Raw genomic sequence first — 111,135 nt, 5'->3', positions numbered from 1 at the left:
AGTAGCAATATTTGTGTATTTCAGCATTGGTTGTACAGTGTATTGAACTTTGGATATAATGAACAATTCAGGTTGGTCCCCTAAATTTCATTATATCCAGAGTAGACTGTATTTCCACTTGGACCTTACCTGGATAATGGTGAAAGCCTGGGGCTAGTTTGGCCATGTTAATTAGGTGTGTAAATAGATGACACCTCCCGTTTTTCCTTAAGGGGTGAATACTTAATTGTTTAATTGGTTCAATTAACCCTCCACCTGCACTTTGTTTTGGTAATATAATATTGGACTATAGACAAAATTTATGACTTGTTTGGACTTGACAATGAGACAGTAATTTTGAGAATATAATTTAAAGACATGCTTAGGAGGCATTGCTATTTATTAGGATGTGCGCTTCATGTAACTTAGTAATTGGAAATTGTGATGATGATGCTTGGTGTAGTTAGTGACTGCGAAATGTACGAGGTCCTGTAAATATGTACATGCAAGTCTATCTTAAAATGAAACAAGAGGCCCAAGGGCCTAGAATCGCTCTTCTGATAAATTGTACAACCCCACCATTTCTATTCTTAGCCTCTTAGTATTCTAAATCTTTAGTTAAATCCTAAGAATTCAAAAAAGTAGGTCAATGTGACCTACTTTTTGGTTTACACATTTTGAGAACCCAAGAAATATCAACTGACAAAGTTTGATGATTTTAAGCCAATTAGTATCTGAATATTGAAATATAGCTGTCAAATTCCAATTGTAGGTCATGGTGACCTACTTTTTGGTCAGCGAACTCCGAACATGCAAGACCCATCAACTGACAAAGTTTGATGACTGTAGGTCAAATAGTATCTGAAATATATAAATATAGCCGTCAAATTCTAAAAGTAGGTCAAGGTGACCTACTTTTTCGTCAACACCCTTCAAACATGCAAGACCCAACAACTGACAAAGTTTGATGACTGTAGGTCAAATAGTATCTGAATTATATAAATATAGCCGTCCAATTCCAAAAGTAGGTCAAGGTGACCTACTTTTTGGTCAACATCCTTTGAACATGCAAGACGCATCAACTGACAAAGTTTGATGACTGAAGGTCAAATAGTATCTGAAATATATAAATATAGCCGTCAAAATTCCAAAAGTAGGTCAAGGTGACCTACTTTTTGGTCGACACACTCCGTAGACTCAAGATGCATCAACTGTCAAAGTTTGATGATTGTAGGTCAATTAGTGACTGAAATATATAAATATAACTGTCAAATGCCAAAAGTAGGTCACAGTGACCTACTTTTTGGTCGATACACTCCAAAGACTCAAGATGCATCAACTGACAAAGTTTGATGATTGTAGGTCAAATAGTGTCTGAAATATAGTAATTTAGCTGTCAAATACCAAAAGTAGGTCACGGTGACCTACTTTTTGGTCGACACAAACCGAAGACTAAAGACGCATCAACTGACAAAGTTTGATGATCCTAGGTTTTACAGTGCCCAAAATATGCATCTAAAATTGAAAATGTGAAATTTTAATATCTGCAAAATTCAAAAAGTAGGTCACTGTGACCTACTTCTTTATAAATATGTTTCAATGCCTCAAGATGCATCAACTTACAAGATTTGATGATTCTAAACCTCTCGGTATTTGAAATAACAACTTAAAATATATCTATAAATGATAAGCCATAAAATTCAGAAAGTAGGTCACGGTGACCTATTTTTCAGTTGACGCATTTCAAGGTCCCATGATCCACCAACTGACAAGTTTTGATGATCATAGGCTTCAAAGTGTCCAAGATATGCATCAAAATTAATTTTAAAATAAATACCTGCAAAATTCAAAAAGTAGGTCACCGTGACCTACTTTTGAGACAACTTGACACAAGGTCCTAAGATGCATCAACTGTCAAAATTTGATGATCCTAGTCCTTATAATGACTAAAATATCTAAGATTTAAGGAATTTAAAAAATTTATAAATTTAGGTCAACTTTGAAGTGACCTTGAGACCACGCCCTTTGCCCCAGGGTAATGCCTTGAACAATTTTTAATCTACAACATATCCTCATCCTTATGTGTAAGTTTGGTGATAATCTGCCCTGTGGTTCTTGAGAAGAAGATTTTTTAGCAACCACTACTTTTGTTTGTATTTTCCTGATTATCTCCCCTTGTTAAAGGGTCACATCCCTCTATTTAGTATGTATGAAAGCCCTTGGGCCAATGATACCCTGTAACAAATTTGAAAAAAATTGGCCAAGGGGTTCTTGAGTTATAGCCCTTTTTCTAAAAAGTTTACGCACACCGCACAAATGGCCATAGCATTAGCTCTTTGAGCCTTTGGCTCAGAAGAGCTAAAAATAACAAATAAATTCATAAACTTTAAAAAATATTTTATCTATATGCAGGATAACGTTGCATGTTGTTGAAATGAAGTCAATTACCAAACAAGATGTGTTTGCGAAACACAAATGCCCCTGATAATGGCCAATTCCAAAGATAGCCAAGGTCATAAGGACAAATATCTTGGTACCAGTAGAAAGATCTTTTCACAAGAAATGCTCATGAATGTGCAATATGAAAGCTCTAATATTTACCACTTAGAAGTTATGACCATGTAATGTCAATATTTTTAAAAGTAGGTCTAATGCCAAGGTCAAGGTCAAAAGGTCAAAAATTTTGGTACCCACGGAAAGGTCTTGTCACAAGGAATACTCATGTGAAATATCAAAGCTCTAGTACTTACTGTTCAAAAGCAATCTACTTGAAATCAGACTTCTTAGATCTGCACCGTATACTCTGCGTAAGAATATCTGACATAACCCGACTTGGGGTCATGTTCATGTTAACTTTATGTTAGCCAATCAGCGTGTCGCCTATGAAATTGTCCGTGTTCACATTCAAGGAAAATGGCTGCAATTTTTTGGTTTGAAAGAAAACCCATCGCAGCTAGATGTGACATCACACTGCACCAATTACGTCGACTAGCGCTATATTCCTCGCATTAATTAAGTAAACCATCTTGAAAACTATTCAAATCATACCCAACTCTATTCATACATAAATTGCAATTCACAATCAATTTAATTTGGAAGTATTTCATATTGTACATTTAGTTGTTTGTATGAACAGAATAGATTAGGCATGGTTGCGGTAGTCTAAAATGTGAGAATATACAATTTTATAGTGTGGAATAAACTTCGTGGGAAAGAGATTAACTGCAACTTGTTTACGAATTGCCAGGAACCGCCTAAATAGCCATCATTGTCTATATGGCTCAATCTGACTGGCTGATAGTTCTCAGGAATATTCCAAGCGAAAGGTCATGCGGACGTGACCCCTTATGGGGTTATGTCAGATCCTATTGTAGCGAATGTCAGCGTATCTTAGGATCTGATTTTAATTAGATTGTGTTCAAAAGTTATTAGCAAGGTTAAAGTTTCAGACAGAATAACAGACAGGACAAAAACAATATGCCCAACGATCATTGATCTCGGGAGCATAAAAACAACTCATTGCTGAATATGGCAACGACAAAACAGTAAACAGTAAAATGTGAAGGACAGCATGTCAAAACAATGCCATGCACTCTAGTTACTATAAAATCTGAACCATAATGATTGGACCTTTTAATTTGATTCGACTCTTGATCACTTGACGTTTTATCAAGGTCCCTTAAACTTCCGAGTTATCAAGAGTCACCTGTAAAAGCATTAGCGACATAGTAACATGTATTTCATCTTGTAGGAATCATTTTTGTTAATCAGTTTAATATTATGTATCATATTTACATGCATACTAATTAACACACACACATGAATGCATGCATGCATACATGAACACACAAATTAGAGTTGAACAATGGGAAATAATTGTGGGCAATTCGAAAAATGCATATTAGGTAAGCAGTGCTAATTAGGTGATAAGGGACTGATAACTGGTGTGAACAGTTAGCACTTTGAGGTATTCAGAGTAAAAGGGCAGGACTTAAATATTACTTCGAGAGATCAAGAACTTTAAGAGCTTGAAGTTCGAACCACTGAAAGTCACCCACTTTTATCTGCTCTGTACTCTATTACACAAATAATAAACACATATAATTATTATATGTGTAATAAAAAACAGATCGGATAAGAGGCTCCTGTGAGTCACCTGTATTTCTTCGGCCTTATTGTAGCTAATATCATGTAACATATAGAGATCACCCAGCCAAGTGCATGATCAAGAGAGAGACTCTACATCACTAGAAAAGCTAGCTCACCAGCGAGGCAGTATAAGTTCCCTCTATACTGTCCGCTACACTTCTCCCCACTCAGAGAAACTTCGTCCTGAAGCTTAGTGCTAGTTTGCTCTGAATGTTTGGCACCTCTTCAGCACCTCTTCAGCAATGGCATCTGTCATTCCTGACAACAACCACTGTCATCCCTTGATGAAACCATGTCCATACCCAGAGCTCCTAAGAGACTACCTGAAGCAGGTCCACCAAACATCAGAGTCACTACGATGCCGCCACTATGTAATGTGTAGTGGTCACCCAGCCAAGTGATGATCATACTCACCATTGGTTAACTTGCATGATTAAGAGAGAGACTCTACCACATCATTAGAAAAACTTGTGAGGCAGTACAAGTTCCCTCTATACTGTCCGCTATAATTAATATCATCATTATATCCCTCATGTCAATAATCCTACAGAAAACTCATATTTGAACTACAGCATCTAATGAAATTCAGATGAGATGTTAACACAGAGTGCCTATAACCAATCTTCTTCCATACCTGATTAAATTCAGTCATAACACCCATACCTGCAGTGGTTAAGAGGCAGAGCGTTCGCCCTGCAAGTGGAAGGTCGGGGTTCGAATCCCACCTGTTCAGGTCTAAATCATTAAAATAGGTAGTGACAATTTCATTGCCAAACACTCGGCATCAGGTGTGAATGTCATGGGTTTTCGGAGATAACCTTAAAAACGGATGTCCCGTGTCACAGTAGGTGTGGCACACTAAAGAACCCTCACTGCTCAATGGCCGTAAGTGCCGACCATAGGCCTAAATTTGAAGCCCTTCACCGGTCTTGGTGACGTCTCCATATGAGTGAAAAATTCTGGAGAGGGATGTTAAGGAGGAACTCTACATTGTTATAATGGCTGACTTCCTTTTAAAACATGGATGAAAATAGAAATATCAGCAATATTTGTCTATTCATTAGAAAAATCTCGCATAGCAGCATTAGCTGAGTAGCTCAATTAGTGACTTACCGAACTATAGATTGTGTGTTTGAGTCCAGCAGGAGTTTTAAATTTTTCTCAGATTGCTTTTTACTAAAACTGCATTTTTTGACTAAATAAAGTAAATTTGAAAGTTTTCAATTTCAAAATATTGTTGTATATATCTTCCACTTTTCATCCATATCAATTTTCTCTGGTGTAGCATACCTCCTTTAACAAGGTAATATCAATCATTACTTATACCTGCGTTTGCAGGACTATGACTTATGTACTTAATATTATTGAAATTTAATCGCTTTAAAATAGCACAAGTATTTCAGACTATAGAATTAAATGGAATAATTTTCATGACCAAAGCTTATTTTGACTTTTCATCACTTCTCCATCAAATAACCACCTGGAGGACGGTATTAATTAGAACAAATTCGAACTTGCATTACATCTCACTTTTCATATTCATACCTGTAGCAGTTTTAAAATATCTTTTCATTGAATATGTGATATTCTTAACATCTCTGTGACGCAATTTTTCTCTGTCAAATGTTCTTTTAACCAATTTCGTGCAATGTTTGCATAACAATCTTTGCAAGGGCGCAGCCATATTTGCTAAGCTATTTCACTAGTTTCGGATAATAAAAATGGGGGTCACCGAATGCGAAACTAAATACTAAACAAAAGCCTAGCTCTATACAGTTGTAGCAATTTTATGACAGTAAATTGTAAACCTATCGAGAACAAGACGAGAGACTGCTCCATGTCGAAGTGAACGCGTGAAAGATTTAGAGGGACGTAAAATTCTCTCAATAATGAAAATGTTCAGTGGATGTCAAAATCGGTAAAATGAATCATGATATTTGGTTGCAAATTTGACGGTGCCTTGCATGTGGAGAGGTCAGCGCATTTTTCAACATGGCGACCTGTAGACCCAAATGTATTCAAAGGGGCCTTTTGTGTGGATTGATCTACTTATTTATTTTCACTTTTGATGTACAGACGGTATCCGAGAATGTGAAATGGTTGAAAAATATAAGTTCTGGAAGGTTACAACTGAGAAACTTGGAGAAGGATGATAAAATACACACGGGAGTGAGTGACGATGGCTATTTTCCTGACGCAAGGCAAGAGCCACCCGACCCCTCAGTTCTGGGGGGAATCAGAATTGAGCATGAGGCTCAGAAACTCTCAGCTCGACTCAGGTGGTTAAGTAATGAGGAAATCGGAATAACTAAGATGCAGGTAATGGTATTGATAATATCCAAAATTCTAAGAAATGTAATTTTAAAAAAAATTATGCGAGTTTTTAAGGCACAGCATCCAATTAATGATACATCCTGCAGATAGAAATACACCCTCAGACTAAAAGTATGCACCCAGTTATATATACGTATTAGGGATATTTTGGTTTTTTGTTCTTTTTGGCCACATTAATTTGAGAATATGATGGTTTACCAAGGTATATAATTATTTTGTGATCCTGATTTGATAATGTGTTTGAGGTATTGACCTTTTGCCAAGTGTAGCTTCCCTGAGTTTCCATCACAAGAATGTCCTCTATTGTAAAAAGAAATTTGTCATCATCAAAATACAAGTAAATACTAGGGAATGATTCTCAATTAAAGTTGAGATATTTAATTCTTGTTGTTAAACAAGAGAATGTTTGGTACAATTGAAAATCTGCAGCTGACTACAACTTGTGAAAAAAATAATATGCCAGTATATAATGCCTATGGTTAAAATATTGTGACCCATGATCAAAAATGAAGTTTGTTAAACTTAGGTTAGATAATTCTGTTGAGGGAAAAGATGTTTTACTATGTGTTATCTTTATCAATATGGATGTAACCTGTAATATCCCACCCCTACTTGATACCAAGCTTTATTTTGTGCGGGTATGTGTGTGTGCTCTCCTCTAAGAGCTTATATCTTTACCTGATACTCAAACTTACTTCAAATTTGAAAATGGAAATATGTTTGGCATAAAGCATTCTAGCAACAATTTGACTCGATAGATTGCTGTGCATTTTGCAAAGTTCTGTCATTTCTTATGAAAATTGTCAAATTGAGCAGTGAAAATGAATTCAAATTTTTTTTCTAAAATGCAAGACTTTAATAACTTTTCAGGGAAAAAATGAAGATTTAAACCTTATAAAGAAATTAAATAGTAATTAAAAGTACATGTATTCTTAAAAATAGATTCATTTGTCTGAAAATAAATTCTTGCAATAAAATAGATGTATAGTCATGTAGTGAAATACACTCGAGTATTTAGAATTGAGAAATTGTTTGAACGTTTTGAATATGAAGTGACAGGTCTTCACCATGCATGATCACAAAACGTCTATTAGATGGTGAAGCAAGATTTTGTTTTCTTGTTTGATGTTTTCAATATTGTTCAAATCATTTATCAAAGAGGGGATCCTTTTTGTAGATAGAATTATTGAAATCAATTGTCACACCTTGAGGAATTAAGATTTTGTTGACAAAGAGCTCAAGGCAGCAATAGGCAAATATTGGTTGAGAGTGGATTTAAAATGGTGCTGGGATATGGGATCTTTATCTACTGGTTTTCTTGTGTCTCATAATTAGGTATTGCACTATTACAGTGAGCAAGGTTAAGTCTCTTATTTCTGTTAAAATGTTATGCACCAGCACTGAATAAACACGATGATTGAAAATTGACGATTGATTTTCTGTAAAAAAGAAAATTCACAATGTTGTTGATAAATTATCATCACAGTCTTAACAAAAAACTTGCCCACTTATTGTCTGAGGCAACCAAATTTTAGATTGGGCTATAGTAAGATTTTATTTTGAAGTAGCCCTGTCCCATGTGCTAGATTTTTTTTTTTTTTTTTTTGAATATACAAATTTTGTTTGGTTGCAAAAATGTTAGATGAGTATATATATATATATATATATATATAGAGAGAGAGAGAGAGAGAGAGAGAGAGAGAGAGGGGTTTTATACTGAATTTTGTTGGACCCTTCCAAAAACTTTTTAAGGAGAACAAAATACTGTTGGTCAACATGGATGTCCCTTTATATCGGAACTCCCAAGTCATTAGGTAAAAAATCTTAGTATGAAAAGAAAATATTGTTGCAACGATTTGAAAGCACTAACCATTCAAAAGTTATGTTCAAGAGGTCAATGTTAAAGTTTTTAAAAAATAGGTAAAACCCCAAGGTCAAGGTGTTAGATTAAAATGTTGCTGCTGAAAGAAAGGTCTTGTCAAAAGGAATACACTTGTCAAATACGAAAGCCCTATCACCAACCATTCAAAAGTTATGGCCAAAGTTTAAGATTTTCAAAGGAAGGTCAAACTCTAAAGTAAAGGTCACAAGGTCAAAACCTTTAGTACCAAAAGAAAAGTTATCACAAGGGATACACATGTGAAATATGAAAGTCCTATCACCATTTGAAAGTTATGACCAAGGTTTTGCAGATAAACAGACAAACCAACGATACACACCTCCCAAATCTCTGATGATGGGGGCATAAGAAATATATATAACAGGTATTTCCTTAAATTTCATTTGCATTTTGTGGACTGACTCCTTAGTACAAGAAATGAATTGGGTTGGATAAAGTAATTACTGAAGGAAATAAAACATGACAGTTGTTAAATCAATGCAATGAGACGTTAGCACCACCACAGTCTTACAAATGGAAATGATCAAAAGTAATGGAGTTTTGCAGAAGTTTATGTCCTAAGTTTTGTAGGACCCACTGGATTTGTCAGACTTTCCAAAAACCATAAAAGCAGAGAAAAGATATACAGATATTGTCTTCCATTTTATTTTCATCTACTAATGGAAATAGCATGTGGCAGAACTTTGTTTTAAAAATCAATGTTATGTCAGAGTTGTGAAAAATAGGAAAATTCAATTTGAAGTAACATAAATGTCTCACCAAACATTAGGACCAAAAACAGCATGGTTTTTATGGGGCATAAGAAAAATTTGTTGAACATTTCTTGACCAGTGACTCAATATAGTTTAGAATAGATGAAGACTAAATATAAAAGTTTTTGCTGAAATCAGTGGCACTAGATATGCCTCTGTCAAATTTGTCTTGATGTACACCATAGCTTGCATTTGAATATATGTTTGACAGATTGTGATGAATGCAAGGTACTTCCAGTCTTCCACAATATCTATCATTTTCACCTATTATTCATGTGTTCAATCTTTTTTTGACAAACTCATTCTTCAAAAATCTCCTTCTTATACGTTCTTTTTTGACTTGCAGGCAATTTATGATTCTTTACCATACGAAAAGAGAGAGCAGGACTCCATCAATACACTTAAAAAAGTGAGTTCAGGGATGATTAAAATGCATACATGTACATTTAGAAAATATACAATTTTAAGATAAAACACCTATAGCAAAAGTAATATGAGTTTGCACATAATATGTGTAATTTGTATATATAATTTTTTAAAGGCCATCATTATGGCTAACATAAATATGAGACTGTCACGTATATGAGTTAACTTGATGCAGTTGACCATACTCTAAATAGCTCATTGAATTGTAAATTTTATTGTAAAATAGTATTTGTACAGGTAGAAATACCCACAAAATAACAATCTTTCAATATGTATAATGCATGTAATGACCCATCCTTATTATCATTGTAGATTGCCAGTCGACTGAAGAAAAGATTTAAAAATTACATCCAGGTTCTACACACCAATAAGATCACAGTTCAAAATATGTACAAGTTCCATGTGCGGAACCCGATGAACAGTAACATCAGCTGCTGCAAGATTCCACCTCAGGAATTTGTGTAAGTTACTCTCATCATTTGAAACCCTAGCAATGACAAAACTGCCCTATAATTTCCATTGTCAGTTCTGAATATATTCAGAACTTAACCACTTGTACATGTATATTTATGACTGATTGGTTTTTTGTTTGTTTTGTTTTTGCGGGTTTCTTGGGGGAGGGGGGTGTCTCTTAAGGTACCAAAATGTTTTGAAAATTTTAATAAAAAACTAGAACTGTGTTTGGAAGATTAGTGTAATCTTGGTCAATCTTTTTCCACATATCCTTCTCTGAACATTTAGTTCATTCTAGATATATTATACGGGGATCGCTGTGACAAGCCTCTCCTGTTATTCTTTCATTAAACAGTAGACCTATCCAATCCTGATTACACGTAGGTAGATCAAACGCTATCTACAACCAAGTATTGGACAAAAATCCAATCCCATGATATTGGTTCTCCCCTGGCCAAGCAAACAATTACCTGGCCAGCTCCTTTGTAGTTGTGTGAGTAACTCCTTTTGACAGTCAGGGCTGTGGAGTAGGTCAGGGTAACTGGTCGAGAATTACCTGTGTGCTTTTCAAAATAAGATTTAAATCCAATATCTTCTCATTCCCTAGTTTGGTAAAAGTGTTTGTATGGAAATGACACTGATATTTTAATGTGTATCCAAAAAAAAAAAAAAAGCAGAGGGCAACAATGGACTTGTTGCCCTGAAAAAAAAAAGAGAAATGAATTAAAGTTTGGTGATATCTTCTATCGAGATGAGATGGAAACTGCCTAAACAGTCTTAATTTGAATAAATCTATCAATAATTTGGAAAGGAAAAGTGATTTTAGCTTTGATTTTCTACCTTTGATTAAATGGCTGCAATTGGCTTTGGGGAGAAATTGTTAGAAAGATATTCCATCAATATTCAAATTACCATAAACTATCTGTTCGAACAAGAAGACAGAGCTTTTGAAGAGATAGAAACTACACCATTTTTGACAAGTTTTGCCTTAGATTTGGCCTGCAGGTTGAATTGATAATACTTTGTATTCTGATATAGGTGAATAAATAAATTCTAATGAGCACATTACCTGCTATTATGTTCATTACACAGGCCTGCTTTGGGAATCAGACATTAATAATTGATTCACAAAAATGTATGCTTTATATTTACAAGAGGTTTTGAAGGAATGTTTTTAAGATGAAATGTAATACTTTATGTATACTTCTATAGTACCCCAATCCTTCATGATAGCGTACATGAATGCTTACAAATTTAGGGAGGTTTTATTTAGATGGAGGGGAGATTTAATAAGGAAATTTTAAATAGAAAGCTATGCAAAATGTACTAATATTTAAGGGTTTAAATGATACTCTGCAATTTTAAGCTCAAGTCAGATTTTCTGATTGACACCTGTCTCATGTAGTTATGTAAACTTTTTTTCATTTTCAACTTCTTCTTAAGAACCACTAGGCCAAATGAATGTACCACAAAGCATCCATAGGTATTTACCTTTAAAGGAAACTTAAGTTTGTTCAGGTGAAGGACCATGTCCCATTGAAGAAAAGATACATTTGAACTCGAACATTGATATATCTCGTATACCATGGCTATGTTGAAGTGAGTCGGAAGTCCAAACTACATTTTCTTTATGTATTTTAACATCAATGTCTTGAACCCTTGGATATCTCAAAGTTTTTTCGACCCCATCAAGTTTGAGAAGTTTGACTGTAATTGAAATCTAAAACTGGGATGGTATGTATGAAAAATCTTTTTTGAAGAACCACTGAACCAGAAAAGTCAAAATTTGTACAATTGATCCCTTATATCATGAAGATTTCATTTTGTTCAAGCCATGATCCCTGCAGTCAGGACAGTAGGGATTCATAATTTTTACATGGGAATGTTTAGGATTTTTCTTTTTGGAAAATCTTGTGAAGAACAAGGGTACAATACTGGTTGTAAGCATCCTTATGTAAAGCAGGTTAAAGTTCACATCATGATCCGTATCATCCCAGGGGGATTTGTGGCACCCACAAGAGGGATTTTCAGTTTTACCAAGTTTATCACATAGAAACAATTCTTTTAAAAATCTTCTCAATAACCACAAGGATGTAGTTTGTAAAATTAATATGTATACATCCTTATGTAGTGTAGATTTAAATTTGTTCACACCCTGACCCTTGTGTCCAGGATGGGACCACAATTACTAAATAGGCCGGGGTTTAAGTTTTTAATAAGAATTTTAAGGAAAATTTTTGAAAGATCATTTCAAGAACCTAAAGGGGTATGCAAGCATGCTTATGCATTGTAGATTTTAATAGATTTATTCCCACTATAACCATGGATTATGAACAAGGGCTACAAATAGGGGTTTAAAGCTCTGGAAAACATTTAATGAAATTTTTGGAAAAACTTTTTCTCAAGAAACACAAGTGTTTAATTTAGCAAGTGGACTCAGAATTTGATTATTTTGTTTTACTCTTATAAAAAGTGGTAGAGATGAAAAAAACAGTATGACAATAAATGCCTCAGGTGCTTGTGCTGTGTTTGGAAGTACTTAGGTTTTAAAGATGCAGAAGGGGGGGGGGGGGTATAACGATACAGAGAATAAGTGTTATTATATATTATGCCCCCCCCCCCCTACCAGGAGACATATTGATACATTGTTTTGTCTTCTCAGTCTGTCCATCACAAATCACAAACCTTGCTAATGCAGGTTCACTTACAATTTTAGATCAGACAAATAAAATTTTTCAGAAATATTCACTTTAGTACTACATGTATTGTAATTAAGCCTTGTATGTATACAGATTGAAGGGGGTTGGGGTGTTAATCATATTGAAGTATGTCACATACTGAATCTTTTCACACTGAATTCAATGTATCATGTCATGCCTAAGGAAGTAAATGCATTCTTTCAAGAACAACGAATTTTGATACTACTCAAGTTGATAAATTATTTTGTTAAGGGGTATTAAAGCCAGATCCTCGGAATAATATTTTGTTAAAATAAGAAACTTAATGCCATTTTGTTGTTTAGTTAATGTTTTCAGTAAAAAAAAAAGGTAGATAATGAAATAATAAATCCATTATATCATATATCACTAGTATATTTAAATATCATGTTGGCCAATTCACAGCCCTATTTTTATGCTTCATGAAAAATTTGAGGGGAGCGAACTCACCATAGTTGCCGTCATGTCAGTCCGTCCTTCCGTCCGTCCATCCATCTGAGCTCGTATCTCTTAAACTTTTCATTAGAAATTGATCATAATTAATCATAAATATTCCTTGATACTGGGACTTATGGACCATTTTATTTTGGAAAGGTCAAGGTCATTCGGAACATATGTACCTTATAAATGAATATTTATAAGTAAAAAAAGTTCTTTATTTCAACAGTTAACTTTTTGAACAGATATTGATCATGTATCACATAAATACACAATAGGCAAATAGCTTTCAGACATTTGCCATGCAAGGTCATTTTGTAAAGGTCAAGGTCACTCAGAACACATTACCTTATGTGAAAAAAACTTCACAATATTGCAATGTTCAGTTATTGATAATTTTATGAATCATTCCTTTTATGCAGTAGTTCATTGGTTAGATGTATTTCGGGGAGCATCCATCAATTTTACTAATATTCTTGTTCATATTTACATTCTACATATGCTTTCATTTCTGTCAGAATTCACAGCTGTTAAAATAGTCATACTATATTTATCAAGATTCATTCACGCATTGTTCACAACTGTTCAATTTGTAAAGATATCGAATGCAAAAACATTTGAAATATTGTTAGGGCCCAGGCATCTGACATGTGCCCTATAGTAATAATTGTCTGTCCATCCTTCAGCACTCTCTATGGCACATGATAGCTTATGTTTCCTTGGGAAGGTTTCCATAGGTTTTATACATTAGTATATAATAGTTGGATGAGGCAGAGGAAGACCCCTTTTAATTATTAGAATTACTATTTAGCTTGTCCTTTCTTGTAGGACTTCAGATTTTTCAATATATTGTACATAGCACTTTCTAGACTATGGCATGCAATAAGGCCAAAATAAGATGTATGTGTGTTTCCAGTTTTCCGACCCTACTTCTGTTTTTGCTGCCAACCCTCAATATTTTATGGACGATATCTATAAAATAAAAATCCAGAATCTCCAAGCTTGACTTTTTCTTTTTGCATTCGAGTTCCCCTGCTTCAATATTTACGAAGATGTCAGGATTTTGTGGCACGAAACCCTTTGTTAGTTATGATGTCATAGCACGTAACAATAAACACAGTTAACTTCGTGCAAAATGCATGATGTTGCAGGTGTGGATCGAAAATCATGTGACTTGCGTACCCAATAAAATTAGGGCAACCAAGTCAACTGTTCAGTAGTGGTCAACAGTTCAGTAGTGGTCAACAGTTCAAAGATTGCAGGACTCTACATTTCACTGTTTTTGGACAAATGGCCATGAAATTTACTTGACCAAACATAACTTTACTTGTCTGACAAGTTTTGAAAACTATTGTATTCATTAAAGTACAGCGTATACACTGTGTTGATTTTATTCACACATATAGCAAATTATAAAACAAAATTTTATCATTCTGTCCTGGTCAATGTAAACTTAAAAATAACAACCACATGAATTATACAAGTTCAAACAATGAAACTATGAACACCAAACATTTAGTCGCTGTCTCCAGTCATTATTTCTAAAATCAAAAGGGTTGAATCTGGGTAGTATATCAGGCTAGGGAATTCATCAATTCAGGATGTTTAGCATTCCTTTTTTGTTCGTTTGTTGTTTTTCCCCCCATGTATTCCCTTTGCCATCTGTTTATTAGCTTTCTTACTGGTTGTGGTAGCTCAGTGGTAGAACATTCACTTCATAACCAGGAGGTCGTGAGTTTGATCCCCGCTCTTGCGCAAATGCTGCTTCAAACCCAAAACGTAAATATAGGTAGTGATTGGTCCTTTGAGAAATGCTCAGCTGGTCTTTCGGATTAAATGACTTTAAAAAGGAAGGTCATATGTCATGGCACATTAAAAAACCCTCACTGCTACGTCCCTGAGCGCTAAGCATAGGTCTAAATTTGTGGTACTTCACCTACAGCTGGTGACATCCCAATATGCGTGAAAAATTCTCAACAGGACATCAAACAAACAACAACAATACTTGTTGATACCAAATATCCAATTTTTCTGCAAGATTAAAGCAAAAGTAGTATGTATATCAGGACAGAATCAAGGTTAGCAATGTACACACTACACACTGTTTCTGACTTTGAATTTTGATAAAAAGAATAACACCTTTTTGATTTTCTTTCTTTCTTTTCAATGAAGAGACTTCTTCACACAAAAAATCACCAGTACCTAGCAATATTCACACTTTTCCTTGAATTTCTTTCAATTAATATTATACATTTGGTAACGGACAAGCATTAGTGTCGAGCCCTGGATTGAGGACTGGGGGCCAATGAATGAAAGAAACTGGAAACTTTTTTCAGTCTAAAAGTTAAACGTATAAAAGGTGTATAACAATTATTGATGAGTGAGTTTTGGACCATTCTCCTATAGTCATTAAAACCTGACATACTTGTATTAGTTGCAGAAGGTTTTTAAAAGCTTTGCATTCAAGTTATCCGTAGTCTGTGCTATAGTTTGATTTTTTTTCCAGGGAAGATAACCAGTATGGCTGCAGGGTCTCAAGGAGAACCAGTTGTGATCTGTACCCAGACAATTTCAGGGAAAATGCATTTAATCCGGGCAGGATGTTAACAGAAGGTAGGAATACTTAGCTGGTGAAGATACATGTATTGAAATTGTTAAGACACAATTTATCGTATAAATTTGTGAAGAAAAAAACCCCAGTGTTATTGGATTACAAATTATTGTAAACTGATTGACACACAATACAAAACATATACATCGTAATTTTAACTAAACTCCTTGTGGAACAAAAGTACTATATCCAGAATGTTGTATACGACTATAAGAATAGCCTGTTTACAATAATATTAGGAAATATATAGGGCTGTTTTACTGAAGAACCCTATTTTAATTATGGGGGATTATCTAAAAAAGACAAATGGTTTGCATTATGGAAAGATAAAAAGAAGCCTAAACATTATTCAAATAATTCCTTTGACTCAAGTATCTGCAGATCTTATTGCGTGGAGGGTAGGGAATGCTTTGGTTGAGCTTTTGAAAGTTAAAGAGTATCATTTACACACTTTGGCTCCAGTCAATAAAAGAAAACCTGTTTGATCATTTCAAATGCCCCGTCTTGACAAAGTTGTTTGTGAAATATTACACAACTCTCTATCTATCATGCTGTCATTTGGGTTTTCCTGAGGGAACATTCAAGAAAAAGAAATTTTTGAAAATAATTTTCTGAAATGATAAAGATCCTCCAGAACTTATATATTGTGATTCACAGAGTACAGTGTAATATGATATAAAGATTATAAATTCAAAAATAGACTGTAATATACAATCATTTGGTTTACAGTGGAAGTTGATCTGCAAAAAGATTAACATTATAAAATGAGACAAAGTCAATGCCATTTTGATTGGGTTGTCCAATTCTTGCAATAATTGCATAACATGTGTTAGATTTGCTCTCAGTTTTGGTTTAACCTTGAAAATTAAGTTACAGTTGATTTTGTCCCCAGAATGCATAAACATCCCCTACTACTTCAGATAGGGGTTGTGTTCATGCCTGCCTAGCAATGGGCAGTCATGGTGGCATGTTGTGTAAAACAGACCAAGCTTAAATGAAAAACCAACAGTCCTATCCAGATTTATGGACGGCTTTCCATTTATAGCGGTGCATTTTTCATGCTTTGGTTGATTCTGGCTGTGGATATAACTGTCTTTTGCAAAAGGACAAAGTGTGATGTATATGGCCGACAATGTCCATATTCTACATAAATTGTATACTCGTGCACATTGGTGTATCATAAAGGCCCCGATAAATATTCTGATGTTATATCATGTAGATTTTTCTATGGCATTTATACCTTATTATAGATCAAATAAACTACAGAGTTCATGGAATTTTTATTCTGTGAACTGGAGCTGTGCAGGCTAGGGATGTTTGTATCTTGATAGTATCTAGTTTATTACCATATCTACATATCATCAAAAACAATTTTGGTCTATGTGTGGTGTCAGATTCACTTTATAGTGCTGCACATGTGGAGAAAAACAGCTGTTTTTCTTGAGCAAAGGTAATGTTCACAGGTACTTCAAAAAACTTGTATTAATGCATTCAAGATGTCAAACAAGCTGCTATCTCAAAGGCTTCCTTCATTAAAGCAAATACTGACTTTTTTCATGTGGCTTTGGTACATTAGCTATAGTTTGATAAACCACTTGTTTTTAAATAGTTACTCATTTTCAATTCTAGCTTAAATCCATGTCAGCCAGAAACAAAAATTAAACAAGTGCTGTCTAATATTTTAAAAATAGAAATTTAGGGTGAAATTTTAAGAGCACAGTAGAGTATGCATTATTATTCCAAAATTACTTTTTTTAAACCATGAAGAAAGTCTGATGAGCCAAAACGAACAGATGATAACTTTTTACGTGAACCAGTTTGCAAAAAGGTCACAAGGTGAAAAAAATACATGGCACATTAAAATAGAACAGCTTTAGAAAATGAGCTGATACAGGTTTCCTAGCTATGATTTCTTTTAGCATAGGCTTATGAAATGCTGGGAGATGGGTTGTGTTTTAAAGCAAATTGCCTGTTATTAAATCCAAAAGGTTCTGCTTGGCTAGCTGAGTGGATCTCATAAAAACGGCAAGCATTATCCCAGCTTCTTAAGGCTTTTGGAGAGCTTTTGTAGATCAATGAAATGGCTTTACCAGTCTTGTGATACTTGGCTATTATACCTGCAATTGGAGTGTTCTCACATCTGTGCAAAATTAAGATTTTTCCCCTTTACTTTATAGAATCCCTCAGAAAAATAGTGTTAAGTTTGTCCAGATTATTTTTATCACCTCTGCAACTTATATTCCCAACCCAACGATATTTAGATCTTTACTAGTATGAAGAACAATATGTTGAAACGGTGTATTGAAAGGGGAAAGTAAACCATAAACTAAGGAAAATTTCCAAATCCTCCATCTAGAAATGAAGTTGTTATTGAAGTCATATACATCATATCCATGCATTTTATATCAGCAAGAATTAAATAATTTGCCCCCTGGTCAGAAGTGATAAATGGTCTACCATACCTGTCCAGATGGCCTTTTAAACCTGTAGTGTGAATGGATATTTTAAAACCAATGTTATTATTCCATGAAAAATGTAAATGAAATTAAGGTTCTCATTCAGGGGCTTGGCTAGATGAGTTCTGCATTCACACAGGTCTGATAAATGAAGCTGATAAAATTCATAATAAAAAAGAAAAGTATAAATCAGAAATGATAAAAGATCATTGTAGGCCACCACTTTTAAGACCCTCAGGCAGATGAATAGAACAGTGATAGGCCCCATCTCTCCACATTTTGCTTACCCACATATTGGTACATACTCTATAATAATTGTAAACAGAAACATATTGTCCTCCACTTTCTCTTCTTGCAAATAAAAAAAGATATTTAACCAGTAAGTTGGCTGATTTTTCATTTGGCAATGTAATGAATATTTAAAACTACTCTTCACCAATCTTTAATATTATCTTTAATGACTTGTTAAAAACATCTTTTCTTCTGATATGCAGTTTGGAAGGACAACAAGAAGTTATTTCCTGGATTGAAGTGGCAGTATTTTATCTCGGTGGAGGGTATTCATACAGAGTACCCTGCCAATGCTTTCTCCTGGTTCAACAACTGTCCTCAGGCTCATGACATTAGACACAGGTAAACAGTTACTTATCTTCTAACCCAACCCACCCATTCTCACACCTACAACAGGGCTCGAAATTAACATATATGCCCATCCCCGTCGGTCTGTGACTGGTTAAAAGTCTGGTGGACTGACTTACATTTGTTTTAGTCAGTCCAATGGGACTGGTCAATTTTCTAACGCATCATTTTGGGAAAATATATTTATGGAATCTTAAAACATGCATTTGGCATGCTTCGATCTGTAGATATCGGACGAATCTGATTCGTAAATATAAATCCCACATTTTAGTGTTACAATATTGTCTGAGGCATATTGAGTTAAATTTCATTTTTAATAACATTAACGAAATATGTTTAATTATTTCTGGAAAACTTTGTTGGACTGGTAAATTTTTCTGTGGGCTGGTTGAAATTATACCCCATCAGTCCGGCTGGACTGGTGACATAAAAAGTTAGCTTCAAGCCCTGTACAATTGGTACTTATCTTCTAACCCTACCCACCCATTCTCACGCCTTCAATTGGTACTGGACCAGAACTTGGTAGTGTTTACCATGTCCATTACAGTGTATGTATATATCATCGTGCACTCACTAACACTACCATTCACCCTACTGCAAGTCCTTTGTGCAGTGTGGTAGTGACCTTTGATTAAACCAAATGAGGTCACTATGATGTCATATGTTTTTGCAAAATCTTTATCTATTTTAAAAGCTTTGTGCATGGTAAAAATATATCTTTTGGAGGAGTTTTATTCACTGGATATCATTTCTAAAAAAAAATCTGGTAAACTACTTGTATGGAAAAGGTGTATATTTTCTATAAATAATCATTTATCTACATTTAACAAAATTGTTATCAGGTGCATTAACTCCTATGTTGGTATTTCACTTTGTCTATTATACAATGATTTCCTTGATATCCACAATTGATTTATGTACATTTATAAAGTAGCAGCTTTTCTAAACTGTTGAAATTAAGATTTTGTCATTTTGACCAGTTTTTATGTATTTTTACAATGTTGTTTAATGAAAATGTGAGATTTTCTGATATTGAAATATAGTTCTTTTTTATGTTTGTCTGAAATCTTTAAAAAGGTGGCAACATACACATTTTCTTTAGTTATTGATTAAATTAACCTATATTAAGTGGAAATCAATATAGTCTTTGTACTTTGAACCATTAATATTGATAAGTCGCATGAGTGAGATACCTTAATAAAGAATATGTAGAATACTGTCGTAAATTCATTCTGGAAAAAAAAAATCAGATAGGTTCATTTTATTACTTGATCAAAGGTATTGTGTTAGAAGATATTTTTGGAACCACTTCTTTTCGTGGGGTAAAATTTTCAAGGTTTTAGAGAGATATAAGCATGTTTGTGGGGACTTGATTTCATTTGAATTGAGGAGTTATTCTTTATTGTAGTTCAGTTTCTCTTGTTCCTGGAGAGTTTAGATGTTAGATTCAACGAAAATCACCTCCCTCCCATGAAAATTAATTAATTTTCTTATTTTTGCTGTATAGATTATGAATTTTGGTACATGTAAATAGGAATTTAATTGTCCATAGTGTAACGACAGAAAAAGTTTGTGGTCTGCATAAGCAGTAGAATATTCCGGAGTATGATCAGCCAAGAGTATGATCAGAAGAACAAAGTAGCATGAAATTGCTTCTAGGTAACCGAGGAAAACAGTGGTAACCGAGGAAAACAGTGGTTGTGGGTTTGACAGTTTATTTCTCAGTTAGGAAATGTAGCAGACATTTTATATACAAGATATTTACTGCCCAGCTTTTACTTGTAAAACATAGTCTGGTTTCCAGGCACATAAACAGTGTTTTTAAGGCAGTGGTGGTGTGCACAGATGAGAAAACGACAACTTAAATCGACATTTGATGGGAAAATTTACGTCTTTGAAATAACCTTTTAAATTGACCCATTGTGCAGATGTTATGCAACCGTCTTCAAAAACCACTAATCAAAGCACCCTGAGTTAAACAACATCTATTTTCATTGTAACATAAACAAGAAACAATTTAGTTTATTCAGTGTATATTCCTGTATGCCTTTGACTTGCTTATTTCAAAGTGGAAACTGTTTATTGAACTAGCTTGAAGTTGATACAGGTTTTGTGTATCTGAATGAAGGGGGCAATGTACATAGGCCAATAAAAGAGTAATTAAACATCAAAGCCAGTCTGTAAAGCCACTGCATTTAGCGGCAGTGTTCCAACATAATAGGGATTTTAAACATGTACAATTTCCTTTGATGTCTGTTCAGACTTGTTAATATGGATAATTTTTTCCAGCATATGAATAGGAATTTTTTTTTTAATTAGGCAGGAAAAGATAACATGGCAATTGATTGCTGGGTAATTTGTATTGAACAAGGTTTGTCATTTTTGGTGTAAACCCCTCCCCAGCGAGCATTGATCGTTCTGCAGTTAATTGATACTTACCAATAATAAGAACATAAATCAAGATAATGCTTGGTTATGTTCTTTCATCTAAAACTATTTGATCCACCTATGCTATGTCTATCTATTTTATATTAATCATTTGAAGTCATTAGCATCTAGGACTGATTGTTTTGACAATGACCTTCTGAAATGACCATAGAGTCCACTCCTGAGGAGTGTGCTTGCCTAGTCTATCAACAGGGTGTTTTTATTAGACATCTGATGATGAAAGTTAATATCTAAACAGGTTAACCAAGTATAAAACAATTCTCTGGGCAGAAAGGCAAAACAAATCTTTTGGGATCATCAGCAGAACCTAGCTAATATAAGTATTCCAAACTATCAAAGAGCAGCACTTGACATGCTGCTGAGCTGATTGTATCAGAAAGTGGCCTGTAAACAGCAGGGTGATGTTTAACTTCCACACCAGGGAGGTGAAGACTTCACAAGCCAAACCTTCTCTTCTCCACAGTTTAGTTTTCTTGATGAGTTCAAGAGAAGTTTGTCCCAAAAAAAAAAAAAATCCTCTGTCTGAATTCATAAATTAAATATTCAGATTTTTTTCCCCATAGAAACACGCAGTAAGGGTGATGCATTTACTGGTTCTCTTTGATTTGTGTAGATTTTTTGTTAGTATAATGGGTCACAGCTGATGGTCACAAATACCTGGCACAGTGAAAATTGTCAGACACTTCAAAGAAAATATGTTCCAGTTATTTGATTTTCAAAGAGAGATAGAGAGAGAGAGAGATTATTTCTCCCAAGTGAAATACATTAAATAAGTTCTGTAGCTTTCAGTGCACATGCATACTTATTGGCAGTGGTTGTCAGAGGATTTTTATAGAACACGGCCTCATGTGATTTTAAAATTTGCATGACAATCAGAAATTGCATGCATACTGGAATGGAAATGGGATCACATAAAAATAAAAACCAGAGTTTGGTATGCTGGGAAGGGATCAGGATCACATAAAATAGAGTACATCCAAACACCATTTGTGCAGCTACTTGTATGAGGCATTCGCATGCAAGCCTGTAATTACGATCATTATGTGTAGTCTTGTATTAAGGACATAGAAAGTAAGTGCAGTGAAATAAGACCCACATAAATAGACTGTATTCAAACACAAGATCGAAGCAAATCAACAACCTGGAAGGAGCATGCTCAATAATTATAGCCATATTTCTTAACTGTGCATTTTGGAGCATGGTTATCAAAGTAGCAATTTTCCTTTGATTTCTAGTAATAAGCAAGGAGATATAGATTGACAAGGTTGAACCTGGAAAAAATAGAGAGTAAAAACACACAGAATGAGACTAGTTTATTAGAAATATAAATCAAATAGTTATTAAACAGCAGACCTTTGATGTAGTTGAAAGCAAACATGAGTGTCACAGACTTCAAAAACCTTTGGTTGGTCGATGGAGGCAAGCACAAAGTCAGAACTGTAATTATGTGTATTACTTGATATTTTTGTTTGATTGTTGCATGAAATAAAAGGGGTATTTTTATTCCTCTCCTCACAATTGACATTTCAGGGAGTATATTGGTCTTTGATCTCCTTGAATTACCAATTCGAATTAATAGCTCAGCAAGGAAATGAGATTAAGGGTATGCAGGTCAAATGATGTCATGATGCACCAGACAAACAGACAATAAAGTATTGAAATATTAATGGTTCCAGAGAATAGAAACTCGTTTGAAAACATGTGGTGAAATGGGTTTTGTCCATGATCAATATATGCGCTAAGATGCACACAAGAGAGGAATGTTTAGATATGCTTTGTTCTCAACCTCTAGATCATATTTATTGTTATAAGGGCCATGGTAAGAGAAAACTAGCTACTGATTTTTAGGTTGCAAGTTCAAAGGTGAAGTTCACAACCAGATGATAACTAGGATTGTGTGAGGAGATAATTCAGGTAGATCTCAGATCAGAAGGTTATGAGGTCAAAGTCACTATGAGGTTTGAGCTTATTACAGAGCCCAAGATGGCTTAGTTCTTAGATTACCTGAATCAAAGGCTGAAGTGAGCTTTCCTGTTTAGAATTTATGTCATCAACTTTACACATGTTTTACTAAGGGGATTTCAGCCAAACTGGCCACAAAGCATCCTTTGGTTAAATGGATTTAGTTTGTTCAATTGAAGGTCTGTACTCTCTTCCAAAGGGAGGGGATTATGAAATATTGAAATTATAGCTGCATTGATATAGCCCTTCCCAATTTTTAACATTTTTACATTTTTGGAGTAGGGTTAAATTCCAAAGTCTTATCTTTGGTGTAAGGGGTGAGATCAAATGTTCAATGTCTGACAAAAAACTAAATTCACAAAGTTTTTAACCAAGCCCCGCCCCCCTTTAAAACTAAATTTAATGAGAGTTGAAGCTAATCGATTAACAAGTAAAACCATGATTATAAGTAACACTCTGTACACCTTTTCTACTGTTTATTCACAAATTGAAGTGTACATTAAAACTATTAAATGTTCATTAAAATGTAATATTATTATGTGTTTTTTAACAGTCGCTTGTCTTTTTTCTTTTTCCACTGACGTGTAATCGATGTCGGAGGACAGAAACTTATGGGATATTTTATCCCCCCCCCCCCCCCCCCCCCCCCACCCCTTTCCCCTAACTATTAGAATTTAGATTTTTATCCGATATTGATCTTTTGATCTCGCCCCTAAATGTTACCCAGTCAATTTAGGGAAAATGAAAGGAATCTAATGCTTTCCAATTGGATACACCAAGATAAGGTAGATTAGGTGAAATCTTATTCATATCCAACAAACCAACCTGTTTAGTTCACCTGTCTACATAGAACACATTTTTTACACTTCTCAAAAGACATGAACATTTTACACCACTGCTATAATACACATATTGCACAATATCCTCCCTCCTACCATTTTGAGATTATGAAAAGGGAACAGACTGAGAAAATCGGGAAGTTGTGAAATTGACAACTTTGGGAAAACATAAGTTCGTTAAATTGATGCCAAATTATGCGGTCAGAAATGTTCTGTGTTACCTATCTCATCTGCTGACACCGGAAAAAACAACACCCTATACAACATTTTCTAATTTTTCCTGCAAACAAGACTACTCTCAAATCCCCATGCTTTACACATGTGTAAACAGCCCAAGTGTACTTCAGGAAGTAATCTCAGCTACGAACATCAAATAGATCCTTTGTAAACAATAGATTATTTCTACAAATTGCACAAAATTTTGTAATGATGGGTACAAAATTTAAGAGAAAAGGATAAGGGAAAATGAGAAAAATATTCTTTTAGATATTTAGAACTACAAATTGATTGGACAATTACCAGTGTGATACCTTGATACTACTAGAATATGAGTTATCTTTCTTGCTCTACAATATCATACAGAATTACTAGTAGTGTTGAAATTTCCCAGTTTTACAGAATATACAGCTAAAAATACCTATTTCATTGCCATGGGCCACCTCAGCAGAAAGGTTAAAAAAAGAGCTTAAGAAACGTAATGTACACTGTTTATATGTGTTCTAATTACTGCTGCATGCTCTTAATATTCAGCTGGACCACAGTAAGGGTTCAGAGTGATATTGATAAGGTCACTCAGATAAGTGAAGTTGCCAATGAATCCCTCTTATGGTTGTTTCAGTGTGTGATTCTTTTTACGAAAAATTTCAGTGATGTGTACCTGTCTACTGTGCAACCGCAGCCACAGCATGTTGTCATAGTGATGGATCATGGCAACTCCCTCAGTAGTAACCAGCTGAAGACGGCAAAGGGGATAGCCAAGCAATTTCTGAACTCTTTGTCAGAAAGAGACAGGGTGGGTGTGATACACAGAGATCATCTCAAATAAATCATAGTTCCGCTACATCGTTCCTTACAGTATCATTAAAATGTAAAAGCCTTTCATACAACTGTCCATGTCTCAGTGTAGGTAATGTCTGACAGATATTACAGTCTGTAATTGTTGTGTTCAGTGTCGTTTCCACGTAGATGTATACCTATCTATGATTGCTTTGCAGGTTGCTGTGTTTGGTCTGGCTTCTCGTCCATCATTTCCTCGTGATCCAAGGGATGACTCTTGTTTGCCCAACTCCCTTGTCCCAGCAACATTTGAAGCTAGTCTCTTCTTTAGCAGCTTTGTGGACAATCTTCATCAAGAAGATGGTTAGTAAGAAGGAGCAAAGTGTAGTCATATCTATGAATATATAAACAATACCGTGATTGCTCATTTTTCTCTGTGATCTTGCCTTGCCAGTTTTGTTAATGAAGCATGACATTTACGAATATTCGTTACTATTTATGAAAAAAATATTCACAAGAACCTTATTTTCATGTAAGGGCAACATCTCGCATTAATGCGAAAATGAAGTTTTCACAAAACTTATTCGCACTTTATATATAGAGTGATGTTCCTTACCGCAAATTTTTTTTTTTTAGCCTCCACCAACCACTCTCTTGGTTTCCAAACAGCCTTTGAGATGATTGAAAACATGATCAGAAGAAGCAAAGGGGTTAACATTGGTAATGTCTTATAGTACCAGTTACTAAGTTCCAAATAAAGGTTTTATATTTATCGTATACCTGTCTAAACTACGGGTTTTATTTATCAGAGAATGCCATGATACTCTATATAAGTAGAGGCTTGTTGTCATCTTTAACGGAGGGACGTGACATCATGGAAACCATTTCCATTCACAATGGTCGACTGGGTCATAGAGTCATCATTAATACTTATGCTGTTATAGACGGTCAGTTTTAATCAAATATCATTGTGTTATTGCGTGATTTGTTTTATACTTGAAGATAGTACCATATGTTGTGGAAATGCGTATATTTTAGGATGTGGAGTGAATTGAGCTTTGGCTTTAATAAGATAAAGTATTGCTTCTCAATGATATTTATTTAAGTTAGCCTTTTGTTATCAAAGTTGATGAGAAGAAAATGTAAATTGTATTCATGATTGGTAGACATTCACAACCTTTGTGCATTTATGTGCAGGAAAAAATTATGAGTTGACATCATGATAGGGCAATATATTGTTTACATTTATTCATAAATGGGCATGCATGTTATTTTCTTAAGAGGTTTTTGAATGAAACGTCTTGGGATATTCCACTTATGGTATCAATTTGTGAAGTAGGGTAACACACAAAATGCAGTTATTAGCCTTTTTCCTCCCATTCTTTGTCTTCCAAGAGTGTTGATTAGTTGCGCAGTGTCGCATGCATACTTGTTGACAGTCTGAAAGTAAATAAGGTGGGATTATTCAAAAGTAGACGTTTTCTTTCCAACTCGGAAATTAAAAACTATAATAAATAATTTTATGTGTTTGTAACACATCAGCATCCAACTGAGTGATTTGAAAAAAGTTTTATCTTTAAATGATATACTTAAATGGATAACGCTGTCTTTTTAAATAAAATATAGAACTTCCAGTATATATTGCTCTCTTTTATAAAAAAAAAAAAAAAAAAAAAAAAAAGATAATAGAATTTTTCTCATTGAGGTCTCCTGATAATGGTCAAGATCTTGTGATGATGAATGGCAATGATTTCAGGCATGTCAACCAAACATGGTATAATAACCCAGACAAATATTAAACAAAGCATGAAATCATAGTATCTGACAATAATGTTTAATTACTGGTAAGCACAATTGCCTAGACAACCATATCTTGCTGTTTATGAATATTGATATTCCATGTACCATAGATGTCTTTAATAAAAACATTTTGTTTTCGTTTTATTCTGGTTCTTACAAAAAGATCATTTTGATAAGAATATTCCCCATTTTCATAGTTTCTATAGATACAATAAAAAATCATAGCATCAATTTTGATCAATGATCCAGAAGTGTATGTTGATGTACACTTTTTTTTATTGCTTCGAAACAGAAGTAATGGTAGTGCATGTGCAGTTTTGAATTTTGTATCCTTCAGAAGTTTTTGATAACAAGGGGCAACTGCATTTTCAGATGGAAAGCATATAATGTTTGAGAAGAGTATTTTACAAGATATTGCTGAACAGAATTTCCTGAAGTATGAGGTTCAGTACAAAAGTCCAAAGCCAGTCATAGTAAGTACAGACGCAGTGCTGTTTTGTAAAAATGTCAAAATGATCTCTCCTAGGGTCTCAAATACAACAGCAGAGTATCTATACCAGATTGTGTTCAAATATAGAGATAAACTAAAAGACAACAAAATAATTATTGAAAGGACATGTAACATGCATTTCAACAGTATATGTTTTTTCTGAATTAAATACAGATTGCGTTGTAAGGTTAACAGAGTAACAATATGGTTACTTTTTGAAAAGATGAGTCGACCATTGTTTAAAATTGAACCCGAGAGAATATGGCTTTAAGAAACAATGATATTCAATTTTTGATTCAGAATTTTTTTTTTAAATATCAAGACATCAGTTAAGATAATTTTGGTGCCCATAATGAAATTGTTAAGTTAATTTTGTAATCAACCAAAGACGTGTTAATTTGTTAATGTTTGACAGAGTGCACTTTAGGAATGTTATGTGTTGTAGGCAGGGATGATGGTCACCATTAATTCAACAAAAGACCTAAGTGTGTCAGTGGGCAAATTCTACCTGCCCCTCAACAAGACTGCCCCCGAGGCCCCAGTCTTCTCGCTGCCCTACATGGACATGGCAGATCAAAGTAAGACAGTTTGATTTAACATTTCATTTGCAGTAACAATATTGCAGTAAACTGTTGCAATATGTAAATTCATTGAACCATCTATTTAAATGTAGTTGCAGTAGAATAGGGGATTTCAAATTGTTCTTTTGTAGCCTTAACAATGAGCATTAGTCAGCCCTGTTTCCATGGCAAAGAACTTATAGGCATCATGGGAGTTGATCTACATATGGAGGACGTTGTTCAGGATGTGACATATTACAATCAGGACATTAACTCTTACATCTTTCTCATCAATACAGACGGTAAGACCGCTGTACATAGAGAATTGTTCTCTCCATTTTATAAAATTGTACACTAATGTTCTTTAATAGGTGTTTTTTCTTCAAAATAACATGCATTTTAAGAGATTGAGGTTTACTATTTAATATGTAAATCTTAAGAGATTTCAGAGTCCGATACTGCTTTATGTACACATACACTTGATAAGTCAGTCATATTTTTTTATTTCATAGGGTATACCATTATGCATCCTTCATTCAATCGCCCCATGAAAACACGTATACAGCCCATGCACACAGATATATGGCATTTTGAAAACAAAGATGGATTTGCCCGAATAAGGAGCGATATGTTAAAGTAAGATGAATTCTTGAATGTTCATTTGATTGAATAGCTTGTTTTTTAAAAAAATCCATTTTTTGGGGGATGCTAAATAAACGATGATATTCCTGTTACAGTTTGCCAGATGGAGAGAGGGTTATGCATACCAAGAGATGGAGCACAAACACCACTGAGGACAACTCGTCCAAGTCAGACTTCTACGCCAAATATGTCTGGAAAAGGGTCAGTCATCATATGTCATCCTCACAATCAAACTATGAAGTAGTGTTCAGTTTTCTTCATAATTGTAGCTGCTGATTTTACAGATATACTACAAATCTTTTAACTTTATATACTGGTTTCAGATTGAAAACACAACTTTCATAGTGGTGCTGAAAGTGTTGACTAAAACTGAAGTTGCCCAATCCCTGGAACAATTACATGGTGTGTATGAGTAAAAACTAGATAGAAAAAAGTAAATTTTAAGATTTCTATCATTGAAATTTGTAGGTAGATGGTATTAAATGCAGGGGATTGACCATGTTTGAAAAAATGATAAGCCAGCACTGATATCTTTGACAACGTTTCAGTCTCCAACGATCCACATCTGGTATATCATCGATTGGACTTGGTCCAGCCAAATGATATGTGTCTACATCGCCATCTGCCAGCAACTTCTGACACCAGCACAGTATTCTTGTCAGCTAAAAGCTTCCTTGATCCCTTTGAACATCTCAGCAATATGGAGACAAAAAGGATGGTGCAGAATTATGTGGCTTATCTTAAAGATGATACCCGTCTAATCACTAATCCGGGACTGAAGGTAACAACACATTTTGGATATCTTTATTTCACTGGATTTGTATCTTTATCCATCACTGTCTGGTATGCACTTTTCTTGAGAATTTTTTTCTATAGAACATTTGCTTGCTCAGTCAGCAGACTTGGTCAAATTTTTCTCTTGTTGTCATGAATACAGAAGTTTTGTTTGTGGGGTGATTGATTCATACAGCCTCTGATTATCTAAAACAATTTTCATTTCTTTTTGCATTATGACCATTTACCAAACTTACTACAAATGTTTTAGATGTTTTAGAATAGATATTACTATTATATAGAGAGATCAGAATGACAAGATTACTGATATGATTTTTGGATTATGTCTTTGGTGTGATTGCTTGCAAGGTCAGGATACTTGGTGCACACAATCTTCTAATCCCACTGATTGTTATTACTATATAATGAGATCAGATATTAATTCCTGTCAGGTTCTATTCACTCCTCACTGGATTGTAATCAATTTATAAAATGAAGAAGGAAATGTACCAGTGTTGAGGAGGCACTTGGTTTCTTGAACACATACACACACACAAACCCTCTTCTTAGGGAGACATATTATGTTTTTTCCATCCTTCACAAAGCTTGTGAATAATTTTACTTTAGACTCAATATACATTTTGCAAGACACAATAGTTGTTTAAAAAAATCTTTTTTAATGTAATTTTGATATATGAGGATGTTTTTGTAAATGCAGTGTTTGCTACAGTTTAAATTGGATTAGAATGAAACTGTACAAAGGTTTTCAGTAGCATGTGCACTTGTACAAGGCACCTTGGTATTTTGAATAAATATTTTTTTTTAGATTTGCCATACTATAACTCGGACATTATTTTGAAGTATTGGAGTGGTTTTAAACACAGATTCTGTGATACTTTAAATCAGATTTGCATGAAGTGTGGTGTGTGTGTGTGTGCTAAAAATACAAAAGGGAAGTGAGCGACATGTTTTTGCATCAAAAGGAAATATTAGTATTAATATATTTTAGTGTATTAAAGATAATGTGTTTGTGTTTTGTATAATTATGATAATATCCGGTTGGTTTTTCCAGACTGCAGTAAAAAATGATGTTGCTGCTACTGGTCGAATAAACACAGAATGGCTACGCCGCTATCACCACCGTCTGACCCACAGAGAGGATTCCATTGTGCGCCGCTATGTTGCCACACCAAGTGGTGTATTTAGGTCTTTTCCAGGGACAGTAATTGACAAGACATGTGATCCAACAAAAACCGATTGGTAAGGAGTCAAAAGTCCACCATTTTTGTCCTGATAATAACTGGTACTAATAAACAGTACCATTTCCAATTCAAAATTCTATAGATTTTTCCCAATAATTTGAGGCTTATATTTCATTTTTGTTGAAGTGTCGTACAAGTTGCATGTATCTAATTTCTTCACTTCCTCTTAAATTAGAAAGTAGATGTCAAAAAATGGCAACCATTCATAAATAAATACTTGATTTTTTGTATATCCTATATAATATGGCATATTCAGGGTCAATTTTAAAATGAATGCCTTTTGTTGATATTATAGAAAATTCCCAATTTGTTCTATTTTGATGCTATTTTCCCCTGTTAAATGGGTATGGGTACCATTTATAAATGATAGAAAAAATGCTGAAAGTCATTTGATATAGGCAAACATCTGAACATGGCTGCCTGGCTGGTTAAATTTGAACTGAGCTGTCGCTTATAACACATTGACTCTATCATATTTATAGGTCTGAGTCTGTTTTATGTTTAGATCTGAATCTGTCGTATTTTTAGGTACCAGAGAGCAGAAGAATTTCCTGGCCATGTGACTTTAACTCCGCCTTATTTGGATACCCTTGGGGCTGGGTACATTGCTACCATCAGCCACACCATATTTGAGGGAAAGTAAGTACATGAACAAAAGTATTTGTACCAAAATGTGCTATTTTTTTCATTTCTTTTCTCCTTTGAGCACAGATTGATATGTTCTTTGTTTGGTGTCTTTCAGGCCAGCATCTCTCCACAATCCAAAGGACAAGGTTGTGGCAATCATGGGCATGGATCTGACCATGGGTTTCCTCCACAAGCTGCTGTCTGAGGTCATCCCCATCTGTGTGCATAAAAACATCAGGTGATCTAAAATAATACTTACTGTAACAGAACTCATGTATAATGCATACATTCATTTGTTTTCTAGAATTCACCCAACCTTTAGTCAGTTGCCTCAATATTGTTGTCAATGTATACCAATGTTTTAGATGTTTCATCATGGATGACAAAGGTTATCTGGTGGCTCACCCCAAACTGATTGAACCCAACAGTAAGGTGATTCAGCACATCACTCACAAGGTAAGCAACTCAGTCTTGGTCAAACAAAGCCCATTCTCTGTAAATGCAGTACTGAATGTGAATATGTTTTGATGGGATTTATATTTAGTTCCATTCATATTGACATTAACGCTCTGACTTATGATTACTCAAAATATGAATCATTTGCGCTATTTTTATCATATGAAGTGCTTTTTCTGACCTTTATTGCACCACAGAAAAAAGCTACTTGTATTTCATGAATATGACAAAAAGTTCATTTAGCTCTGATTGTTTCTTGATCTATGGGGTAATGTTGGTGTATAATCAAAATTATGAAATTGTAAACATTTCCTCAGGAACAACTTGTTGCCAATGACATCCTGAATCACAAACACTTTGTGAAGAAGACGTTGTGTAATAGCTACAATGATAGGACCATTCAGCGCTTCTACAAATTTAACACCAGCCTGGAGGGTGTACTCACTAATCTCGTGCACGGCGAACACTGTGCTCGATACCAGGTATGTACTATTTAATGTAATGTGTACTGTATATTGGCTGATTTTGGTGTCGGGATTATTTTGCGGATTTTTCTAAAAAATATAGTTTAAAATCTTATTAATGCTTTATTTTTTGGTGTATTTTCATTTTAACAAGTGTATTATTTATATGGATAGGAATTTTGCTTTTTCAATTTTGGCAAATTTTACTCATTAGCTAAAAACGGCAGTTTTCCAGCATGCCAGAATTACCTGATATGTGGTACATCTTGTGCAAATTAAACTTTTCCAGCATTGAATTATTACACTCAAAATTATTTTCATGTCTGAGTAATTTAAGATTTATTACTAGTTATCACACACACAGAAGGCTTAAAAGTTATAATTGGTAATGAAAATCATTTGGAATATTGATTAACATATGAGTTATTTTACAGATCACACATATTCCTGGAACCAATGCTTTCCTTGGGATTGTGAATCACACGTGTAATACAGATACAGCTTTCTGTCCATGTAGCACGGTAAGGAGCTATTAAAACACGTGTAGCACGGTAAGGAGCTATTAAAACACGTGTAGCACGGTAAGGAGCTATTAAAACACGTGTAGCACGGTAAGGAGCTATTAAAACACGTGTAGCACGGTAAGGAGCTATTAAAACACATGTAGCACGGTAAGGAGCTATTAAAACACGTGTCGAAATATTCAATTCATCTACAATGTTAGATGACTTTTCTTACTTTACAACTAATAAAGGAAATAGATGCCATCAAATGACGGTACTCATTGAATTGAAATGTTACAGGTGGACCGTCTTTGTCTGAATTGTAACCAGATGGAACAGATTGTGTGCGAGTGTCCGTGTGAATGCCCACTGGACATGAACTTCTGTACAGGAGAGTTACTGCAGGAAGATGACAGGTATGTATCGTCATGTGACATTCTGTAGAAACACAGTACATGCAGACAGAAAAAGTGGAAACATGGATATCATGATTAAATTCAGATTGGTTCTGAAGTGATACTAGAAAGCATTGTTATGGAAATCAATGTTTCTTATTGCTTTGTCTTTCAGGAATCCATCTTGTGCCCACCAAGTGGAGAAAGAATCTCGAATACATTTGAATTTCCCACCGTTTGAAGATGTCAAACAGTGCCATGAACCTAAGTGTGACTTGCTCATAACCAAACTGTAAGAATCATCATTTACATTTTCTCAAAAGAATGTTATACTGGAATCACCTTGTCCGTCTGCTCAAAGGCGTAATTTGTCCAGAGTATATCTTTTACACTACTGAACAGAGTTCATTAAAACTTTTATATGTGTTTTGTAAGAATAATGAAGTTGTGGACCTGCTATTTTGATTTGAGATTCTTATTTATTATTCAAGGAAGTTATGAATATCTTTTTCCATTTTGTGGGGGGTGTGGGTGTTATGTTGTCATTGTCCAGAGTATATATCTTAAAAACCATTTACTCTTCAATGCACCCAATTCACTATTTCCCACGATTCATTGTGTCCTACTAGGGGCATTAGACTGTTAGTCCCATTAGGACAGGTCTTGTTTTTTAGTATACTTAGTATTAGTCAATATTTTGTGAAAGAGGAAGAATGCTACATGGTATGATACACAGTATTGCTTTCTGTGGTGGTTATGGGCATTTTGCTGTTTAACAGGGATTGCATCAGTGCCATTGGGTGTGCGTGGTGCGAGAGACAGAAGCATGGACTGACCAGTGTAAAGCGGCCGTACTGTGCTGACCAGAGGCGATGTTTTGGTGGGGTGGAGGAAGCTGTCTCGCCCTATGGGGATGCAATAAGAGGTCAGAAATACTGATCTGCATTTTTCTTGTTTTATGAGTCGTATGCTGTATTAAGTATGTTAATGTAGATTGTAACTGGAAGAATGTATTCAGCAATAGATTTGGACTATGAATATTAAATCTAAACATTTTTTTTTTAAAAAGACACATGAAATGCCAATTTTAAGATGATATATTAGTATTCTTTTCTTTTATTTCTAGCTATGGCCAATCAGGAGAAGCCTATGCCAATGAAGAGCACTCCTGTAGGGCCAGTTGCGGGAGGAATCATGGGATGTTTCCTGGTTCTGGCTTTAGGGGTCTACTGTTATAGGCATCACATCCACCGGAATTCTCACCAGTACATCACCAACCTGCCAGAGAACCAGAATCGAATGTCTCATTTCTACGAAGAAGAGCCTCACGAGCCTGCTGATGATATTCCTGCAGGTCAGTTCAAATTGCTTGAGAGTTCAATACGAATTATTCAATATCTAAATTACAGCCAAAGTATGGTGTACTTGTATTAGTTAGATATGTATTATCAAATAAAGAGTGTTCAATATACTTCATGTAGATTCAGTGTGTAGTACTTCATTTGGCAAAATTATCTTTCAGTGTCAGTTTGTAAGAAATTAAAATAGTGAATGTTATTGTACTGTGTCAGTTTGTAAGAAATTAAAATAGTGAATGTTATTGTACTGTGTCAGTTTGTAAGAAATTAAGATAGTGAATGTTATTGTACTGTGTCAGTTTGTTAGAAATTAAAATAGTGAATGTTATTGTACTGTGAAGAATTTCATCCGGAATGAATTGGTGATAAATGAATGAAAACCAGATTATTCCGTGAGAAAGTTTGTTGTTAATCCATGCAAATATCAATTTAAAAGTATTCGCAATATATAACATAAAAGAGAGTACATGTACATATATACGAGAAAGAAAAATGGTTACTTATATATACAAAAATGTAATTTTCAGGGCACACCAACTTTGTACTGGCTACATTTGATAATCCAGCCAGCATATCACCTTACCGTGTGAATACATCCTACAGGCGTCCAGCGGGAGGGGATAGTGATCATGGTTACAGCACAATGACACCCCATGAAGACAGTGAACATGCTAGTCTACCATGTCTAGAACCTTTAATAAAGGAGAGATACAAACCAGGGTCTCTCAGTGTTGTTAAAAATACCCCAGGGAAAATCCCTCCCCCACCCAGTCATTGTAGGAGGAGTAGAAGCCCCACCCCCCCTAAGTACTATCAACCCATACCTGAACAGACTATCATCCCACCTCAGACTACCATAATTGAACATCCCCATAATGTCATAGCTAATGTTCAGGTACATATGGTGGACACGCATTAAGAATTAATTTGTGCATTTTCTAAAGATCTGTGAAAAACTGTGTAAAACTTGAAATGGCGTGTTTGTTCAGTGGAGAAAGAGAAGACTTTACATGCACTGAACAGTTCCTTAACTGTGATTTCTCAAGGATTTTACTGTATGAAGACTTTGTGCATTCAAAGCTTACATTGTTATGTGTCAATAAGAGCAGGACTCCGTTGTTTGGTGCAGATAATTCAGACCTAGTCTGGTAACCATGTTGTGATAAAGCAAAGTATGAGAACAGAGTACAAAAGAATGTCAATACAAAATGATGCCACATAAAAAAAAACCTCAAAGCAATACAAGATTTTATTTCATAAGGACAGAAATCATGCTGATCTATGTGAACCTCAGGATTTATATGGAGAAGAGTTCTGGACTCTGATTGGACTCCAGGGAAATGTGAAATTGTTGAATTGAAGATGTGACTTCATGTAAAATTTGCATACTGGCCAGTGATGCTAGAATGATTCATTCAGGGATTGTGTGCTGATGAAATAAACCTAGTGGGTGCTGCTGTTTACTCTCCATTCAAAGTGCTTTAGTGTGTGTTTCTTTTGACTTGCATACACATTAAATTTAAATTCATTCATGTACAAATGATGCTGTGTTAGTTGGATGTCTATATGTTTTTAGCTGCTGAGTCTTTTATTTTTCAAAATGCCTTTTAAAATTTTGAAAACATTTCTTGCATTATACAGGCAATTTTTGCATCTAGATATTTTTATTTTAGTTGTAAATAAAAACAGTGATTTTATAGATATTTATTGATAAGAAAAAGCCATTTAATTTGTATATATGCATTTTTACAGATGGCTTGAATATATTTTTTAAAATAGGTTGTCAATTGCATTTATGCAGCCCAAACAGTCCATGTCACAATTTACCGTGGCTGTACTTTTGGTAATATATTAGATGTATTTTCTTGGGTAATATAATCCTTTAAATTGATTGAATTTTAGTATCTACTGTAATGAAATACCACAAAAAGTGTAATGCTTTAGCAAAGATTGATGATGATTGTCTTGATTTTTATTTATTACTTGTGATGCATGTTTGAGAGAGTGAATGTTACAAGTTATTTGTTAGTGTTTATCGTAATCTCTTGTGTTTGATTGGACTGGTCAGGAGCTCTACACAAGCACTGCTCATTTTCAATATTGATGTTGAATTATTTTCCATCTTACACTGTGTCTTTTAGAATTTCAATCAATTTTTTTTTTCATTTTGGAAGCTAAGAATGTTTTAAACTTACAAGAACTACATTTGATTTTTATATAACCGCTGATTGAAATAAAACAGAAATTTAAAAAGTTTGTAAAATGTACAGTGGTCATGTGTAGTATACCAGTGCAGTCTTTTCCCATTTGCAGCAGATTTTTCTCTATTGATTGTATAGTATTGTTCTATATATATATACATTGATACAAGGTGTATCAGCAGTCAGTGCAGGGTTTTTTTTGTGCATTGAATACATGAACAAATGAAAAATTTATAATAAAAAAGAAAATCAAACAGTTGTACCATTATATATCCATTGCAAAAAGCGGAGGAGGCGGACAGATTGGTCGTTCATGCAAATCTTTGAGGTGACATTAAAATGAAGCCCGACTGTAAAGAACTAAGAAAGGTTGTGTTTGGTACACGTGAGCAGTTTGTTTATTTTCTCTCCGGCTTATTTTCGCAATTTCTCGGGTCTTTCCGGCAAGCGCTGTATTTCCGTTTAGCGGAAAGGCCCGAGATTCGAGTTACACGAGTTGTCTATCGTGCAAAAATCGCCACACAACCTGTCTTGTTAACATTCTGTCGCCGCTAATTTTAGCTTATAGTTATTAACCCACTTAATTTACATAACGGGAGCCTCCAGTCACTAGAGGACAAGCGGGAAGGCTTTGTCTAACAAGGTAAATCGTCATTTTATTTTATTTCATATCGAAATTCATAATCGAGAAAGCGGGAAAAATTAATATGTGAACATTCTTTGATGTTTTTTCTTTTTTAACCTTGAATATTTATTATGTATTAAGAAAAGGAAATCTTTCATGATGCGTCTCTGTCTTCATGTTGATGAACAAAAATAGTACCTTGCTAAAGAATATTTGATACTGATAAATGATGTAATTAGTGTTGATAAAAATATATTGAATGATACAATTGTAAGTTATAAACGATTGATACATTTCTTGAGGTGCAATGTCACGCACTATACAGGAAATGTTATACAGGGGGAATGATGCGAATAAACATGAATGACAACTTGTCAAATGCCGTAAATAAAGGCAAGGTTAGGCACACCTATCTACAAGATATTTTATTGACCAGTCAGGGCCCCGGAAGGCATTTTGACATAACAAGAGTATATTTTAAACATGAGTCTAGAACATGTATGTCGTTTTACGATCTTTACAGAAAGTTATGTCGCGTTGTACACATTAAGAGTACAGAAAGCCTATAATTCGAATTTTATGACGGAACTCGTTACAATTCGAGTTGATACAACAAATTTTAAATGCCTTGAATTTGATATTATTTTCAAAGACCGGCGACTTACACAAAATGTGAACCATGAGTATGTGACGGTTTAACACCCACCCCTGTATATTTTGTATTATCAGGTGTCTTAGCGGTGAAAATGATGTGGACGTTCGGTGTGTTGGCTGCTCTACAGGTAAAATTGTCACGTTATTCAGGTCGTGAGTAACATGTCTTAATATGTCATAAATATTTATTAAACAACTAATTTATTCAAGTAGTATACTTCGATAATGTTTACTTGTATGTTACGGAAACCCTGCATCAAAACGCAGCTCGTAGCAAGCCACAACGTGTAGGAGACCAAATATTTCAGTGACTACAATATACTTGTAGCATTTTTAAAGAAAAACAGCGTGACTACTGGGGAGAGGGGTGATGGGGAATTTTATCACATTTGTTGTATTCTGATATAGGAAAAGCAAAAGATATGATTAACCTATCTCGAGCGATAGCGATGCTTGCATGGGGAATATACATGTAGGTATCAGCCATTTTCGGACTGGAAAATGTTGCACAGTATCTGAACCGTCATACCAAGAAAAATAGCAATGCCTAATGTTCGCATATCGTAGCCTAATGTTCTCCTTTTCTAGCCTAATGTTCTCACATTAACGACAAAGTGTGAAACATTGCTAATCAGGGATGATTCTATTTGGCTTATTTGAAAAACCTTAAGTCTCCAATTCAGTGGAACGTCTCCATTTGAGTGAAAAATTCTCGAATGGGACGTTAAACAATACACAATCAATCAATCCAATACAGTGGTAACGAACATTGCTATGGTCTCCCGGTTGGGAAATGAAATCTTACTTAAGTACTTTTCATTTCGTAGTGTAGATCATTGGGTGTTTGTAAAAGAATGTTTTGTGTTTCATAAAAAGTTAAAAAGATAGAAACGCCTCTGTATGCTAGAAATGAACGCTGATCTTAACTGGGTTTTCTTCTTTTACAAATGTCAAGCTGGGTTTTTACAAACATGATAATGTTCTAAAATCTTTAGATGACAGTAAATCCTGCTGTGTCTATTTTAAGATTTGTCAAAGGCTCTCTGTCGTGCTGAAAACAAAGATTTGCTTTTCAATATAACGTATGGAGTAAGCGGTCGTCTTTATACTTGGCTCATAAGTTACTTAGATAACAGAACACGATAGTACTATTGTTCCTGTAACAGCGTGTCATTTCGCTTGATCGAGCATGCAGATTTCATTCACTGATAGGCCGTATGGTTTCAATAAAAGGGAATTCTGATGACCACGATGAGAAAAAAAAAAAGAAGCAAAACCTGTTTCATTGAAATCTACGAAAAGCCTCGCCCAAACTTTTGCACGTGAAGTCACAGGTGCTTGTGGACAGGACTTCCGGTACCCCCCTTCTTTTATTTTTAAATGTTCAATTCCTTGGGTATTTCGGACGTATTTTTGATAAAATATGTAACTTCAGATTTTATCTATTTCAATGGAATACACAAATCTCGCATAGAAACCGTTTTTAAAAATGTCATATCACCGATCATAATATATGAACAAGGTGTGCAACTCAGCCAGCGACATGTTGAAAAAATCTACACCTCGCTGAGAAATCCTATCGAAAGAACACCAATAATGCATATACCAACTGAAAAGAACGGTCATTCTAAATCTACTGATGATTCGTGGATTAAATGCATCGCTATTTGGTGCGCAATAACTACTTCACACCGCTCAATTTCATCGTTTTAACCTCTTTCCTTTTCGTGTAGCTAATGGTATTCGGAAGACCTCGTCTCGGGTTTTCTCGTTCTAAAAATAGTTGGCTGCGACAGAAATATTCCAGCATTACAACTTCCGTTCGTTATAGTCAGAAATGAGAAGTGGCGAGGTTAAAACGATGAAATTGAGCGGTGTGAAGTAGTTATTGCGCACCAAATAGCGATGCATTTAATCCACGAATCATCAGTAGATTTAGAATGACCGTTCTTTTCAGTTGGTATATGCATTATTGGTGTTCTTTCGATAGGATTTCTCAGCGAGGTGTAGATTTTTTCAACATGTCGCTGGCTGAGTTGCACACCTTGTTCATATATTATGATCGGTGATATGACATTTTTAAAAACGGTTTCTATGCGAGATTTGTGTATTCCATTGAAATAGATAAACTCTGAAGTTACATATTTTATCAAAAATACGTCCGAAATACCCAAGGAATTGAACATTTAAAAATAAAAGAAGGGGGTACCGGAAGTCCTGTCCACAAACACCTGTGCGTGAAGTGACACTTTATATTGGAACAATAGTATTACATGTATATGAAAACGCTCTTTCAAAAACATAATCTTTATATACTGGTGTCCCTCAAGGGTCAGTATTAGGACCATTGTTATTTTTTATGTATGTTAACGTAATCTCGGCTGAGATTCGGCTCGGCTGGATGCCTTCACCAAACCTCGGAGCAGTTCTTCATTATTTCATTAGTTATGTCTGGAAAGGATGAAGTGAAATAACTATTATGCTAACGGCTCCCAATATATTTAAAAATATATTTTTCTTGCTTCGTGTTAGAATTTACATGATTCAACTCATTAACGTATAATATTTGTACTTTTATCATTTAAATGTTATACGACGCATAAATTCGCCACAAATGGTACATAACTGAGTTTTAGCTTGTAAATAAATAAATGTACATATTAAAAATAGTCGAGTATGATATTTTTTAATGAAATGTTCGTTTACCCTGTCCTCAAGCACCGGTGTGATTTACTGGCGACGGATTAACGGTCGCAAATAACAAACGAGAAGATAACTATTCCCACTCTAATACAATTTATGCATTTTTCTTGATGATTATGTCTTATTTCATTGAGTTTTGCTTTCTTCTATTATATTTACATTTCCAATGTTTATGCTTTTGATGCCTTTACAAATTGCAATGACAGGCATTCCTCACGAACCCGCCGCAGTTGAGTTGTAAACATTGCGCGAATGAATCTTGATAGATATAGTACATGTACGTCTATTCTAATGGTTGGTATTGCCTCAAACTCCCCGTCGATGCCTCTAGATAGTAAAAACGAACTCTAGCGGAAGTTTGGCCAGTGCATTGACCAACCGAATTGCAGATTATAAAACAGTTGAATTAGAATATAATTACCAAATCCTAACATTGTTTTCTTCATGAACATAAGATTTTTTCTATTGGTGCAAATACTTATTTCTATTGATAAAGAAATGGGGCAACTATCTGTGTATAGTTATTGATGGATCGTGGTATGATTCAAAGAATGTACTTATTTGTCGATTGACTTCAGTTGGTTCCTTTGATTTGTGGAGTACGGGACAGCCAGCAGACGATCCGCGATCATTTACAACTGGAAGACTTCATCCCGGTCCAAAGCCATCCCGTGCTGTCCCACGTGATCTTTGAAGGTAGCGGGGACATAGGTGATTCATCAGGGGAGAACTACCCCTACAAAGTCACAAAGCCTTTCCCGTCTTCAACAGAGAAACCCAGGGATAAACAAAGCAGTGTGCCTGGTTAGTCTTTACATTTATTACGTTTTATTTCTTTAACTATTTTTAAGTATTTTAAAAGAAGCAATTTAACAAAGAATTTTGATTATTTTGGAACAAAAATTGTACAAATAGAACCATGAAGACAAAAGAGCTAAGATGACATGAAATTATCTCTTAACAGGGCAACGAGATGCTTCCGTCATCATTCTGTACAAACCCTCGCCAGCCATTATAGTTTTGATAGTTATTCTCATCCTCTTACTAGTATGCGCACTACTCGTGATTGGGTATCTCTGGAGGCGCGTTCGAATTCTTAAAGAGAAGAATAGGAAACCACATCCTACAAAGGGAGAGTTTGACGAGGACGAATACTCAGTGATGATGGACTGGTCTGTCAATTAAACTGAATCAGGGACTGCTTGACAGTGCTCTCCAAAGATCGTGCTCTCCGATAAGCAATGCGCGCGATGATCTGAGCTCTTCCAGGTCTTGCAGTTTTAATCAGTATTGTAATTTTCTAAAGACGTGCAAGACGAAACTCGGCATGTATGAAAACACAACGATAACAACAAAACATGGTATTTTATTTTCTCTCACTGCTTTGAAAACAAAATATTTTCATAAAGTTACTACAATAAACGAGTTGCCCAGAATGACATATTCATTTTGCTTTGTAAATCCATATTTGTACCTCCCAAGGTGTTTTTGTTTGGAACATCTTCAAAATCTTATAGGAATGAAAAAGTAAATAATTAATCTCATAAATCCTGTGAAGAATACACCAGAGGTGGGGTCAGGTACCATGGTGGAGTAAACCCTGTTGACCTGTTAAATCCTATATCTTGATCAGAGTAATTTGTAGTCAACATCAGTATATGAAAAACGGCCTAACAATCGGTATGAAACATGTCAGACAGCATTCGACCTAATGAAACTATCATATACATGTACAAATGTAGTATTATTTTGCAAAATACTGACTTAAAAACCAAATTGTTGAAACTCCTGTAACATCAATTTAGTTGTCAGTAGCCTGCGTCGGTTTGGAATTTTATCATACGCAGAACATGCTCCTGTGTAATGAATCAGTTGAGAGACATGAATACCATATGCAGGTGGTAATGGAATATTGCTACATAAATATAAAAAGTTAACGGCGGAGAAGCTGAAGTTATCTTGTTGGTCAAGAAATTGAGATGTTGGTTTGCCGTAAATGTCTATGTTCAGTAAATGTCGATATAAAATAGATGTGGAAGATTATATGGTGTTTTTTATTTTGAGTTTACTGAGATACACCGTATATAGAATCGGCATATGAATGAAAGAGAATATTGATAATGGATAAAACGTCGATGTATCTATTACAATTTGTGCCCAGAGGAATTCCAACAGACTTTTGAAAGAGTTGATCTCCAAAGACGACATATATATTGTCAGAAGCATTCCAACACCTCTTTCATGAAAAGTGAAGATAACGAACAGTAATCAATCCCACAACTCCCAAAAGCAATACAAAATAGATAGCTGGGCAAACATGGACCCCTGGACACACCAAAGGTGGGATCAGGTGCCCAGGAGGAGTAAGCACCCTTGTCGACCGATCATACCCACCGTGAGCCCTATATCCTGATCAGGTAAACGGAGTTATCCGTAGTCAAAATCAGTGTGCCAAGAACGGCATAACAATCGGTATGAAACACGCCAGACAGCAGTTGACCTAATGATAGGTTGTATTGACGAGCTAGATCGTTATAACGACCATAAAATTTGCGAAATGCTGACTTCAATAGAGACTGTTGAAACCCATGTACCATCAACTTGTTTGTCAGTAGCTTGCCTCGATTTAAAAACTGACCATACGCAGAACAAGCTCTTGCGTATCGAATCAGTTGAGAGATCTAAACACCATATGCAGGTGATAATGGAATATTGCTACATGAATATGGGAAGTTGACTATGGATAAGCTGAAATCATCCGTTTGTCATACAGTTGAGTTGTCAGTTTGCCATTAATGTCTACTTTCAATAAAATATCTAAGTATGAAGCAAAAGTGGACGACTCTGTGGTGTCTTTTATTTCGAGCTCACAGGGATATATATCGAATCGACATATGAATGAAATTTATTATTGTTAATAGACAAAACGTCGTCGAGTACTTGTGCGTAGAATCAGACTGGTGTTAAACAAAGTAATTTGGATCATAAGATGTAACCATTTCCAAGCTCTATTTTTATTGAAGAAATAGTTGTGTATGATTTTTTAAAAGCCTCATCTTCAATTTATCGTCTACGAATGGTGGTGTAAAGTGTTGGAAAGTTGTACGTTTTTATACTGTTGATTTCGGAAAATTTTGAAATTTGGTAAAATTTCTTTGGACGTTTTGAAAATACACATCTGATTTACACCAAATGAACATAAACTCAAATAATTGAAGATACCTCTAATCATTTGAAGATATCATCAACTCATATGATGCGCGCAACAATTCAATTAAATATCTCTTCAAATGATTAATGATATCTTCAATTCTGAATTATTGCGCGCATTCATTGAATTGTTGATAGCATTCATTATTCAGATTTCTTCTGAATTGATGCGCGCTATAATCTTCAAATGAATTAATGATATCAAATTGATTCGCGCTATCATTCATTTGAAGAGAGCAATAATTCGATTAATACACGCATCAATTCAATTAATGCCCGCAATAATGGAATTATTGCTCCCTTCAATGGAATTGTAGCGCGCATCAAATCAATTAATCTGCACAATAATTGAATTTGTACTCTCTTCAATTGAATTAATGATATCATTAATTTAATTGATGCGCGCAGTAATTCTTTTAGAGAGAGCAACTATCTAATTAGAGAGATCGTCAATTCAAACATATCCACAATTGAATTAATGATCTCTTTAATTGAATTGTTGCTCTCTTTAAAATAATGCACGTATTAATTCCTTATACAAAAGCGTTGTAAATATTTGAATAAGAGATCAAATAATTTATTCCGAGCTCCAAATAATTCCATCACATTGATGTGCGCCTCAAATCAATTATTGCTCTCATTAATTGAATGGAAGCGCGCGTTAATTCAATTATTGCGCGCAACAATAGAATTGATGATACCTTCAAATAATTAAAGATATTTTCAATTATTTGAGTTTATGTTAATTTGACGCTTCAAAATTCTCGCATATGTTGTTGCACAATGCGTCTGATGTTTCTCCTGCACATCAGGTTCTATTTTCTTGACGAGTAAAGATATGGAACTTGGTAGAACATTTACTGGATCCTGCAATGTATATTTCTAAGGGTTTTGTAAAATTTTGAAATCCAGTATAGGTACGGTAACTTAAATTCATTCGTCCCATGACTGGATTATTTTAATGTCTTTAGACCTGAAACATGATTTTAAAGAATTACGTCGTTTGAATGAGACTCTAACAGGATTACCAAATGTGGAATTAAAGCCAAGTTCTAAAATACATAACAAGCATTCTATAAGTTTTGCATAACAATGCATGTCTCCTACCGGTCCAAGTCGATTCGTTTGCATAATATTCTGCGCATGGTTCCAAGTCGATTAGTTCGAAGAAGAAAACCTTTTCTAACCCCCCCCCCCCCCCCCCCGTCGCATTAGTGTAATTAACTGCTTGACAGGAAGGCATCAACCTATATATTCTTAAACTCTACCACTTGAACCTCTTTGATGATCTTAGACTATCATCAAAACCGGAACAGACGGTGTGACGTCAAAATTATTGATTTTTGTGGTCTTGAATACAAAAGAGTTCCACATCATGGCAGCCCCTATAGATAGCGGGAATTTCAATTCTTAACGTTTTCAAATTAGTACTGAATCTTATCTAGGCCGTATATCAACAGAATGTTATGACAAATCTTTATAAAATTAATCCTATCATTTTTCATGTAAACATTTTTGGTTTGCCTTCCCCTTTGATAACTGACCATTTTGGCCCCACCCTATGCGAAGGCAGCAGAAATTAAATGTATATAGTATAAAAAATATTTCTATCACATTCATGTATGATATGTTTTAATGAGTTAATATAAGACCCTGCGAGAAAACTAAAATAGGCTGTTTCTGCTGCCTAATTTCATTCAGGTACTGAGTATTTGACAAATATACTGTTTAAATTGAATCTGATCAAAGTATGGACATTACAAAATATGTACAAACATGCAGCTGCACTCACTCAAACGGTAGCACCGTCAACAACATATATATTAATAATAATGAAGAGAATAAAAGAAAATTAGGGAAACAGAATTTAACAAATCTATACATATTGCCTGGTTTATGTCCGGTCTTGAAAATTTAAACTGTATTGGTTTTTGCATTAAATATTCAAAACAAGTCAACGATCATCTGCAAACGAAGATGTCTTTATTGTCATAACGAGTGAATCTTCATTTGTATCATCACCTTTATTTATGTAATAGGAACAGCATCACCTCCAGTATTCTGAACATTCCCCCTACACAGTGTATTCTATCGCTACGTGATCTCTTGTGTGTTTGAATAAAAAGTAGAAACATTCATAATTGCATATTTTTGGACTATCGGATGGATATCATTTTTGATACCAGGAAATGTAATTTCGACCTCTTGTGAATGAATGCGGCAAATAAGATGAACTCGATTACAAATTGGTATGCCTTAGATTATATAGAAAATACAGAGAACTAGACGAATACAGGAATTTATTCAATCAACTATAACACCAACTCTTACAATTTTCGTTCGAATAGTCAACCGTAACAAAGGTGAACTTGTTCTGTATCTACTCATTTGATAACCAGTATTAACCACAAATCAAATTTCAGATTCCGAAATTAAATCAGTGGGGGAAAATCCGGAAAACTATTTTCGGCACAAAGTTCCATAAATCTCGTAAAAAGCACTCAACTGTGTCGAAACTTAAAATTCACCTGAAAATATACAATAGTAGACCATATACCAAATTTCAGCTTCCCAAATCAAAGCATGGTAAAAAAAAAAGTTCGGGAAAACTCTGATGTGACAGACGGACAGAGTGCAAACAAGTCCGTAGTTGTTCCTCGGCTCTGCTTGTAATGGACTGTTGTGACAAGCTTTGTCAGCTGGAACCAATACATATTTCCCATGTAATTTAATTCTTTCATCATTTCTGGTTTACTAAACACAGAAAGACAGACCATACGCAATTTAGTTTTTACGTGTCTAGTACGAGATTTGATATTCCTCTTATACTCTTTTGAAAAAAACAGTGATCGACTGAAACATATTTAAAAGCGATCCGTCGGTTAGCATCAAACATTGTTTGAAGAAGCCAATGTCTTCATGAGAAAGTAGAAAGCAAGAGCACGTGCAACATATTATTTTATCTCTAGCTGCTGAAGTGGGAGTACTTTCAATCATGGAAGAAGAATTAGATAGTACCACATTATACGAAATCGATTCGTATATGTACAGTATATAATAAGTAATTCATACAATTGTACAATATGATGCTCGCCCATATTACCATTTTTATTCATTATTATGATTAAAAAGTTCGGTTATACAATTTGTTTCGTTTCTTTAGATTTCGTTTCGTTTCGATTTGAATTCGTTTACTAATATTTCGTTTCGGTAGGTTTCGTTTCGCATTTTGCAGGTACCATAAGATACAAACATGTACATGTATCTATAGGCATTGTAAAGTGCGTTTGTATCTATAAAGTTTGGACCGGAACATAAGCGAGACACCACAATTAACGAAAAATGGCATTAGTTTATATAATCTAAGGTATAGTTAACACATAATATACCTTATACCAAGTATAATCTTGCTGCATGTGTCAAAATGCATTGAGAATTATGTTGGGCAAGTGCCCTGGAGTCATGCAAAACCACATTTCATAATTGTTGAAATATATTTAAAACAATTGAGGTTCTCGCCTCTAAACCATATACATTTCTGCTGCACATATCAAGATGCAATGAGTATTTTGATGGGTAAATGCCCTTGACACAATACACTGAGCACAAGGTTGTTTTTGTTCGTCGTTTTCCCAACCCCATTTGCCCCTCAAGGTGAAAAGGGAAATTCCGAAAACTTATTGCGCATCTAGAGGACACCACCAATCACCTTCCAAAAGAGGATTTGGCTATGCATAAGAGTTTTGGGAACCAGGTGTTTGGAGAAAAACCAATCTAATTAAAACCAGATCCTAAAATACGCTCACAATCGCTACAATAGTTTAAAATTCCTAATGTTAGAATATACAATTTTATAGTGTGGAATAAACTTCGTGGGAGAGAGATTATACTGCAACTTGTTTACAAATTGCCGGGAACCTCCTAAATAGCCATCATTGTCTGTATGGCGCAATCTGACTGGCTGATAGTTCTCATGAATATTTCAAGCGAAAGGTCATGCGGACATGACCCCCTATGGAGTTATGTCAGATCCTATTGTAGCGATCGTGAGCGTATTTCAGGATCTAACTTTAATTAGATTGGTTTCGAAAACCTATCAATTTTTACCCCATTTTGCCGCCAGGGTAAAATTGAAAATTCCAAAACCTTATTGCACATCTACAGGACACTACCTATCATATTCATAAAGATTAATTGGTTACTACTTAAAATAAAAGAGGAGTTTGAAGAAGAAGACTGACAGATGGACAGACGGACCAGGGTAACAACAATATACCTGATGGACAGACGGACCAGGGTAACAACAATATACCTGATGGACAGACGGACCAGGGTAACAACAATTTACCTGATGGACAGACGGACCAGGGTAATAACAATTTACCTGATGGACAGACGGACCAGGGTAACAACAATTTACCTGATGGACAGACGGACCAGGGTAACAACAATTCTGATGGACAGACGGACCAGGGTAATAACAATTTACCTGATGGACAGACGGACCAGGGTAACAACAATTTACCTGATGGACAGACGGACCAGGGTAACAACAATTTACCTGATGGACAGACGGACCAGGGTAACAACAATTTACCTGATGGACAGACGGACCAGGGTAACAACAATATACCTGAACTTTCTTTAAAAAGTGTGTGTAATTACACAATGGAAATAAAGAAAATTTCAATACAAACGAAAAATTATACAATGCAAATGGAAAAGATCAAATTTCGCAACGTTTAACGTGCCATATAAATGAAGTAACTTATAATTACCTTTCCTAAATCTGAAGAACGGCGGAAAGACCGCAAACAAGAACATGTCTACCACTCACTTCCGCTCGGATGTTAACCAGTTAGGCTACCATTAATGTCTAATACGTCATATGTACTTCCGCTCGGATGTTAACCAGTTAGGCTACCATTAATGTCTAATACGTCATATGTACTTCCGCTCGAATATCAACCAGTTAGACTACCATTAATGTTTAATACGTCATATGTACTTCCGCTCAGATGTTAACCAGTTAGGCTACCATTAATGTCTAATACGTCATATGTACTTCCGCTCGGATATTAACCAGTTAGACTACCATTAATGTTTAATACGTTATATGTACTTCCGCTCGGATATTAACCAGTTAGACTACCATTAATGTTTAATACGTCATATGTACTTCCGCTCGGATATTAACCAGTTAAGCTACCATTAATGTCTAATTCGTCATATGTATCCTGCTACCATTAACGTCTGAAGAATGTCTAATACGTCACATGTACTTTTGCTCGGATATTAAACTGTAGCCTCATTGGTTAATATCCGAGCGGAAGTACACATGACATATTAGTCGTTCTTTACATGGTTATAGACAACATACATCAAGGGAATGATGATGAAATGCGGGTTTCCCATTTACCCACCCAACTTTTATATGAGTTCGTGGGGAAGGATGCCAGTCGTTTATACATCATAGTAAACGCTAGGGGACAATATAATGGTGGTTTGTGAAGTTTTGGTACTATAAGCTAATGATTGATTGTATCTTGCTTAAGGCCAAGTAAAATTAATTAGTAGATTATCATTCCCGCCCGCCCCTCGAAAATCGCCCCGCCCCGTTTTTTTTTCAAAATTACGATTTCCGGATATTTTTATGTCCGGTCCGGTATCGTAAACGTACTTTATTTCACTTTGCCTTTTAGAAACCCAAATACACATGTAAGTATGATTTATAAAGCCTTTTCTCAATGAGAGGAGGCATTTTCAAGGTCAAGAATACCATTGCGAAAAATAAAAAATAAAATCCTCCCATCCGCCCCATTTTTTTGTGAAGTTTGAATGATAATCTACTAATTAATTTTACTTGGCCTAACGTTTCGCTCGAGAATTTTTCACTCATATGGAGATGTCACCATTGCCGGTGAAGGACTGCAAAATTCAGGCCTATGCTCGGCGCTCACGGCCTTTAAGCAGTGAGAGATCATTATAATGCCACACCTGCTGTGACACGGGGCCTCGGTTTTTGCGGTCTCATCCGAAGGACCGCCCCATTTAGTTGTCTCTTACGACAAGCAAGAGGTACTGAAGACCTATTCTAACCCGGATCCCCACGGGATCAAACTGGTCAATACTTGATATACCACCATTGACTTTAAAATACGATGTTTCAAAGAAAACATCCATATAATTTATCTAAATTTTTTTCGCACATGTAATTGTAGAATGCCTGTTAATGGCAGAATAACGTTAAACAAGTATGCATTTCACAATCGGCATCACACCGATTCCTGACAATGACTCCAATAATATAAAATTTTGAAAGTCAACATTTTTTTATTACAAAAATATACTTCAACTAACATTGAATTAATTTCTTTGATTTTTACACAATTCTCCAATTCGCTTACACATTGTTGAAAAGAATGCATTGTCAGATTTTAAAGTTTGCACATTTTAGTATATGTAAATATCAATATTCGTTGGAGGTATATTAAATACACAGTCGCTATATTGCTTCTCGGTGTATCTGAGGTGCTTCTCGGTGTGTTTGGGCCTTATAATTTTATTTGATTTTCCTCTTTGTTGGATTAATTTGACAGAAATTGTGAGAGAAGAAAGGTCAGTGATGCTTGTCCAAGATTTTTTAAAAAGCCAATCATTTTTTCTTTCATTAAAAAAGCAACTAAACTCTTTGCCTCTCTTTCTCTTTAATAACTACATTGTATATAAATTGATTTCGAATACTCAATAATTTCTGAAAATCGAGCATGGGGATTGTCTATAAAAATTTGAGAAACTTAGTGTTTCCATCAAAATTTGCAGATACCTAATTTTCAACAAACGATCGTGCTATTTGTTTAAACCTTGTTGGTATACAACATACTACATACACACATGTTTATCAAACGTATTCCATTATCACAAACGATAACATCTAAGATATTGTCTATCAAAAAACCTTTGTAGTAGATTGGGTACCATGTCACAACTGTGTGTCATTCAAAAGACCATGTGATGCGTGACATGATTACACTTGGAGATCTCGCTAACGTTCAACCAACTAATGCTTCAATGTTCTTTTGAAACTAAATTTTATTGTTTTAAAGTCAGAGACATTTTCTCTCGGCAGTTTTGGTTTTTACATACTGGAGTAACCTAGAAATTCATACTTTATGAAGGTTTGTATTCAAAAACCACATTTTGAAGAATTTTTGTATTTGCTCTTTCGTATGAAAAATTTCTTTTTTCTTGTGAAACAACTTTATGTTCCAATTATGGATTCTTAAAGTTTTATAGAGTAATAACTATCGATTCCATGTATTTATTGCAAAGCTGTAAAAATGATTAGATGTGTGAAAGTGAATGGCAGTGCCCGATTCGATGTAATTTTATACTGTTGTTAGTGTCTAAATGCAATAAACAAACATTGATTGCCTGGTTGTATTCTACAGTCCTTTATTTATTTCTAAAGACGTAGACAATAAGCATATACACTAGAAAAGTGCCACATCATGTCAGAACTCCTGAAAATATGATCTGGAAATTGATTTGGAAGAATACTACTGACCACAGTTTTCATTTGATTTGGGTATATACCACATATAAAACGACACATTTAATTCCACGACGTCTTGTTTTTTTTCAGTCAGAACCTTTGTGTTTACTATTTCCAAATGGATGTATAAATTTGTGTATGTGAAGACTTGACTAAAATGGAACTTGCTATGCGTTTCTTGACCTCAGTTTAGTGTTCTGAATCATGATGACAGAAAAGAAATTCCACATCCCTGGAGAAGACCAGGAACATCGACAACCGCCAATTCACTGGCAGCTAAAATACGATACCACTCATGACGTCAGGTTTGAGTCCATGCGGAACCCAACACGTCATGGTCAACTGCACCGGATTCATCGTGATCTCACAAAGGAAACAGAGCGTAAGATCCGCGCTTATGAACGTGGACAACGAATTCTCACTGCCGAAGTCCGAAGACACTCTCAAAAAGTTCAAAGCAGAATGACGACATTACGAAATATTACTAACAGCGTGAATAATTTGCTCTCTTTGAAATACAGTTACAACGACTGGAAGAAACACAATTCAGATGCCCGTCATAAATTTACCAAGACGTCAGAAAAATCACAAAAGCGCGAAAATCAAAAGCTTCTTTTCCGTGTGTCTCATCGTGAAGGCGATGAAAAGGGCATGACAGTCAAAACTGGAAAGTCACTTGACGATTCAGCCCTTCCAGATGTCACCACGATGAAAACGCTCCCACCACAGACCATAATTGTTCAAAGAGAACTGACGATGCCCTACTAAAGTGTTCTTGCATAGAAACCTATGCAGTTCCATGTTGGACTTTTCAATGGGGTCTGTATGAGAAGTAATTTTGTAGCCGTGTTTAATTATTTATCTGAATTGTCAGGTTATCTGCTGTGATGGAGTATGAATATTCAATAAAGTAGACTAGAGACATTAGCCGTGTTTAATTATTTATCTGAATTGTCAGGTTATCTGCTGTGATGGAGTATGAATATTCAATAAAGTAGACTAGAGACATTACTATGAGGAACAATCACACTCTATGTAGAGTAATGTCGGCTGTGAGTGGTGGGGGTTATTATTGTCAAAAGTATCTAAAAACCTATGTCTCATTGTTAATCGTTATGGTAAAAAGATATTGAACAATAAACAATAATACACAATGTATCATATAAAAGTTTGTAATGCATTAATGTGGTGACTTTACCATTTTCAATTTGAAAAACGCTTCATCTGCACTAAAACCTTGAACCTCTACAGTAGCAGTTTTAAAGTACTAATATTTGTAACTGATACTGAAAACAAGCCTACTGCTTTCACACAGTAAGGGTGCTACATGATGAAAATTTTCTACAAGGCCAGACCTAAATCTTAAAATCAATGCAGACTGATTCACTCTTGGTCCTTATCGACGTTGGCATAATCGTTGTCTGTCAAAAGGAATTCGTGTACAGCCTTGTAGCAGAAATCGTAGTCCTCCTATAGAAAACAATTCGGAGAAAAGCACATGATTATAACAGGGCAACGATTTAACTTTTGATATATATTTCTTTGGAAGCCTATATTTACATTGTAATGGTATTCACAACTAGACCTGGAGTCAAGAAAGTGTGTTTTCACATACCCATTACTGACATGTTAAACAGTCTTGCAGTTATTTTTTCTAATATTTTTGATGGATATATTACCTCGAATGCAGAAGGGCATACTTTGGTCTTTATGTACCATATTGACAGTAGAACAGACTTATTACATTTGATTTCGCTGTACCTGATTAGCGATGAATTTCGGATTCCTGATTTGGAACTGACGAACAGTTTGAAATATGTTCACCGCTTTTTCTGTGATGGCGTCTTGTATAGCGTACGACACGACACATAGCAATCCCGGGCCGGATATTCCGTCACTACAATAACGCCAACATTTAATGTTCTCAAATCAAACACTTTTGTGCTATAAAAGAATTCCATCAGTATTTTTTAAAACTCCCATTCCATTTGATTACGTTGATTTCACCGTAGCAGAAATTCATTATTACAATATGAACTGTGATATTATTTACTTTTGATTCAAAAGAACTTTCATTACAAGTACATATAGTGTATAACTAAAGTGTTAAGCTGTTGCAAAATGAAACGGTTACCTGCTTAATACAATTGTCTCCCCGATCAGTGAGCTGGCTTTTTCAGTGTGTTCGATTAGTACTGCTAGATTGGCCATTTCTGAGGCTGTCATTTTGGAGTTCTTTCCACTGATGCAGGTTTTTATAATCATGATCTCAGCACTCTGCTCCGTGTTCTTTATAGTACAAAATACTTCTATTATTAATATTGGGAGTATATAAACAAATGTACCTACAATGTTTGATAACTGGCCAAATATTACTCTTGATGTTTATTCATTTATTAAATAAACGACTAAATGGAAACACACTGGAGACTGTTTTTATGAAAAACAAATGTCTCCCCAGCTCCCCAAATTGGAAATGCTCCAAATTAAACCTCCTCCCTTTAATGTACTGCATGGTATGGAGGAGTAAGCATGAGCAGGAACATAAAGTAAGCAATATGAACCCCGATAAACTACATAGGAGACGTGTTCACAATTTATTTTACACCCTCCACCCCTCAGATCCACTATAACTTTAAGGACACCAATTGGATCCTCCTGTCCCTGCACAATGCATATCTGCAAATGACATTGGGGTATCGTACAAAATTTTAAGTCTATCGGATAAGCCACATCGGAGGAGAAGCGTTCACATGCTATTTTAACATCTCCACCCCTCTAAGATCCAATATAACTTTTAGGAGAATAATTGGTATGCACATCTACAAATGGCAATGAAGCATTGTAGAAAGTTTCAAATCTATTCGATAAGCCATATAGGAGAAGTGTTCACAAGCTATTTTACATTCCCCACCCTCTTAGATCCACTATAACTTGAAAAAAATAACTGGATCCTCCTGTCCCGACAATATGCACATCTACATATGGCAATGAAGCATTGTACAAAGTTTCAAATATATCCAATAAGCCATATGAAAGGTGAATATAACGAACAGTGATCAATCCCATAACTCCTATAAGCAATACAAAGTAGATAGCTGGGCAAACACGGACCCCTGGACACACCAAAGGTGGGATCAGGTGCCTAGAAGGAGTAAGCATACCCTGTTGACCGGTCACACCAGCTGTGAGCGCTATATCCTGATCATGTAAACGGAGTTATCCGTAGTCAAAATCAGTGTGCCAAGAACGGCATAACAATCGGTATGAAACATGTCAGACAGCATTTGACCCAATGATAGGTTGTATTGACGAACTAGATCGTTATAACGACCATAGAATTTGCGAAATGCTGACTTTAAACGAGACTGTTGAAACCCCTGTACCATCAACTTGTTTGTCAGTAGCTTGCCTCGATTTAAAAACTTACTATACGCAGAACAAGCTCTTGCGTATCGAATCAGTTGAGAGTTATAAACACCATATGCAGGTGATAATGGAATATTGCTACATGAATATGGGAAGTTGACGATGGAGAAGCTGAAATCATCCCGTTTGTCAAACAGTTGAGTTGTCAGTTTGCCGTTAATGTCTACTTTCAATAAAATATCTAAGTATGAAGCAGAAGTGGACGACTCTGTGGTGTCTTTTATTTCGAGCTCACAGGGATATATCGAATCGACATATGATTGAAAGTAATTATTGTTAATAGACAAAACGTCGTCGATATATCTAAATGTTGAATTGAAGGCCACAGCAACACATTTCTTCTTCTCGGAAGGAAAAGTGTTCACAAGCTATTTTACATCCTCCACCCCTCTTAGATCCACTATAACTTTTAGGAAAATAATTGGATCCTCCTGTCCCGACAATATGCACATCTGCAAATGGCAATGAAGCATTGTACAAAGTTTCAAGTGTATCCGATAAGCCATATAGGAGGAGAAGCGTTCGCAATATTTTGTGAAAGACAGATGGACGGACGGAAAGTACAAAACAATGTCTCCCCCTGAAAGAGGGGAGGCATAAATATAACATTCTTATCAGTGTGCAAAATTGGATCAACATACATTTTAAACGAAAAATATATCACATTCATGTTCAGCCCCCTCCCTTTCTTCTAACACCTTCGTGTTCTTACTCTGTTGGTTATTTCAACCATTGCACATGATGCGTTTACGTTCTCGTTGATGGCAGAGCTGGAGATCGAAGTCGCCATGTAATCGGACACACGAGTTTCTCCTGACGTCGGTAGGAAACTTCCAAGCTGGAAATGTATGAGATGTTTGAATTCATGATCTAAGTGCATCTTTGAATTTTTGTATTGATTCTTTCCATTAGATATAATTTAATAATATTCTTGTTTTTAAAAAATGCAAAGAAAAACGAGTCTCACAGGTCTTATCGGTCACCCGAGTATTACGGTAGTTAATAGTATTACTAGCTTCAAGGACTGTGAAATATATGATAATTTTCCTGACAGCAGTATGAAACAATACGAGTTCTTAGAAATACAAATGTCCCCGAAAGTTTCCATAGTGATGAAAGACATTATATACTAAATTATATGTTGTATTAACACCATCAGACTATTATGGACCAGCCTTAGAGTCAGTACCCTGAGGTTGTAAATTCATAACTTTGGTATGTCCATGTCTGCTTTTCCTATATACTAGTACTAGTATGCATTAATTTTTTTTTATAGAATCAGCTAGATTAAAGAAGTAATCTCTCGAATGATAAAGATATTACCATGTCCACTTTGGCCACCCCACACTGGACCAAACAAAACTCTACCCTTGAGATCATGAAATTTACGATTTTAGTAAAGGGCTACCTTCTTCAAAATATCCATTTTGTTTCAATTTAGTATCAATACCATGAAAGAAGATTTTTCACACATAAACATTTGGTCCTACCCTGGAGTAAGAACCTCTACTCCGGGGATCATGAAATTTACCATTTTGGTAGAGGGCTTCCTGCTCTACATGACTATATGCATTTATGTTTTCTTACAAATGTGTGTAGAGAAGACGATTTTTGAAAATTGGTCAATTTTTGACAGTTTCTGTTCCATCACTACGGTCCCATAAGGTGCAGGAATCCTGAAATTTACATGTATGCCAATTTATCCTAATGATGTTTAATGTTAAATTTTATAATAATTGGAAAGGTAGTTATCAAGTAAAAATTAAAAATGTTCCATTCTTGATGCACACATTTAATTGCCATGACCATTTTGGCCCCACCTTGGTCTCTACCCTGGGATCATTAAATTAGGGCTACCTGCTCAATTTAGCATTAATACCATTAAATAAGATGCTATTTACATGTAAATGTGTTACACATAAAACTATATGCCAAGTTTGACCCGCACTGGAGTAAGAACCTAGAACTGCCTAGGGGATCATGAAATTTGGTAGAGGACTTCCTGCTCTACCTTATCATGCATTTAGTTTTTCTTATATATGTAAGGTTGTAGAGAGGATTTTTGAAAATTGGTCAATTTTTGGCCTATTTTTTGCCCCGACCCTAAGGCCTCAGGAGTGTAAGAGTCCTGAAATTTACAATTTATGTCCCCCTTCTCTCAAAGATGTTCGTACCAAATTTTAAAAGAATTGGAATGGTAGTTATCAAGAACAAGTTTAAAATTTTCAATTGTTAATGCATGCACGATGAACGACGGACGAAAACCAATAGCAATAGGTCACATGTATACTCAGTATTCAGTAACAGATCACAATTCAGATACACTATGATTTCATCTCTTACAATTTTCTTAGTTGCAATGAAATAAGTTTAATATAAAGTGTGGAAACGCCTGAGGTGGGATCAGGTGCCTTGGAGAAGTAAGCATCCATTGTTATCATTTACACCCGCTGAGAGTCCTCTATTTTGATCAGGTAAACGGAGTGATCCGTAGTCAAAAACAGTATGTAAATAACTTAGCAATTGGTGGAAAACACGCCAGACAGAATTCGACTAAATGACAGGTAGTATTTGCAAATAAGATCATTATAACGACAATAGAATTTAAACTTAAGTTTAAAACTTGATCATATGCAGAAACATAATCTCGCACATCGAATCAGTTGATACCTTATGTAGGTGTTAATGGAATATTGCTACATAAAATTTGATATGGGAAGTTGACGATAGAAAAGCTGAAAGTCTCGTTTGCCATACTTTTGAGTCGTTTGTTTGCCGTAAAGGTCCATTTTCAGTAAAATATCATAATACAAAATAGATGTGAAAGACTCTTAAGCTGTCTTTTATCTCAAATTCACTGGGATATATCGACAAATGAATGAAAGTGAGTATTGTTTATAAATGAAACGAAATCAAGGTATGCCAATGTCAATTTGAAGGCCACAGCAAGAAATTTCTTGTTCTTATGTAAAATATGTTAATAAAATATGCATCATAAGATACAAAAACAGTTCAGTTAATAAAGTAGCACAATTTGTGCCCATGGGAACTCCAACATATCTTTCTCCAAAGACTACAAAGATATTGTCAATGTGGAACCCCAGAATCTTTTCAATATCGACTTCAGAGTACTTATGCGTAGAATTACGAAGTACATTTGTAATACTTTTGGATGACTGATCACACAATAAGAATATTTCCGAGCTCCATTTTTATTGAAAGTATGTCTAGCTGTCTATGATGATATAAAGTATATGATGGTTGGTGAAACTTTCACACCAACTTATGATCCTGTGATGGGTATTTGATTGATAGGCAGAAAGACAACTTTAATATTAGTCGATGGTAACATTATGTGAAAAGGGCACTGTGTTTTAAGGAGCATTCTGGGTATAAATCCTGATGTATTTCAACGAGCGTTGAAATCCTGTTCATTCCAAAACTTACAACATCGCTGGACTGTTTATCCAAGGACACCACGACTGCCGACTCTGTCGTCATGACGTAGTTCCACAGGTCCACATCCATTGTCGGCATCAGGGATTGCACCAACTGGAAACCACGGCTTTCTCCGTACGGCTGGGGATAAAATACAAATGTACTATTCTATGATACAATGACAATAGACGCAATACTCTATTATGTTCGAGTCCACAACTCTTCTTACAGCTATGTATTTAAAGTGTCTTTTTGCTCGGCTATGTTGATAGCAAGCTGAAACTTCAAAACAAATATTCACACACTTCACCATCGTCGGAAACCCACGGTTGATTAGGATTCGTTCCTCTCTCCATCACCTGTGGGTCCATTAATTCCTACTCCCTCGTTCTCATGAATAATTAATGAGGCAATTTGATTGGCCGCTCATAGTATACCTTGAGCGAATTTTTCCAATCAACAAGACGCTTTCAGTCCAATTTCGGTATACAATTGTTGTGATAGCAAATTGATGTTAATGCTACCTTTAAAGACAGAAGAGTTCCGTTACTATAACGATTACTTTGATTGGACAATATCTCTAAATATTTATTCATGAGAACGAGCGATTAGGATTGGCCCACGGGTGATGGAGAGAGGAACGAAGCGTAATCAACTGTGGGTTTCCGACGATGATATGTCATAGAAGAAACTAACTAATGAATATCATATACAGTATTATGATTCCTTGAGTTTTAGCGTCACAAAGATGACATCACATGCATTCAAAACGTTGCTTTACGTTCTATCCAACATCGTGGTATATTTTGATGATAATCTTTTGAAAGGTAGCTAAACACAGAGAAAATACGACGCAAAATTTATCATGTTATTTTTATCTTTACTTAAAATGAAAAAGATATGGCGTTTTATTTTCCACATGTTTGGTCAATCTTTGTAGCATGTGACCATCTTTAAGAATAAGTACATTATAATATGGTGCGAATTGACATACCGGTACTTTAATGGTCTGGATCTTTCCATGACTTGCAGCATCTAGAGCAAAATGATATCGTATTTTTGTTGTCATGTTTCCGTATCCTTATCAAAAACAAAATAGTTCATTTTCCGCTTCTGGTAAATCTGAACTTATAGTCATGGCTTATCAATTAAACAAGATCTATAATGAACAAAATAAGTTTAGCAATTGAAATATTTAATATAATACATGAAAGGTGAATATAACGAACAGTGATCAATCTCATAACTCCTATAAGCAATACAAAATAGATAGTTGGGCAAACACGGACCCCTGGACACACCAAAGGTGGGATCAGGTTCCTAGGAGGAGTAAGCATTCCCTGTTGACCGGTCACACCCGCCGTGAGCCCTATATCCTGATCAGGTAAACGGAGTTATCCGTAGTCAAAATCAGTGCGCCAAGAACGGCCTAACAATCGGTATGAAACACGTCAGACAGCATTTGACCCAATGATAGGTTGTATTGACGAACTAGATCGTTATAACGACCATACAATTTGCGAAATGCTGAAATCAATTGAGACCATACAATTTGCGAAATGCTGAATTCAATTGAGACTGTTGAAAACCCTGTGCCATCAGCTTGTTTGTCATGCTGAAATCATCCCGTTTGTCATACAGTTGAGTTGTCAGTTTGCCGTTAAAGGGAAAGGCAACCCCCAAAAAATTTACATTATAAATGATAGGATCAATTATATAATAAAGATTTGTAATACTATTCTGCTGATATACGGCCTAGATAAGCTTCACTACTAATTTGAAAACATTAAAAATTGAAATTCCAGCTATCTATAGAGGCTGCCATGATGTGGAACTCTTTTGTATTCAAGACCACAAAAATAATTTTGACGTCACATCGTCTGTTCCGGTTTTGATAAGATTCTAAGATCATCAAAGATGTGCATGTGGTAGATCTTACGAATAAATAGGTTGATGACTTCCTGTGAGGTAGTGAATTACACTATTGTGAGGGGGAGATGTGAATTCCGTCCCCCCCCCCCCCCCGAAATTCCCGACCCAACCAATTCATTTGAAAAGAAAACACTAAACTTTGGATCCATCATTTGTGTAATGACAAGTTGAAGTTAGAGACATTTGTATGAAGAAACGTTTACCGTCTGCCTGGTCTGCGACTCGACTGAACGTCTCTTCTTAATTTCTTCTTGCGAAGGAACAGGCTCAAATATATACGGCTTTAAACTTAACTGTTCGTGACTTGTCATGTTTACAGTTTTACTGATGAAATAAACCGGAACAGACGGTGTGACGTCATAAATTACACATCAATGGCCACTCTCTTAACGGCGGGTAATTTGAAATACATGATATATTAATATTGATTTAATTGTTAAGCAAGGGTTTTTGTTGTTAAAGACTGTCATTTACGTTATCAGTAAGTAATACTGTATTCATAAAAGCAACAATGTATTTAGAGTTGTCTTTCCCTTTAATGTCTACTTTCTATAAAATATCTAAGTATGAAGCAGAAGTGGACGACTCTGTGGTGTCTTTTATTTCGAGCGCACAGGGATATATCGAATCGACATATGAATGAAAGGTATTATTGTTAATAGACAAAACGTCGTCGATATATCTAAATGTCGAATTGAAGGCCACAGGGGCATGGTTTGGAAAGTAACAATTAGTCTCTTGTATGGCCTCCATTTGCATCAATAACAGCTATACAAGGGTGTTTCATGCTTCTTATCGGGTTACTGATCTCGAGTATGGCGGTCCGGTCTCACTCATGCTGCAGAGCAAGCGCCATTTCCGCTGTTATTGACAGTATGACGTTGTATTAAACGACGAAGTATGTCCCAAACAAGATAAATTGGTGACAAATCTGGCGATCTCTAGCAATCCAAGACCCCAACGTTGTTCTGACGTAGGATATCTTGTGTATATCGTGCGATGTGGGAACGGACGTTATCTTGCTAGGATATGCTCGCATGTTCTCGAAGCAGGAAGGAAACAACTACAGGAACAACGATTTTAAAGTCCCATTTATATTGTCACAAGATCTGTCTTACCCTGGTGGCTTATTCCACCCCAAACCATAATATTATCCTCACCATAGCGGTCACATTGAATGACGTTTTTGGGGTAATGTCGCTCATTTTTTCGTCTCAAAACACGAATTCAAACTCTTCCCCATTCCATTGCCGTTGAATCCAGCGATGACGTGCATTGGCCCATGCAAGGCGGAATTGACGATTATGTTGAGTTAAATGGTATTCTCTGGTCACTACTGCAGTGAGATGTCTTTGAGGCCGAAGGTTTGCAGAACGCAGTCTGGGGTTTTCACTCAATCCATTTAGCCTCTCTCCAGTTACAGGGCGTAACTGGTCTGCAACTTTAGGAGCAGCTATGAAACGATTACGTCTTGATGTTGTGATGATGAAACGATCTTGTCTATCAGTCGTTTTCCTTGGACGCCCTGATCAGATCAGAAACATGTCCAGTGGTTTGAAATCGGGTCAGAAGTCGAAAAATGGTGGACGGATGCACATTAAAGGGTTTGGTGACTTCTTTAGATGCGAATACTCTGCTCTTAGCATCCATATGACCGTTTTACGTTCATTTTCGGAAAGTCTCGGTTGTTTTCCTATTTAATTCTTTAGCAGTTCTTTGCCGCTTTTCCCCCAGGCGTGCTTGAAAAGATTTCCGTGTAGAAATTTCTTCTAAAACCGTGCGCGTTGAGCATAATATACTATATTGTAGATCCTTTATCACATTCGATAGCATTATTTCCGAGCGCCAGTTTCCAAAAATGTTTCGGGGTTTTGTTACCTTTGTATCTTGATTTTATGGAAATCATGCTAAAAATTTCAGATAGTTCTTTTCAAAATTACCCCATATAAATACTTGCTAAACTTATTTTGCTCAGTATATTTATTGCATACTACGTATTTCATAACTTTGATATTTGAAAAAAGCGAGTATGTATGCCATGATAATGTGTAGGTTTTATTTTTTAAAAATAGAATATTTCCTTTGCTTTATAACCCTTGAAAAAAACCGCATTGAACCAAAAAAAAAAAAAAAAAAAAAAGATTGCCCTTCTTCAAATAAGACTCTACTGTATCTAAGTATTTTTTTTAAAAATGTCTCAAGATAGCATAGCACTGAAGTAGCCTTTGTGTTTCAACATACCTTTAATGCCTTTCCGCTTAGGCTTTGGGTTTAAACTGTCAGCAGTGAACACCCCCCTCATTTCTTGTAATGTCTGAAGAAAACAGAAAGTGTTTCATAATGTTTTGTACATACACATTTTCTCTTTATATTTGCAAATCTCGTACAATACATGATCTGGGGACTCTGGCTACATTAAACAAATAAGCATATACTTCTTTTAAAAAGTAATATTAATTTGATTGATTGATTGATTGTATATTGTTCAACGTCCCTCTCGAAATTATTTCACTCATATGGAGACGTCACCACTGCCATTGAAAGACTGCGAGATTTAGGCTAAGGCTCGGCGTTTACGGCCTTTGAGCAGGAAGGCATATTTATCGTGTCACTACTGCTGTAACACGGGACCTCGGTTTTTGCGGTCTCATTCAAAGGATTGCCTCATTTAGTTGCTCTTCAGAAAAGCAAAGGGTACAAAGGACCTATTCTAAACCCAATCCGCAAGGGACAATATTACTTTGATGAATATATAGATTTAAGACTCTGGAGACAAAGGAATACAATTGTAGTTACCATTGTCTTTTATTGTACACGTTACAAGTGATCTCAAAATCATGAAAACAAATGAAAATATCAACCTTAAATTCTGCCGTAGTCCTCTTCTCTGACGAAGACGATGTGTCCTCAAGTTTGAAAAACTCCTTCGGGAAATTCTTCCTTTTTATTGATGTATTCTTCATATTAAGTGCCTCATAAATTGTATGATAAACATACAAATACTGGTCCTGTTTATAAATTTAATTTCATAAAGTACATATTACACGTTTGTTTTAAAGAAGAAAGGGTTTCTTAAAAAGTCAATCTAATTAAAAATAGATATAAATAAAGATAGGATCTGATTTTAATTAGATTGCTTAAAAAGTTAATTTAACGTTTCACACATCACTAAAAAAAATATTGCAGGCATTTAACATCAGACCCATACCCCTGTCTGAATCATGTTCATGCGATCCTTTCTCATGTGTCTAATGAAGTTGAACACCTGGACCTGGTTGGTAAGTTTGGCCTGTTTAAGAAGAGCATCCAGTGCGATAAAGGTACCCGTTCTACCTATGCCAGCACTGAAAAATGAATCGACAAAACAAAGCCTACAATCAAAACTTTAGCTTCGTTGGGGTGTCATTTCGTAGATATGGTTTTTGTATATTGAAACATTATATATTAATTAGGCACTTCGCTATGGTTTGAAAGTCGTAGCATAGGGATTCCTACGAAATCCTCGAAACTTTGGTTCACGTAAAATTTAGTGACTCCACAATATGATATCGGCTTTCTTACAAAGTATTGAAACGAATATCAGGGATATGGCGAATGGTAAGATAGAAACATGCATAATGCACGGTCGCTCCATGTATAATGCTGGAATTTCTAACTATTGAAATCCTTACAAGTTTGTCCAAAGTAAGATTCTGAATATTATGCACCTGCAGTGTACAACCATGGGACCAATGAAATCTGCCGATACAGAAGACACGTGATGATGGAACGCCACAAGCTGCACGTGATCAGGTGTACCATGATCTGACCAGGCCGTGTAGTGGAAGTGGTGAATGGTACGGCACTCACTGGTCTGCAAAAACACAAAATGATATTCTACAGTTAAGGTTTAAAGTAAGTTTTATTGATTTAAAATTACGAATGACATTAAAGCACAGCGATTTATTCGTTCGGTCCCATTTGTGACATCGATTCCTCCGAAAATGATGATACATCTATGACAAAGTTCAATCCCACGTGTTGTTACAATTACGTGTTGTTACAATTAACTTCGTTACAAACCACCATGTCCTCCAGTCGTATTGCTCTCTGTACATATGTGACATGTGTCTTTTCTGCTTGGACCGATATTTTATAAAGTCCGAATTCCAGAGTAGATCCTTTGTTTGGCCAATATTGCGCACATTTGATCTATCCAAAAGTAAGAACGCTGAGAAATATATAACATCTATTCCTGTAGTATCAAGGTAAGAAGAAAATTATTTTGGTATGAAAGATTATCAATTGAATAAATTTTCATTTTACGTACCTTGTTTTTCTCTTTAAGGTTTGTAAGCATAACAATTTTGCCACAATATGTCTGCCAAACCATTCTCCAGAAATCGCCGATAGTTGACGTCATAGGTCCTTGAAATACAACATAATAAGCCATCTTTTATTCATTGTTATTTGTCACATCAGTCTAGAATTCATAACAAATAAAAAAAATTATAATACCTTGGGTAGCAATGTAAGCTTTGTCCTCTAGCGTGCTCTACATGAAAAGAAAATCTGTCTTAAAATTCAGTCAAAAAGTGTAAATCGTATTAAACATAAATTTCTGTCGTATTTATTAATTTACATTATGTGTATAGTTTAAATAAAGCACATTGTTGTCTGATTACTTTTCATCTATACTTTACCATTAAATTGAAATAAGAAACTTACATCTATGTAGCTTCCGTTTATGTAGTTGGTATCAGGTTTTCCAGAAAGAGGTGTCAGCTGGACAATGGAATGATCATCTTTAAAGATGGTAAAGTATCATTACAAAATAACCAATCGATTTCAATAACGGTTCATTCAATGTTTTTTTATCATTTTGTTTGTGGATTGAGTACGTCAGTTGTTATATTACTAAATGTTGCATACAGATTTGTCGTGGTAATGAAATTAACTGTATACGACGTAACCTTGAAAATTGAGTCACCACCAAAAATAAAACGTTCTCAGTACTTATTGCAGATACTAACAGTATCAGTATTATTTCCAACAGAATAATTTATGATACAAGACAATATTGGAATCATGTCACTAGCATATTATAATGAATATTGTATATAAAAAAAAACTTTTATTATAACTCATCAACATAAATGGATTGTACAAACGCATATTACATGGTAAAACTGTGAGGTATCTATTTTTAGGCTTGTTTTCCAGTTTGTTGGCTAAGGTGCATGGGTGGATGGCCCCTTTTTGTAATTCCTGTGTACAAAATTCGAATGGAAACATACTTATTAAACAATCAAGACATTCCATTAATCTATAAGAATAAAAAAAAAATTCTATCGTACTTTGAATTCGTCTTCGATCCGCTTCTGATCCGTTTTGATGTGTTTCTTTAATACTGGGATGGGGATCCCACAAGCAAACACACTGGCATTGTAGTAGTCTTCCGATTTGTAGGGTTCGTCATCCACACCAAAATAAAGACCGCCGTCATCCGAAACGGGAGGGGCAGGCTTAGGAGCACTGCGAAAGGGCCCTGCTTACAATGGTAAAGACAGAGAGTATGGAGGCATACATTACACTCTGATGACATGTCCAGTTTGTGACTATTTTTCATAGTTTGGTTCAAAAAGATAAAACTTCATCTTGAAAAATAAGATATATATAAACGTATTTACATAATGTTACACGAAGAGCAGAGTAACTGAGCCTCTGCATTCAGAATAAAGAATAATTAGTGAAAAAAGGTTACAATATTATGTACTGTGCGTATATATATATACATGTATATATAAATCTAATATAAGTACATATCAATCTTTTTATATGCCTGTGTCTTGTATTAGAGCGACAGGTAATATCAATATGAAATTCATGAAATAAACAATGTAGTGGACAAGTTATCTTGATCAGGCTCATGTATGACATGAAGCTTTTATCATTTTGATACTATGAAAAACAACTATAAAAAGACATTTGGACAAATATATTTTATTGATTACATATCATGTATTTGACAGATACAGACAATATCACTCCTTATAATTTCATTATGGGAGGGGGGGGGGGGGGTGACACACAGAGCAGACACGACTGAATGTTGATGATGATTGGTTATTCTAATTCTTTTTATTAGAATATCATACTAAACAAACATATAATAAACAAAGTGACTTACACAGGTGTTTTATAAGGACCGTTTTTACTGCATTATCAAAAGTTGTTGCGGGCAAGTGGTACAACTGTGAAACATACACGCAGTATTTAAGACTGCATAACCCATATATTACATACATACCAAATAATGCATAAATATGTCGACCAAATTTACTATTCAGTGAAGATCCATGCTTTTCTCAGTTCTAAATATTTTGTAGAATTTTATTGCAAGAAAATATTTTGGACTTCAGTACAGGACGCTTTATAATAATAGTTCATTTCAAACTGCTTCTAGAAGCACATTTTTATTTAGAAAATACTGACATGATATTATGAGTGGCGTTGTAATGGAATGTTGTGCTCTCAGTCATTGCTGGAGAAGCCTTTACTGCAGTAAGGTTTTATTTTGAACCCGATAAAGAAAAAAATACTCAAACTTTAAAAGTGCCGTAAGAAGTAGATTCAGAGCAAGAGAAACATGTGATGATTAAAAGATTGTGAAAGAAGAAGCAATGGAAGACATAAACACACAAGATCGTCTATAGCTGTCATAGGGTGAAGAAGAAATAAGGAAAACGTCGTAAGAAGTACTAATGCTTGCAGCTCGGATTGTTTAGATTCAATCACTGTGCCAATCGTGCGACGTCTCCATCAAGCAGATACTAACAACGAATTGACTTTGGAAAGTTAAAACTTACTTGGATTCCTGGCGCAATTCATATTGAACATGGCTCTGAAGAAATACTTCGATAAGCCAATACTCAATAAGAACATTTAGTTTCGGTATTTTTCACCACAACAGTTTCTCTTAAAATCTCAGATGATATTTATACAGTCAACAAAGAACGATAGGAAACATTTCTAAGAAGAAAGTGTGCCTTCTTTGTGTAGAAGAAGTATCGACATTCAAAAGGACTTGCTTCAACATGAAGGCGCCTCATGCTAGCTTTCATCTTCTGAGCCTCCTAGCCCCCCCCCCCCCCCCCCCTTTAGGCGTATGAAAGGTGAATATAACGAACAGTGATCAATCTCATAAATCCCATAAAGAATACAAAATTAAATGTAAGACAAACACGGACCCCTGGACACACCTGAGGTGAGATCAGGTACCTAGATGGAGTAAGTATCCCCTGCTGACCGATCACACCCGCCGTGAACCGTCTATCTTAATCAGGTAAACGGAGCAATCCGTAGTCAAAATCTTTAGGTAAAGAACGGCCTAGTAATTGGTATGAAACACACCAGACATCATTCGACCGAACGCCAGATTGTATTTTCACATAGGATCATTATTACGACTGCAAAATGCTGACTTTAAACGAGACTGTTGAAACCCCTGTAATATCAACTTATCTGTCAATAGCCTACCTCAATTTAAAATTGATCATAAGCTGAACATACTCTCGCGTATCAAATGAATTGAGAGACACACATACGCAATATGCAGGTGATAATGGAATATTGATACGTAAATATGGGAAGTTATTGAAAAAGCAACTATCTTTAATATCAAACGTAGTCTTCAATTTATCGTGAGGAATGGTCGTGAAACTGTTGAAAAGTCATACGTTTTACTGCTATAGTAAGTAAAGTAAGTAATTTTTATTTAAAGTCGGAAAACTATATACAGGTAAACAATAAACATGAGCTAAGAGCTCTTTAACCGACTATATAGCATTAAAAAAAAAACCCACAAAGCACTAATGATATATAATTGCATGCATAGACATAAAAAAAAAATTTGAAATAAAACAGGACGCATACTTGTATACAGACATCACAAGTCATGCATATATATACATATATTCACATGCTATGTATATGATTAATGATCATACAAACGCTCCAAAAGTAATGACAATAAGAAGCATAACAATTGAAATATATACTCATCTGTTGTGATCTAAAACCTCCGTCTTTCGATCAAGTTTGTTACACCACCAAAGGGGATATCAGAAAGAAAGCATCAACAAGCACTGTTACATCACCAAAGGGGATGTCAGAGAGAGAGAGAGAGAGAGAGAGAGAGAGCATCAACAAGCACTGTTACACCACCAAAGGGAATGTCAGAGAGAGAACATTTAACAAGCACTGAACAAAGAGTAATAGAAAACCTATTCAAGTTTACCAATAAACTTTGCAACTAGCATTATCTATTCACTATATTTTTTTGAAAAGGGAACATCTATAAGTATAGTGTGAACACCTGTGTATACATAGTAAACCTGCTGTAAGAATTTCTTACTATTTATTAATACTTAGATATTTACACTTTTACATCAATAGTTACATGTAATTATTCCTATACACTCTCAGGATGCACATCTAAATATCAGCAACGAATAAGAAGAGGTATGTTACGTAACTGTATTTAGTGATTTATAGATGATTCACATGGTATATAGACGGACATCAGTTTGTGATCCATTGTGGTACTATAGAGTATATACGCGTATATATGTATATATGCTTACCCACAACAACTCTTCATTTTATCATTAATTAAATCTACAGCAAGCCTAAACATATGAGATAATATAATTCTTCATATCGGACCAGATCCATGTATTGGCTATTCTAGATGTTAGTATGGGATACCTTGCACAGTCACCAAATGATCGCTTGCTTTGACGTGTCCATTGTTTGGTAAATCTGGCAGAGCATCACGGCTACAATGATATTACTATTATTATTTTATTCATTTATAAAGCGCAAAATTCATTTATAAAGCGCAAAATTACGTATAGTTTCTATGCGCTGTACAATGTTTATGCTAATAATCAAATATAATATACTAATAAAAGACCTGCAAGAGCTATAAAGGAAATGATAAAACAATAGAAAGAATTTAAATAAAACATGGTGGTAAGATGACAAAGTGGTTGACTTTGACTTGACAAGATATCTAGAGCTTAATGCTATTATTTTACACAACATCGAGATACGTTAACTGAAACATCCATTTGTGGGGGGGGGGGGGGGGGGGGGGGGGGGGGTTAAATATCAGAAACTAATTTTTAACTATTTTACGATATGAACTAGTTTAAAATAAATATTTATAGTACACTGGTAATAATCACTCCTATCAAAGCATACCATGATAATTTTTCAAATCTCGTAAGGGTACGGGATGTTCCTTTCCTAATGACATCGTTTGTAAATGTAAACTGAACACCTGCCCATGGGTCTGGATTCTCAGCCTATATATTTAGTATTTAGCCCTTATGCTTACCTGTTTTTACGAATAATGTCCTCCTCTTCATAGTCTTCTGGTTCTTGTTTAAATCTGTCAAAGAATTTATATGTAATCTTTGTCTTTCTTTCTCTCGAAAAACAACATACTACCCCTAGGGCAGCTTTGTATGGCCTACATAATACATGTCCTCTGTTACAATGTTTTTCGAGAACATTCTGTGTGGTTTTTTGAAACAAAATTATATTTCTGAGATGATTAGAATTCATATCACAAACTTTTTGAAATTTCTTTGTTTCCACATCACTGAATTCTCCTAACGATATATCACAGTCCAGCAAAAGCAATAATTTTACCGTTTGTGTGTTCGGGCGGCGATGATGATGAAAACGACAGCAACAATGAGTGTGATGACACCAACCACCAGACAGATGAGCATGGCTAGGTCGTCCGTGGTCAAATCTGATTTTAGTTTCTCTGTAACCACAGTTCCTGTAACTGTAATGTTCAACAGTTAGAGAAAGATTCAACTGCAGGTAATTTAATTAAGATTGGTGCCTGGTGCTGAATAGATATTTTGTAATGTTTTAATTGTCTTGCTCTCCAAAATCGACAAAACTTGTAGCTTTAAATATGCATCTTACAGTTCCAATGCGCCATTTTACTATCAATCTCCATTTCAACATGAACATTTGAAGACTTTTTGATAGTACATCTTCAAGCAGACGTTCAGATTTCAAATGCCTCGTGTCTACATGTATTTAATGTACAACTCATTCTTAGTACAATGTCATAGATAATCAATATATTAATTCTTTGGATAATTTGATATTCATTGTAATTTTATAGCATTCGGTTATCTTTTGTGTATTTACCATTGCTGGGATTTTCTTCGGTGCTCATTTCAGTACAAGTGCCGTCTATGTGGTTACAAGACATGTTGTTGCAAGAGGTGCAGCGCTGCAAACAGTTTTCACCATATGTACCCCGAGAACACACTGCAAAAAGAAGAGTAGCTAAGATGTCTGCTTTATCTGGCTTTGGTCAAGAGTTTTAGGGACTACACAATATATCGATATCACATTAAAATGAAATTTAAAAAACCATATTCAATTATTTTGGAAAGAACGGGTGGTGCCTTCCATTTTGTGCTTCAGTTACTGTATTAAATCATACTGAAGCCGGTTGGTGACAGCCGAGATTTTTATCTGGCGGCCTCCAAAAATATTCTGGCGGTTGCCATAAAAACGTATCTGCATGGCGGCTGCCACAATAAGTTATCGGTATGGCTGCTATATAAATGTCTAGCGGCTTCCGGATAAGTTTATGGCGGCCGTCAGAAATCAAGTTGGCTGCTGCCAGATGAATTTTTTCACCTGGCACCAAACGGCTATTGTAAATTCACGAAATCTTATCAAAAATGAACGAAAATTCCGTTTAGGTGACGATAAACTATGGGAAACCTTTTTCGATGGTCTTAAACAATTTGATACTTTTTAAATAACAATTAACATTTACCAAAATCTGATGTAATTGCTCCATTTAATCGACGGTTTTATTTACGAAATCTGAATTATGAAACAGCACATCAATATATATCCCATCAATTATAATTATATTCTGATGATTGTATCCACTCCAAATATTTTTCTTCAAATTTTCATTCACTTTCAATTCAACTTCAATTTCAATTTGCACCTACCTATAACCAAAATTTAAGCAAGTTCATTTCAACTATACCGATTATTACTCAACTGAAATTGAAATGGTACTTATTCAAAAAATGAAGCTAATGTTTAATCATATTTTACGATATAAAATGATTTGAGACAGATTGTGCTTTATAGACCACAGATCGGCTTAAGAAACGTAGTCTACTGTTAACCAGCATAGACGTATAACACGAGGACACTCATTTAGATATTTGTAACACATCTTATTTTATTTCTACCATCACGAAAAAATGAATTTGAAGATTTTCGTTCCTGAAGCTTGCGCAACAATTCATGTAGGTCATGTAAAAGTTACTGTGTTGATATGAATTTAATTTTTTTTTACGTGATACTGTATGATTAAGTAACCTTTGAGAAAATTTTGTAGCGGGTGCCTTGGCTTTGTATAAAAACATAAGCTGAAAGTCAATACAATATTTTCTTTTGTGGTTTCTTCTTAGATAACATGCAATACAAAGTTCGAAAATTCATATCATAATTTCTAGTATTTTTAGAACTTTGGTGAAAGTAATATATTTTGAAAATTATTTTGAGAGTTTGTTGAATATATTATAGTCTATACTATCTGTATTTTATTATACTTTCATGTAGAATTCTCGAATCCGATTGGTCGAGAAGCATTTGAAAAATCATATTGTTCCCCTCTGAGAACAGAAAGCACGCGCTCCAAGGTGATAGTATCTAGCAACGGGTAACAAAACTTGACAACGGGTGATATTATATAAATATTGCATGTAGTTGAGCGTAACATTGAAAATTTTCACCCCGAGAAAACCATTGTTACCCTCAATTACATTCAATATTTGTTTTATTATACTGAATGGAAGGTGAAGATAACGAACAGTGATCAATCTCATAACTCCTACAAGCAATACAAAATAGATAGTTGGGCAAACACAGACCCCTGGACACACCAGAGGTGGGATCAGGTGCCTAGGAGGAGCATGTGATAATTTTTTTTTTAAATATCACCCGTTGTCAAGTACTGTTACCCGTTGCTAAATACTATCATCCTGGGGCGAGTGCTTTCTGTTCTCAGAGGGTAACAATTGTTTTTCAAATGCTTCACGACCAATCAGATTCGAGTATTTTACATGAAAGTATAATAATATAAAAAGTATCATATGAGTCAAACCGCCGCGATGGCCGAGAGATTAGAGCGTTCGTTCCGCATGCGGAAGGCCGGGGTTCGAATCCCGACCGTGACAGACCTACGTCGTTAAAACAGGTAGTGACAGTTCCATCGCCAAATGCTCGGCATCAGGTGTGAATGTCACGGGTCCTCGGAGATGACCTTAAAAACGGATGACCCGGTCAAAGTAGGTGTTGCACGCTAAATAACCCTCACTGTTCAATGGCCGTAAGCGCCGAGCATAGGCCTAAATTTAAAGCCCTTCACCGGTCTTGGTGACGTCTCCATATGAGTGAAAAATTCTCCGCAAGATAAAATCAATCAATCAATCACATGCATCAAATTTATGCGCGTACGGTTCGCCGTAGATTGTTATACGACGTCGTTTGAACGTTTGTAATAAACGCAAATACCCGCATCGATATACGAAATATCGCATGACAGTGATTGATCAAATGTCAACAGACGTAGGTTTTTCTGCTTTGTTGTTTATATAACATTCAGTATGATAAAACAAATATTGCATGTAGTTGAGGGTAACATTGACAATTTTCACCCTCGCCTACGCCTACGCCTCGGTTGACAACAGGTTTCTCGGGGTGAAAATTTTTAATGTTACCCTCAACTAGCCTACATGCAATATGTATATTTATACTCTGCAAAATTCTGAACGACTTTCATACTCAGGAGCGAACATCTTCAATGTAACACAGAGCTATGTGATGTTGTACACGGCTGTCTTATAGACCAAATACGTGAACATTATATTATTACCGAATAAACAAATCAAAATGAAGGTGAACATTAAATTATCAACGAATAAGCAAATAGAAATGAAGGTGAACATTAAATTATCACCGATAAACAAATAGAAATAAATGTGAACATTAAATTATCATCAAATAAACAAATAAAACTGAAAATATTTTCATCCACTTTAAGCTGAACAGATAATTGACGCTAATTCAAAGATTGGTATACTGACTATAACAAAGAAATAAACGCACCCCTGTGTCATTGTTATACATCATATTGTGTGTTATATGCATTCTTGTTAGAAGTCTATTTTCTTCGAAATCAGTACAAAGTTTAGTGATTGGTTCGAATAATTGTTTCTATATCTAGTGAATACTGGTATGTTTCATATCATTATATTATATTTTGGATGTATACACTATGCTAGTAAATAGAAGGGCTGACATTTTAGATAAAAAGAATGAGCTGAGGTTAATTGTCCCACCTAACAGTGCATATCAACCGTAAATACATGCATGTTAGCATTTTCGGCGGACAATGAAAATCCGCCAAAAATAAAATGTCACCAAAATCTATGTTCACATGAATTTTAAAAGGTTGCATAATATGAAAATCCCTCTAAAAATTAGGTGCAATATTCGGAACTACTTTTTGAGAAGGAAGTGCCACGGTATTTTACAGTAACGCTATTGCCTGACGTAAGAATCATCTAATATACACGTACAATGTGACTTTTTGGAATAGATCTAGAAATCAAAGACCAATCCTTCTCGAAATCTCACGTCTTATAAAAATTGCCTTAGATCATGAAAGAAAGTGCCATTTTACATCAGAAAATATTTCTTAACTTGCTCTATAATACATACATGTACATTAAATGATACCCATAATAGAGTCAATTTGCATTTTCAAAGAAACTGATACCAGCTGAACAGAAATCTCCCTGATATCCTATTATGCATCTTTTGGTACAATTTCCACTTATGTGATTGCATGCGGTGTCCTGGCAATTTCTGCTACAGTTGTTCACACAACCATGACCGTAGGTGCCATTTTCACATGCTGAAAAATGAAACACCCACATCCATTCCATAACATTTCAGAAGAATACATTTTTATGAAACAGATATGAAACTAAAGATTAGAGTGCCAATATGGAACCAGGAAGCCCAAAACTGGAGTCATAATGAAATTTGTCATAATGTCGATTTCTGAAGTGACGCCAGTAAATATTACCATTTTTGCAGAAAGGAGGATCTTTATATCCAGGAGAACAGCCACCACTGCACGAACCGTTTACATTGTCACATGATGCACCATTTAAACATTTACCACAGGTCTGGGAACACCCATCACCGTATGTACCAAAGGAGCAAACTGAGGACAAGATGTTGAATAAGTAAACGAGAAGAAAACACTGCTTTAAGAACTCAAATATTGTGTAATTAATGGACATTGGTGTTTTCAGCTGTTCCCATCAATTCCTGGCCCCAATTAAATTCTATGAAAGCGTCGTTAGAATTTTTTGTAGGTTAGTTTGTATTCAGTAACAAGATTGCTTTTCTCAGAGACTATATATAAATACCTTGTGCGCATGTCGAGCCTTGATATCCTGTAGCACAGCCTTCTGGGCAACTTCCAGTCAGAGAATCACAAACCCGATTATTTTTACAGAACCGGGAACATGTTTGCAAACAGTTTTCTCCGTACTGTCTGGACAGGCAAGCTGTAGGAAAATCAATATCAGCATGTAATTCCTGTACTTATGAAGGATTCTAATATGTTATACGGTGTGACCGTTGAGACGAGCGAAGCCCATTAACATCCTGCAACACGACTTTTATCCGCCTCTTCATTTAACGCGGGAAATATAACGCGCTTGATGTAAACAGTCACAAATTGTGACGTCATATTAGCTGCAGTGTTTTTTTTCTTCTTCTCTCGAACCAAGCAAAAACAAAATGTTTGAAGCTATGAGAAAGCTTGTATGGAATTTAGAAACGTTTATGGTACTTTCTAAACAATCTAATTATTTTAATTACGGGTTTGTCAATGAGGTATACCGCAGTGACGGCGACATTTTTTCGGAAACATTATGGGTGATACTCATCTTTTTTCGGCTGATGAAGAGCAAATCACGTGACTCATATGTGTAATCATTGGAGCGAGCTCGTCGCGTCGCTTCGCGACGCGAGCTTCACTCGCTATTAGTCTACACATCGAAACTTTCATTTATGTTGACATCATTCACATGGAAATGTTGATAAAATAGTGTCAATATCTTGTCTGTGTGTGTTGATAAAATAGTGTCAATATCTTGTCTGTGTTGATAAAATAGTGTCAATATCTTGTCTGTGTTGCAGTGCTCTACCGTGTCGACATTTTTCACATTGTTAACACCGTGTCTATATATAAAGTCTACATCGTAATGTCCTACCCTGTCCATACCGTGTCTTTCTACCGAGTGGACATCGTTCACATCATGATATTACAATGCTGATATCATCAAAATAACATTGTATTTACGTCAGACATTAAGGTATCTCCACCTCCATGGAACTTATCAAAATCAATGGTTTAAAGTAGAAAAGTTGTATTGATTTCCACTTAATCGTTAACCGAAGAAAATATACATGTTGCCAGATCTTTAAAGATGTAAGACATACAAAACCAAAAGTGTATATCAACATCAGAAAATCACACATTTTCATTAAATAGCACGATAAAAAGACATAAAAACTGGTTAAAATGACCCCAAAAAAATCAACAGTTTAAAAAAAAATGCCGCTTTATAAATATGAATCAATTGTGGATATCAAGGAAATCATTGAATACAATAAAGAAATACCAGCATAGGAGTTATTGCCCTTGACAGCATTTTTGTAATATAGATAACTGAATATTTATAGAAAATATAAACGTTTTCAATATCAAGTTGTTTACCAATTTTTTATAATACCCAGTGAATAAAATTTCTCTCAAAGATATATTTCTGTCATGCACAATTTGTTATGAAATATAAAGATTTTGCAAAAACCTATGACGTCACACGAGGGTGGAATTACTTTAATCCTTAACAATAACTCTACTTCATTCTTTCTAACTTTATAATTAAAACCCTCACTAGTACTCCAACTAAAATCCAACAATGAATCACAGCTCGCATTTTATCATCCAAACAAAGGTTACCTATAGGGTTGATATTCTAGGTGGGGAATAAGGGTTAACTTGGGTTGTCAGCATAGGCTTTGGGTTTCAGGTGGATAAGAAGGATTAGAGTCTTATAGAAGCATATACAAGAGATAAGGTTATTATATTGGGCGGGAGATAGGGATATGGATTATCACTGTAGCTGGGAAATAAGGCTTACGATTATTATTTTAGGCGGAATATAAGGATTAGGATTATCATTATAGGTGAAGAAGGTTAAGTTTATTATTTTAGGCGCGATATACACTATAAGGGTTATGATTACTTTAAACGGATTATAAGGGCTAAGATCATAATTTTAAATGGGATGTAAGGGTTCAGGATTATCATTTTAGGTGGGATAGAAGGGGACAGGATTATCATTTTATGTGGGATAGAGGGCCCGGGTTCAGGATTATCATTTTAGGTGGGATAGAGGGGTTCAGGATTATCATTCTAGGTGAGATAGAAGGGTTCAGGATTATCATTTTAAGTGGGATTTCAGGATTATCATTTTAGGTGGAATGGAATGGTCAGCATGAGTGGGATACTCCAGAATACGTGTTAAATTGGGACAATCAGTCATCTACGGATACAGGGTTAAAGACTACTACTATTATTTATGCGGAATACGGATTTAACTATGGTTAAAGTTATTATTTTAGGCTGGGTACAAGGGCCTAGGTCATCTGTCTAGGAGGGATACAAGAACAGAGTTGTTTTTAGACTGGGTACAAGTGCGTAGGTCATCTGTCTAGGAGGAATACAAGGAGTTGTTTTTAGGCAGCATTGGTTGTTTATTAGTTTGCTTTTCACTCATATTGAGACGTCACCATCTGTAGATGAAGTACCAAAATTTTAGACCTATGCTTATCGCTCAGGGACGTAGGAGTGAGGGTTCTTTAACGTACAAACGTCTGTCGCTACATGGTTCCTCCGTTTTTTAAGGTCATATCCGAAAGACCCGTGATTCTCACTTTTAGAGTCGAGCGTTTGGCAAACGAGTAATCACTACCAATGTTTCCGACTTAGGTTTCACGCGGATAGGGCGCAAGTAAGACTTGAACTCACGACCTACCTGTAACGAAGCGAACGCTCTACCACTGAGCTACCGTAATCGATGTTTAAGGTTGAATACAAAGATTAAGTCTGTACATCTATGAAACACGGTCATGGGCAAGAGCAGGGCTCGAACTCACGACTTCACAGTCACGAAGCATACATTCTACCATTGAGGTACCGTGATCGATGTTTATGATCCAAAAATTAAAACTGTACGTCTATAAATGTGTACTATGAAAACCAAATATCGTGTTGACACCGTAAATATCGTTATATCGACGATGAAGATGCTGTTGACACGATGTCCTAAAAATATATACCATGTAAACATCACATCCATTTAAAACATGTTGACATTGCAATATCAACGATATAAGCAATGGTGCCATGAAGTCAATGTAAAAAGTTCAATTGTAAATTAGAGATGAATACAAAGTTACAAACTAATGTGTGTCAGAATGGAGAATAAAACTAAACAAGCTAGCTTTCGCGATTGTGTTAGAATCTGTTTTATACACTCACCGTCTTTACACAATGTTCCATGATACCCAGCTGTACACCCGTTCGGACACGCCCCGGTCTCTACATTGCACGCTTCGTCATTCTTGCAGTTTCCACATTTTTCTAAACAATTCACGCCGTACGTTCTGTTTTTGCAATCTATAAAACACATTTTGCAATTTAAATAATTTTCTGAAAACTCATTAAAAACTAGGTAATCAGAATTAGAGTTTGTGCATCTTACTTTGGTCAACGCTGGGACACGCCCCCGTGACATAATCACAGATCAAACACGTACAGGTCTTCTCGCAATAAGTGCCGTATTTCCCCGCAGGGCAACCTGTTTAAGATAGTTAATTATAGCCTTTCACGGAAACATTGCTGCAACATATTAAACAGCATATCGTTCTGTTGGGATTTGATAGTATAGAAAATACGCTGGTGTTATAGAGTAGGATTCTCCCATACACATATTTCTCCCAGGGAATCATGTTCCAGAGAGTACACTTCAATCCCAACATCCCCCTTTGTTCACATTGGATTTTCCCGTGTGACACTTGAATTTACGAGAAATATTTTTAAAATATAAAATTAAGTAAATAGTATTTGGGGTGTTGTTATTTCGTTCATATTAAGTGCCTATGGGATTTACATGCTCTTGAATCTCGATCGCATCATGAGAATACAAGTATATTGAATCAGTTTAAAAATGCAACTAATCAGGTGCAAATACAAATGGAAATTCTGTCGTATACTGAGGTCTGTTCAGAATATTGTGATAAAGTATTCATTCACAATTCTCATTATATGTAAGTAAAAAACTATAATAATTCAAAAATTGAAATAAAAGGTCAGTAATGCCATATTAGTTAATCTATAAAACAGTCATACTGTGTGCACTAAAAGATTGGTTTACAATATATTATAAAAGTATGATGCAACAGTTGAGCATGAGTAATTTACAGTAGGGAGCTTGGGCTTGGCAGGTACATATACCTTGTCATTTAATGCCATTTTATATATTTACGTACTACAGATGCATAAAGAATTCTCGCATAACGGAGAAGTGGTGGATTTTTAATTTTCTACATGAAAACTAATTAAACTGCCTACAGGGGAAAATTCCATTTCAAAAACAGTATACAAATGTAGATTTCTACCCTGAAAAACTGACTCCGTTTTTCAGGGTAGGGATAGGAGGTGTCGGGAAAATCGTACTCTATAAGACAGGTATTACAATCAAAGTCTTGGTTTAAATCTTTTGTCCTATTCTTAGAATTTGAAATACCTGTTGCGGCTAATTCACAAAATGCTAAACCAGGATTAGCCCCCCATGCTGCTGGGTATGTCACACCTGATTTTCTTTCGTTGGTTATGTTGATGGAGTTTGCCAATCCCAAGCACGGAACGGTCTGCATGATGACGGGGACTCCAGTAGAGTTCCAGGTGTAACACACACGACGGTTAGTACCGTCAAATATAGAGATACTAAATCCAGCATAATTTGACAAAGAACTAGCTGAAAACAGAAGGAAAACATTAAAATGTATGTATTGCGACTGTTGTGAAAATTTATTTTAAGGGGCATTAACATTCCAGCATTTACCACGTGACAATTAGCCTAGACCATTGAACAATATTAATACTACTAGTGTCTAAGAGACCTGTCATACTAAACAAAGAACAATAAAAAACCTTGGGAATTCTTAATTCTTACAAGTGTGCAGACTATTTGACTACATTCAACATTGGTTATTGATGATAATGCAAATAATCAAACTAACAAATTACCCGTTTTATTTGATAGGTCGCTCTTTAATTTCTATAATCTTCTGCATTTCTATCCAAAATCGTGGTCTGTCTAATAGAGCACTTTGTCAAGATATACTTAATTTTTATATGTTCAAAATAAACAAATTTAACGAATGATTCTAGTAAACATCAATTATTATGGAATTTTCATTAGATCGGGATCGAGATTACAGAAATTAACTAGAGGTGGTTTCTCCAACAAAATGAATACAGTATGGAAATTCAGAAACACAACATGACTGGTCACTGGCGGTCAGTTTCATACTTTTGTAACAATGAGACTGGGCACCATACAGTTTTTCAAACGATAAAAAACCCACCCTTGTTCACTACACCACTGTGTGGTGCATAGTTTGTTGTGAAAACAAAACATGCAATGAATTTTGGTGTGACCAATCAAAATTAAGGTGAAGATGCACGATAACCATGTCCCTTTCGCCGAGATTTGGCATGAGCTGTAGTGTGTTACTAAGTTTTTAAAGGTGTGAAGCACGCGACTTCGTGTATTGCCTGTAGAAACGCGCATGAAAGTCGAATAACACCGAATGTGTGCTGATTCCTACTCAGACGTAATCGTAGAATGATTTCATGACTCATATTAGTACACACGAGTGCAGATTTTACAATAATAGCAATAATAACTGCGAGCTCTAATGACTAGAGCGCGGGAAATAATCCGAGCTAAATCTCAACCTCTAACAAGATTTTTTTTTTTGACGCCAATCCCAGAAGTCCCCCGTACAAAATGGCGGATGGTTCGATTCGTAAAATAATAATAAAAAAAAATCTTTGAAGTATTACAAACCTTTCTTATTTTAAAGGAAAGGATGACAATCATATTCTTCCCCCTTTCTTTTTCTTTTTAAAATATTGTCTAAAGAAATGTAAACAGTCACGTCACAACTACCAGGCTACGTCACAACACGCTCGTTGCATTTCCCGCTAAACTGTTTCCTACATTGGCGAGAAGAGCAAGACAGTAATCCTACGTATTGAAAGTGAACCAGATCAGTTTTCCTTGTTTTCAATATAAATTTTTTGAAAATGTATTCAGATATGCTGCGCTCGCCCCAACGGTCACACCGTAATCATATTAAGTTAAAGATAATTAACCGTAACCAATCTCATAATAAAGAATAATATGTATACGGTGTGACCGTTGGACCGAACGAAGCATGTAATGGTCATTGGAGTGTCCCAAGTGGTAATCATAATTCCGTTAAGTACGGTAGATTATGATTCATTTAAAAAAATATATTTTTAATGAAATTTTTCTTGCGCTAAAAACCCAGTAAGATCTCAATATTCAAGGGGTTTATATGGGGAGAACAGTTTTACAGGATCCACCTATTCATTAAACGCGGGAAATAAAACACAAGGCGACGTCAACTGTGCATTGTGACGTCACATTTAGCCTCGACTTTTTTCTCTTTTTCAAAGCAAACAATTATAAACAACAATAATACATTCCGTATGCAATGAAAAAGGCCGTTATAAAACTAAACAAAATTAACCAATAAATTCAAAATGGTAAAAAAGTAACCGTAATTTTATCGTATATTCTTATTCAAAGAAACTCATGAACTCGTTCATCTATTTAGTCGTATTACGGTGTTATATGTAATTATTTACTCAAACCTGTTAATATGTATACGGTGTGACCGTTTAACCGAGCGAAGCATGTAATGGTCATTGGAGTGTCCCAAGTGATAATCATAATTCCGTTAAGTATGGTAGATTATGATTCATTTAATAAAATATATTTTTAATGAAATTTTCCTTCCGCTAAAAACCCAGTAACATCTCAATATTAAAGGGGTTTATATGGGGACAACAGTTTTACAGGATCCGCCTATTCATTGAACGCGGGAAATAAAACCCAAGGCGACGTAAACTGTGCATTGTGACGTCACATTTAGCCTCGACTTTTTTCTCTTTTTCAAAGCAAACAATTATAAACAACAATAATACATTCCGTCTGCAATGAAAAAGGCCGTTATATAACTAAACAAAATTAACCAATAAATTCAAAATGGTAAAAAGGTAACCGTAATTTTATCGTATATACTTATTCAAAGAAACTCATGAACTCGTTCATCTATTTAGTCGTATTACGGTTTTATATGTATATATTTGCTAAAACCTGTTACAATGATAATTATACTATTCACTTTGAACAAACTGAGTGTTTAAATTACGAATTGCACGTCAGAGTCTTCTATTATTGGCATTCAAAATAAAACACGAATAATTGTTGAAGCAGGTAATGAAAAAATAAATGGCGGCGCCCATATGGATCACGAAAATTTCAGTGAACGTATATAGAGATTATCTCTTTTTCTTTTGCTGAATTTGACTTTTTTCTTTTACATACGTGTTACCTTTAGAGCCTTGCTTCGCGGACGGGCCTTCGGCCCGTCCGAGCTTCGCTCGGTATAAAATCAAGAGCAGGGTAAACACGGACCCCTGGACACAATCAAGTGCCTGGGAGGAGTAAGCTACCCGGTTAAACCCGACATGAATCCTTGATCATGTAAACGGAATCATCCGTAATCAAAATTAGTATGTAAAGAACGGCCTAACAATTGATATTAAACACAACAGACAGCGTTTGACTCAATGCATTGGCAAAGCATAATCTAATGATCGTTAAAACGACCTATATAATTTGCGAAAGGCTTACTTTACACGAGATTATTGAAACCCCTGTGACATTAACTTGTTTTGTAAATAGGCTGCCTAAATTTAAAAACTGATCATGTACGAAAAACATCCTCTTGCGTATCGAATCAGTTGAGACATAAACACTATAGGCTATACAGGTGATAATGGAATATTGCTACATGAATAGGGACCTATATGAAGCTGACGATGGAGAAGCTGTTCAAAGTCATCCTCTTTGTCATAAACTTGAGCCGTTATTTTGTTTTTAGCATATATACATGTATGTTCAATAAAACGTCTAAGTATGAAACAGATGTGGAAGATTGTGTGATGTCTTTTATTTGAGTTCACTAGAATCTTGGTCATCCCCGATATCGACGGACAATAATTTGGACTGTTACCTAAATACCCATAGAATAACTGTTTTATTGCCCAATTTTTTACAAAATAAGTGAAATACATGTATTTGTAGAAAACAATTAATAAAAAACTAATTTACAACCATTAATTTAATTCTTTAATTATTTCAACATATCAAACATATAGTTCAAATTGATTGAACTAATAAAAATGTCAAAAAGCATATCTTTGGCATTTAGCTATTATGTTGGTGAATGTGCACAACAGATTTTTTAATGTTATAAACTGGAGACACATAATTTGAATTTGTCCTAAATTAAAATTATATGAAATATCCTAATGATTAATGTTTTCAATTTCTCGAAAAATGTGCCATTGAACAACAATGTGTCATTCGACAAACCATGTGGTTCTAGTAAAACAACCTAAGAAATGAAGGTGTATAACAAAACAGTTATTGACTGGGTCCTCGGACAACAGCTGTTTTGTTTGACCCTCGAACAGATCTGTTGCCCTCACCCTACGGCTTCGGGCAACAGATCCGTTCTTGGGTCCAACAAAACAGCTGTTGTCCTTGAGCCCAGTCAATAACTGTATACTGTTAAACCCTGAACGTCAATGCCAAAAACTCACAGAAAACAGTTGAAGATAACAAATTACAAGTAAATAGACAATTAGGTGATAATACTTTTTAACAAATGTTTCTAAACCAATCAAATTCGTCTAGTTTACATGGAAGCATAACAAATATAAATGTCGAGTTGAAGGCCACAGCAAGAATCTTTTTCTGATCTAGAAAATTTTGAGTAAATTCTGCCTCTTAAGAATATAAAAACAGGTCAGCTAATAAAGGAGCACAAGTCGTGCCCATGGGAATTCCGACAAACTGTTGGAAGATCTTATCACCAAAGTCTTCATGGATACTGTCAATGAGGAACTGTTGCATCTTTTTTAAAAATATCATTTTCCGAGTATACTAGCTTGTGAACAAAACAAAGTGGTGATTAACAAAGTAATTTTTTGGATGACTGATCACAAGATATGAATATTTCCGTGTAAAAAAAAACCTGTACTATGTGTAGATATTGTGTGGTTTTCAAGGGCGGATCCAGGAATTGCAGTTACGGAGGGCGCCACTTTATGAGGCTGGGGGCCGCCTTAAGGTGGGGGCCCAGGGGGTGAAGCCCCCGAAAGCTCGGTGATTTTACAGATTTTATAGGGCTTGAAATATGTCTCCTATTAGTCATTTGAACTATTTTCTATCATTTCTAATAAGGTGAAATTAATAAAATTACGCAAATTTTAAGGGTTTTTTTTTTTGGAACAAAATTCAGTTCTCCCAACTGAAAGCTTCTTTTATCGTTTAGTACATTTTTCTAAATAAGATACACCCATTTACCATTAATTTGAAATTTTAGAGGAGGGGGCGCCGGCAGCGCCCCCATTAAATCCGCCACTGGTATTATGATGTAATGAGGATTAAAAATCCCGGTCACGTGCTTTTAACGTTGAATGTTGATCAGTATTTCCGTTTTACAGAGTGTATAACAATGTTGACTTGTTACATATATAAAATACATATTTCGTTCAAATGTAGCAATTATTGATCTCCTCTCTCTCTCTCTCTCTCTCTCTCTCTCTCTCTCTCTCTCTCTCTCTCTCATATATATTCATGTATATATGTATATATATATATATTATATATATATATATATATATATATATATATATATATATGGCGTTGGTGTTGTCCTGTGAAATACCTGATGTACTAAAGTAAAGAACAATTTCCCTCAGTACTCTCTGTGTTGCCAGTGTGTATTGGTATGATGTAGAACCGACGGTGTTGGAAAAGGGCGCATTTTGATACGCACAACTGGTTGTAAAATCCCCATCTGTCAAAGCTGTGTTGTACGAAATCGAACCCGTCGCAACGTTTCCTGCCCAACTATTTATCATTGATCCCTGCTGATTGTTGTAAAAGTTGTTGGCTGTTCAAAGTATTAAAATGAAAGTGGAATTAAAGATCACCACGATGTAAGGTAAATCGCATTTTGAACTTGTTACCATTTTCCATTTCCATGGTTGTAGATTCCGAATTCGCTGTCAAACTTAGCTACAATTTAGACACCTTTGGAGAGTACTTACTGTTGAAACAGCCAGTGCCCATGTATCCCGTCTGACATCCTGTATTGTCACAAGCCCCCGTCACCGAATTACACGGGCTGGTTTTACATTTGCCACATTCTTTTACGCAGTTTTCATCGAAAGTCCCAGCAATACATTCTATAAAAAAAGAAAGTTGTGTATTATTTGAAAGGACATTGGATGTGCCATTTTTACGCGGATGTAAAAATTTTCGAAATACACTGAAGCCCAAAAAATACCTAAGCAATTTCAGAGGTGGGACAGATACATTAGCGAGGTGGAGCCGATGCAAATTATGACGAATAATTATAATTGTATCAGTATCAATGGGACAATTATGTCTGCGAGACAGAAGTTGGATGAAACATTCATATCAATTTTGGCCTCATTTCGGAGTAAAATTATAACTGCAAAGTGCTAATGTATCAAATTGACTAAATCCATTCGATTTATTTCAAAACATAGACCCTGTAAACAATACGATCAAAGAAGCGTCGTTTTATTGATTAGTTATGAATTTAACATTGAATTCGGCTCGCAAATATTTAAAATCAGTCCGAGAATGTCATCCCCAGCTGGAGACGGCTAAATTTCCAGTTTACGTAATGGCGCTAGCTGTTTCTGACGTTTTCCTGGCACGGTAAACATCAAAATCATAAAAAAAAAAGCCCGGAAAACGTCAGATATTTCGGATTAATGAAATGCATTTTCAAAAAAGTGTTTGTAGTTAAAATTCTATGATTTACTCGATATTGTAGCCATTGTAATTTACTATCTTTTGTGTTCATAAAAACATCCTTATGGATTCCTCTCCATTCTTCACTAGATATTTCAAATTGTTTATCCCATTTTTTTTTTTTTTGTCCAGTTGGTTTTTCTTTGCTAGAATTCAATATTTTGTAAATTTTTCTATTGTTGGTTTTATTATCTAGTAAAGGTAAAATGTGTAAGGGAATAGTTGGTTCTTGTTCTTTAATCAGATGATCAATATTAAAATCTTTCATCATTTTCTTTACTGCTTGTGTTACTCCAAAAAATTCCAAAAAATTAGTTTTAATATCAAATATTGTTTTGAATTGAGCATAAGTCAGGACATTGTTGATACAGGAGTTTCAACAGTCTCGATTGAAGTCAGCATTTCGCAAATTCTATGGTCGTTATAACGATCTAGTTCGTCAATACAACCTCGCATTGGGTCAAATGCTGTCTGACGTGTTTCATACCGATTGTTAAGCCGTTCTTGGCACACTGATTTTGACTGCGGATAACTCCGTTTACCTGATCAGGATATAGGGCTCACGGCTTGTGTGACCGGTCAACAGGGGATCCTTATTCCTCCTAGGTACCTGATCCCACCGCTGGTGTGTCCAGGGGTCCGTGTTTGGCCAACTATCTTTTTTGTATTGCTTATAGGAGTTATGAGATTGATCACTGTTCGTTATCTTCACCTTGCATAATAATGATTGATTCCCTGTGGTTAAATTGTGTCCGGGTATTTTTTTTCCAATCTGTTTAAAATTCAAATGGCGATCATTGGGTTTGAGCGCCCTCTGATTTTATAATGTTAAACTAACCAATCATATTAGTAGTTGTTCGATGGTTGTTACGTCTTAAAATCAATTGTTAAGGACGCCTTTTACTACTTCTATAGTACAGAGCGTAAGTATCAGCGCTGAATTATTATTATCACGTGGTATGAATACTCCAGTACCATGCAATGCGCAGTTAAAATGTGCATGGGGTGTAAACGTTAATCATGCATTTCCTAATACTACTCGCATGATATGCAGTAAAAATCATCACCATTCATTTTCTCGTAAACTTAATTTCACGCACGGCTGATGTTAAACATATAGAATGTTTAGGACATTCCAAATTACTTACCGATATTACAGGTGCTTGACCTGTATCCAGCAGAACAGTCAGCCGGACACGCACCTGTCCTGTTGTTACATACAGCGCCATCTTTACAAAATCCACAAATCTCATTACAGTTATCTCCCCACCATCCAGGAATGTTGCAAACTGAAATCAAAAGATGTTGGATGTACATGGAAGTAAAATGTTTTATTCAAAATATACACCTAATTGTGTTCTATGTCAACATAAAATATGTCATATCAACGTAAAGTATTTTATTTCATAACGTTCCTATTCAAGGTGGTTGAAGGGCTAGTACCAGCGATACCGCCTGATACTTACTTGGTAGCAGCCACCAACAAGCGACGAATCAAGGACAAGTAAGTTACTGACTTTGAAACACGGAACACCATCCATAGTACCAACAATAGCCGTTGTTTCAATATACCATCATGTAACACACGTATCAGAAGAAACTCTTTCTTCATATGTGCAGTCATTGACTGGAATGAACTGAGTGACCATCAAGTGTGTTCAAAGACTGTATAATTATAATTATATGCGGGTGTTTTATAGGTAGTCGGGTTCGAATATCATTTGTATTGGTCACGTGGTGAAGGCATATAAATAGGCGAACATGTGTTTGTGCGGCATTCTAAGCACGCTCGCTAGCTCTACGTACAGGTAAATTTTACAATATTTATATGGCGGATAGTAACCATTTATCAGATGACATTAATCTGTGTATATATTGATGTGTATTAACATGAGTAGTTTTGTTTGCGATATATTTCTTAAGGACATTACGAGTGATGAATAAAGTGCTAGCGAGCTGCCATCCTACTTATACTATATAGTTTCTTGTTTTTTGGTAATTAGCATCTAATTAATTTATATTCGGACGAACAAAGTGAGGGAGAATATAAGGCTTTAAATCAAGCCTTTCAGCGCGAATAACATCTACATGCGCTCTCTCATTTCCGTTGATCATATGTCAGAAGTGGTGATTCAACATGCCTATACAGACACAGATTCATTTCGACCAAAGAAATCATAATGAAGCGAGCATTGTTGGGGAAATTCTCACAACCCGTTAGACGGTTGGCGCTCCTCGCAGCATTGTCGCTAGTCACGGTTATTGAGTCCGGTAGTACCTACCCTACCTCACGGAGACAATAGGCGTGGCCACGGTTACTGAGTCTGGTAGTACCTACCCTACCTCACGGAGACAATAGGCGTGGCTTGCGACGACGTCCTCATCGTCAAGAATTTACACAGTAACTACTGTCAAGGTACATATACCGAAAGTGGCAAAAATAAGACATTTTCTAAGACTTTTTGTGACTTTTTCTTCACCTTTTTACTTTCAATCACAACAGTCACAGTGATTTTAGGGTCTCTGTCATAAAACAATCAATAATACTACTGTCGATGCTATAAACAAATCATACAATAAAAACGTGTTATCGACGACGACGAACGGCTTTGGCAAGAACTCACGTCCACCTCTGATTAAGGTGAAATAGAATCTACTGGGGAAAGTTATCAATGTAACCAGCTCCTGGAGACAGCAGTTGATTTCTGAGTACCTGGTGCATGACTTAAACATTCCCCGGTCTCAAAATCGCATTCGTCTGGACATGTGCAGGTTTGAGAACAGTCGTTTCCATATCTTTTATTGGGACAACCTAAAAGGCGAAACTGGGGATAAGTTCTGAATGTAATAACCACAAATTATGAGTATATGTCCAATTCTGATGTTTGTATTTTTAATATACACTATCTATATAAGAAAAATAATGATGCAAATCATACGTATTTTTCAATGCGAATAATTTTTTTCCAAGTCTCTCCAATTTTTCTATGTAAGTTAACAAAAAGGTCGTATTTGAAATATATTTGAAATTTAACAACTCATTTCTTAGTTAACGTAGAACATGTGAGTACATTTCAGCTCCACGTTGTTTGGGAGTTGATTTCCGACAGCTTAACGCAGTTCTAATCCATAAAATACAATAACCGTGTGTAATATTTTCTGTAATATTTAGCTTTCGACAAACACAGTGGATACAGTACTTTAACCAAACCATTTATTATCCCACTACATCATCGACACGACTACTGCAGGCTGTAGGCATACCTGTCACAGCAACTTCACAGATATCGAAGTCTATTGTCCCTGATCTCTGCGTGTTGTAGACGCTCAAATATCTCCCTGATCCAATACAAGGATAGGTGGCCGATGTCTGCGGGATAACATTTATCTTTGAGCGGTAGCATATGTGTCCAGTGAACAAAGTTGATGTGTTGGAAATGGAAATGAAAAAGCCTTCGTTTCCTACAGCTCCTATAAGGAATTAGTTCGGTTACTTTCTTTTGTGCTTATTAATAATAAGTATCTCGGGCATTCTCTAGTTACTTCAAAATAATCCATTTATTACCTGCGGGAAATGTAATGTTAACCTCTTTGATCCTTCTGACGCTCGCCAACTCCACGAAAAACCTCGCCGACCCAATGGCTGTCGCGGGCATGTTAATACAAGTTGCGGGATTGCCATCATTGCCTGGAGTCGCTGTCTGGGAGGGCTCAAAGGTTGGTGGCCTATTGAGGGCCAAGTTATCTGAAAGGTATGAAAGTGTTCTAAATATAAATCCATGAACACGAAATGTTTCGAAGATATAAACAAAATGATAATACTGTAGTAAACTGAACATTTTTCCGGGTTGTTTTATGCTTACCCATGTCATTCTTATTTTATTGCTAGTGTGATAATGTATAATTTTGAAGTGTTTTTAAACGTTAAATAATCTAGAATTAAGTATTGATATACCAATTAAATACTTGTAAATAAATGGTACAAACTAAATACTTAAATAAAGTACATGCACATATTACTAACCAGCACTGCATGTTTCTATTACTAAAGTTTAACCAGAGTTATCTCTCTTTAGAATAAGAGTTGTCTTTAGTGTTTTATTCATTCAAATACAGTCAGAGGACAAATTTAGAGGTCAGTAGTCTTTGATTGGTCACTGTAAGTATTCCTGTAATTTTATTGGAAGGTCTTGGAGGTCAGAGTTCTGGAGAGTTTTATTCTGTAAATTTAAGTCACTTCGAAGTTAGCAGTCAGAGGGATTGCTAGTGCCATATATTTTGTTATTATCTAAGAATTGACGTAAATTGGACAATCTATTGAAGACATTGAAAGTAAGTTCTTTCTTTAATAATTCCCATTAACAATTCTAGCGTATGAATAGAAGTATGAAAATGATGAGTTATAGTTATACATGTATGTAAGAGAAAGAGAGTAATGATCAAATATAAATGTATCAATAGTTTTTAAAGCAAATTACACTGATATAGAATTAATGCTATGTATAGGTAGATATGATAATATCAGTCTTGATGTAAGACATTATTATATAGATGTTTACATAAAGTGTGAATGTGTGTATTATTATATACAGGTCTGATGTGTTGTAAATACACCATGGACATGGTTCCAACTCTTTCTTTTGCCTGAATCCACAATTCGGTAACTATTGTAATTATTGCTTATGATATTGTATATTAGCATTGTATATATACTCATGATTCAGATTTATTATGTTCAATCTATTTTGCTTGAGTAAAATAGAAGTTATTTCTATTGCATAGTATAAAATAATTCAGTGTAATGTAATATAGTTTATTCCCTATGATAAATGTAAGATATCTAGATTTTATCATAACAATGTGATAATTTATTTATGTGAATACTGTAATTTATATGTTGTTATATGTTTTGTAGGATGTAGCCTATATATCATATTCATCTTCAAGATCACACATATAGAACCTAACGACAAAAATCAACTGGCATAGCAAGGTCATTGTATTCTTATTAAAAAAAAAGTTGTTTACAGATTAGATGCAAAGTTTATAGTTCCTTACCGTAAGCATTTGAAATAATTGGGAAGAGTAAAAATACCAATACACAAATCTTGAGCTCCAAATCCGCCATTTGTTCGGATGTAAATGTTAGCAAGGACATAGGGATGTGCAATAACGGAACATGATGACGGATGAAACCTGATTAAACCGGACGCTATTACACCACTGGTCACTCCTGTCATAAACAACACAAAGCACGTATACGTACCATTCACATGTAGAAAAATAAAACTTATGTCCTTGGGTGGCGCAGCAACTAACATGCAACTTGTTCGCATGTTCCATTGCTTTGTGGCCTTTTTTTGTGCGCCACCTATTTTATGTTATTAGTGTTTTTTAGATGTATATTATTGGCTGGGATCAGTTTGAGTAATTTACGTGTTTATTTGCTCATTTGCAAACCTAGTCATTAGTAAACGGTTGTTTGTATTGAGTTGTCCCAGCCAATTGATTTTGTATATTTTGGTCTATTGCGTCATTTTGTTTGAACTTGGTTTATTACGTCACTGATTTGTTTGATCTTGATGATAATGACATTTTCACTTAATATGTGTTATCTCGACTTAATAGAGCAAACAAACAAGTGTGTTGGCAGTTTTTGTCATGGCTTTACTTATTTTAAAATATAAGTGACAGAACAAAATACAATACAATGTATAAATGATAAATGAAATTCACAATGAGCAATGAGACATCAATGATTATATTCCATATTGTCAATGTATTCACAATGAAGTCCATCATCAATAAGCGTTCAATATTCATAGGTCAATGAGGTTAAATGGTAAATGTTCGATATTTTCGTTACATGGTACACATTCAATGATGATCAATAGATTTTTCACACAATGGTCTACGTCGACTTTTCCAATAGTGTATGACGTAGAAACAATGAAAATGGCACAATGACGGAAGTCCAAATTATTGGCCAGAGACTCTGGAAAATTAACAGAATCTGCGGCAGGGCTTCAAGCAAAATTCGGTCATATGTCCGAAGGCATCAGATCCCGTTATCTGATGCCTGAAGACATCCGCCACAAGCGGGCATATTTTGCCCATGCCATGACAAAACTGCGCTATTGCCGTAGAGGTGGATAAATTTGGTAATTTTCGCACAAGATTTTATACAAACCTGCCTGTATACCATTCAAAAATACAGTTTGGGCAATATCAGAGAGATGGGTACCATCTGGGAATAAGTTAAGGGTGCAGTTTTGTAAGTCGGGGTAATTAATGTAGCTACCATTTCTAGCCATAATGAAATTGGACATCGAGCTGTTTATCCTAACCCTTGCTTTTTCGGCTGCGATGTGCGAAAACATTTGTCGATAATATTTCCGTGGTAAGATTTGAGACCAAATGATTCTACACGTAGGTAACATGGAGTGGATATTAATAACTGTTAATTTCATAAATTTTTGAATATGACGCAATGACATAGTACCAATACTATTTTCCCCGCAATTTGGACCCCTTAATATGAACTTGGATTTCGGTGGAATGTCTATGTGAGGTTTAAGAGATTGAATAATTCCGATGGAAATCTGAGTAGGCTGATTGTCCGCATTGGGAGCTAGTGCTCTGAACTTTGCCCACTGAAAACGAGAGATTGAATCTGCTATAGAGTTATAATAGCCCGGGATATGAACACTTTTTTTTGGTATGTTGCATCTAATACAAAGTAACACTAAAGGCCTAAGTAGGTGCATGACGTGCTTAGACTTACTGGTTTGGGAATTGATAATGTGGACTAAAGCCATATTATCTGTATTTATAAGTAAATTTTGGCAATGAAATGATCACGTCATATCCAGATTGCAGCAACTATGGGTATGAGTTCCAGAAATGTAATGTCTCTACGAACTTGAGGGGACCAAAAATTTGGCCAGTAGATGACTGCCCAAAGATTGTAAAAAAAACGCACCTCCACCACAGGAACCACAACTGTCGGTGAAAAGGTTGAGTGACTCATTATCAGACCAAACTATGTCAGGGAATGGGGTTTTACCATTGTAGTTTTCGAGAAATTGGAGCCATACCCGAGCATCTTCCTTCATTGAGTTAGTTATTCTTATATATATCTCAACTGATTCGATATGCAAGAGCTTGTTCTGCGTATAGTCAGTTTTTAAATCGAGGTAAGCTACTGACAAACAAGTTGATGGTACAGGGGTTTCAACAGTCTCGATTGAAGTCAGCATTTCGCAAATTCTATGGTCGTTATAACGATTTAGTTCGTCAATACAACCTCGCATTCGGTCAAATGCTGTCTGACGTGTTTCATACCGATTGTTAAGCCGTTCTTGACACACTGATTTTGACTGCGGTTAACTCCGTTTACCTGATCAGGATATAGGGCTCACGGCTTGTGTGACCGGTCAACAGGGGATGCTTACTCCTCCTAGGCACCTGATCCCACTTCTGGTGTGTCCAGGGGTCCGTGTTTGCCCAACTATCTATTTTGTATTTATTATAGGAGTTATGAGATTGATCACTGTTCGTTATCTTCACCTTGCATAAGGAAGTATGGATTTTTTATGCCAATTGTTGCATTGTAAAAACGGCGGCAGAATGCCCTGCTGCCAGGAAGTGCTTTAGCAAAAAAGTTGAGTGAGCCACAAAGCGACTACATATCTTTGAGAGAAACCTTTTTGGAGCAAAGGAATGATGCTAAGGAAGACTGAAGCTCTGAGCATTTAACAGCTGGAATGAAAATAGTTTGTGTAACTGTGTCGATACCTAACCCAAGAAAAGATAAATTAGTAGTGGGGCCCTTCGTTTTCTTTGCATTAATAGGTATACCAAATTGTTGTTGCCTGATCAAAGGATGCGTAAGAGACTGAGCATAAGGCAGGGTCAATGAAATCGTTGACACTATTTCCTGTAGGTGCGGACAAGTTTGTTATTAATCGCCATCCCCCGTCTTTTTTAGGGCGGACTCCTACGGGATTGCATCTCAAATTGAACATAGGTGGGCTGTTGCGACCAAGTTCGATTTCTTTAGTGATTATGGCAAGTAGCTCAGAGCTATGATCAGTAGCAGATTTCATATTTTTGGGTTGTAATGGAAGCCTTAAGCCAGTGTAATTCAAATAAAAGCCGGTTTGAACACCACTCAAAAGACATTGAGCTACGTTTTGTCGGGGTATAGTGCGAAGTAATCTTGCATAATATGAATCTTAATTGGAGTTGTACCTAGGGCCCATAAATCTTGGTCTAGGGTTTTGAAATGAATGCCATGGACGGGAAGTGAACTGAGGTGAGTTGGGACGAAAATAGCTGTGGTTTGAGTGAGGGTTGTTTTAACAGGTGTTGGTTGATTGGAGTGACCAGCAGTGCTGGTATTGGCAACGTTGTTTACTGCACGAGCCCTTATAATTATAATCGTAGCACTTCAAACTTGACTGCGTTTGCTGCATTATGAACTGATTAGCCATAAAAATGAGCCAAAGTTCGGCATCTACGGAGCCCCAGGGGAGTGAAGTATTGGCGGACATTTTTAGCCGAAATTGTTTATCATATTCTAACCAACTTGAATTAGGATTTCGACTGGCCCTTAGCCTGATAGTTTGAAAGTATTTCAGAATTCCCTGAATGTCTGCCGGGTGCCTTAACAGATAAATACTGGCGAAAATTATGAATGCATTAGTCCAGGCATCAATGGTCGTTATTTTCTTGGGGTTGGATTTTGGGGACCTGTCCATCAACAATAGAGAACTTGTGATCTTTGTCAGAATCTGAGTCAGAGTGCAGGACTTTAGCCAAGTCAATATAATCTTTAGCCCAGATGTTTTCCTTAACTGATTGTGGGACATGGAGACCGATATTATCTGAAACACGAAACTATATACACGGTGTCTTCATGAAGAACTGAAGTTAAGAAATAAATTTCGTTTTTGAAAATACATGAGGGTATGAACTGCGACGCTTCACCTCGCCATACTGATCATGAAGCGCGAACACTTGATTTGATTAGAAGTTCACCATACGGAGAACATGCCCTCGCTTGTAGAATTTGTTGAGAAACATAAACACCATACATCATGCAGGTGATAATGGAATATAACTACATAAATAGGGGCGGCGACAACGGAGAAGCTGAAGTCCCGTTTGCCATAAAGTTGAGTTGTGAGTTTGCTTTTAATCTCTAAGTTTGATAAAATACCTAAATACGAAGTAGATACGGAAGACTCTGTAGTGTCTTTTATTTCGAGTTCACTGGGATATATGGTATATCGGATGGAAATATGAATGAAAGTGAGTATTGTGTTGTCGATATATCTAATGTAGACTTGAAGATCGGAGCAAGATGGGTTATATTTTACTTTCGTTTAGAAGCTTTTGAATAAATCTTACCTCACAAGAATACAAAAACATGTCAGCTAATAAAGGAAAACGATTTGGTGTCGTATGAGGCAGATTTTATCCAAAAGCTTCTTCATGAAAAAGAAAAAATATCGTACTGTTGCCTTCAACTCGACATTTAGATATATCGACGATTTAAACAGGAATCATTTTTATTCATATGTCGATTCGATACATCCCAGTGAACTTAAAAAATATATACAACAGAGTCCTCCACATCTACTTTGTACTTGGAAATTTTATCAAAAATAGATATTATCCGCAAACTAACAACTCAACTTTATGACAAACGAGATGATTTCAATAACAGAGATTGGGCGGAAATTCTGTTTACGGGGGAGTCGAGAATTCATCTCAACAGCAGAGACGGCGTTTCCGGGCTTACCGTCGTGCTGCAGAACGTTACATTGACGCCTGTGTTATTCAGCGCCGCCAATTGGTCGGAGGGAAAGTTATGGTCTGAGTGAATTACAACACATGAAAGGACCTCTTTGGTGATAGTAGAGGGCAAATTAACCGGCGCAAGCTACCGTGACGAGATTGTACGTCAGCACGTCATTCCATTCATTCACAACAACCAGCGTCATTCTGCAACAGGACAACGCACGACCACACGCCGTGTTAGTGACTATCTACAGCAGCAAAACGTGAATGTACTAGCCTGACCTTGCGGTGTCACTGGATTTATCGTCTATAGAACATGTTTGGGATGAAATGTTTACGTCAAGAGCCAAATCCCCTGCTACGTTGGACGCTTTGCGTTTTTCTTTATAGTGCATATGGCGGAACATTTCCCAGGCATTTCTGCATAAACTTATTCGATCAGTGCGTTGTAGGTGTGAAGAATGCATCGGTGCAAATGGCAGTCGTACACGCTATTAAACTTGCGAAACTTTTTGGCACCCCCTTTATTTTCAATGGCTGGTCATATCAACGATAATGGACATAATACGTGATTTGATTTTTGAATTGAAAGACAATGTATTATATCAATTAATGTTATACATAATGCAACATAATATTTTGTATATAAATCTATAAATAAAATTACGAATTACACAGTTTCTTTTTTCCCGCTGGTATGTCAAAAGTTTTGACTCAAGCTGCTTATAAACCACGAGTCCAGGACTCGTCTTCAATAATCTCCAGTGACAACCCTGCGAAACTATCTTCATAGTCCAAAGTTGATCTAAGAATTTTCTGTTTCTCATGTTGTGCTCTGTTGTTTCTTAGTTCTATACTCTGCTTAAAGTAACTGATGACTGTGGTGATGTAACTGTGGTGATGTAACTGATGACTGTGGTGATGTAACTGATGACTGTGGTGATGTAACTGATGAGTGTGGTGATGTAACTGATGATTGTGGTGATGTAACTGATTACTGTGGTGATGTAACTGATGACTGTGGTGATGTATCTGATGACTGTGGTGATGAAACTGATGAATGTGGTGATGCAACTGTGGTAATGTAACTGATGACTGTGGCGATGTAACTAATGACTGTGGTGATGTAACTGATTACTGTGGTGATGTAACTGATGACTGTGGTAATGTAACTGTGGTGATGTAACTGATGACATGACTGTGGCGATGCAGCTGATGACTGTGGCGATGTAACTGATGACTGTGGTGATGTAACTGATGACTGTGGTGATGTATCTGATGACTGTGGTGATGAAACTGATGAATGTGGTGATGCAACTGTGGTAATGTAACTGATGACTGTGGCGATTTAACTATTGACTGTGGAGATGTAACTAATGACTGTGGTGATATAACTGATGACTGTGGTGATATAACTGATGACTGTGGTGATATAACTGATGACTGTGGTGATGATGTGTATTTTTTCTTTCCTGGTGTAACTGATGACTGTGGTGATGTAACTGATGACTGTGGTTATGTAACTGATGACTGTGGTGATGTAACTGTGGTGATGTAACTGATGACTGTGGTGATGTAACTGATGAGTGTGGTGATGTAACTGATGACTGTGGTAATGTAACTGATGAATGTGGTGATGTAGCTGATGACTGTGGTGATGTAATTGATGAGTGTGGTGATGTAACTGATGACTGTGGTGATGTAACTGATGACTGTGGTGATGCAACTGTGGTGATGTAACTGGTGACTGTGGTGATGTAACTGATGAGTGTGGCGATGTAACTGATGACTGTGGTGATGTAACTGATGACTGTGGTGATGTAACTGATGACTGTGGTGATGTAACTGATGACTGTGGTGATGTATCTGATGACTGTGGTGATGTAGCTGATGACTGTGGTGATGTAACTGATGACTGTGGTGATGTATCTGATGACTGTAGTGATGTAGCTGATGACTGTGGTGATGTAACTGATGACTGTGGTGATGTAACTGATGACTGTGGTGATGTAACTGATGAGTGTGGCGATGTAACTGATGACTGTGGTGATGTAACTGATGACTGTGGTGATGTAACTGATGAGTGTGGTGATGTAACTGATGACTGTGGTGATGTAACTGATTACTGTGGTGATGTAACTGATGACTGTGGTGATGTATCTGATGACTGTGGTGATGAAACTGATGAATGTGGTGATGCAACTGTGGTAATGTAACTGATGACTGTGGCGATGTAACTAATGACTGTGGTGATGTAACTGATTACTGTGGTGATGTAACTGATGACTGTGGTAATGTAACTGTGGTGATGTAACTGATGACATGACTGTGGCGATGCAGCTGATGACTGTGGCGATGTAACTGATGACTGTGGTGATGTAACTGATGACTGTGGTGATGTATCTGATGACTGTGGTGATGAAACTGATGAATGTGGTGATGCAACTGTGGTAATGTAACTGATGACTGTGGCGATTTAACTATTGACTGTGGAGATGTAACTAATGACTGTGGTGATATAACTGATGACTGTGGTGATATAACTGATGACTGTGGTGATATAACTGATGACTGTGGTGATGATGTGTATTTTTTCTTTCCTGGTGTAACTGATGACTGTGGTGATGTAACTGATGACTGTGGTTATGTAACTGATGACTGTGGTGATGTAACTGTGGTGATGTAACTGATGACTGTGGTGATGTAACTGATGAGTGTGGTGATGTAACTGATGACTGTGGTAATGTAACTGATGAATGTGGTGATGTAGCTGATGACTGTGGTGATGTAATTGATGAGTGTGGTGATGTAACTGATGACTGTGGTGATGTAACTGATGACTGTGGTGATGCAACTGTGGTGATGTAACTGGTGACTGTGGTGATGTAACTGATGAGTGTGGCGATGTAACTGATGACTGTGGTGATGTAACTGATGACTGTGGTGATGTAACTGATGACTGTGGTGATGTAACTGATGACTGTGGTGATGTATCTGATGACTGTGGTGATGTAGCTGATGACTGTGGTGATGTAACTGATGACTGTGGTGATGTATCTGATGACTGTAGTGATGTAGCTGATGACTGTGGTGATGTAACTGATGACTGTGGTGATGTAACTGATGACTGTGGTGATGTAACTGATGAGTGTGGCGATGTAACTGATGACTGTGGTGATGTAACTGATGACTGTGGTGATGTAACTGTGGTGATGTAACTGATGACTGTGGTGATGTAACTGTGGTGATGTAGCTGATGACTGTGGTGATGTAACTGATGAGTGTGGCGATGTAACTGATGAGTGTGGTGATGTAACTGATGAGTGTGGTGATGTAACTGATGACTGTGGTGATGTATCTGATGACTGTGGTGATGTAACTGATGAGTGTGGTGATGTATCTGATGACTGTGGTGATGTAACTGATGACTGTGATGATATAACTGATGACTGTGGTTATGTAACTGATGACTGTGGCGATGTAACTAATGACTGTGGAGATGTAACTAATGACTGTGGAGATGTAACTGATGACTGTGGTGATGTAACTGATGACTGTGGTGATGTAACTGTGGTGATGTAACTGATGACTGTGGTGATGTAACTGTGGTGATGTAACTGATGACTGTGGTGATGTAACTGATGAGTGTGGCGATGTAACTGTGGTGATGTAACTGATGACTGTGGTGATGTAACTGTGGTGATGTAACTGATGACTGTGGTGATGTAGCTGCTGACTGTGGTGATGTAACTGATGACTGTGGTGATGTAACTGATGACTGTGGCGATGTAACTGATGACTGTGGTGATGTAACTGTGGTGATGTAACTGATGACTGTGGTGATGTAACTGATGAGTGTGGCGATGTAACTGATGACTGTGGTGATGTAACTGATGACTGTGGTGATGTAACTGTGGTGATGTAACTGATGACTGTGGTGATGTAACTGATGAGTGTGGCGACGTAGCTGATGAGTGTGGCGATGTAACTGATGACTGTGGTGATGTAACTGATGACTGTGGTGATGTAACTGATGACTGTGGCGATGTAACTGATGACTGTGGTGATGTAACTGATGACTGTGGTGATATAACTGATGACTGTGGTAATGTAACTAATGACTGTGGTAATGTAACTGATGACTGTGGCGATGTAACTAATGACTGTGGAGATGTAACTAATGACTGTGGTGATGTAACTGATGACTGTGGTGATGTAACTGATGACTGTGGTGATGTAGCTGCTGACTGTGGTGATGATGTGTATTTTTTCTTTCCTGGTGTAACTGATGACTGTGGTGATGTAACTGTGGTGATGTAACTGATGACTGTGGTGATGCAACTGATGACTGTGATGATGTAACTGATGACTGTGATGATGTAACTGATGACTGTGGTGATGATGTGTATTTTTTCTTTCCTGGTGTAACTGATGACTGTGGTGATGTAACTGTGGTGATGTAACTGATGACTGTGGTGATGTAACTGATGACTGTGATGATGTAACTGATGACTGTGATGATGTAACTAATGACTGTGGAGATGTAACTAATGACTGTGGTGATGTAACTAATGACTGTGGTGATGTAACTGATGACTGTGGTGATATAACTGATGACTGTGATGATGTAACTGATGACTGTGGTGATGATGTGTATTTTTTCTTTCCTGGTGTAACTGATGACTGTGGTGATGTAACTGTGGTGATGTAACTGATGACTGTGGTGATGTAACTGATGAGTGTGGTGATGTAACTGATGACTGTGGTTATGTAACTGATGAATGTGGTGATGCAACTGTGGTGATGTAACTGCTGACTGTGGTGATGTAACTGCTGAGTGTGGTGATGTAGCTGATAACTGTGGTGATGTAACTGCTGAGTGTGGTGATGTAGCTGATAACTGTGGTGATGTAACTGATGACTGTGGTGATGTAACTGATGACTGTGGTGATGTAACTGATGACTGTGGTAATGCTGTGTATTGCTTCTTTCGTGGTGATGTTATTCACTTTATATTCATGGTCGTCATCAATCTGACACTGCTTCCCTTGATGCTAACAGCATGAAGCTGGTCTGCATTTTGTTCCTTTGCATAAATGTTCAGATACTCCTAAGTACTCATGGTGGCTGGTTCAAGTAGCTATCTCATGAATTTGTATTAGTGGAATGCCATCATCGGCATCAATTCAGCGTTGTAGATTGGAGAGTGACAGATTATCGTCTTCATCACTGCAAAATATCGATGTACATTGTAGTACCAAACCCGTGAATCCCGACAGATGAAGATGACCGGCTTATTTAAGACGTAAACGTGTAATGAAATGTGTGAAGTGTGATTACTGATAATTCAGCTATTTTTCAGTTACATATAGTGCTTCATAAATTGTTTTAGTGCAAGCAGTATACAGATTTGTGTATTTGTAGTGCTGATATGTATGTATAATGTAAGCATATGTATATACACTATACATGTATGTTTCAATTTTAGTGCTTTGAAGTGTATGTGAATGTTAACATTATTATGAATTATTTGATAAAGCAAATGGTTAAATCAAATGATAATATCACAAGGGTTCAATCCATCAGTTCAACCATACGTTCTTACCATTCAATGCTACTTTCAAAAACTGACTGGGTAATCAGCCTGTATATTTTTATTTGCATGTCAAAAGAACTTAATGTGCGTGTAAAAATAACCGAAATTAATCGTTGTTAAAAAGAAAATAGGGGCACCTATCGGCCTGCCCTTGTTCTACGTGCCTTATATTTCATTGTAACAACTAGTGGGGTATCAGTTTGTATCAATTAGTGGGTATCAGTTTGTATCAATTAGTGGGTATCAGTTTGTATCAATTAGTGGGTATCAGTTTGTATCAATTAGTGGGTATCAGTTTGTATCAACTAGTGGGGTATCAGTTTGTATCAACTAGTGGGGTATCAATTAGTGGGTATCAATTTGTATCAATTAGTGGGATATCAGGTCTGTATCAATTAGTGGGGTATCAATTAGTGGGGTATCAGTTTGTATAAATTAGTAGGGTATCGCTTTGTAACAACTAGTGGGGTATCATTTTGTATCCATTAGTGGGGTACATGTATCAGTTTGTATCAATTACTCGGGTATCCCTCTGTAACAACTAGTGGGGTATGAGTTTGTGTTAATTAATGGGGCATCATTCTGTAATAATTAGTGGGTTATCATTTTTGTATCAATTAGTGGGATATCCCTCTGTGATATCTAGTGGGGTATCAGTTTGTATCATTAGTAGGGTATCACTCTGAAAATCTAGTGGGGTATCAGTTTGCATCAATTAGTAGGGCATTACTCTGTAACAATTAGTGGAATATCTGTCTGTAACAACCAGTGAGGTATCAATCTGTATCAAGAACCCCACTAAATAAACTTTATCATATGACTGCTTTCTCTTTTAACTTGCCTGAGCTGAAACCTCGGGTGAGTTTTTCTGGTCACTTTTTGTCCGGAGTCCGTCTGTCTGTTCGTCCGTAAATTTTTAAGATTTTCAACTTCTTCTCCAGTACCACAGCGCTAACTGCAGTCAAACTTACCACAACGTATATTTTGGGTAAAGAGGATTCAAGCTTGTCCAAATAAAGTGCCAATCCCTTTTTGAAGGGTAAAAAGATTATGACATCATTTTAAAATCTTCTCCTGAAGAACCAATTGGCCGATCTCAATCACATTTAGCACAAATCATCCTCGAGCGAAGAATATTCAAATGAAGGATTATGCTCCCTCCTAAAAGGAAATAATAATAATTAAAAAAATATAGTGTGTCATTTATCGTTACCGCAAGAACCACTGGGTCTGAATTTTTTAAAATTTACATGAAAGCTTTCTGATATTGTGTAAATTCAAATTTGTTCAAATCATGGCTCCCGGGGATAGGATGGGACCACAATAGGGAAGTCAAAGTTTTACATGGGGATATATAGGAAAAAAATTTTTATAAATCTTTTTCTCAAGAACAAGGCCATGATTACTCATATCAATATGCAAGCATCCCCAGGTAGTGCAAAATCAAGTTTGTTCAAATTTTATAGTCCCTAGAGGTAAGATAAGGCCAAAATAGAGGATCAAAGTTTTACATGGTAATATATAGGAAAAATATTTTTAAATCTTCTTCGCAATAACAACAGGGCCAAGGATGTCTATATTGATATGCTAACATCCCAAGGTAGTGCAGATTGAAGTTTGTTCAAACCATGCCCCCTTGGGGTAAGATGGGGCCATAATAGGTGACCAAAATTTTATTTAGGTATATATTGAGGGAAATCTTTCAAAAATATTCCTTCACAAAAGCAACAGGGCAATCATTAATCATGTTAATATGCAAGCATATTCAGGTAGTGCGCAAATTCAAGTTCGTTCAATTCAGGGGCCCCAGAGGTAGGGTGTGGCCATGATTGGAAATCAAAGTGTGATATGGGAATATACAGGAAATTGATTAAAACAATTTTTTTTTCAGTATTAGTTGGACCACACTAAATCATTTCCAAATGTAGACGTTCCAAACGTGCGTGGATTCGCATTTTTTTATGCCCCCGTGAAAGGCATATTGTTTTTGTCCAGTCTGTCTGTCTGAAACTCGAACCTGGCTCATAACTTTTGAATGATGAGTGATAGGGCTCTCATATTTCTGAAGTACATTTCTTGTGGCAATACCTTTCTATTAATACCAAGGTTTTTTACTTCGTGGCATTGACCTTTGACCTACTTTTAAGAAAACTTATCTTGGCAATATCTCCCGAACTATTTAAGGTAGAGCTTTCATATTTTGTATATAGATTCTTTATGGTAAGAAACTTCATTAAAAATCAAAATCCAGTCAGACTACGGACTAGTTGATCGGGACAGCAAGTCACAACATTAATTGTAGTATATATAAATTAAAAGGTATTTCATGTCTTTTAGAGATTTCAGACATGATTTTCATTTTTCATGTTAATCTTTAGCTATTCCTTTTGGTCTAAACCAAGTTGATCAATTATTCTTCTCATACATAATAAACAATAAACCTAATCCCGTGGGGATTCGGGTTAGAATATGTCCTCAGTGCCCCTTGCTTGTCCTAAGAGGCAACTAAATGGGGCGGTTCTTTGGATGAGACCGAAAACATCGAGGTCCATCACCGGCAATGGTGACGTTCTCATATGGATGAACAATTTTCGCGTGGGACGTTAAACAATATACAACCAACCAACCCCAATAAACTACACAACGTATGAGAGGAAATGAGGAGGGGCATAGTTGTTTGTTTTACGTCCAGAATGTTTCACTAAAACTGAGACGTCACTAGTTGTAAGTGAAATACCACAATTAGATGTACAGGTGTGTATTAGATTTCTGTTAGACATTAGATGTACAGGCGGGTATTACATTTCTGTTAGACATTAGATGTACAGGTGTGTACTCCTGTTAGACATTAGATGTACAGGTGTGAATTAGATTTCTGTTAGACATTAGATGTACAGGTGTGTATTAGATTTCTGTTAGACATTGGATGTACAGGTGTGTATTAGATTTCTGTTAGACATTAGATATACAGGTGTGTATTAGATTTCTATTAGACATTAGATATACAGGCGTGTATTAGATTTCTGTTAGACATTAGATGTACAGGTGTGTATTAGATTTCTGTTAGACATTAGATGTACAGGTGTGTATTAGATTTCTGTTAGACATTAGATGTACAGGTGTGTATTAGATTTCTGTTAGACATTAGATGTACAGGTGTGTATTAGATTTCTGTTAGACATTAGATGTACAGGTGTGTATTACATTTCTGTTAGACATTAGATGTACAGGTGTGTATTAGATTTCTGTTAGACATTAGATGTACAGGTGTGTATTAGATTTCTGTTAGACATTAGATGTACAGGTGTGTATTAGATTTCTGTTAGACATTAGATGTACAGGTGTGTATTCCTGTTAGACATTAGATGTACAGGCGTGTATTAGATTTCTGTTAGACATTGGATGTACAGGTGTGTATTAGATTTCTGTTAGACATTAGATATACAGGTGTGTATTAGATTTCTATTAGACATTAGATGTACAGGTGTGTATTAGATTTCTGTTAGACATTAGATGTACAGGTGTGTATTCCTGTTAGACATTAGATGTACAGGTGTGTATTAGATTTCTGTTAGACATTAGATGTACAGGCGTGTATTAGATTTCTGTTAGACATTAGATGTACAGGCGTGTATTAGATTTCTGTTAGACATTAGATGTACAGGTGTGTATTCCTGTTAGACATTAGATGTACAGGCGTGTATTAGATTTCTCTTTTGTTATGTAGAGACATGTAGATTTCTTAAACAACAGGTATTTTCATAAACATCACGCACGGATTGAGATGCGAGATAAACAGACAAATTAATAATCAAACCAACACGATTTCATATATTTGGATCGATTCTGTAAGCATCGCACGTTAATATTATCCAAATGGATACCTTACATGTAATTAAATGAGTAATGTACATTTAATTCAACTAATAGCTTACATGTACTAGTATTCGAGCATCTTCGCAGCTTGCAAGTACACAGTGCTTAACTTTATAATTCTCATACACCAATGGAAAGTGTACAGTACCCGGATGAGTGTCTCATTCTAGAAGAAATCGTATTAGAGTACATCTTGTTTTACCTTTATTATAAATTTTACAAAAGAAACCCATAAATGGGGTAATGTTTTACAAACATACAAATCATTACACCTCACACATTCACGGAACTTGTATTTTATAAGACAGGCAGTAAATTCCTTCACTCAGTTTCTCGCTGTGACTTAAGTTCTAACAAATGTACTATGCAGTTTTTATATGATAGGTAGAATGATAGTTACTTTTGCTTTAATGGATATCAAGAAATGAAAAATGGTATGTTTATATTTGTAAAATTGGTAAAGCACAGGGAGTGTTTGACAGGGATGAAATTTTATAAAAGACAGATAGAATATACACTTTTTGTGCTTTGAGTTATAATTATAAAGATATTTTCGGCTTTTTTCTATGCTTTTGTTTTGTACATAAAAATTTCATCTCAGATTATTGCTCACTGTTCATACGTCATCATTTAATAGTTTAGAAATTCTTATTGGCAAAAGCGAGGAGTGTGTTACCTTAGATACGAATATTGCATTTGAGCTACCCATACATTCCTTGAATAAAAAGTTTGTTCTGATTGTCCAAAACAATTCTGAGTAGTGTAAAAATGCCCCTTACGAATCAAAGTACTGATAGTAACTGAGGCACAGTTGTTGATTTTTCTCCTTCTGTTTCTCGTTGTATGAAACAATAACATGAAATACATGTGGTGAAATATCTCATCAAATATGTGTTTCCATCTGTAGCCAACGTGTTTCTATAAAATGTCCATATTGTTATAATACTTCAGATGTACTGAAAAGGACTTCTCAATACACCTTCTGTTCATCCTGTGCTAACTATCTCGAGAGACCAAACAGCAATGTTCGAATTTCAAAGAAAAAAAATGTAATAACACTGATGCTGATGAGGCACTGCGTTTTTTCAATCCAAATAATAGCTCTCTGTTTCATATTGAATTTTAAAATAGAGCTAAATACAGAGTGTTGATGTGATCACGTGATGATGAAAATCCAGTCTTCAGATGACGTCATTATGTCTGCTATGTGGGTTTGGATGACCATTTCTTGTAAACAAATGACATACTGAAACGATGTCATAGAAAGGAGAAAAATCACTATCTAACCAACCATTATCTTTGGATGAGAAAAATTAATGTCACTTTCCGATCCACTAAAAGATGTCTACCTTCTTTCGGATCGCTTTCTTTTCGCCGTGTATGTTGGTTCAACTTGCGACTTCCTGGGACAACATCTAAAATGTTATAAAAAAATTATGTGATTTTGTTTGTCTTCCCTTCCTAATAAAACAGAAAATCTAAATAACATTCTGCTTGGACGAAAACGTAATCAGTTTTGTTTGTATACATGTATATACAGTATTTCAATTTTATCTAATGAACATTTTAGAGTTAATTAATTCGATGAAATAAGGTACTCTTGCAAATTTACTTGTTGATTAAGGTATGGCATATTATAGCGATGATAAGGAAAAATATAACTGTCCCTGCTCCAACCAAAGCCAACATGGGGACGGATAATCCAAGGAGCACAGCCGGACTGTCGAAAACGAGTCCTTTTTCTGAAAAGAAAACGCAGTATCTTTATTGAGCTGATAACCATTTTAATAGCTGCAGGGAAATAATTTCCGATAGGTTTGATACACAAAATAGATGTAACATCGATTTACATCTATTCCTGAATTTCCATAAATATCACCAAGCGTAGCTTTCACGACTGGCAACAAGTGAAGAGATCAAATCGGCGGATCCAGAATTTTTGAGGATGGATTGGATCCCCCAATTTTGATTACATAATGAACAAAGAAATAACGTTTGAAAATGCTAAAAAATTAGATTTAGGGGATCATGGCGGAGATTTGCGGTCTTGAGAAACGCCAAATTTTAATAACGAATTCATATGAGCATAATTTCTCAATCTTTTTTGCTATATGTGCAATATATTTATTATCAATGAACTGTAAGAAAGGTTAACATAGACCATGACTATCGCAAACTTGATAATTGTAAAAAAAAAAAAAAAAATTGCCAAATTACTATACAACCAAAACGAAATATTTGCACCACACGAACACTCTAAAAGTTTGGTCCTCAAACCTAAAGAACTTACTTTGAGTAGTAGTGGGCGGTTGGGTCGCTTCTGTGGAGAATATGGAGACGGGTGATGTACTTTCTGTCGGTTGGGATGTCGTATTTTTGCAGGTGCCATTCACCGCGTCACACGAGTTGTAAACACATGTGTCACAGCGCAAACGACAGTTTTCACCATAAAAACCCATCGAACACCCTGTAAAAAACACACACCAATTTTTCGTATTTGGAAATGGTACTCATTAATACAGTGTCATATTGTTTGAATGTATCAGTATATAATAGAATTAAGTTAACATCGATGACTGAATTTTTATGCAGTTTATTTAAATCAGAGTTTGACTACCTTTTCAAATATACATTGTTTCCTGTTTTAGATACCAAATCAATGACTCCCGGCACATAAATTCACATAATTTTGTTGCACATTGCTTTGGAACATGTGTCTAATATAATATGTTTCCACTTTGTATGAGTTTGAAATGGATAATTCCCTAGCATGGTTTAATGCTCAATCGAAAGGTATGTACCTGACTGACACAGAATGCCCTGGTACCCTGCAGCACAGCCCTCGCATGCCCCTGTCATCTTATCACAGGGGTCAGCATTTCGACAGAACCCGCAGCGTTTGGAACACGATGGAGGGCCATACGTCCCATTCAAACACTGACCATCAACTACAATAGAAATATGAGATGATGTAACAATCACATCTCTCTCTCTCTCTCTCTCTCTCTCTCTCTCTCTCTCTCTCTCTCTCTCTCTCACACACACACACACACACACACACACACACACACACACACACACACACACACACACATATATATATATATATATATATATATATATATATATATAATATATATATATATATATATATATATATATATATATATATATATATATATATATATACATGCACACATACATACACCCATACATACATACATACATACACACACACACACACACCACACACTGATATGCACATGTAATTAGAATAATGATAAATCCTTTATTCATGCAGGATGCCATATTTATCAATGCGGATAGTTTTAACATGGTAATAATATATATAACATAAAACAGAAAAGCATTGGCAAAACAATTAGTTTAAAGAAAACAGAATATATACATAAAGTAAGAAATATGATGTAAAAGCATGAATAAAAAATCTGTGTTTACAGGATCATGCAAGTAAACGTAAAATACTATAAAAGTTTGAAACATTATCAATAGGATATTGTATGTGGTGTGTTATATTTAACTTCGCTCTAGAAGTCTATGAAATGGACTACAATATTCATAATTCATAACAAGGTTAGCTGAAGTATGCGTCTACACTTCTCATTTTAATATCCGTTGTCATCTTTCCACTCCTTTTCTTTATATAAACATTAGCTTATCCTAATGTACTACATGTATGTACATGTATATGATATATTGTACAACTGTATGTACAAATGTATGTACATCTGTATACTATATGTAAATCTGTATAATATATGTACATCTGTAAAATGTATGTACAGTACTATGTATGTAAATCTGTATAGTATATGTACATCTATATAAAATATGTACATCTGTAAAATGTATGTACAATACTATGTATATAAATCTGTATAATATATGTACATCTGTATAATATATGTACATCTGTAAAATGTATGTACAGTACTATGTATGTAAATCTGTATAATATATGTACATCTGTATAATATATGTACTTCTGTAAAATGTATGTACAGTACTATGTATGTAAATCTGTATAATATATGTACATCTGTATAATATATGTACATCTGTAAAATGTATGTACAGTACTATGTATGTAAATCTGTATAATATTTGTACATCTGTATAATATATGTATACCTGCATATAATGTACAATGGGCAACAACACATGACAAAGGGAAATATCAGACAAAAATAGAGCTATCACTTACCGTGGTACACAAACGTGATAAAAACGAGCAGCCGCAGCAGTCTCATGCCTCGGTTTGTCTTGCTGTGTACACACAATGAGGCGGATGTTTGTATAAACAATCACCCGGAACCACACTGTGGTGTCAGCGTACATTTGTAATGACTATGTATGTTGTACGTAATACCTGGCCATGTTGTATAAATACTACTGTATGTTGTACGTAATATCTATCTATCTATGTTGTATAGATATGACAGTTGGGGATGTTGCTTATGCTATTAGAACAGGAATTGGAAAAAAAAAACTAGTTTATTTCTATTTTTGATATTGCTAGCAAAAACAGTCATACCTAAGTAGTGTAAAACTAAGCATTGTCTTCTGTCTTCTGCTGATAAATGCTACCTAGACCTTGGAAACTAGAAAACTATTCTTGACTGGGATATCCCTTCAAACCATTTATATCATCACTTTACTAAACCTACCCATGGCTCAGGTACTCAGAAACTAAAGATGGAGTGTGCGAAATTTATTATGCATTTTTAAAGGGACTCCATTGATGGTTCACTGGGCTGATAATGGTAAAATAATCAAAAGACGTGTTAAGATTCTGAGCACCAGAATATAACAGTTTTATCTGCCTATGATACACTTCTAAACTTGAGGATTGGTATTTTCTTTGGGAATCCTTTTCTGTGGTATGTTCAGGTTTTCCAAGAACGCAGCGAGGAAACAATTGATTGTAAGAATGAAGTGAGGAAACAATTGTAAGAATGCAGTGAGGAAACAATTGATTGCAAATGAAATAATTACAAAATCAACAGAATGTGAAATAATGATCGAGAAAATTAAAGATCAAGGTTACAGCAGTGCCACAAACATGGCCGGAGAGCTGGCTAGCCTTCAGTCCAGAATAAAACAGACCGTCCCAATGGCAAAGAATGTTAGTTGTATTCCCATATTTTGCCTGAACTAACCGTAATCCAAACCAATTCACTGTGTGACAAGTGTTCGCCAGATAGCCATGTCATTCACAAAGGGTGTTTAATACATGTTTGAAAAAGATATACTACATGTGACGCTACATGGTCTAGTAATGCAAATTCTTTGAACTTTTCAGAACAAGCATACTATCTGATCAAGAGCTTTTACCAATAGAAACAGAACGATTTCATCCGTAAGTATCCGGGCTTGATTTCCCCTTCTCCGCTGTCTTCTGTTCAATCATTGAGGTAATACAGTCACCTTATGCATCACTGGAATAGAGGGTTGTGCAATAATCGTGATTCTACCATGGTTATTGCAAAGAACAGAGGGATACCGCGGTCATTATTCTGCAATATACTCCTCCAAGGCACCTGACCCCACCCCTGGTGTGTCCAGGGGTCCATGTTTGCCCAACTATCTATTTTGTATTGCTTATGGGATTTATGAGATTGATCACTGTTCGTTATCTTCACCTTTCATACCTTCATACGTAATAAATAATTATGAGAAAATTGATGCACATCTCGCTTGCACTTCGCGTTTACCAATGCAACAATAAAGTCGATAACTGATAATTTATATATATAATTTATAATCATATAACAAGTAATCAATATATAAGTTAAAACAAATCTATGAATGACTGAAGAACATTTGTCATTCATGTAAACATGTCGATGCACAGACAAGTTAACCCTCTTCCACGTGTATATGTAATTTTCTTAGACTGTCCATTCAAAGCAATTGATAAAATCCATCCACATCAAACTAAATTTCAAAATATATGTTCTGTATTAAAACAATTTCATTCTAGAAAGGGAGGGGGTATAAACATAAGATGCCTGTATGGAGCGCCAAATTAACATAAACTCAAATAATTGAAGATATCTTCAATTATTTGAAGATATCATTAATTCATTTGATGCGCGCAACAATTGAATTAAAGATATCTTCAAATAATTAATGATATCTTTAATTCTGAATTATTGCGCGCATTAATTGAATTGATGATCTAGCATTAATTCTTCAGCTGAATTGATGCTCGCTTTAATT

At 35.6% G+C, this 111,135-nt stretch overlaps 7 protein-coding genes and 1 long non-coding RNA gene across 12 annotated transcripts in view; 4 read left to right on the top strand and 4 right to left on the bottom strand.

The window, feature by feature from the left end:
• The window catches only part of LOC125670499 (adrenodoxin-like protein 1, mitochondrial), a 12,656-nt gene extending 6,772 nt beyond the window's left edge, over positions 1–5,884 (bottom strand). The window contains exon 1 of the mRNA XM_048905706.2: positions 5,674–5,884. Within this exon, the coding sequence (XP_048761663.2) occupies positions 5,674–5,812 (139 nt within the window). The 5' untranslated portion in view covers positions 5,813–5,884. The remainder of the gene's footprint in view (positions 1–5,673) is intronic.
• LOC125670500 (uncharacterized) overlaps positions 1–42,049 on the top strand; it is an 89,348-nt gene extending 47,299 nt beyond the window's left edge. Inside the window, exons 1-4 of one of the 2 annotated variants that reach the window (XM_048905707.2) lie at positions 37,134–37,274; positions 37,986–38,038; positions 41,192–41,417; positions 41,578–42,049. In XM_048905707.2, the coding sequence (XP_048761664.1) occupies positions 38,003–38,038; positions 41,192–41,417; positions 41,578–41,798 (483 nt within the window). In that variant the 5' untranslated portion in view covers positions 37,134–37,274; positions 37,986–38,002 and the 3' untranslated portion in view covers positions 41,799–42,049. Of the gene's footprint in view, positions 1–37,133; positions 37,275–37,983; positions 38,039–41,191; positions 41,418–41,577 lie in introns of those variants that run through there. The other variant, XM_056162507.1, reaches the window with a different exon arrangement.
• On the top strand, positions 5,811–36,883 carry LOC125670490 (VWFA and cache domain-containing protein 1-like). Its single transcript, XM_056162506.1, has 27 exons — positions 5,811–6,447; positions 9,461–9,523; positions 9,853–10,001; positions 15,655–15,761; positions 18,710–18,848; positions 24,971–25,115; positions 25,318–25,462; positions 25,736–25,819; positions 25,909–26,046; positions 27,272–27,372; positions 27,835–27,967; positions 28,102–28,251; positions 28,462–28,585; positions 28,687–28,792; positions 28,915–28,993; positions 29,140–29,372; positions 30,438–30,625; positions 31,156–31,266; positions 31,370–31,492; positions 31,620–31,710; positions 32,028–32,192; positions 32,609–32,695; positions 32,978–33,093; positions 33,248–33,364; positions 33,852–33,997; positions 34,199–34,426; positions 34,958–36,883. Exons 1-27 carry the CDS (start codon positions 6,121–6,123, stop codon positions 35,347–35,349), a joined length of 3,987 nt encoding a protein of 1,328 aa, XP_056018481.1. The 5' UTR covers positions 5,811–6,120; the 3' UTR covers positions 35,350–36,883.
• An 8,082-nt stretch (positions 42,050–50,131) lies between the features above and the next one.
• LOC125670387 (receptor-type tyrosine-protein phosphatase alpha-like) lies at positions 50,132–90,819 on the bottom strand. 4 transcript variants are annotated; one of them, XM_048905514.2, is made up of 33 exons: positions 90,672–90,819; positions 89,179–89,358; positions 88,878–89,084; positions 88,327–88,425; positions 86,762–86,902; positions 84,878–85,015; positions 84,493–84,720; positions 79,182–79,412; positions 78,138–78,233; positions 77,915–78,052; positions 74,727–74,867; positions 74,378–74,518; positions 74,066–74,203; positions 70,396–70,518; positions 69,877–70,018; positions 69,560–69,613; positions 68,926–68,996; positions 65,514–65,704; positions 65,337–65,424; positions 64,885–64,961; positions 64,675–64,711; positions 64,487–64,584; positions 64,240–64,368; positions 63,885–64,030; positions 63,386–63,521; positions 63,039–63,185; positions 62,419–62,491; positions 59,240–59,280; positions 58,255–58,386; positions 55,520–55,645; positions 53,513–53,667; positions 53,140–53,275; positions 50,132–52,848 (listed from the first exon to the last, which is right to left on the bottom strand). In XM_048905514.2, exons 1-33 carry the CDS (start codon positions 90,769–90,771, stop codon positions 52,762–52,764), a joined length of 4,167 nt encoding a protein of 1,388 aa, XP_048761471.2. In that variant the 5' UTR covers positions 90,772–90,819; the 3' UTR covers positions 50,132–52,761. The 4 variants fall into 4 exon arrangements, with proteins under 4 accessions (XP_048761471.2, XP_048761472.2, XP_048761473.2 ...); XM_048905515.2 differs by having other exon boundaries at positions 84,878–84,976; positions 90,672–90,801; XM_048905516.2 differs by lacking the exon at positions 74,066–74,203 and having other exon boundaries at positions 90,672–90,801.
• LOC125670389 (uncharacterized) lies at positions 51,583–52,305 on the top strand. Its single transcript, XM_048905519.2, has one exon. It carries the CDS (start codon positions 51,583–51,585, stop codon positions 52,144–52,146), a length of 564 nt encoding a protein of 187 aa, XP_048761476.1. The 3' UTR covers positions 52,147–52,305.
• Positions 87,657–91,524, top strand: LOC130054088 (uncharacterized). The gene is made up of 2 exons (XR_008802356.1): positions 87,657–90,273; positions 90,529–91,524. It is a non-coding gene; the product is annotated as an uncharacterized LOC130054088 (long non-coding RNA).
• A 4,890-nt stretch (positions 91,525–96,414) lies between these two features.
• On the bottom strand, positions 96,415–100,499 carry LOC125668976 (uncharacterized). The gene is made up of 5 exons (XM_056161360.1): positions 100,459–100,499; positions 98,647–100,194; positions 98,073–98,561; positions 96,952–97,601; positions 96,415–96,716 (listed from the first exon to the last, which is right to left on the bottom strand). Exons 1-5 carry the CDS (start codon positions 100,497–100,499, stop codon positions 96,415–96,417), a joined length of 3,030 nt encoding a protein of 1,009 aa, XP_056017335.1.
• Positions 100,500–105,073: 4,574 nt separating this feature from the next.
• On the bottom strand, positions 105,074–109,226 carry LOC125670388 (platelet endothelial aggregation receptor 1-like). Its single transcript, XM_048905517.2, has 6 exons — positions 109,118–109,226; positions 107,694–107,840; positions 107,183–107,359; positions 106,505–106,634; positions 106,242–106,307; positions 105,074–106,138 (listed from the first exon to the last, which is right to left on the bottom strand). The coding sequence occupies exons 1-6, from the start codon at positions 109,161–109,163 to the stop codon at positions 106,096–106,098; spliced, it is 609 nt and encodes a 202-aa protein (XP_048761474.2). The 5' UTR covers positions 109,164–109,226; the 3' UTR covers positions 105,074–106,095.
• Positions 109,227–111,135: the final 1,909 nt, after the last annotated feature.

The sequence above is a fragment of the Ostrea edulis genome, chromosome 4 (assembly GCF_947568905.1).
Source record: "Ostrea edulis chromosome 4, xbOstEdul1.1, whole genome shotgun sequence".
In the NCBI taxonomy this organism is placed as follows: Eukaryota; Metazoa; Mollusca; class Bivalvia; order Ostreida; family Ostreidae; genus Ostrea; species Ostrea edulis.
This window is presented reverse-complemented; position numbering and strand designations above follow the sequence as displayed.

Coding starts and splice junctions, on each gene's coding strand:
- LOC125668976 (XM_056161360.1), bottom strand. CDS start 100,499: ATGCAGACCAGCTTCATGCTGTTAGCATCAAGGGAAGCAGT. Junction 100,195..100,458: donor TTAGCATCAAGGGAAGCAGT/GTCAGATTGATG, acceptor CACATTCATCAG/TTACATAACCACAGTCATCA. Junction 97,602..98,072: donor TTACATCACCACAGTCATCA/GTTACATAACCA, acceptor CACATTCATCAG/TTTCATCACCACAGTCATCA.
- LOC125670387 (XM_048905514.2), bottom strand. CDS start 90,771: ATGTCCTTGCTAACATTTACATCCGAACAAATGGCGGATTTGGAGCTC. Junction 68,997..69,559: donor GACATTATTCGTAAAAACAG/GTAAGCATAAGG, acceptor ATATCATTGTAG/CCGTGATGCTCTGCCAGATT. Junction 53,276..53,512: donor GAGACAATTGTATTAAGCAG/GTAACCGTTTCA, acceptor GCGTTATTGTAG/TGACGGAATATCCGGCCCGG.
- LOC125670388 (XM_048905517.2), bottom strand. CDS start 109,163: ATGAGACTGCTGCGGCTGCTCGTTTTTATCACGTTTGTGTACCACG. Junction 106,308..106,504: donor TGCCATACCTTAATCAACAA/GTAAATTTGCAA, acceptor ATAACATTTTAG/ATGTTGTCCCAGGAAGTCGC. Junction 106,139..106,241: donor AGAAAGCGATCCGAAAGAAG/GTAGACATCTTT, acceptor ACATCGTTTCAG/TATGTCATTTGTTTACAAGA.
- LOC125670490 (XM_056162506.1), top strand. CDS start 6,121: ATGGCGACCTGTAGACCCAAATGTATTCAAAGGGGCCTTTTGTGTGGA. Junction 25,463..25,735: donor CAATCTTCATCAAGAAGATG/GTTAGTAAGAAG, acceptor TTTTTTTTTTAG/CCTCCACCAACCACTCTCTT. Junction 31,711..32,027: donor TTCAGCACATCACTCACAAG/GTAAGCAACTCA, acceptor ACATTTCCTCAG/GAACAACTTGTTGCCAATGA.
- LOC125670389 (XM_048905519.2), top strand. CDS start 51,583: ATGATGACAGAAAAGAAATTCCACATCCCTGGAGAAGACCAGGAACAT.